At 45.8% G+C, this 139,781-nt stretch overlaps 3 protein-coding genes across 4 annotated transcripts; 1 reads left to right on the forward strand and 2 right to left on the reverse strand.

Annotated features, from left to right (window-relative positions):
• Positions 1–15,685: 15,685 nt before the first annotated feature.
• On the reverse strand, positions 15,686–32,646 carry LOC139414892 (homeobox-containing protein 1-like). 2 transcript variants are annotated; one of them, XM_071162495.1, is made up of 9 exons: positions 32,466–32,646; positions 30,558–31,181; positions 30,051–30,136; positions 25,727–25,837; positions 24,782–24,935; positions 24,406–24,488; positions 22,051–22,146; positions 20,619–20,794; positions 15,686–16,702 (listed from the first exon to the last, which is right to left on the reverse strand). In XM_071162495.1, exons 1-9 carry the CDS (start codon positions 32,504–32,506, stop codon positions 16,568–16,570), a joined length of 1,506 nt encoding a protein of 501 aa, XP_071018596.1. In that variant the 5' UTR covers positions 32,507–32,646; the 3' UTR covers positions 15,686–16,567. The 2 variants fall into 2 exon arrangements, with proteins under 2 accessions (XP_071018596.1, XP_071018595.1); XM_071162494.1 differs by having other exon boundaries at positions 20,619–20,797.
• A 1,529-nt stretch (positions 32,647–34,175) lies between these two features.
• LOC139414894 (kinesin-like protein KIF13B) lies at positions 34,176–99,470 on the reverse strand. The gene is made up of 42 exons (XM_071162496.1): positions 99,391–99,470; positions 99,136–99,233; positions 98,705–98,790; positions 98,339–98,432; positions 90,284–90,296; positions 90,114–90,174; positions 88,191–88,283; positions 87,526–87,706; positions 87,137–87,224; positions 86,340–86,474; positions 83,872–83,984; positions 83,291–83,402; positions 81,407–81,619; positions 74,168–74,278; positions 73,840–73,974; positions 73,618–73,748; positions 72,721–72,807; positions 72,397–72,584; positions 71,612–71,861; positions 71,246–71,408; positions 69,920–70,066; positions 66,952–67,101; positions 63,405–63,497; positions 61,393–61,566; positions 60,245–60,402; positions 55,219–55,351; positions 53,544–53,693; positions 52,596–52,695; positions 52,203–52,329; positions 52,063–52,118; positions 50,154–50,272; positions 49,709–49,885; positions 49,060–49,152; positions 47,710–47,868; positions 45,973–46,050; positions 43,634–43,693; positions 43,163–43,274; positions 42,815–42,948; positions 41,674–41,757; positions 41,454–41,477; positions 36,790–38,899; positions 34,176–36,241 (listed from the first exon to the last, which is right to left on the reverse strand). Exons 3-42 carry the CDS (start codon positions 98,769–98,771, stop codon positions 35,985–35,987), a joined length of 6,930 nt encoding a protein of 2,309 aa, XP_071018597.1. The 5' UTR covers positions 98,772–98,790; positions 99,136–99,233; positions 99,391–99,470; the 3' UTR covers positions 34,176–35,984.
• A 19,915-nt stretch (positions 99,471–119,385) lies between these two features.
• LOC139415685 (platelet glycoprotein Ib alpha chain-like) lies at positions 119,386–121,249 on the forward strand. Its single transcript, XM_071163803.1, has 2 exons — positions 119,386–119,445; positions 120,449–121,249. Exons 1-2 carry the CDS (start codon positions 119,386–119,388, stop codon positions 121,247–121,249), a joined length of 861 nt encoding a protein of 286 aa, XP_071019904.1.
• The last annotated feature ends 18,532 nt before the right edge of the window (positions 121,250–139,781 follow it).

Below are 139,781 nucleotides of genomic sequence, written 5' to 3' on the forward strand. Positions count from 1 at the left end.
CCTATTTTGTTGCCTTACAACCTGGAATTAAAATGGATTTGGGGAGGGGGGGGGTTGTATCATTTGATTTACACAGCATGCCTACCACTTTGAAGATGCAAAATATGTTTTATTGTGAAACAAACAAGAAATAAGACAAAAAAACAGAATAGTTGCACGCTCAAGTTTTCACCCTCCCAAAGTCAGTACTTTGTAGAGCCACCTTTTGCAGCATTTACAGCTGCAAGTCTCTTGGGGTCTGTCTCTATCAGCTTGGCACATCTAGCCACTGGGATTGTTGCCCATTCTTCAAGGCAAAACTGCTCCAGCTCCTTCAAGTTGGATGGGTTCCGCTGGTGTACAGCAATCTTTAAGTCATACCACGGATTCTCAATTGGATTGAGGTCTGGGCTTTGACTAGGTCATCCCAAGACATGTAAATTCTTAAACCACTCGAGTGTTGCTTTAGCAGTATGATTAGGATCATTGCCCTGATGGAAGGTGAACCTATGTCCCATCTAGAAGAAAAATAAAAGCACACCTATTTAGGCGAGGTGCTTGCTAGCGGAGTAGAAAACTTGAAAATAAAAGAGAGCCGCACACTCTAGGAGCTCAGATGCAAAAATGTAATTACCAACGTTTCGACAGCCAAGCTGTCTTCATCAGGGTATAATCTCTGTCCCAGTCTCAAATCTCTGGAAGAAAGAATTTCCCTGTATTTAGCGCCATCCATCATTCCTTCAATTCTGCCCAGTTTCCCAGTCCCTGCCAATGAAAAACGATGGAATGGTGTTCTTGGAGTGATGGGCCAGACATAGCGTTTTCCTTGATGACCAATGACCAAAAAGCTGACCAGAGTACCTTCTTCCATATGTTTCGGGGGTCTCCCACATACCTTTTGGCGAACACCAAACATGTTTGCTTATTTTTTTCTGGCCACTCTTCCATAAAGCCCAGCTCTGTGGAGTGAACGGCTTAAAGTGGTCCTATGGACAGATACTCCACTCTCTGCTGTGGAGCTTTGCAGCTCCTTCAGGGTTGTCTTTGGTCTTTGTGTTGCCCCTCTGATTAATACCATCCTTGCCTGGTCAGTGAGTTTTGGTGGGCGGCCCTCTCTTGGCAGGTTTGTTGTGGTGCCATATTCTTTCCATTTTTTAATGTTGGTGCTCTGTGGGATGTTCAAAGTTTCTGATATTTTTTTATAACCCAACACTGATCTGTACTTCTCCACAACTTTGTCCCTGACTTGTTTGGAGAGATCCTTGGTCTTCATGGTGCTTGCTGAGTGTTGCCCCTTGCTTAGTGGTGTTGCAGACTCTGGGGCCTTTCAGAACAGGTGTGTATATATACTGAGATCATGTGACAGATCAGGTGACACATAGATTGCACACAGGTGGACTTTATTTAACTAATTATGTGACTTCTGAAGGTAATTGGTGGAACCAGATGTTATTTGGAGGCTTCATAGCAAAGGGGGTGAATACAGTTTTTCTGTTATTTTTTTCATTTCACTTCACCAATTTGTACAATTTTGTGTAAGTCTATTACATGAAATCCAAATAAAAACACAATTTAAATTACAATAAATTGTAATGCAACAAAATACATTAGCAGGGCACTGTAATCTGTCTACCCCTATCTGAAAAATATTATGATATACCTGTAGTAATATACCTTAATATACCTTACCTTATTATGATATACCTGTCGTAATATACCTTAATATACCTTACCTTATTATGATATACCTGTCGTAATATACCTTACCTTATTATGATATACCTGTCGTAATATACCTTAATATACCTTACCTTATTATGATATACCTGTCGTAATATACCTTACCTTATTATGATATACCTGTCGTAATATACCTTAATATACCTTACCTTATTATGATATACCTGTCGTAATATACCTTAATATACCTTACCTTATTATGATATACCTGTCGTAATATACCTTACCTTAATATGATATACCTGTAGTAATATACCTTAATATACCTTACCTTATTATGATATACCTGTCGTAATATACCTTAATATACCTTACCTTATTATGATATACCTGTCGTAATATACCTTAATATACCTTACCTTATTATGATATACCTGTCGTAATATACCTTACCTTATTATGATATACCTGTAGTAATATACCTTAATATACCTTACCTTATTATGATATACCTGTCGTAATATACCTTACCTTATTATGATATACCTGTCGTAATATACCTTAATATACCTTACCTTATTATGATATACCTGTCGTAATATACCTTACCTTATTATGATATACCTGTCGTAATATACCTTAATATACCTTACCTTATTATGATATACCTGTCGTAATATACCTTACCTTATTATGATATACCTGTCGTAATATACCTTAATATACCTTACCTTATTATGATATACCTGTCGTAATATACCTTAATATACCTTACCTTTTTATGATATACCTGTCGTAATATACCTTACCTTAATATGATATACCTGTAGTAATATACCTTAATATACCTTACCTTATTATGATATACCTGTCGTAATATACCTTAATATACCTTACCTTATGATATACCTGTCGTAATATACCTTACCTTATTATGATATACCTGTAGTAATATACCTTAATATACCTTACCGTATGATATACCTGTCGTAATATACCTTAATATATCTTACCTTATTATGATATACCTGTAGTAATATACCTTACCTTATTATGATATACCTGTCGTAATATACCTTACCTTATTATGATATACCTGTCGTAAAAATAGTCTGTCCTCGGTTGCAACACTCACTATCGAGTTCCAAACTGCCTCTGAAACAATGTCAGCACAATACATTTTCATCAGGAGCTTCATGAAATGGGTTTCCATGGCCGAGCAGCCGCACACAAGCCAAAGATCACCATGCGCAATGCCAAGCGTCGGCTAGAGTGGTGTAAAGCTCACCACCGTTGGACTCAGTGGAAACGCGTTCTCTGGAGTGATGAATCACGCTTCCCCATCTGGCAGTCCGACGGACGAATCTGGGTTTGGCGGATGCCAGGAGAACGCTACGTGCCCCAATGCATAGTGCCAACTGGGTTTGGTGGACAATGATCTGGGGCTGTTTTTCATGGTTCGGGCCTCTTAGTTCCAATGAAGGGAAATCTTAATGCTACAGCATACAATGTCATTCTAGACGATTCTGAGCAAGACCTGCAAGCCAGGCCTAATCGCCCAATTGCTGTTGTGGCTGAATGGAAGCAAGTTCCCACAGCAATGTTCCTAGTTCATCTAGTGGAAAGCCTTCCTAGAAGAGTTGTGGCTGTTATAGCAGCAAAAGGGGGACCAACTCCATAATAATGCCTACGATTTTAAAATGAGATGTGTCCATGTCGTGTAGAAAACCTAGTCAAAGTAGTTAGTATATACTGCCACCCAGAGGAACGAGGGGGTAATGACAATAATCAGGGCATGGACAGTAACAAGGAAAGGTTGGAGAGATTCCCTGGACTACTGTACCTTACTGATGAGGACACTGTCCCCTGGACAACTGTACCTTACTGATGAGGACACTGTCCCCTGGACAACTGTACCTTACTGATGAGGACACTGTCCCCTGGACAACTGTACCTTACTGATGAGGACACTGTCCCCTGGACTACGGTACCTTACTGATGAGGACACTGTCCCCTGGACTACGGTACCTTACTGATGAGGACACTTTCCCCTGGACTACTGTACCTTACTGATGAGAAAGTTTGGACACACCTGCTCATTCAAGGGTTTTTATTTATTTTTACAATTTTCTACATTGTAGAATAATAGTGAAGATGTCAAAACTATGAAATAACACATATGGAATCATGTAGTAACCAAAAAAGTGTTAAACAAATCAAAATATATTTTATATTTGAGATTCTTCAGTGGCCACCCTTTGCCTTGATGACAGCTTTGCACACTCTTGGCATTCTCTCAACCAGCTTCACCTGCAATGCTTTTCCAACAGTCTTGAAGGAGTTCCCACATATTCTGAGCACTTGTTGGCTGTTTTTCCTTCAATCTGCGTTCCAACTCATCCCAAACCATCTCAATTGGGTTGAGACCAGGTCATCTGATGCAGCACTCCATCACTCTCCTTGGTGAAATAGCCTGGAGGTGTGTTTTGGATCGTTGTCCTGTTGAAAAACAAATTATAGTGGACTAAGCGCAAACCAGATTGTATGGCGTATCGCTGCAGAATGCCGTGGTAGCCGTGCTGGTTAAGTGTGCCTTGAATTCTATTGCTAATTGCACTCTCCCTCAACTTGAGACATGTGTGGCATTGTGTTGTGTGACAAAACTGCTCATTTTAGAGTGGCCTTTTATTGTCCCCAGCACAAGGTGCACCTGTGTAATGATCATGCTGTTTAATCAGCTTCTTGATATGCCACACCTGCCAGGTGGATGGATTATCTTGGCAAATGAGAAATGCTCACTAACAGGGATGTAAACAAATTTGTGCACCAAATTTCAAAGAAATTAGCTTTATGTGCGTATGGAACATTTCTGGGATATTTTATTTCCGCTCACTAAACATGGGACAAACACTTAACATGTTACGTTTATATTTTTGTTTAGTTTAGTATGATATGTTACGTTTTGTATTTATTTAATATGTTACGAATTACAATACGTTTTCTATGAATTCCATCTAGCTGGCTAGGTGTTAGGTGAAGGGTTAGGGTTAAGCTTAGGAGTTAGCTTAAAGGGTTCAGGTTAGGTGACATGCTAAGGGTTAGGTAGGTATCTCCACCCACTGTAATTATCATACAGGTAACCCCCACTGATGTTCTGTTATATTGACCAGATACTGTAGCGGCCACTAACAATTTAAATACATGTCTTCAAACATGAAAGGCAGTCGGGAGGAGGCAATATCAGGTGGAACCCTTCTAGCCAATGAGAGGGCAGATACGCATGTGAACAACTGTAACAAAGTAAAAATTGTCTATATCATTAAAAAAAAATCATGATAACAAACATTTGACTTTTGGTCTTAATTTAAGGTTAGGGTTAGACATAGGATTGGCAGTGTGGTTAAGGTTAGGTTTAAAATCACATTTTAAGAGAAATTGTAGAAATAGGCGGGGTTTAGACTTTGTGGCTGTGGTAACTAGTGATGACCAGTCACAACACCGATATAAAGTGTTTATTCTCAAAATCGCCGGGATGTCACGTGTCCTACTTATATCAAGTACACTCATAACCTAATCATTATGAAACTTCTATTCGATCAAATGATCCACACTTTGCAAATAAGCCATTACATTTTTTGTTAACCAAAACATTTTCAGAAAAACGCCACCTGCTGGTAAATGCATATTTTAGGCCCAGTTATCCCTCTCGCTTCGTCTCTTCCTCCACCTTGTCTGCTAAGTTAGGTAGCCCCGCGCTCTCATTATCATATTGGCCAACAAAGCTGTAGCTGAAAACATTACTAAATCCAAAACAAATTCAAGGAAGCGTACAGTATTACATAGAGCCCTTATTGCATGGAACTTCCTTCCATCTCATATTGTTCAAATAAACAGCAAACCTGGTTTCAAAAAAACAGATATAGCAACACCTCACAGCACAACGCCTCTCCCCTATTGGACCTAGATAGTTTGTGTGTATGCATTGATATGTAGGCTGCGTGTGCCTTTTTAAAAATGTATGTAGTTCCGTCTTTGAGCTGTTCTTGTCTCTTGACAATTTACAATATATCCAATATCCAACACCTTGGAATAGAGGGGGGAGGTTAATCACAGGATCAATCTGAAGGAGTGCATAGACAAAATGGAAAAAATGAATCAACCAAAAGCAATGTCATTCTCTTGTTCAGCGACACTTGCTAGAAAACTTTAATGAGCAAGCCTTCCTTCATGAACTGGCCTCTGTAAAAATGGTATAGAATCACCTTGATCCCCTCTGTCGAAGACATTTGGACCTTCTTTGATAGTTTCCGTGGTATTGTTAACGCCCCCATAAAGAAAATGAGAATTAAAAACAGGTTCAGCTCCTGGTTCGACCGGGATCTTGCAGAGTTACTCCACCTCAAGAATTGCATTTGGCGAAAGGCTCGGCACACGCATACTCAGGCTGACTGGCTATCATTCAGGCCAATGACAAATCAGTGCACTCAGGCTATCCGGAAGGCCAAACTTAGTTACTTTAAGGAGCAGTTCTCTCTCTGTGGGTCTAATCCCAAGAAGTTCTGGAAAACAGTCCCTTAAAGTTGATGTGGTTTATACTGACAATAAGTACTTGGCTGAGCTCTTTAATTACCAGTTCACCACTGCAGCTACCATGCTGTGTCATGTGTTTCTGCCTTGCTATGTTGTGTTGTGGCCTATATTTATATTACATTTTATATCCAAGGCCCCCGTGGTCGTAGGAGGCTGTTTGCCTTTTGGTAGGCCGTCGTTGTAAATAAGAATTTGTTAACGGACTTGCCTAGTTAAATAAAAAAGTTCAATATTTTGAAAACTTCTGCATGTGAACACAATTTTATCTTAACTTTGATGGGCCGATCAGTTTAATTTAACCTGAGGTCTGGGGGAATGTCCATACATCTGGTCAATGTGGGCTGCTACAGTACATTGGATGTTATCTCTCTGAGGATTGATACTTTGCCAAAGACCAGTGGTTTTGTTTAGATAATGACATGGTCATGGTCCTTGTATGTTAGACCCACAACACACCCACAGAAGTGCTACATCACAAACTGTCTGGACACTAAAACAACTGGTTTCAGACCAACCTTCTTACATGGAATGCAATATCTACTGTAGGCTACTTGCACACGGATGACTTGTGAAAGGCTTATTTAGTTAGTAAATAATGAAGTAACTAGTAATGAAGTCTTTGCTTGTGAGCTGGAAGGTTTACACCACCTACTTACCTTGTGAACCTGACCCTCGACCAAGCCGGGCATGGACCTAGACCAGCAGCAGGAGACAGGCACCAAGGGACATAGTGATGGTGGTGGGGCTGTGCTGTCCGCTGGGAATCACGTGGAACATTGCCGTCTCCTAGCGATGGCCAACACCACCCCGGAAAAGACTTGCCCTAACCTAGGCCAAAACCACCCTGGAGAAGACTTGCCCTAAACTAGGCCTAACAATGAAATCTAGTTACCAGTTTTAGCCTAGACAGTTCAGGAGGAGGCTGCTGAGAGGATGACGGCTCACAATAACAGCCAGAAATGGAGAAACCATGTGTGTTGGATACCGTTCATTCCGTTTCCAGCCGTTCATTCCGTTTCCAGCCGTTCATTCCGTTTCCAGCCGGTCATTCCGTTTCCAGCCGTTCATTCCGTTTCCAGCCGGTCATTCCGTTTCCAGCCGGTCATTCCGTTTCCAGACGGTCATTCCGTTTCCAGCCGGTCATTCTGTTTCCAGCCGTTCATTCCGTTTCCAGCCGTTCATTCCGTTTCCAGCCGTTCATTCCGTTTCCAGCCGTCGTCTGAATTGTAAAGTGCCACTGCTGCCAGTGATACTGGAGATCAGAAGGAAATGTATTCTGGATCTGAATTATAGTTCTCAAAATGGTTTAACTCAGAGCGTAAGGACATCTGTATCTTTGACAAACATTTTAGCATAGAGCTAGTCTGCTACTGCACCTGACTCGGCAAGGAGTTTGATGGTATCATTACCTTTATCTATAGTTTTTGGGGACTTGGCATTTTAGCTTAAAAAATTAAGGCGAATAAAATCACCTAATTTTTGCTTTCTTAACCTGTAAAAAATTTAGAACCATGATTATTACAGTTGAATTTAATGTTATTTAAAGATACATTTTTTTATTTTACCTTTATTTAACTAGGCAAGTCGGTTAAGAACAAATTCTTATTTTCAATGACGGCCTAGGAACAGTGGGTTAACTGCCTTGTTCAGGGGGCAGAACGACAAATTTTTACCTTGTCAGCTCGGGGATTCGAACTTGCAACCTTCCGGTTACTAGTCCAACGCTCTAACCACCAGGCTACCCTGACACCCCTTTTTTTAATAGCTTTGGGGAAAAAAATACAATCGCAGGAGTCGCATTGATATAATTTTATTATTGTGTGTGTGTGTGTACATACAGTTGAAGTCAGTAGTTTACATACACTTAGGTTGGAGTCATTAAGACTCGTTTTTCAACCACTCCAGAAATTTCTTGTTAACAAACTATAGTTTTGGCAAGTCGGTTAGGACATCTACTTTGTGCATGACAAGTCATTTTTCCAACAATTGTTTACAGATTATTTCACTGTATCACAATTCCAGTGGGTCAGAGGTTGACGGTGCCTTTAAACAGCTTGGAATATTCCAGAAAATGTTGTGTCTTTAGAAGCTTCTGACAGCAACGATGCTTACAAACCTGACTCCGTTACACCAGCTCTGTCAGGAGGAATGAGCCAAAATTCTCCCAACTTATTGTGGGAAGCTTGTGGAAGGCTACCCAAAACATTTGACCCAAGTTAAACAACTTAAAGGCAATGCTACTAAATACTGATTGAGTGTATGTAAACTTCTGACCCACTGGGAATGTGATGAAAGAAATAAAAGCTGAAATAAATCATTCACTCTACTATTATTCTGACATTTCACATTCTTAAAATAAAGTGCTGATCCTAACTTACCTAAAACAGGGCATTTTTATTAGGATTAAATGTCAGGAATTGTGAAAAACTGAGTTTAAATGTATTTGGCTCAGGTCTATGTAAACTTCTGACTTCAACTGTGTACACACACAAATTCCAACAAAGAAAACAGTAGAAAAAAACTTAATATACTACATTTTAATTACAGAACAGTCGGTCCCCCCCAAAAAAATACAAAAACAAAAAAAGGCACAAAATTCTTTAACGGCCAATACAGTAATTCAGAAGACTATTGGAGAACGACTGATAAAACGGCATTCAGTCTTGGACTTGTCATTTCAGGGAGCTATATTAACCGTTTTAATTTAAATGTAGTTGATTATATTTACTGGGGACAGGAGACATGGCGGGAACTGTAGATATAAAAGTCTGAACCTGGACTCCGACAAACACTGGCGGACTGGGACCAGAATTCAGCCCTGGCATTTAACACACTGGCCCATTAATTCCTTCAAGCTCCCACACAGGTAAATGTTTTTGCTTTTAGCACCAATTATGATTATTCTACGATATACCCCAATTTAGCCAGGCCACCTGGGCTAAAGACGGACTAGCCCATCTGGCATTGGCCTGAATCGCTCTATTGCCAGTCCGCCTCTGACCCCCTTGCACTTGGACAAGGAGAGGATTCAGAGGTTACGTGTCTGACTTACTATTATGAGTTTGTGTGATTGGACAACCATTTTTATTCTAATTGACATTTTGTGCAGGATACCTATTTTGCCTTGACCTGAAATTGAATCCCCATTAACTTGAATGCCGGAACATTCTAGCATCCAGGACCTGTACCACAGCACCGCCTTCAGGTTGGGAGGTTCTACTACAGGAGAGTAGCCTTAATAAAAAGGCCAGTTCACCTGCAAAAGAGGACTGCTTTGCTATTACACAATACAGTATCTTGTCGTCTCCATGTGTGAGATTGGTCTTCATAAAGGGGATACACACAACAGTGGAATAAGAAAAACTATTTAAACAAAATGAAAACAAAATAATAAGCATTGATCCCCCATGCATCCCGCAAAGGCGGAGGTGTTGCTAACATTTACGATAGCAAATTTCAACTTACAAAACACCCCCAGGTGTTTTTGTCTTTTGAGCTTCTAGTCATGAAATCTATGCGGCCAACTCAATCACTTTTTATATCTACTGTTAAACAGGCCTCCTGGGCCATATACAGCATTCCTCACTGAATTCCTATCAGACCTTGTAGTCATTGGCAGATAATATTCACATTTTTGGTAACTTTAATAGTCACATGGAAAAGTTCACAGACTCACTCCAAAAGGCTTTCGGAGCCATCATCAACTCATTGGGTTTTGTCCAACATGTCTCTGGACCTACTCACTGTCACAGTCATACTCTGGACGGAGTTTTGTCCCGTGGAACAAATGTTGTGGATCTTAATGTTTTTCCTCATAATCCTGGACTAATCGGACCACCATTTTATTATGTTTGCAGACTCGGTCTCAACTTTTAAGTCTTTATTGAAGACTCATCTCTTCAGTGGGTCATATGATTGAGTGTAGTCTGGCCCAGGAGTGTGAAGGTGAACGGAAAGGCACTGGAGCAACGAACCACCCTTGCTGTCTCTGCCTGGCCAGTCCCCCTCGCTCCAATGTGATTCTCTGCCTCTAACCCTATCACAGGGGCTGAGTCACTGGCTTACTGGGGCTCTTCCATGCCGTCCCTAGGAGGGGTGCGTCACTTGAGTGGGTTGAAGTCACTGACGTGATCTACCTGTTTGGGTTTGCGCCCCTCCTCGGGTTGTGCCGTGGGTGAGATCTTCGTGGACAAACTCAGCCTTGTCTCAGGATGGTAAGTTGGTGGTTGGAGATGTGGTATGGGGGCTGTGCATTGACAAAGTGGGTAGGATTATATCCTCCTCCCGTCTCCTGACCCCTCCTGTCTCAGCCTCCAGTATTTATGCTGCAATAGTTTGTCGGGGGGCTAGGGTCAGTCTGTTATATCTGGAGTATTTCTCCTGTCTTATCCAGTGTCCTGTGTGAATTTAAGTATGCTCTTTCCAATTCTCTCTTTGAGGACCTGAGCCCTAGGACCATGCCTCAGGACTATCTGGAATGATGACTGCTTGCTGTCCCCAGTCCACCTGGCCGTGCTGCTGCTCCAGTTTCAACTGTTCTGCCTGCAGCTATGGAACCCTGACCTGTTCACCGGACGTTCTACCTGTCCCAGACCTGCTGTTTTCAACTCTCTAGAGACAGCAGGAGTGGTAGAGATACTCTTAATGATCGGCTATGAAAAGCCAACTGACATTTACTCCTGAAGTGCTGACTTGTGTCACCCTCGACAGCCACTGTGATTATTATTATTTGACCCTGCTGGTCAAATATGAACATCTTGGCCATGTTCTGTTATAATCTCCACCCGGCCCAGCCAGAAAAGCACTGGCCACCCCTCATAGCCTGGTTCCTCTCTAGGGAGGTTTTTCCTAGCTGCCGTGCTTCTACACCTGCATTGCTTGCTGTTTGGGGTTTTAGGCTGGGTTTCTGTACAGCACTTTGAGATATCAGCTGATGTAAGAAGGGCTTTATAAATACATTTGAAATTTGATTGATTTCACAATAAAAGCGTAATTTCCAAACATACAGTAATTTTACACTAAGAACATAAAAAGATAAATAATATAAATACATTTGCCTTTTTTTTCTCTCTTCTTGAACCTGTTTCTTTAGTGGAGAACAGTGAACCCAGCGCAGGGTTAGGGCAAGACGAGATCCTCTGAAGCAGCAGAATTAAATAATACCAGTCTGATAAATACACACGACACTAGATGAGATATTTCCCTTTGACATTGTCCTGTCTAGCATGGTTCCAACAAGAATGCTTAGCTCCACTCTGCTAGACTCAGAAGTGTGTGAAGGGTCAAACTGTCTTTTAAAAAGCAAATGCAGTGTTCACACCCCTTGACTTTTTTCCACATTTTTGTTGTTATAGCCTGAATTTAAAATTAAATTTGAGATTTGTCACTAGCCTACACACAATACCCCATAATGTCAAAAGTTGAATTATGTTTTTCGAAATTTGTACAAATTAATAAAAATAAAAAAAATAAATGAAAATGTAAAGTATTCAACTCCTTTGGTATGGCAAGCCTAAAGTTCAGGAGTAAAAATTTGCTTAAGTCAGATAAGCTGCATGGACTCACTCTGTAATTATGATGTTTGATAATTGAATGATGTTAACATGATTTTTTAAATGACTACCTCATCTCTGTACCCCACACATACAGATAATTGTAAGGGACCCTCAGTCGAGCAGTGAATTTCAACCACAAAGACCAGGGAGGTTTTCAAGTGACTCGCAAAGAAGGGCAACCGTTGGTAGATTGGTCAAATTAATAAAAGCAGACATTGAATATCTCTTTGAGCATGGTGAAATTATGAATTACACTTTGGATGGTGTATCAATACACCCAGTCACTACAAAGATACAGGTTTCCTTCCCAACTCAGTTGCCGGAGAGGAAGGAAACCGCTCAGTGATTTCACCATGACGCCACTGGCTACTTTAAAACTGTTAGTTGAATGGCTGTGATAGGAGGAAACTGAGGATGAATCAACAACGTAGTTACTCTAATACTAACCTAATTGAAAAGAGTGAAAAGGAGGAAGCCTGTACAGAATAACAATCTTCCTAAACATACATCCTGTTTGCAACAAGGCACTAAAGTAATACTGCAAAAATGTGGCAAAGCAAGTCACTTTTTGTCCTGAATACAAAGTGTTGGATTTGGTGCAAATCCAACACATTACCGAGTATCACTCTCCATATTTTCAAGTATAGTATTGTCTACATCATGTTATGGGTATGCTTGTAATCGTTAAACACTGGGGAGTTTTTCAGGATAAAAACAAAAAATGTCTCAGGCAAAATCCTAAAGGAAAACCTGGTTCTGTCTGCTTTCCAACAGACACTGGGAGAATAATTCACCTTTCAGCAGGACAATAACAAAACACAAGGCCAAATCTAAACTAGAGTTGCTTGTCAAGAAGAGAGCGAATGTTCCCGAGTGGCCCGAGTAACAGTTTTGACTTGAATCTGATTTGAAAATCTATGGCAAGACCTGAACATGGCTGTTTAGCACGGATCAACAACCAATTTGACAGAGCGTGAAGAATTTTGAATGTAATAATGTTGCACAATCCAGGTGTGGAAATCTCTTAGCGACTTACCCAGAAGTCACAGCTGTAATCCCCGAGCTGAGGTACAAATCTGTCGTTCCGCCCATGTTCCTAAGCCGTCATTGAAAATAAGAATTGGTTCTTAACTGACTTGCCTAGTTAAATAAAGGTAAAATAAAAAAATATACAGCTGTAATCACTTCCAAAAGGAGCTTCTACAAAGTATTGACTAAAGGGGTGTGAATACTTATGTAAATTAGATATTTCAGTATTTAAATTTTCAATCAAATGTGCAAACATTTAAAAAAAACATGTTTTCACTTTGTCATTATTGGGTAGTGTGTGTAGATGGGGAAAAAAACAAGATATTTCATACATTTTTTTGAATAAGGCTGTAACGTAACAAAATGTGGAATAAGTCAAGAGAACAGAATACTTTCTGAAGGCCCTGTACATCACAGAGTAAGTAGTATACAGAGACGTTGTGTCTACAGAGCCTTCTGAAAGTATTCAAGTATTTGTATATACAGTGTAGTTTGAAAGAGAGCAGAGTTGGGGACAATAGGAACGTGGACACTTGACTTCTAAGAGCAGGACGATTTGCGGGCAGAGTAAAATACATGTTATCAATATTTATTTCCTGTCAACGTCGGAGTCTAAACTATAGCCATACATTTTCATGGAAAGACCAACACACCGTGCTTCTCTGCCCAATAGATACTTTGCATTCAGAAAGTATTCAGACCCCTTGACTTTTCCCTCATTTTGTTACGTTACATCCTTATTCTGAAATGGATTAAATAGTTCTCTCCTCATCATTCTACACACAAAACCTCATAATGACATCACAATACCTTATAATGACATCACAATACCCCATAATGACATCACAACAGGTTTAGACATACCTTATTTACATAAGTATTCAGACCCTTTGCTATGAGACTCGAAAATTGACCTCAGGTGCATCCTGTTTCCATTGATCATCCTTGAGATGTTTCTACAACTTGATTGGAGTCCACCTGTGGTAAATTCAATTGATTGGACATGATTTGGAAAGGCACACACCTGTCTATACAAGGTCCCACAGTTGACAGTGTATGTCAGAGCAAAACCAAGCCATGAGGTTGAAGGAATTGTCCGTAGAGCTCAGAGACAGGAATGTGTCGAGGCACAGATCTGGGGAAGGTACTGAAATATTTCTGCAGCATTGAAGGTCCTCAAGAACACAGTGGCCTCCATCATTCTTTAACAGAAGAACAGTTTGGAACCACCAAGACTCTTCCTAGAGCTGGCCGCATGGCCAAACTGAGCAATCGGGGGAGAAGGGCCTTGGTCAGGGAGGTGACAAAAACCCGATGGTCAGTCTGACAGAGCTGTAGAGTTCCTCTGTGGAGATGGGAGAACCTTCCAGAAGGACAACCATCTCTGCAGCACTCCACCAAATCAGGCCTTTATGGTCGAGTGGCCAGACAGAAGCCACTCCTCAGTAAAAGGCACCTGACAGTCCAGCTGGAGTTTGCCAAAAGGAACCTAAAGACTCTCAGACCATGAGAAACAAGATTCTCTGGTCTGATGAAACCAAGATTGAAGTCTTTGGCCTGAGTGCCAAGTGTCACGTCTGGAGGAAACCTGGCACCATCCCTACGGTGAAGCATGGTGGTGGCAGCAGCAACAACCCTAAGCACACAGCCAAGACAATGCAGGAGTGGCTTCGGGACAAGTCTCTGAATGTCTTGAGAGGATCTGAGAGAAGAATGGAAGAAAGTCCCCAAATACAGGTGTGCCAAGCTTGTAGCATCATACCCAAGAAGTCTCGAGGCTGTGATCGCTCCCAAAGGTGCTTCAACAAAGTACTGAGTAAAGGGTCTGAATACTTACGTAAAATGTGAGTTTATTTGTAATACATTTGCAAAAAAAAACATTAAAATATATTTTTTGCCTTGTCATTACGGGGTATTGTGATGTCATTACGGGGTATTGTGATGTCATTATGGGGTATTGTGATGTCATTACGGGGTATTGTGATGTCATTATGGGGTATTGTGTGTAGATTGATGAGGGGAATAAAAACAATTCCATCCATTTTAGAATAAGTCTAATGTAACAAAATGTGGACAATGAATGAATGGATCTGAATGAACTGTATATACACCGTCTACCAGGGGAGTCTAATTCAGTCCACGGAGGGCCGAGTGTCGGCTGATATTCACTCCCCCCTTAAAGCAGGGCTGTCACATAGCGTTTCTAATAGACCTACATTTACACAGTTTGACTGTGTCCAGCTCACTATTAAATCACTGAAATTAAAGCTGGACAGTCAGGGAGTATTACAAATTCCAGAAACGATGGTTAGAGGACTATCTTTTTACGAATTTTGACAGCGAGGAAATCTACTTCCAGTGCGGCCCCTGGGGGGGGAAATTATTTTTTTTCCTATTTTTTCCCCCCCCAGACAGTAGTTTAGAAAGTGGTGCTCATCCATTTCATATGATATGTTACGTCCTTCGATGAGGCCGAGTTACCCAAAAGCTTTGTACCGTCTGTCGACGCCGAGATCATCATTCTCACGTTGCCGCCAAAGGACGCGATCTTAGCGCTACCAAACTTCCAGGAAACTCACCCGCCGTTAGTTAATGTACTTTTGATCAAATGTAACCCTTAAAAATGATTAGATTCACCACCTATCTATGTAACATAGCTCTCAGGTCCGTTTGAGATTATATTATGTCAAAACAATCAATGGGTGTTTATCATTATTTAAGTCAGAAAATAAAATTGACCAAATCACAGATTGTCCCTTTAATATCCACTGGCTACACGGCTAAACTGATCAGAAGTTAGCCGTGTCTCTCATTTGGCCTTGGGGAGTGTGTGTGTGTGTGTGTGTGGGGGGGGGGGGGGGTACTGCTGGCTTTCAGATCACTTTTTGACACATGCACATAACCGTCCGCTACAGAAAATGGACTTCTGTGTTTCTGGTGGCCATTCCATTTAAAAACGAACATGGGACAATTCATAATGTCAATGGTTTACCAACCAAACGTTAAGATTCCAGTAGGAAAGAAAGCTGTAAACTGCAGGATACATTGAACAGTCGGGAACAGTCTAGTCCAATCAGAACAGTCCAATCCACAGATGAGTAGTCAACTGACTGTTCTTTGGCAGGGTGATAGACTACATCCCTCCCCCTCTTCCAGCAGTGTTAGTAAGAGGCCACTGATGCACTACCAATGCATTGCACAAGGAAATGGGTTCAGGGCAGCACACGATGAGACAGTATGAGAACCATAGAAATGGTGTCACTTCTATTCTAGAACAGACTTCTATTCTATGTCTCTGATGAGAACAGATACCATATATACAGTACAGTAGGATTGAGGTATGTGGGTCTGGGCTCAGAGAGGAGGAGTGGGAAGACTGTTTGACCAGGGCCCCAGGGCCAGTGGCACCATATCGGGGTGGAGGTCCAGAGAAAAACAGCCATTTATTATCCTCCACTCAACTTTCTCACTCCGATGAGGACAAGACAGGGTACAGTTCACTGGGACCGTGGAGGAGCTGAGAACAAGGGGAAGGAGGGTACAGTTCACCGGGACCGTGGAGGGGCTGAGAACAAGGGGAAGGAGGGTGGCTGGAGTTTGATAGCTTAATTTGGTCATCTTCACATTCCTTGAACCACAAACAATCTCTCACACACACACTCTATCCTCTCTTGGCTATTACCCTTCCCTCTCCAGTCCTTCCTCCCAGTCACTGTCCAGTAGTAACCCCCTCTTCAGTCATCGTCCGGGACCTCTGTCTTGATGTTGCTGGGCACCCCTCCGGTCCGGGACAGAGCCAGGATGGTATGGTTGACTGCAGCCATCTCCACAGCCAGAGAGATGGGGTCCTGGTGGTCAGTACCATCGTCCTGGAAGAAAGGGGGGGGGGGGGGAAGAGAGAGAAACATAGAAAGTAACACGTTTATATATAATATAATTTTAGTTAGGAGGTCTGAGAGGGACTGGTTTCTTCATCCCCCCCCCCCCCCCCCCCTGCTGGTTTTCATAGCGCTCCCACTGGCTTCTTGTCTGACTCACGCAAGAACTGTGGCCCCCAAAACCCGACCGCAGGCTCACAATGTTATTTTACATGTACGTTACTCGACTCCCTTAGCAGCCCCAGTCCGAGCAATTTGGCCACCCCGAGCAAATTCAAAATGTCCAATTTTCTTTATGCCAGAGATTGACGTGGTATTAATCAACCAATACGTTATATGTTATACGCTACATGACCATTAGAAAAATCATGGGCATTAATATGGAGCTTTGCAGCTATAACAGCCTCCACTCTTCTGGGAAGGCTTTCCACTAGATGCTGGAACATTGCTGCTATAAACAGCCTCCACTCTTCTGGGAAGGCTTTCCACTAGATGATGGAACATTGCTGCTATAACAGCCTCCACTCTTCTGGGAAGGCTTTCCACTAGATGCTGGAACATTGCTGCTATAAACAGCCTCCACTCTTCTGGGAAGGCTTTCCACTAGATGCTGCTACATTGCTGCTATAAACAGCCTCCACTCTTCTGGGAAGGCTTTCCACTAGATGTTGGAACATTGCTGTGGGGACTTGCTTCCATTCAGCCACAAGAGCATTAGTGAGGTCAGGGACTGATGTTGGGCGATTAGGCCTGGCTCACAGTCGGCGTTCCAATTTATCCCAAAGATGTTAGATGGAGTTGAGGTCAAGTTCTTGCACACCATTTCTGAATGGACCTCGCTTTGTACACGGGAGCGTTGTTATACCGGAAAGGGTCAAACCCAAACTGTTGCCACAAAGTTGGAAGCTTTTCCACTGCTCCAGAGTCCAATGGTGGGGAGTTTTACGCCACGCCAGCTGACGCTATGCATCGTGGGTACTTGGCCATGGAAACCTCATTTAGCTCCCGACTACAGTTCCGCTTCCAGAAGTTTCCAGAGGTCGTTTAAAAACCAGAGGACAGACGATTTTTTACGTGATACACACTTCGCAGTCACGTTCTATGAGCTTGTGTGGCCTACCACTTCTCGGCTGAGCCGTTGTTGCTCCTAGACGTCTCCACTTCACAATAACAGCACATACAGTTTGCCGTGGAAGCTCTAGCAGGGCAGAAATTTGACGAACCGACTTGTTGGAAAGGTGGCATCCTATGACGGTGCCACGTTGAAAGCCACGGAGCTCTTCAGTAAGGTCATTCTACTGACAATGTTTGTCTACGGAGATGTCTGTGTGTGCTCGATTTTATACAGGCGTGGCTGAAATAGCCGAATCAACTCATTTGAATGTGTCCACATACTGTACTATAGACATACTTTTGTATTTACAGTGTAGTTTGTAAGAGAGCAGAGTTGAGGACAATAGGAACGTGGACATGACTTGAGCTACACTTTGAACAACTTCTAAGAGCAGGACGATTTGCGGGCAGAGTAAAATACATGTTATCAATATTTATTTCCTGTCGATGTCGGAGTCTAAACTATAGTCATACATTTTCATGGAAAGACCAACACACCGTGCTTCTCTGCCCAAAACATACCAGGAATGATTCAAACCTAGACTTGTTCCTCATTTTGTTACGTTACAGCCTTATTCTAAAATGGATGACATAGTTCTCTCCTCCTCAATCTACACACAACACCCCATATTGACGAAGCACATTTTTTTGATATATAAAACAAAGTACTGAGTAAAGGGTCTGAATACTTGTTAGTTTTACATATATATATATAAAATAACAAGTATTCAGACTTACATTTTATTTATTTTTTTACTCTTGATGAAGTACAGCGTTACCATAATGATGTCTAATCTACAGTAATGTGGATCTGACGACCGAAACGCATCAATAATAAAATATTAATCAAATAATATTACAGAATACTAACTATATTTGAGCATAAAAACTAATTTGCTTTTTTATATTGGTGTACTTTGAAAAAAAATATTAATATTAGTTTAAAACGAATTATGAACATGCCACAAGTTACAGTAATCAGAACGGATTAAAATGAACATGTACAGTGACTATACAAAACATTAGGAACACCTGCTCCACGACCGACTAACCAGGTACAACTCAATATTAGAAAAGGTGTTTTTAATGTTTGATATACTCAGTGTAATCAAAACGTTATTTTACGATGTAATAACTTGTGTATCTTACGGTGTTACAGTAAAAACTAATTTTTGGAAAATGTGCAGAAATAAATTCAAATCTGAACAGGTAAGAAAATTAAATTTAAAACAGACAATAATTAGATCTACCACAAAAAAACTTCATTTTAAAAAAATTAACCAAGAGTAATACCAAGATTGTGAGAATCACCCATTCTGGTTAATTTCCAACAGTCTGAAAAGGCTGTCCACTTTGTTCACATGTTGAAATCAAGAGGCCTACCGTATGTCTCATAATTAGTTGTCAATTCATATTATAAATTGTGTTTTATGCGTATTGCACATTTATAAAACACAAACTAGACAGCTAGTATAACAGTGTTTGGCTAGAACACTGCTAACATCGTACCATAATGCTGCAGGCAACAAACTGAGCATTCCTTTTCCACAATCAATGTTCATTGATCCTCTGGGTTTCAGTTGTGTCTGTTCTGTACGCAACTTGAGGAGTTGAGACATAAAAAAAAAAGGGTATCACAGTAAAATAACATCTCTGTCGTCTTTGTTGTTGTGAGTAGAATGTGGAGGGGCTGTGTGTGTGTGTGTGTGTATAAACCGAAAGCAAGAGGTTCCACTCTTCGCCAAAATCTGTGCGTTTCTATGACTTATTATGGACCTAAGCTTGTTCGCCTGTTTTCCCGACTTTGGGGACAACGACTCCCATTGTTTAGGGCAGAGACATGGGCATCTCGTCATTATACACAGATCTCTGGTGTGAATTGGAAGGTGTTCACAGCACAGAGGAGCAAAGAACACCAGACCAATAAGACAACATTAGAATAAGTGGACATACACCATTTTAAAAAAACAATTACAAAAAAATGTACTTGATTCTTGCGATACGATATTCCAAATCCCTGAGCAAAAATATACACTCAAATGAATCGAATTAATTTGAAAATCGCCCAGCCCTAAGAGGTAGGCTAGTGAACATGAACCAACCTGTGACTAGGACCTCCGCTTTTAATTCACTAGATGACAACTACACACACAAAAAAATTAATTTAATTTAGTTTTTAAATCAGCGAGACTAAACAAATATTTTCATCCCGAAGTTGTCTGCTCGACTGCCCACTCCCAACCGTGGCATGAAAAATGCCAACCTCGCCACAAAGATATCCGTCCAGGGCCTGTGGGTCCGCCAGACATCTCACAAGAATGCAGCCCTCTCTCTCCTCTGAATCAAATTTTTTGTCAGAAACGTACTAAATAAAATACAGTTTGATTTGGTTCGGGCTCCATACCTGTGTGGGTGAAGTGGGCTCCATACCTGTGTGGGTGAAGTGGGCTCCATACCTGTGTGGGTGAAGTGGGCTCCATACCTGTGTGGGTGAAGTGGGCTCCATACCTGTGTGGGTGAAGTGGGCTCCATACCTGTGTGGGTGAAGTGGGCTCCATACCTGTGTGGGTGAAGTGGGCTCCATACCTGTGTGGGTGAAGTGGGCTCCATACCTGTGTGGGTGAAGTGGGCTCCATACCTGTGTGGGTGAAGTGGGCTCCATACCTGTGTGGGTGAAGTGGGCTCCATACCTGTGTGGGTGAAGTGGGCTCCATACCTGTGTGGGTGAAGTGGGCTCCATACCTGTGTGGGTGAAGTGGGCTCCATACCTGTGTGGGTGAAGTGGGCTCCATACCTGTGTGGGTGAAGTGGGCTCCAGCCTGTAGAAGCCAAAGGGCCTGGCCATGGGTCTCTTGTCGAAGTAGGGCAGGTCACAGGCCTGTTCTGTGTAGTCCCCTCCATCGATGTCGTCGCTGTTGGAATGTCCTCCAGGACTCTGGACGTCTATCCAATGGCTCTCCAGGATCGTGGCTTCTTGAGAAAAAAAAAAAACAGAGGGCCGGTTATTATGACACAAAAACATTCCATCCCCTCGGATAGGTCAACGTGAGGTGAGGAGGACAAAGACAAAAGGAGCATCCTGTTTCTGCATAGGTCTCCGTTATTTAGTGACGGGGCATAGGAACAGGCTTTTACGTTCCGGCGTAAACCGCCTTCGTCAGAGCCTTATGACCTAGTCGACTCCCCACAACTTCCTAAGTGTTACTGTCTTTGACCTCCAGCCAGGTGAAAGGTCATGACACCCTGTGGATGGTTATGTCACTACATGAACATTATCATTATAGTTGGAATCTAGAATTCTCAAGGGAACGCCACAGCTGAAATACACAGGAAAAATCTGTCAATTAAACTCATTTTATAATGGCCTTTTTTTACATCAGCAGTTGACAGATACCCAACCTAAACCCCAAACAGCAAGCAATGCAGAGGCAGAAACACAGGTAGCAGGAAAAACTTCCTGGATGGAAGAAACCTAGAGAGGAACCAGGCACCAAGGGCTGGCCAGTCCTCTACTGGCTGTACAGGGTAGACCAGAGGAACCAGGCTTCATTATATAACAGACCCAGCGTCGCCCAGCCCACGTAACCAACGACGACAGAGAAACCCAGCCCACGTAACCAACGACGACAGAGAAACCCAGCCCACGTAACCAACGACGACAGAGAAACCCAGCCCACATAACCAACGACGACAGAGAAACCCAGCCCACGTAACCAACGACGACAGAGAAACCCAGCCCACGTAACCAGCGACGACAGAGAAACCCAGCCCACGCAACCAACGACGACAGAGAAACCCAGCCCACGTAACCAACGACGACAGAGAAACCCAGCCCACGTAACCAACGACGACAGAGAAAACCAGCCCACGTAACCAACGGCGACAGAGAAACCCAGCCCACGTAACCAACGGCGACAGAGAAACCCAGCCCACGTAACCAACGGCGACAGAGAAACCCAGCCCACGTAACCAACGACGACAGAGAAACCCAGCCCACGTAACCAACGACGACAGAGAAACCCAGCCCACGTAACCAACGACGACAGAGAAACCCAGCCCACGTAACCAACGACGACAGAGAAACCCAGCCCACGTAACCAACGACGACAGAGAAACCCAGCCCACGTAACCAACGGCGACAGAGAAACCCAGCCCACGTAACCAACGGCGACAGAGAAACCCAGCCCACGTAACCAACGGCGACAGAGAAACCCAGCCCACGTTACCAATATTAGCTCGTCTCTTGATCTCCTTGCGTCGGTTGGCAAACCAGTTGTAGACTTTAAGAGAGCTGACTCTCTCCAGGTCCGATAGCTTCTTCCCTGAAATAAAATAACATTCAGGAGATTAGATCATTCCAGATTATTCCAAACAGTATATTATATCCCAAAGGGCAACGTACACTGAAAAAATAAATGCAACATGTAAAGTGTCGGTCTCATGTTTCATGAGCTGAAATAAAAGATCCCAGAAATGTTCCACACGCACAAAAATCTAATTTCTCTGAAATGTGGCGCACTCATTTGTTTACATCCCTGTTAGTGAGCATTTCTCTTTTGCCAAGAAAAACCTTCCACTTGACAGGTGTGGCATATCAAGAAGCTTGTATGTCAGGTGTATGGTGTGGTGCTGTCTGATGTCAACGTTGTGCTGGAGGTGGGGTTATGGTATGGTCAGGCATAAGTTTCGGACAACGACCACAATTGCATTTCATCGATTGCAATTTGAATGCACAGAGATACCCGTGACGAGATCCTGAGGCCCATTGTCGTGCCATTCATCCACGTCATGTTTCAGCATGATAATTCACAGCCCCATGTCTCAAGGATATGTGCACAATACCTGGAAGCTGAAAATGTCCCAGTTCTTCCACTGCCTGCATACTCACCAGACATGTCACTCATTGAGCATGTTTGGGATGCTCTGGATCGACATGTACGACAGCGTGTTCCAGTTCCCACCAATATCCAGCAACTTCACACAGTCATTGAAGAAGAGGAGTGGGACAACATTCCACAGGTGACAATCAACAGCCGGACCAACTCTAAGGAGATGTGGAGCGCTGCCTGAGGCAAATGGTGGTCACACCAGATTCTGACGGGTTCTCTGATCCATAGCCCTACTTTTTATCTGAATCCGTGACCAACCGTATCCGTGACCAACCGCATCCGTGACCAACAGCATCCGTGACCAACAGCATCCGTGACCAACAGATGCATATCTGTATTCCCAGTCATGTGAAATCCATAGATTAGGGTCTAATGAATTTATTTCCATTGACTTGATTTCCACATATGAACTGTAACTTGAAATTGTAAGATGTTGCATTTATATCTTTGCTCAGTTTACATTTATTTGTACATTTAGGTATTTTACAGAATCACAACCACTACAGTCACAGGAAGCTAGGCAGGACAACCACTACACTACAGTCACAGGCAGCTGGGCAGGACAACCACCACACTACAGTCACAGGAAGCTAGGCAGGACAACCACTACACTACAGTCGCAGGCAGCTGGGCAGGACAACCACTACACTACAGTCACAGGCAACTGGGAAAGACAACCACTACAGTCACAGGAAGCTAGGCAGGACAACCACTACACTACAGTCGCAGGTAGCTGGGCAGGACAACCACTACACTACAGTCACAGGCAGCTAGGCAGGACAACCACTACACTACAGTCACAGGAAGCTAGGCAGGACAACCACTACACTACAGTCACAGGAAGCTAGGCAGGACAACCACTACACTACAGTCACAGGAAGCTAGGCAGGACAACCACTACACTACAGTCACAGGAAGCTAGGCAGGACAACCACTACACTACAGTCACAGGAAGCTAGGCAGGACAACCACTACACTACAGTCACAGGCAGCTAGGCAGGACAACCACTACACTACAGTCACAGGCAGCTAGGCAGGACAACCACTACACTACAGTCACAGGCAACTGGGAAGGACAACCACTACACTACAGTCACAGGAAGCTAGGCAGGACAACCACTACACTACAGTCACAGGTAGCTGGGCAGGACAACCACTACACTACAGTCACAGGAAGCTAGGCAGGACAACCACTACACTACAGTCACAGGTAGCTGGGCAGGACAACCACTACACTACAGTCACAGGCAGCTGGGTGGGACAACCACTACACTACAGTCACAGGTAGCTGGGCAGGACAACCACTACACTACAGTCACAGGACGCTAGGCAGGACAACCACTACACTACAGTCACAGGAAGCTAGGCAGGACAACCACTACACTACAGTCACAGGAAGCTAGGCAGGACAACCACCACACTACAGTCACAGGAAGCTAGGCAGGACAACCACTACACTACAGTCACAGGCAGCTGGGCAGGACAACCACTACACTACAGTCACAGGCAGCTGGGTGGGACAACCACTACACTACAGTCACAGGCAGCTGGGTGGGACAACCACTACACAACAGTCACAGGTAGCTGGGTGGGACAACCACTACACTACAGTCACAGGAAGTAGCTAAGCATCTATCAGCTAAATCAGGTCTAGTAACAAAGGCCAGAACAACAGTAAGGTGGACAGAATACCTGGTTTCTGGATGACAGCGTTGCAGGCGTTAGAGATCTCCTCTCTCTTAGCTTCGTCCGGGTACTGGTTGTCATTGAAGTAGCTGAGGAGAAGAGGTGGCCATCTCAAAACACAGATATAGCCAGCCGGTGTTCCCGAATATCACCCTATTCTCTACGTAGTGCACTACTTTAGAGCAGAGCCCACTCCTCCCTATCCCCTCAGTCATCTATGCACTCTCTCCCTCTCCTCATCACAGCCAGACATTATTTCCTCCGGGTAAAGATGCTCTCCTCTCACCCCCTCTGCTCGCTCCTCACCTCTTCTCATCACAGCCAGACATTATTTCCTCCGGGTAAAGATGCTCTCCTCTCACCCCCTCTGCTCGCTCCTCACCTCTCCATCACAGCCAGACATTCTTTCCTCCAGGTAAAACGACTTCCTCTGCGTAGCCGGAAGATTCCTGGGGCGGTACTTATATGGGGTGTGGTCTGTCTCCACTCCATTTCCTCCATAGCCATGGGGGCGGGGCGCATGTTTAGAGTGGCACCTGGAGGAGCCAATAGCGGGAAAGCATTAACTCACAACGCGTCTCGTTTTTCACTAGACACCAAATGAAACCAAAAGAGGTACTATCTGAACTTCCGTCCAAATAGAAACAATTGTTTTTGTCCCCAATGCAGAATGTTTTAAAACCTTTTGCTCAAATGAATAGGACCCAGCATCAGAGCGGTATTACGGAGACTGTCATTAAGTGATACCTGCAGTATTATTGATTGTGAAGGACTGTGTGGGGACTAGATTGGGTTGGGTAGAGGTGGCCAGTCTTTGATTAATAAGGTGTTGGGTAGAGGTGGCCAATCATTCCATAATAACTGTGAAGTTAATGCTGAATAATTTGGCAGAGTTCCACAGAAGAACATGATTTAGCAGAGGACAAGGATGGTACACAGAGACACAGACAGAGAGAGACAGACAGAGACAGAGAGAGACACAAAGACAGAGACACACAGAGACACACAGAGACACACACAGACAGACACAGAGACACACACAGACAGACAGAGACACACACAGACAGAGACACACAGACAGACAGAGACACACACACAGACAGAGACACACACAGACAGACAGAGACACACACAGACAGACAGAGACACACACAGACAGACAAAGACACAGAGACAGACAGAGACAGACAGAGACACAGAGACAGACAGAGACACAGAGACAGACAGAGACACAGAGACAGACAGAGACACAGAGACAGACAGAGACACAGAGACAGACACAGACAGAGAGAAAGACAGAGAGAAAGACAGAGAGACACACGGGTACCTGGGGAGGTCTTTTCTAGCTGGTACCAGTGGTAGAAAGCTCTCTTCTTCTGTTCACTGAGGTCAGAGCCGTGTTGAAGCAACCAATGAGAGATCCTGCTCTGACTGATTCCTGGAACACACACACACACACACACACACGGTTAGAGGTAGCAGTCCTACCAACCAATAATAATGTACCTGCCAGTGAGACTCTACACATAGCCAGGAGAAGTCCTAAATGAAGCTAATGTATCCCCATCACATCAGCTAATGTACCCCCATCACATCAGCTAATGTAGCCCCCATCACATCAGCTAATGTAGCCCCCATCACATCAGCTAATGTAGCCCCCATCACATCAGCTAATGTAGCCCCCATCACATCAGCTAATGTAGCCCCCATCACATCAGCTAATGTAGCCCCCATCACATCAGCTAATGTAGCCCCCATCACATCAGCTAATGTAGCCCCCATCACATCAGCTAATGTAGCCCCCATCACATCAGCTAATGTAGAAGTTAAAGCTGTGTACACTTCCAAATACTGTGCCAAATCCTATGTGAAGAATGCAACAAAGATGCAGAATCTGGCCACGTGCATACAGTTCCCTCAGCGCTCACAACAAGCAACCTCTGACAAAAGTCCCTCTACTTCCATTCGAGGTGAAAATGATGAATCAGACACCTTATCGATAGCAACAGCTCAATGGAGGAACGTAGTCAGAGAAATGCTGATGAATGTCTTGCTCGAGCTGTGTATGAAACTGGTTCACCTCTGATGCTCACAAGCAATGTGTATTGGAAGAGATTTCTGAATGTTCTTCGCCCAGCATACACCCCTCCAACCAGACATGCTTTATCTACTCATTTGCTGGATGCAACAGAGTTCAACAGAGTTCAAGTGAAGACACAGAGACAGACAGAGACAGACAGAGACACAGACAGAGAGAAAGACAGAGAGACACACGGGTACCTGGGGAGGTCTTTTCTAGACATGCTTTATCTACTCATTTGCTGGATGCAACAGAGTTCAACAGAGTTCAAGTGAAGGTCAAGCAAATCCTAGAGAAAGCAGACTGTATTGCAATCATCTCTGATGGGTGGTCGAATGTTCGTGGGCAAGAAATAATGAACTACATCATCTCCGAACCCTCAACCAGTATTCTGCAAAAGCACAGACACAAGGGACAACAGACACACCGGTCTCTACATTGCAGATGAGCTGAAGCCAGCCAATGACCTTGGACCACAGAAGGTATTTGCACTGGGTGACAGACAATGCTGTGAACATGACAGCTGATTGGTCTAAAGTGGGAGGAGTCCTACCCTCACATCACACCCATTGGCTGTGCTGCTCATATGCATTGAATCTGCTCCTCAAGGACGTCATGGCACTGAAAACAATGGATACACTCTACAAGAGAGCCAAGGAAATGGTTAGGCATGTGAAGGGTCATCAAGTTGTAGCAGTAATCTACCCCACCAAGCAAAGTGAGAAGAATAAGAGCACCACATTGAAGCTGCACAGCAACACCTGTTGGGGGGGGGGGGGGGGGGGGGGGGGGGGGTGTCATGTTTGACAGTCTCCTGGAGGGGAAGGAGTCTCTCCAAGAAATGGTCATATCACAGTCTGCCGATATGGACAGCCCCATCAAGAGGATGCTCCTGGGTGATGTATTTTGGGAGAGAGTGGTAAGCAGCCTGAAACCTATAGCAGTAGCCATTGCATGGATTGAGGGAGACAATGCCATCCTGTCTGATGTTCAGACTCTGCTTGCAGATGTAAGAGAATAAATCTGTACAGCCCTGCCCACTTCACTGTTGCTCCAAGCAGAGGAAACTGCAGTTCTGAAACACATCAAAAAGTGTGAAGACTTCTGCCTGAAGCCCATACATGCCACAGAGTACATGTTGGACCCCAAGTATGCTGGCAAGAGCATCCTGTCTGGTGCAGAGATCAACAAGGCCTATGGTGTCATCACTACTGTGTCTCGCCACCTTGGCCTGGATGAGGGCAAGGTTCTTGGCAGTCTGGCGAAGTACACTTCCAAGCAAGGTCTTTGGGATGGAGATGCAATATGGCAGTGGTGCCAACATATCTCATCAGCCACCTGGTGGAATGGACTTTGTGGATCTGAGGCTCTTTCCCCTGTTGCCTCCATCATCCTACAAATCCCACCAACATCAGCCGCCTCAGAGCGCAACTGGTCCTTGTTTGGGAACACACACACCAAAGCACGCAACCGGCTGACCAATACAAGGGTTAAAAAAAATTGGTGGCCATCCGGGCAAATTTGAGGCTTTTTGAGCCTGACAACGAGCCATCCTCAACAAGGTTGGAAAGTGACAGTGAAGACGAGGCCTCAGAGTCTGATGTTCAAGAGGTGGACATTGAGGAGGTCCAGGGAGAAGACAACCAAAGCTTTAGTTTCTAGACTATCATTTTACAGATGTATGTTCAAAACGTTTGTGGGAGATGTGATGGATCATTGGGATAATTCAATATTCCCTTTCTTTTGTTTTGCAGTGAAATCATCATGTGAAGAGTCAACTCAATTAAAGTTCAATTCGTAACTAATTAATTTATTTTTATTTTTTCTAGATTTAATCATTTGCAATTATGTCTATTTATGAGGTTTATGTTTCTGTCTCCATATGATATGCTAAATATATCCAATGCAAAAAACATCTACATTTAAATGGTATTAATTTGCATACATTTCTGTTAATTCCCACAGAACATTTCCACCTCTGAATACTCCCCAAAATGTGCAACCCTAGCCATCACTACTGTAGCCCCATCACTACTGTAGCCCCATCACTACTGTAGCCCCATCACTACTGTAGCCCCATCACTACTGTAGCCCCATCACTACTGTAGCCCCCATCACTACTGTAGCCACACCACTACTGTAGCCCCATCACTACTGTAGCCACACCACTACTGTAGCCCCATCACTACTGCGCATATATGTCTGGTTAAATTAAATATAATATAATATACACTGCTCAAAAAAGTAAAGGGAACACTAAAATAACACATCCTAGATCTGAATGAATGAAATATTCTTATTAAATACTATTTTCTTTACATAGTTGAATGTGCTGACAACAAAATCACACAAAAATGATCAATGGAAATCAAATTTATCAACCCATGGAGGTCTGGATTTGGAGTCACACTCAAAATCAAAGTGGAAAACCACACTACAGGCTGATCCAACTTTGATGTAATGTCCTTAAAACAAGTCAAAATGAGGCTCAGTAGTTTGTGTGGCCTCCACGTGCCTGTATGACCTCCCTACAACGCCTGGGCATGCTCCTGATGAGGTGGCGGATGGTCTCCTGAGGGATCTCCTCCCAGACCTGGACTAAAGCATCCGCCAACTCCTGGACAGTCTGTGGTGCAACGTGGCGTTGGTGGATGGAGCGAGACATGATGTCCCAGATGTGCTCAATTGGATTCAGGTCTGGGGATCGGGAGGCCAGTCCATAGCATCAATGCCTTCCTCTTGCAGGAACTGCTGACACACTCCAGCCACATGAGGTCTAGCATTGTCTTGCATTAGAAGGAACCCAGGGCCAACCGCACCAGCATATGGTCTCACAAGGGGTCTGAGGATCTCATCTCGGTACCTAATGGCAGTCAGGCTACCTCTGGCGAGCACATGGAGGGCTGTGCGGCCCCCCCCAAAGAAATGCCACCCCACACCATGACTGACCCACCGCCAAACCAGTCATGCTGGAGGATGTTGCAGGCAGCAGAACGTTCTCCAGCCAGGAAGCATAGGAACTGAGAAGTGGTCTGTAGTCACCACCTGCAGAACCCCTCCTTTATTGGGGGTGTCTTGCTAATTGCCTAGAATTTCCACCTGTTGTCTATTCCATTTGCACAACAGCATGTGAAATGTATTGTCAATCAGTGTTGCTTCCTAAGTGGACAGTTTGATTTCACAGAAGTGTGATTGACTTGGAGTTACATTGTGTTGTTTAAGTGTTCCCTTTATTTTTTTGAGCAGCGTATTTAATTTAATGTCTGTGTGTGACAGACTTCTGATTGCTGTGTGAGCCTTGTGGGAGGGGTTGTCAATTATAGTGGAAGCTTCAAGGTGTTACTGATCTGGGCCACCACAGCGTCTTTGTTACTGACCTGTGACACCACAGTGTCTTTGTTACTGACCTGTGACCTGGGCCACCACAGTGCCTTTGTTGCTGACCTGTGACACCACAGCGTCTTTGTTACTGACCTGGGCCATCACAGTGCCTTTGTTACTGACCTGTGACCTGGGCCACCACAGTGTCTTTGTTACTGACCTGTGACACCACAGTGCTTTTGTTACTGACCTGTGACCTGGGCCACCACAGCCTGAGAGATTCTCCTGTTCCCCAGGAACGACTTGATCTCCTCCTTCACGATGCTGCCGTCTCTCCTGTGTACACACACACACACACGACAGTGCATAAATAGGTTAACCAGTGTTATTGTTATATAGAATATATGCCATTGAAACAAAGCCTTTTAAAGTCCAAAGCGACTAAATCATGAGTATATATACATTATAAATGTGTGCATGCTTTTTTTGTTGGTGTGACTACAGTCCTGATGGTGGTAGACTGGTGAATAAAATTACATATTGAATAGGATCCATGTTAGCCTGGGTACCAGTCTGGTAATCTATCATTCCACTCCTTGTACTCCATGTCATGACAAATCCTTGCCACTCCTATGTTTGTCATGACACTGAGTATAAGGTGTGACCAAGTTACCACAAAACAGGTTCTGGATTTCAGGCTAGATCTCTGTAGGCTGGTGTGTGACGTTGACCCCACCATGACCCCATCATCACTGACCTCATGAGCTCCTCCACCTTGTCATCGATTTCCAGCTCCTCCTCAGTTGCCTCGAACCCGAACGCCCTGGCGGCCGCTGCACTGTTCACCGGGTACCGCGGCGGCGAGAGCTTCCCATTGGGCGTCGCCGCCAGGCTGTCCCGCCCACCGTTCTGCGCCATGGTGACCAGTGACACTGGGGAGTGGCGGACGGCAGAGGGCAGTGGGGAGGTGTCGTAGCTGTTGCTAGGCGACGGGGACAGCCCCCCGCGCGGTGAGAGGTACTGTGTCTGTGCGACGGTAGAGTTGGTGCAGGAAGAGGCCAGGGTGGTGTTGTTAACCTCGCTGCTCCCACTGGTGGAATTATTATTATTATTATTATCATCATCAACAGTAATACTGGACGAGGAGGTGGTGGCTGCAGTGTTGTTGGAGGTGGTGCAATTAGGGTCTGACACAGAGCTGCTTGCTCCTCCCCCGTAGGAGGTGCGATGTCCAAACTTGGCCCCGTGCTCGCGGTCCAGCCGATCTAGGGTGTCCAGGGCGTGGAGGATCTCCTGCTTGGTCATGCCCGTACGCCGCAGCCTCTGGAGCAGGTCGATCTGCTCGATGGTGAAGCGAGGCTCGTCTGTGTAGTGAGACATCCTGGAGAAGAGAGGTACACAGTGAGAGGAGAAGGGGAGAAAAGGCGTAAAGGGAAGGGACAGCAGAAACACACGGAGTCACCTTGAAAGCATTAGCTGATCCTATCTCAATAATTTCGCTGTGCTTAAGAGCAATAACAAATGAACAAATGGTTTTCCCACAGGCCAAGCATCTCTCTGTACAGTGTTCCATACACATTTCAGGGTAGAAGAGATCAATAGAGTCAACCAGGGTGCAGCACATTTTCCATCTTGTGAGGCAACATGACTAGATCTTTCTATCAGTAGACAAGTTCGAAAGATGCACGTGGCGACAGTTCTCTCTGCATGGTGTTTTGGCATACAGATGTTACGATATACTGGTATTAATGCACGGACTGGTTTGAGTTTTTAACTTTACCTTCTATAAAACGATATTTGAATGTTGAAAAGTGATAAAGCCGTGTGTAACGTCCATTTGTACCTAGCACTCAGTCACTCAAGGATACCATTGTTGTTGCTGGAGCAAGACATTTGCGTTCCGTCAATGCTGCACATGCAACAAAGACAGCGAGGCTGTTTTCACTTAGCTTAATATAAATCGACTAACGGTCTATAACGACACTATTTGTTTGTGTTTGACATCTGCAAACAGCTGGGTGCGTATACTGCATCATGGGAAATAAAAGTTCTCATTCGAATATTTATGTGGGTTTAAAGCTGCACATCTGCGGAACGCCCAGATTCAATCCCCAAACAATTAATGTCATCAACATTCGTTTAAATGACAGTTATTAGGCAATGCAATTAGTTACTTCGCTGGCAATTATGGCAAACAAAGAGAATTGGTACCAAAACTGTTACTGGAGCTAGTTAGTGAACGTCTGTTTTTACTTGGTAGTGAACGTCGTTATGCCAGTCTGATTTTACTTGGTAGGTCAGTCTATCTGAAGGACTAGTTAGCCAACTTTCGCTAGCTCTGTTTTCAGATACAGTAACCGTTTCTGTACCAACTCTAACTAGCTACCTAACTACTACTGCTTGTTTGGTTATTGGCTAACTCGCTAACAAACTCAAAATACTAAGTTAGCTGACTGACTTTTACGCATGCACTTAGCTAGCTAAAAATCGCCAAACGACAACTGTTTCAGTTACATTTAAGTGTGTTCTTAGTTATTTTCCCAGGTGGTAATGTAGCTAACTGCTAAACCACCGTTGAAAATAATTTAGCTATAGGCTAGCTAGTTTTACGTTAGCTATTTTTTTGACGGGCTAATGTTAGCTAGCTAAATATATCACATCTTACCTTGGCTCTCTATCTTGATGTGCCTCTGTACATTTGACCATTTAAAATCGCATACCACCACTGAACAGTGTGTGTGGGGAGGGGAAATGCCACTTATTAACCGTAGCAACAACACATCGACCGCCTGGTTGTAGCAGGAGTGCTAACGCTAGATTTCAATTACAAGCTTATTGTCACAGAGTTTATAAACCCACAAGGGGGGGTGACACATCGCGAGATTTCCGGGAGCGCTTCCGGGAATGTCAAACAGACGCGTCTGAGAAGCCAATAAGAAACGTGAACAATTATTCCTTAGTTGTTCATTTTCTGGAAATCAAAACAAACAAAAAAGTTACCACCTAGATTCGAGACAATGGTTGTTGTTATTCCAACCTCGTGAAATTGACACATCTTCCTCGAGAAATATTTTGCCTTTGATTGGACAGTTTGCACATGCGCAGTTCGGCGCGCGAGACCGTTTACTTTGTGAGGTTAGTTTTTATAGTTTTAACAAGTTTTGTTAACAAGGTTAAGAACCAATTGTTATTTACAAAGACGGCCTAGTCGACGGACTGCATTGTTCAGGGGTAGAACGATAGATTGTCTACCTTGTCAGCTCGGGGATTCGATCCGGCAACCGTTAGGTGACTGTCCCAATGCTCCTAACCACTAGGCTACCTGCCGCCCTTAAAAGTATGATCGGAGATTTCTATTGTAGAAGCAGTTTTAGGTTATCTTTAGAATGACTGCACTGTTTTTGGTACTGTTTTGGAGTTGCAAGCACGGGTAACTGCATTTGTGGGAGCCGGAGTGGTGCAGCGGTCTAAGGCACTGCATTTAAGACACTCCCTGGTTCGAATCCAGGCTGCATCACATCCGGCCATGATTAGGAGTCCCATAGGGCGGCGCACAAATGGCCCAACATCGTCCGGGGTAGACCGTCAATTGTAAATAAGAATATGCTCTTCACTGACTTCAGTCACTCCGTAAAAAAAACGGAGTGACTGAAAGTGGGCGTGTCAGAAGTGGGCGGATCAACTGCTTTACACCAGCGCTCTGTAATTGGTTAGCCAGCTTTGATTGAGCATGTTTCTTAATTAACGTTATTGGTCAGTTCTCTGCATGCAGATGTTGGCCGAACTGATTTTTCTTACAGTCATCTCTGCCGACCAGGACCACACACTGTAAATGTTAAAGCCCTGCAGCCACGCAAAACGGTATCGTGTCGCAACAAATATACCAAGTAAACGGATTCTCTTTCCATTATTCCGTTGATCCTCCCACTTATGTTTACGCGCAACAGGTATGCGTTTAGCAGAGAGGAAGAGGCTAAAACTCTGTCTCCTTCCAGCAGATGGCGGTTTTCCGTTGTTTGGTCAACAAGTAAAGAGTTTTTGTATGGAGAGCAATGAGTGTCGAATTTCGGAGATTTATTTGATCGAATATAAATTTCATAATGCTTAAGTTATGCGTGTACTGATATAACTAGGTCATGTGACATCCCGGCAATTTGGAGAAAAAACACTTTATATAGAAGTTGTGCAGTTACCCATAACTAACCGACAAAACAAGCCACATTGACAGAAAAACCTTGGAAAGATGGACGATAGTTACATGGGAGTAGGAGCATGCAAAGGGATTTAAGCATTGGTTCCTATTCATATAGAAGTGTAAAGTTACACAATACAAAATCCCGTTTGTCTTCAAAAAGTCAAAACAATTCTAACTTGATACAGATGAATCCACAGTGAAGTTTATTGTAAACACCATATTGATATAAAACAAAATCATGTAGATTTGTCTCTTCCTCTTATGGTATATATTTTTAATTGTCTGTCTTAAAACATTCATAGTCAGATCAGATTGAATAGCACAAGTATAAAAAACATTTTAAAACATATAAATTAAAAAACAAGCCCAGTGTCCAATGTCTAAACCATTGCCGAGCTCTTCATCCATTTACTTCATTCTGATTCTCCCAGGTCTGCATTCTTCCCCTCCCAATATTATCCCCAAATCACACTTTTACCAAACAGATACACGGAATGATAAAACCTAGCAGAGTTTCAGTAGTATTATTACAAAATGGACAGAGTGCAAACTTGTTCAGAAGTTCAAGTATACAGTATATTTCCCCTTAGAAAAAAAAACAGAAACTCAGAACAAAAAAAAGGCCCATACTGTTCCACTAACACAGTTAATAAAATAAGGCACATCATTTGTGGTAATGTCAGTACACATATTCCCCACTGGGTGGTGCACTACTTGTTAGTTAGAGCAACCCATTGGGCATCACGTATTTGGGGTTCATCCCTATACTCCAATACAATGATACCCACTAAAGCCTTGTTCACACTAGCAGTTTGAAGTGACTCAAATCCACATTTTTTTTTTTTAAAAGGCATATCCGATTTTAATCTGTTTTTTTCTTTCCTGCAGTCGGAACGCCTAAAAAGCATGGAATCAGATATTTCGAGGTGAATTGAAATCCGATACAAAATCGGATTCCTGCCAACGACTTATGTCTGAACAGTCAAATCTAATTGATTTTCCTTCAAGTGGTTTTTCAGACTTACTTGGCACATCTTGTTGCTTGCTACTCTGTTGACAGTTTCAACAAAAACTTATGGTAGCTAAGTAGCTTGTTAAATTGTTTACAAACAAATGACTGTATGTGCCAACAAACTAAACAGCTACCTAGGTTGACCGCTGTGGCCAGACAAAAAAAAATGACTAGTTTTGAAAGTTGGATCATCTTATCCTTTGAGGCTTTGTAAGTGTTCTCACGCTATGATGATTTTGAGCATGTAAAACAGCTGGGAGACTTCATTGCATTGTTGTCAGTCAACTTAGCTTGCTGCACAACAGCTTTCCGAGTGAGAGGAAACACGAGCACCACCACCAATCAGCCTACAGCAAACGCACACACGCCTGCCATTACCTTGACAACCAGAGCAGCCATGTCAGCCAATCACTACAGTCTGAAAACACACATCCGATTCGAGACATGTGTATAGCACGACGGGTGTGTGCACTGAGATCGAGGGACGAGCGTAGCAGGGACGAGATCTGACGTAACAATGCAGTCAGTATTGATTTGAGCATTAAGAGCTGCAGGGTGAACAAAGCTTCCGAAGCACATGTAATGACATTACTTAACCACATTAGTTATTTTAATGAGAACCTGAGAGACCCTATACGACTTTGTAAGGCACTCAGGACAATGTAAAAAAAAAAAAAAACATTCAGATTATATGAAATAACAGTATGTAAGCCTGGATACATGGACTTGCATATTGATGCAGCATCATAAACTGGGCCTCTCCTCTTATCTGTCCATCGATGGCTAGACTTTTAAAAATGAGCAAGATGTGCATCTCTTATCTCTTGAAATGTTGCTGTGGTTTTCAGCTGCACCTCTACCGACCAGGATTGGGATCAATTCCAGTTTAATTCCGGAATGACACCGAAATTCTAAATTGGAATTTCAGTTTTCCTGAATTTAAATGAAATTGACCCCAACCCTGCTACCCTCTCCTCTTAGCTGTTCCAGGACTTGCGGTTCTGTCCGTTGCGACTGGCCCCAGTCCCCTCTCCCTTGGCCAGGGCAGTGAGGGCAGCCAGGTTAGGGCTGGACCCTGATAGGTTAGCACTGCGACGCTTCTGCTGCTGTCGCCGCTTCTGCTTAGCACCGCCCCCGACTCCTCCACGGCTCACCCTATCAGGACGCACCAACACCCCGTAACCAGGGTTACAGTGGAAGTAGTGCTTTCCACCCACGGACCCGTCGTTTTTCCCTAGAGAGAGATTGATAGTGAGAGAGAGATTCATAGTGAGAGATTGATAGTGAGAGAGAGAGAGAGAGAGATTGATAGTGAGAGAGAGAGAGAGAGAGAGAGCGAGAGAGAGATTGATAGTGAGAGAGAGAGAGAGAGTTTGATAGTGAGAGAGAGAGAGAGAGATTGATAGTGTGAGAGAGAGAGAGAGATTGATAGTGAGAGAGAGAGAGAGAGAGAGAGAGAGATTGATAGTGAGAGAGAGAGAGATTGATAGTGAGAGAGAGAGAGAGCGAGAGAGATTGATAGTGAGAGAGAGAGAGATTGATAGTGAGAGAGAGAGAGATTGATAGTGAGAGAACTGGGGCACAGCCACCATAAAATACTGTCACACTAACATAATATAGACAATAACCTGTCATTCCAAATTAAACAGCAGAATCTTCCAAATTAGTGAGGCTATTTCTGACTTAATGTTCACCGGGGCATTTCTGAGAACTCATATCAAAACACGGAGGTAGCCGTCTAATCTAGATGAGATAATATAACATCTCTGCTATATTACCTACCTGCAGGTAAATCTAGCTCCACTCCAACCCAGGTTCCCTCTGCAAAGTCTGTAGGTCCCACGTAGCTCACCATCCCACTTTTATGACTTCCTACAGTCACAAACTCCCCCTCCTTCAGCCAGTCAGGCACGGCTGTGGTTACGTCGGTGGCTCCTTCGTCTGAGTCGGAGAGGATCTCCAGTCTCTCCAGAGGAACAGAGAGGTCAACACCCAGACTACTGGCCCCAACTCCTTCTGCCCCTGCCTGGCCTTCATCCTCATCTAGGATAGGTTGGAAGGACTTCAGGTCGGATGTCTTTACTTTCTGGATCTTGAATGCGTTGGCTGATGTGCTACTGGAAGTGGGTGTTTTGACGACTAGTGCTGGGACAGGGTTTAGGGTTAGAAGAGGGGCTTTGGCTGGGGCAGGGGTTGGTGTTGAGGTCGGAGCTGGATGGGCAGGTGTAGGGGCTGGGGCTGGGGTTGGTGTTGAGGTCGGAGCTGGATGGGCAGTGACCGGAGCTACAGATTGGGCTGGAGCTGGGATTGGGGCTGGTGCTGGGATTGGGGCTGGTGCTTTGACTTGTTGGCTAGGTGCAGGCTCATCAACTGGAGGCTCTACAGGGGTAGGTGCAGGTTCAGACTGGGCTGCCGGTGCCCGCTGGTCTAGTTCTTCTGGTAGCTCTGATGGAGACTGGTCTGGACCTGCTTCTACTGGTTGACCTGTTTGGCCTAGTACTGGTTCTGAACCAGCTGATTCACCCAGTCCTGTCTGTTCTGTGGCTGCTTGATCTGATTCTTGTGGCAGGGCTGGTGCTGGTTGAGACTGGTCCAGTGGTGGAGACTCTTTAAGACCTGGTGCCGATTCTACCGGTGGTTCTGGTCGATCAAATGCAGACAGTTCTGATTCTGGAAGATCCGTTACAGACTTGCCGACATGTTGTTCTGTCTGGCCCCTTGATGATGACAACATTACCTCCGTCTCTGGTTGTTCCTGAGGTATCTCGGACTCCATTGGTTCTTCTATGTGGACTGGTTCTTCTATGTGGACTGGTGGTTCAGGCTGATGTGACACTATAGACAGTTCATGTGTAGATTTATCTGGTGTGGACTGTGTCAGTGACTCTGACTGGACTGATTGTTCTGACACTACAGATGGTAGTAGTCTGTAGTGGACTTGTGTAGACTTGTCTGGCATGGACTGTGTCAGTGACTCTGATGGAGTCCTGTGTTCAGGTTCTCCTGAGGTGCCGTGTGGTTCTAATGGGAGATGTGATTCTGCTCTGAGTTTATCAGTCCTGCCTGCCTGGGATGTGCTAGTATCAGTCCTGTCTGTCTGGGATGTACTAGTATCAGTCCTGTCTGTCTGGGATGTACTAGTATCAGTCCTGTCTGTCTGGGATGTACTAGTATCAGTCCTGTCTACCTGAGGTGTGCTAGTATCAGTCCTGTCTGTCTGGGATGTACTAGTATCAGTCCTGTCTGTCTGGGATGTACTAGTATCAGTCCTGTCTGTCTGGGATGTACTAGTATCAGTCCTGTCTGTCTGAGATGTGCTAGTATCAGTCCTGTCTGTCTGGGATGTGCTAGTATCAGTCCTGTCTGTCTGGGATGTACTAGTATCAGTCCTGTCTACCTGAGGTGTGCTAGTATCAGTCCTGTCTGTCTGGGATGTACTAGTATCAGTCCTGTCTGTCTGGGATGTACTAGTATCAGTCCTGTCTGTCTGGGATGTGCTAGTGTCAGTCCTGTCTGTCTGGAGTGTACTAGTATCAGTCCTCTCGGTCTCCGAAGCCTCCAGGTCAGTAGCAGTGGCCTGGGGTATCTGAGGAGTCTCCTCCTCTTCCTCCTGGTCGGCCATGTTACAGTCATGATGAAGGTATCGACCGATGTCTGCCTCGAATGACCTGTGCATCGCCTCAAAGCCATCTGGCCTGAGATTGGCTGACGGAGTGACGTCCCCACCAATCAGGTAGGGCTCTGACAGGGTTGCCGTGGAGACGCTGGTAGATGCCTCGCTGACCGGGCTGGGGGCGGGCTCTTCCATCTCAGGGATGATGGGTGGTGGGAGGGGCATGGTTTTGGGGGCCTCCGATTGGCTCTCTGGGGGGATGATTTCCCCAATGGGAACCTGTGGAATGAACAGGTGTAGGACCAATGTAATTGATTTGTTATTAAAACCACATTTATCTATTATGAATATTGCTTTGTGTGTCCTAACAACTCGTTACATTGTCAGTGTGGCTGGATGGGCCAGTCTTTGACCTGGCTGTCAGTGTGGCTGGATGGGCCAGTCTTTGACCTGGCTGCCAGGTCGCTGGCTGGATGGGCCAGTCTTTGACCTGGCTGCCAGGTCGCTGGCTGGATGGGCCAGTCTTTGACCTGGCTGCCAGGTCGCTGGCTGGATGGGCCAGTCTTTGACCTGGCTGTCAGTGTGGCTGGATGGGCCAGTCTTTGACCTGGCTGTCAGTGTGGCTGGATGGGCCAGTCTTTGACCAGGCTGTCAGTGTGGCTGGATGGGCCAGTCTTTGACCTGGCTGCCAGTGTGGCTGGATGGGCCAGTCTTTGACCTGGCTGCCAGTGTGGCTGGATGGGCCCGTCTTTGACCTGGCTGCCAGGTCGTTGGCTGGATGGGCCAGTCTTTGACCAGGCTGCCAGGTCGCTGGCTGGATGGGCCAGTCTTTGACCAGGCTGCCAGGTCGCTGGCTGGATGGGCCAGTCTTTGACCAGGCTGCCAGGTCGCTGGCTGGATGGGCCAGTCTTTGACCAGGCTGCCAGGTCGCTGGCTGGATGGGCCAGTCTTTGACCAGGCTGCCAGGTCGCTGGCTGGATGGGCCAGTCTTTGACCTGGCTGCCAGGTCGCTGGCTGGATGGGCCAGTCTTTGACAAGGCTGCCAGGTCGCTGGCTGGATGGGCCAGTCTTTGACCAGGCTGCCAGGTCGCTGGCTGGATGGGCCAGTCTTTGACCAGGCTGCCAGGTCGCTGGATGGGCCAGTCTTTGACCAGGCTGCCAGGTCGCTGGCTGGATGGGCCAGTCTTTGACCAGGCTGCCAGGTCGCTGGCTGGATGGGCCAGTCTTTGACCTGGCTGCCTGGTCACTGGCTGGATGGGCCAGTCTTTGACAAGGCTGCCAGGTCGCTGGCTGGATGGGCCAGTCTTTGACCAGGCTGCCAGGTCGCTGGCTGGATGGGCCAGTCTTTGACCAGGCTGTCAGTGTGGCTGGATGGGCCAGTCTTTGACCAGGCTGCCAGGTCACTGGCTGGATGGGCCAGTCTTTTACCAGGCTGTCAGTGTGGCTGGATGGGCCAGTCTTTGACAAGGCTGCCAGGTCGATGGCTGGATGGGCCAGTCTTTGACCAGGCTGCCAGGTCGCTGGCTGGATGGGCCAGTCTTTGACCTGGCTGTCAGTGTGGCTGGATGGGCCAGTCTTTGACCAGGCTGCCAGGTCGCTGGCTGGATGGGCCAGTCTTTGACCAGGCTGCCAGGTCGCTGGCTGGATGGGCCAGTCTTTGACCTGGCTGCCAGGTCGCTGGCTGGATGGGCCAGTCTTTGACCTGGCTGCCAGGTCGCTGGCTGGATGGGCCAGTCTTTGACCTGGCTGCCAGGTCGCTGGCTGGATGGGCCAGTCTTTGACCTGGCTGCCAGGTCGCTGGCTGGATGGGCCAGTCTTTGACCAGGCTGCCAGGTCGCTGGCTGGATGGGCCAGTCTTTGACCAGGCTGCCAGGTCGCTGGCTGGATGGGCCAGTCTTTGACCAGGCTGCCAGGTCGCTGGCTGGATGGGCCAGTCTTTGACAAGGCTGCCAGGTCGCTGGCTGGATGGGCCAGTCTTTGACCAGGCTGCCAGGTCGCTGGCTGGATGGGCCAGTCTTTGACCAGGCTGCCAGGTCGCTGGCTGGATGGGCCAGTCTTTGACCAGGCTGCCAGGTCGCTGGCTGGATGGGCCAGTCTTTGACCAGGCTGCCAGGTCGCTGGCTGGATGGGCCAGTCTTTGACCAGGCTGCCAGGTCGCTGGCTGGATGGGCCAGTCTTTGACCTGGCTGCCTGGTCACTGGCTGGATGGGCCAGTCTTTGACAAGGCTGCCAGGTCGCTGGCTGGATGGGCCAGTCTTTGACCAGGCTGTCAGTGTGGCTGGATGGGCCAGTCTTTGACCAGGCTGCCAGGTCACTGGCTGGATGGGCCAGTCTTTTACCAGGCTGTCAGTGTGGCTGGATGGGCCAGTCTTTGACAAGGCTGCCAGGTCGCTGGCTGGATGGGCCAGTCTTTGACCAGGCTGCCAGGTCGCTGGCTGGATGGGCCAGTCTTTGACCTGGCTGTCAGTGTGGCTGGATGGGCCAGTCTTTGACCAGGCTGCCAGGTCGCTGGCTGGATGGGCCAGTCTTTGACCTGGCTGCCAGGTCGCTGGCTGGATGGGCCAGTCTTTGACCTGGCTGCCAGGTCGCTGGCTGGATGGGCCAGTCTTTGACCTGGCTGCCAGGTCGCTGGCTGGATGGGCCAGTCTTTGACCAGGCTGCCAGGTCGCTGGCTGGATGGGCCAGTCTTTGACCTGGCTGCCAGGTCGCTGGCTGGATGGGCCAGTCTTTGACCTGGCTGCCAGGTCGCTGGCTGGAACGCATTGTCCCTTGTTTAAAAACAAAAAAATCCTAACTTGTTTTTGCTGTGAAATAAATCAAGTTTATTTTTTACCTGCATTATTGTCTTCATATTTTTCTGTAACGAAACCCAACAACAAAATGTAAAAAATATGATTGTCAACAACTCTGTTCGGGACGTTTCTTTCTTGGATCATTGGACAAGTGTTGGGCAAGACATAAAAATCCCTCAAATCGGAGTGCCTAAGGAAATTTGGGCTAAACATTTAAGAAATAGTCAATGAACTAGGGACATAAGATCAAGTGACTTTTACCAAGTGACGACCAAGTGTGGTATCCAAGTCCTCTTCAACACTTGGTGACTGCACTCTGATGAAAGGCAGGCTCCGAGGAACAGGCTAAAAATGAGAGTTTCGTGTTAAAATTTGATCTGAGATGTTTCGCAGAGTATATTGACAGTTAAATTAATCATTGATGTCATTCCAGCCTCTGATCTAAGGACAGTTAACCGATTCGAGCCTCTGATCTAGAGACAGTATACCGATTCCAGCCTCTGATCTAGGGACAGGTTACCGATTCTAGCCTCTGATCTAGGGACAGTATAGCGATTCTAGCCTCTGATCTAGGGACAGTATAGCGATTCTAGCCTCTGATCTAGGGACAGTATACCGATTCCAGCCTCTGATCTAGGGACAGTATAGCGATTCTAGCCTCTGATCTAGGGACAGTATAGCGATTCTAGCCTCTGATCTAGGGACAGTATACCGATTCCAGCCTCTGATCTAGGGACAGTATACCGATTCCAGCCTCTGATCTAGGGACAGCACACAAATTCCTGTCCCTTTTCTATTAAATCATCATCCATTCTAAATGTCCTTTCTGACCTGCTCAAGACCCTGGGAATTAAAATAAGGCATTATTTAAAAAAATACATTTATAGCTAAACATTCCAAACCTCTCTCTTCTCAGAGAAGGGGTAAGGGGTAAGGGGCACTAGAGACATTGGTGGCAGATCAGCAGACTCCGAGTTCTAGATGATTGGAAGATGCTAGAAGGAGAAGGAGTCGCCACGGAAACCATTGTCAGCAGGTCCAAACAGAACTGAACCGGTCGTCCTCTGGCTCAGCCCATAACACCTGGGACTCAACCACTGTCCCCTCTACCACATCTTCACACTGCTGGACAATACTCCCATACAAAAAGGCCCTTGGACAGATACTGTCTCTAAAAACAGACTATGGCTGCTTCTACATGCGGTGAGCTAAATGTGTGAGATAATGTGAATGTCTAAGAACTGACCAGAAAGCAGTTGTTACTGTTAAAAAGGTTCAACAAAATTTCAACTAACTATTCACTAGACCCTTAACCTCTATTCTAACCCTAACCTTAGTTCCCTATTGAGGATCTACAGATGGTCAAACTATCCAAATAAATTACAGCCTTAGTTTAGTTTACCTGCTGGGGGACAGGAGTCAGGTCTCTCTTCTCCTCCCTGGCGGAGAACAGGGACTTGAGCAGTTTGGGGACAGGAGGGACCAGAGCCTTGACTGGGGAGAAATAATAGGTAGCACGAGCGCGCAGTGAGAGGTCTTGAGGTCGTACAGGGAGGAAGAGGAAACATGAGGAAGAGGAAGAAGAGAGGAAGCTATAAACTGGAGAGGAGAAACCCAACAGAAGAAACCAGAGAGGACAGGCAGAACAGGTAATATAATAGCAGCACCAGAGCAGTGAAGGCTCAACAGTGAGGAAAAGGATAGCGACCATTAGCCCCGAGGTTATATCAGAGGACTGTGTTGTTCTCACCAGTGTCAGGGAGGATGTTCTGGGCCAGAGGTAGAGTGGATCCAGGGAGGGTACGTCTGGAGTGGGACGGGGGAGGAACAACTGACAGGTCCTGGTGACTCTCGGACCAGCCCTGAGGATACCAGGGATGGAACAGTAGAACCATTTTTGTGATATATAGCTGAAAGCAGGATTGGGGTCAATTCCATTTCAATTCAGAAAGCAAATTTAAAATCTTTGAAGACAATTGGAATTTGATTGTACTTCCTGACTGGTATTGAAATTAAATTGACCCCAACCCTGGTTGGTAGAGATATGGTTACTGTTTTGTTGTTCGTTGAGGTGTTGTTAGAGTATGTTGCCATAGTGTTTGATAGTTAAGGTGTTGTTGGATATAGTTTGGGTGTCAAACACCATGGCAACATAGAAGTTGCTGTACACATGGGGCGGGGGTCTGTTTTTCTAGATTAATCTAGTTTAGGGATGTCTCACCTTGTTGCCATGTAGCCTGTGGTTGGTGGACAGGTCCTGTCTGCTCCAGGATCCTGACAGCTAGAAGAGGGAAGAGACCAGGATGGTTAGCAGGACAGTGCAGGGTTCAAACAAGACTGCGTTAGCCTGCTGAGCTAAATCCTTAGTTTAGAGAGCTAGCGCAAGTCTTAGGTTAGTTACACTGTCGTCTTTACAGGTTAACTAGCAGTTACTAAGTAGTACGTTATTACGTTACTGAGATGATGGGAATAGCTGGCTGATGGTAGAGGCGTCCTCATGCTTTCCAGATGAAACAGTTTGGTAGAGTTGGTGCATATAGCATGACAACATTTTGGGACGTTTCTATTAGTTTAGGATTTTGTGAGGTTTTTTTTCGGAGCCGAAGTCTAAGCCCCATCGTCGGTGATTGGTCAACAGTAGGGATTCTTCAAAAAAAACAACGTATTTGTCGTCATCCAATGAGAGACGACTCGTTTTCAATGAAAAAAAAATCATTTGAAAAATACTGCACCAAACATTTAAGTTAGATGTGAAATTGCACGACTATGGTCTCGTCGGCAAAAAACGGAAAAATGATTTTGTCAAAAATATTAAAAGGTTACAGTTCATATGAGGAAATCAGTCAATTGAATTTACATAAATTCATCAGGCCGTGATCTATGTATTTCACATGACTGGGAATACAGATATGCATCTGTTGGTCAGATACTTTTAAAACATAAAATAAATGGGCCTCAGGATCTCATCACAGTATCTGCACATCTATCACTCCAGTGTTTATTTGCTAAATTGCAATAATTTCGCCACCATGGCCTTTTTTTGCCTTTACCTCCCTTATCTCACCTCATTTGCTCACATCGTATATATAGACTTGTTTCTACTGTATTATTGACTGTATGTTTGTTTTACTCCATGTGTAACTCTGTGTTGTTGTGTGTGTCGAACTGCTTTGCTTTATCTTGGCCAGGTCGCAATTGTAAATGAGAACTTGTTCTCAACTAGCCTACCTGGTTAAATAAAGGTGTTCTCAACTAGCCTACCTGGTTAAATAAAGGTGTTCTCAACTAGCCTACCTGGTTAAATAAAGGTGTTCTCAACTAGCCTACCTGGTTAAATAAAGGTGTTCTCAACTAGCCTACTTGGTTAAATAAAGGTGAAATAAAAAATAAAAATAATAAAATCTCTGTGCATTCAAATTGCCATCGATAAAATGCCATTGTTGTTCATTGTCCGTAGCTTATGCCTGCCCATACCATAACCCCACCTTCACCATGGGGCACTCTGCTCACATGGTTGACATCGTCAAACCGCTCGCCCACACAACGCCCTTCACGTGGTCTGTGGTTGAGGCCGGTTGGATGTACAGCAAATTCTCTCAACCGACGTCGGAGGCGGCTTATGGTAGAGAAATTAACATTCAATGCTCTGGTGGACATTCCTGCAGTCAGCATGCCAACTGCACCCTCATCTGTGGCATTGTGTTGTGTGACAAAACTGTACTTCTATTGTCCCCCAGCACAAGGTGCACCTGTGTAATGATCATGCTGTTTAATCAGCTTCTTGATATGCCAAACCTGCCAGGTGGATGGATTATCTTGGCAAAGGAGAAATGCTCACTAACAAGGATGTAAACTAAATTTGTGCAGAGAAGAGAAATAAGCTTTTTGTGCGAAACATTTCTCGGCTCTTATTTCAGTTCATGAAATCAAATCAAATGTTAGTCACATGAGCCGAATACAACGGGTATATAGACCTTACAGTGAAATGCTTACTGATGAGCCCCTAACCAACAATGCAGTTTAAAAAATATGTAATTAAAGAGCAGCAGTGAAATAACAGTAGCGAGACGATATACAGAGGGTACCGGTACAGAGTCAATGTGGAGGCTATATACAGGGGGTACCGGTACAGAGTCAATGTGGAGGCTATATACAGGAGGTACCGGTTATTTGAGATCATTGAGGTAATTATGTAGATGTAGGTAGAGTTATTAAAGTGACTATGCATAGATAATAACAGAGAGTAGCAGCAGTGTAGAAGAGGGGGGTGCGGCACTGCAAATAGTCTGGGTAGCCATTTGACTAGATGTCCAGGAGTCTTTACAAAACTTTACATGTTGCGTTCATATTTTTGTTCAGTGTAAATTCACTCTGACTATTTTGGAGGAAGTGTATACTGGCTACGGCGTCTCAAGACGGACAAACAGTCCTATTGTCGTTATTTTCTCCTTTTACAAAACGGCGAGTTGGACTAACCGAGTTGGGCGAGGCGCCAGCCGAACTGAAGCATGCTAAAACCTTAAGGTACAGGTAGATAGACCGTGTGAGCTCATTTCTTACCCGGTTCACATTAGGAGAGCTGAGAGCACGTCTGGGAGACTTGGTCTTGACAGACAGCCGCTCCTTCACTGCAACTTCCTGCACACACGCAGACACACAGGGTTTATGTTATGTAAGAGGTGAGTGTAAAGTCGTGGCCTAAAGTTTTGAGAATGACACAAATATTAATTTTCACAAAGTTTGTTGCCTCAGTTTGTATGATGGCAATTTGCACTCCAGAATGTTATGAAGAGTGATCAGATGAATTGCAATTAATTGCAAAGTCCCTATTTGCGATGCAAATGAACTGAATCCCCCAAAAAACATTTCCACTGCATTTCAGCTCTGCCACAAAAGGACCAGCTGACATCATGTCAGTGATTCTCTCGTAAACACAGGTGTGAGTGTTGACAAGGACAAGGCTGGAGATCACTCTGTCATGCTGATTGAGTTTGAAAAACAGACTGGAAGCTTCAAAAGGAGGGTGGGGCTTCTGAATAATTCCTCTTCCTCTGTCAACCATGGTTACCTGCAAGGAAACACGTTCCATCATCATTGCTTTGCACAAAAATGGCTTCACAGGCAAGGATATTGCTGCCAGTAAGATTGCACCTAAATCAACCATTTATCGGATCATCAAGAACTTCAAGGAGAGAGGTTAAATTGTTGGGAAGAAGGCTTCAGGGCGCCCAAGAAAGTCCAGCAAGCGCCAGGACCGTCTCCTAAAGTTGATTCAGCAGCGGGTTCGGGGCACCACCAGTACAGAGCTTGCTCAGGAATGGCAGCAGGCAGGTGTGAGTGCATCTGCACGCACACTGAGGCGAAGACTTTTGGAGGATGGCCTGGTGTCAAGAAGGGCAGCAAAGAAGCCACTTCTCTCCAGGAAAAACATCAGGGACAGACTGATATTCTGCAAAAGGTACAGGGATTGGACTGCTGAGGACTGGGGTAAAGACATTTTCTCTGATGAATCCCCTTTCCGACTGTTTGAGGCATCGGGAAAAAAGCTTGTTTGGAGAAGACAAGGTGAGTGCTACCATCAGTCCTGTGTCATGCCAACAGTAAAGCATCCTGAGACCATTCATGTGTGGGGTTGCTTCTCAGCCAAGGGAGTGGGCTCACTCACAATTTTGCCTAAGAACACAGCCATGAATAAAGAATGGTACCAACGCATCCTCCGAGAGCAACTTCTCCCAACCATCCAGGAACAGTTTGGTGACGAACAATGCCTTTTCCAGCATGATGGAGCACCTTGCCATAAGGCAAACGTGATAACTAAGTGGCTCAGGGAACAAAACATCGATATTTTGGCCAGGAAACATGGCCAGGAAACACCCCAGACCTTAATCCCATTGAGAACTTGTGGTCAATCCTCAAGAGACGGGTGGACAAACAAAAACCAACAAATTCTGACAAACTCCAAGCATTGATTATGCAAGAATGGGCTGCCATCAGTCCATTCTTGGACCCAGAAGTTAATTGACAGCATGCCAGGGCGGATTGCAGAGGTCTTGAAAAAGAAGGGTCAACACTGCAAATATTGACTCTTTGCATCAACTTCATGTAATTGTCAATAAAAGCCTTTGACACTTATGAAATGCTTGTAATTATACTTCAGTATTCCATAGTAACATCTGACAAAAATATCTAAAGACACTGAAGCAGCAAACTTTGTGGAAATTAATATTTGTGTCATTCTCAAAACTTTTGGCCACGACTGTATGTAATTATTGTGGAGAGGTCTGTCTGTCCGTCTACCTGTCGTAGTCGGTCCAGGGTGAGTATATTCTCCACAGCCAGGACACTGCGGAGGTACTTCTCTATGGCAGCCTCACTGTCCCCTGACTGGACATCCTGAACATCAACACTGGCTGCTAGTCTGGCCAGCATGTCTCTGTCCTCTGGACCCTGGACATCCTGGATGGGGGGAGAAGCATCGATAATATACAGGTAACTGCCAAAATAATGCAGACACCTGAGAAAATGAGGGATACAAAAGTACGGTATATTGAAAGCATGTGCTTCCACAAAAAAAAAAGGTGTGGTTCCTGAGTTAATTAAGCAATTAACATCCCATCATGCTTAGGGTCATGTATATACCTGGCAGGCCATTATTTTAGATATCATGACTATGCCCCAATGCCCCCATTCACAGGGCAGGAGAGGTCACTGAATGCTCATTAGAGCATGAAAACGATGTAACCCATAACCCATGGCTGTCTCAGTCACCAGATCTTATGGGAGATTTTGAAGAGGCGCCCGAGACAGAGTTTTCCACCACCATCAACAGAACCCCAAAGGATGAAAGAATGGTGTTTCTTCCATCCAATAGACTTCCAGACACTTGTAGAATCTACGCCAAGGTGTAATGAAGCTGTTCTGGTTCTTGGTGGACCAACGCCCTTTAAAGACACTTTATGTTGGTGTTTCCTTTATTTTGACAGTTACCTGTATAAGATAATGTATCATAAATAAATGTTTAATAGATAATGCACCGTTAGATAATGCATTGTCAATAATGTGTCATCGATAATGTGTATAGCGCCAAAGATTATATGACAACTGTTAGTTCTGGACACCCATCTAAAGTGACAATTTCACAGTGACCTCATCAACATGTGCCATAAATCATGAAAACAGACCTCGGCTAACTGGGTTTGGGCACCATTGAGATTGAAAAGTTTCTGGGTGCCATGTTGGCACTAAAACATGATGTACTTTTTCCTGTATTCTCCAGTTCTTTTTACTGTATTCTCCAGTTCTTTTTACTGTATTCTCCAGTTCTTTTTACTGTATTCACCAGTTCTTTTTACTGTATTCTCCAGTTCTTTTTACTGTATTCTCCAGTTCTTTTTACTGTATTCTCCAGTTCTTTTTACTGTATTCTCCAGTTCTTTTTACTGTGTTCTTTTTACTGTATTCTCCAGTACTTTTTACTGTATTCTCCAGTTCTTTTTACTGTATTCTCCAGGTCTTTTTACTCCTGCTTAATTTGACCAGTTCTCCCTCCAAAAACAGGTATTAACCTCAAGGGAATTTATATACCAAGGTAACTGAAATTAAATGACTTCACGGGTGTTGGCACCAAAACACCCGCGTTTCTCTCACCCCAGGTATGTTGGAGACGATCTCCAAGGTGACTCCACAGCCAGGAATGGTGCTGCGATGAGACATCTTCTTCATCAGACTCTGACCCCAACCCTGGTACATAACCACGATATCAGCATCAACTATACCCATGATATCAGCATCAACTATACCCATGATATCAGCATCCACTACACCCACGATATCAACATCAACTATACCCACGATATAAAACACCCACCTATACCCACGATATCAACACATCAACTATACCCACGATATCAACATCCACTATACCCACGATATCAACATCCACTATACCCACGATATCAACATCAACTATACCCACGATATAAAACTATACCAAATTAAGTTACATCATACAAATCAGCATTGGTATAGACTGGATACTAATTATTCATTAATTATTATGCCCAGAAATGAAGGAACATTGAACAGCTGCTGCTTAAATACATGTACAACTTCATTATACAGGAGCAAGTTACTGAGCATATATCCGACCTGTTGTCCAGTGTGTGTGTGTGTGTGTGTGACTCCTACCTGTTGTCCGGTGTGTGTGTGTGTGTGTGTGTGTGTGTGTGACTCCTACCTGTCGTCCGGTGTGTGTGTGTGACTCCTACCTGTCGTCCAGTGTGTGTGTGACTCCTACCTGTCTTCCGGCTAGGTTGACACAGATGCGTTTTCTGAGAACCAGCTGCATGTTAGCAGGGTGTGAGAGCTGAACTACGACCCTGACTGTCAGGTACACTCGGAGGTCAGCCGACATGCCGCGACTCAACTGGGGACAGTCATGTACCGTAGAGTCCCACGCCGCCTCCGCACCAACCTGGGGAGGGGGATGATATATGCCTGGTTCAACATCTAGTCCCCTCGTTATTTCTGATAGACCTTAAAAGGGGTCTGATAGGGGTAAGCAGCTCGGCAGAGATTCCACCGGGCCGGTAGCACCGGTTCCTACACATCGGATCCTTTCAGATCTATGACAAGTGTCTGAAGAAAAGACCAGGTGTTGATTTGGAGCAGGAGATCACTACTGGGGTTAGAGCCTCAGTCGGTTTCAGCTCCAGTTTGTGTCTTTAAGACCGTTAGCTCACCTCTCCATCGGAATGTTTGACGATGTGCAGGTCGAAGAACTCATCCTCATCCTCATGGTTCAGCATGGCGTCCAGACCTCCAGCCAGCGGAGCAGACAGGTTGTCCTGGAAATCATCAGCTAGAGAGAGACAGAGAGAAAGAGAGAGAGACAGAGACACAGAGAGAGAGAGACACAGAGAGAGAGAGACACAGAGAGAGAGAGACACAGAGAGAGAGAGACACAGAGAGAGAGAGACACAGAGAGAGAGACACAGAGAGAGAGAGACACAGAGAGAGAGAGACACAGAGAGAGAGAGACACAGAGAGAGAGAGACACAGAGAGAGAGAGACACAGAGAGAGAGAGACACAGAGAGAGAGAGAGACACAGAGAGAGAGAGGAGGGTTCAGAGTCAACGCCAAAATACATCTGATTTAACCTTTATTTAGTCAATGCTGATACCAAGGTGTCTTTACTTAGACAGGGAGTCAATGCTGAGACCAAGGTGTCTTTACTTAGACAGGGAGTCAATGCTGAGACCAAGGTGTCTTTATTTAGACAGGGAGTCAATGCTGAGACCAAGGTGTCTTTATTTAGACAGGGAGTCAATGCTGAGACCAAGGTGTCTTCATTAAGATCTAAGCTAACAGTTGATTAAATTATTTGAACATGTTTTTCTAGGCAAGACAATTTCAAGATGGACCTAAATAATAAAAATAAAAAATAAAAATCGGCATGAGGGGGGGGGTCACCACCTTTGTGGAGTGGGAGCACACGGGCCGCCTTCCAAACTCTGGCATCTAAAAATGTGTGTCAATGACTCTGCAATCAAGGGGAACAGGAAGCTGCAGCATGAAAAGATCGAGCAAATCAGCCCCAGGATATATTTTTTTTAAGCAAGGCATCTAGCACATCACTAGTAGAACGTTGTTGAAGTTAAAATAAACATTCAGTAGAAGTTGACTGATCTTCCAATGAGCCAACTGGAGTCTGAGTGAGGGGCAGGCAGTTGACTGATCTTCCAATGAGCCAACTGGAGTCTCAGGGAGGGGCAGGCAGTTGACTGATCTTCCAATGAGCCAACTGGAGTCTGAATGAGGGGCAGGAAGTTGACTGATCTTCCAATGAGCCAACTGGAGTCTCAGGGAGGGGCAGGCAGTTGACTGGCTGGCTGACCAGGGTCAATTAAACCAGTTTCTTTCAAATAAAAAGCCTGTCAAAATAAATTGCTTTTTAAAAGCATCACTTCTCATTTCTTTCAGGATTGATGCCAGAGTCTGACAACTTTCTTAGGCAGGGAAGGAGAAGAATTTCCATGCTTCAGTTCATTAAACAGTTTAGAAAATGTAGATGAACCTGCAGCAGTCAGATAGAAATTAGAGAGTAGTAGCTTGATTTAGCTTTCTTAATTGAGGAGGCATACCTATTTCTTAATTGAGGAGGCACACCTATTTCTTAATTGAGGAGGCACACTTATTTCTTAATTGAGGAGGCACACCTTTTTCTTAATTGAGGAGGCACACCTTTTTCTTAATTGAGGAGGCACACCTTTTTCTTAATTGAGGAGGCACACCTTTTTCTTAATTGAGGAGGCACACCTTTTTCTTAATTGAGGAGGCACACCTATTTCTTAATTGAGGAGGCACACCTATTTCTTAATTGAGGAGGCACACCTATTTCTTAATTGAGGAGGCACACCTATTTCTTAATTGAGGAGGCACACCTATTTCTTAACTGCCTGAAATGCTGCCAATTAGTTTTTCTAACACGAAGAAGGGAGAGTGAAGAAGGGAAAGAGTGTAGGAGAGAGGAAAAGAGAGAATGAGAGAGGAAAAGAGAGAATGAGAGAGGAAAAGAGAGAAGGAGAGAGGAAAATAGAGAAGTAGAGAGGAAAAGAGAGAAGGGAAGAGGAGAAAAGAGCAGAACGTACCACTAAGGTCCAGGAAGAGGACAGGAATGTGAGTCTCCATCCCAGGAACAGGAACTCTGGAACAGGGGGAAATTAACCAATCAGAACACTGGGAGCTCACAGCTCCCCCCCCCCCCCCCCCCAACACACACACCCTCTACCTCTCTGCGGGGGCTCCAGGGATCCCGCTACCAGCCGAAGGTAACAGGACGGCGTTACGTTCCTCTGTCAGGGTCAGACGACATTCTAACAGCTGAGCCTCCCTCTCCACGTCATCCTCTGACTTATCTACACACACACAACACCATATTCACTGATTATAGTCTTGTCAAACTGCTCAACAGAAAGCTCCAGACAGAGCAATCAGACAGAGGCTTTGAATCTGACTGGACTTGAGACAGCAGTCAGGAGTACAGGTCATCAATACGCTCTGTGTGTAATGTAGTGTGTGTCGTGAGGAGGTCATCAATACGCTCTGTGTGTAATGTAGTGTGTGTCGTGAGGAGGTCATCAATACGCTCTGTGTGTAATGTAGGGTGTTAGTCAGGGCTGACCGGGCTTTTGGACCATCTTCTGCAGGTGCTGGTCCAGGTACTCTTGTCTCGTAGTGAGGGTGGTCAGCCACTGGTCCCTCAACCTCTCCAGATCAACTTCCTGCAGACACACACACACACACACACCTCAGCTCTATCCCTCCTATATAGATTGTCCTCTCCTACACAGACTCACACCTCAGCCCTGGTACTATCTGAACTTGTCCAATAAAAACAACATTTCTGTTTCGGTACGGTGTGCCCAACTGAAAAAAAAACGTGACTACTTTCCTCAACTCAACTCACAGGGAGAATCTCCTCCGTCCTTCACTCAACTCATGGGGAGAATCTCCTCCATCCTCCACTCCACTCACGGGGAGAATCTCCTATCTCCTCAACTCAACTCACGGGGAGAATCTCCTCCGTCCTCCACTCAACTCACGGGGAGAATCTCCTCCATCCTCCACTCAACTCACGGGGAGAATCTCCTCCGTCCTCCACTCAACTCAACTCACGGGGAGAATCTCCTCCTTCCTCCACTCAACTCACGGGGAGAATCTCCTCCGTCCTCCACTCCACTCACGGGGAGAATCTCCTCCGTCCTCCACTCCACTCACGGGGAGAATCTCCTCCGTCCTCCACTCCACTCACGGGGAGAATCTCCTCCGTCCTCCACTCCACTCCACTCACGGGGAGAATCTCCTCCTTCACTCAACTCACGGGGAGAATCTCCTCCTTCACTCAACTCACGGGGAGAATCTCAACTGCATTGCCTTTATTCCTTTCTCTCTCCTCTCCTTCCTATCAAAGCCCATTGGATGAGAAGATGAGAGGGGAGGAACCTCTGACATTTCAATCCAATGGGCTTTGAGAAGGAGGAGAGGAGTGAGGACACGAGGAGTTAAGGAAATACAATTGAGGTTCTCGCAATGTCTCAGACTACCATAAACTGATTCCAATCAGTGTCACCTGATAGCTGTCCATGTCCTCATCCGAAGGGCGGGCCTGCCGAACCTCCACGTTGCCGATGGAAACAGAGAGGATTTTTGTGGCAATGAGAGGCATGGTGCCCGAGTCCTGTACGGACCGGACCTCCACCTGAACACGATGAGACTGGCCCTGGGGAGGGGGAGACAGGGTTCAGGTTAGAGATTGGCCCCGGGGAGGGGGAGACAGGGTTCAGGTTAGAGACTGGCCCCGGGGAGGGGGAGACAGGGTTCAGGTTACAGACTGGCCCTGGGGAGGGGGAGACAGGGTTCAGGTTAGAGACTGGCCCTGGGGAGGGGGAGACAGGGATCAGGTTACAGACTGGCCCTGGGGAGGAGGAGACAGGGTTCAGGTTACAGACTGACCCTGGGGAGGAGGAGTCAGGGTTCAGGTTAGAGACTGGCCCCGGGGAGGGGGAGACAGGGTTCAGGTTAGAGACTGGCCCTAGGAAGGGGGAGACAGGGTTCAGGTTAGAGACTGGCCCCGGGGAGGGGGAGACAGGGTTCAGGTTAGAGACTGGCCCTAGGGAGGGGGAGACAGGGTTCAGGTTAGAGACTGGCCCTAGAGAGGGGGAGACAGGGTTCAGGTTAGAGACTGGCCCTAGAGAGGGGGAGACAGGGTTCAGGTTAGAGACTGGCCCTAGGGAGGGGGAGACAGGGTTCAGGTTAGAGACTGGCCCTAGAGAGGGGGAGACAGGGTTCAGGTTAGAGACTGGCCCTAGGGAGGGGGAGACAGGGTTCAGGTTAGAGACTGGCCCTGGGGAGGGGGAGACAGGGTTCAGGTTAGAGACTGGCCCTGGGGAGGGGGAGACAGGGTTCAGGTTAGAGACTGGCCCTAGGGAGGGGGAGACAGGGTTCAGGTTAGAGACTGGCCCTAGAGAGGGGGAGACAGGGTTCAGGTTAGAGACTGGCCCTGGGGAGGAGGAGACAAGGTTCAGGTTACAGACTGGCCCTGGGGAGGGGGAGACAGGGTTCAGGTTACAGACTGGCCCTAGAGAGGGGGAGACAGGGTTCAGGTTAGAGACTGGCCCTAGAGAGGGGGAGACAGGGTTCAGGTTAGAGACTGGCCCTAGAGAGGGGGAGACAGGGTTCAGGTTAGAGACTGGCCCTAGGGAGGGGGAGAGAGGGTTCAGGTTAGAGACTGGCCCTGGGGACAGGGTTCAGGTTAGAGACTGGCCATGGGGACAGGGTTCAGGTTAGAGACTGGCCCTAGGGAGGGGGAGACAGGGTTCAGGTTAGAGACTGGCCCTGGGGACAGGGTTCAGGTTAGAGACTGGCCCTAGGGAGGGGGAGAGAGGGTTCAGGTTAGAGACTGGCCCTGGGGACAGGGTTCAGGTTAGAGACTGGCCCTGGGGACAGGGTTCAGGTTAGAGACTGGCCCTAGGGAGGGGGAGACAGGGTTCAGGTTAGAGACTGGCCCTGGGGACAGGGTTCAGGTTAGAGACTGGCCCTGGGGAGGAGGAGACAGGGTTCAGGTTAGAGACTGGCCCTAGAGGGGGAGACAGGGTTCAGGTTAGAGACTGGACCTGCAGGGATCACAGACTTTTCCTACTAAACATCTAGTATACATCAAATAAAACGACTCTTTTAGACACTCCCAAGAGGTAGCGCCAAAACACACTGCGTCCCGTACTGCACACAGAAAACAAGCTACCGACCTGTCTGAGCTGGAAGATGCCCCCAGTGCCCACGTCCTTGGGTGGTAGGACCTCTACAGGGGTGAACTCTCCTGCTTCGTTCAGCTCCAACACCTGAACCCACAGCTCTAATCTACGAGTCACCTCACTCCACCTGGTCTCACACACACACACACACACACACACACACACACACACACACACACACACACACTATCACGACAGTAATCAAATCAAGCTTTATTTATACAGAACATTTCAGACATGGAAAACAACACAATGTGCTTCACAGGAAAAAACTAAAACATTTACTACAGAACAAGTATAAGAGGATAAGAAACAACTAAAGAATAACAAAACTGCACAACAAAAAAAATGTCATTCCACTGAAATGTGTCGTCCGCATTTAACCCAACCCTTCTGAATCAGAGAGGTGTGGGGGGACTCTAAAATAAAGTTAAAAAATAAAAATATACCAACCCACAGCTCCAGTCACCTGGTTATATATCAACCCACAGCTCCAGTCACATGGTTATATACCAACCCACAGCTCCACCTGGTTATATACCAACCCACAGCTCTAGTCACCTGGTTATATACCAACCCACAGCTCTAGTCACCTGGTTATATACCAACCCACAGCTCCAGTCACCTGGTTATATACCAACCCACAGCTCTAGTCAACTGACCACATGGTTATATATCAACCCACAGCTCCAGTCACCTGGTTATATACCAACCCACAGCTCTAGTCACATGGTTATATACCAACCCACAGCTCTAGTCACCTGGTTATATACCAACCCACAGCTCTAGTCACCTGGTTATATACCAACCCACAGCTCCAGTCACCTGGTTATATACCAACCCACAGCTCTAGTCACATGGTTATATACCAACCCACAGCTCTAGTCACCTGGTTATATACCAACCCACAGCTCTAGTCACCTGGTTATATACCAACCCACAGCTCTAGTCACCTGGTTATATACCAACCCACAGCTCTAGTCACCTGGTTATATACCAACCCACAGCTCTAGTCACCTGGTTATATACCAACCCACAGCTCTAGTCACCTGGTTATATACCAACCCACAGCTCTAGTCACCTGGTTATATACCAACCCACAGCTCTAGTCACCTGGTTATATACCAACCCACAGCTCTAGTCACCTGGTTATATACCAACCCACAGCTCTAGTCAACTGACCACCTGGTTATATATCAACCCACAGCTCTAGTCAACTGGTTATATACCAACCCACAGCTCTAGTCACCTGGTTATATACCAACCCGCAGCTCTAGTCAACTGACCACCTGGTTATATATCAACCCACAGCTCTAGTCAACTGGTTATATACCAACCCACAGCTCTAGTCACCTGGTTATATACCAACCCACAGCTCCAGTCACCTGGTTATATACCAACCCACAGCTCCAGTCACCTGGTTATATACCAACCCACAGCTCCACCTGGTTATATACCAACCCACAGCTCCACCTGGTTATATACCAACCCACAGCTCCAGTCACCTGGTTATATACCAACCCACAGCTCCAGTCACCTGGTTATATACCAACCCACAGCTCTAGTCACCTGGTTATATACCAACCCACAGCTCTAGTCACCTGGTTATATACCAACCCACAGCTCTAGTCACCTGGTTATATACCAACCCACAGCTCTAGTCAACTGACCACCTGGTTATATACCAAACCACAGCTCTAGTCACCTGGTTATATATCAACCCACAGCTCTAGTCACCTGGTTATATACCAACCCACAGCTCTAGTCACCTGGTTATATACCAACCCACAGCTCTAGTCAACTGACCACCTGGTTATATATCAACCCACAGCTCTAGTCAACTGGTTATATACCAACCAACAGCTCTAGTCACCTGGTTATATACCAACCCACAGCTCTAGTCAACTGACCACCTGGTTATGTATCAACCCACAGCTCTAGTCACCTGGTTATATATCAACCCACAGCTCTAGTCAACTGGTTATATACCAACCCACAGCTCTAGTCACCTGGTTATATACCAACCCACAGCTCAAGTCAACTGACCACATGGTTATATATCAACCCACAGCTCTAGTCAACTGGTTATATACCAACCCACAGCTCTAGTCACCTGGTTATATACCAACCCACAGCTCTAGTCACCTGGTTATATACCAACCCACAGCTCTAGTCACCTGGTTATATACCAACCCACAGCTCTAGTCACCTGGTTATATACCAACCCACAGCTCTAGTCAACTGACCACCTGGTTATATATCAACCCACAGCTCTAGTCAACTGGTTATATACCAACCCACAGCTCTAGTCACCTGGTTATATACCAACCCACAGCTCCACCTGGTTATATACCAACCCACAGCTCCAGTCACCTGGTTATATACCAACCCACAGCTCCAGTCACCTGGTTATATACCAACCCACAGCTCCACCTGGTTATATACCAACCCACAGCTCCACCTGGTTATATACCAACCCACAGCTCCAGTCACCTGGTTATACACCAACCCACAGCTCCAGTCACCTGGTTATATACCAACCCACAGCTCCAGTCACCTGGTTATATACCAACCCACAGCTCTAGTCACCTGGTTATATACCAACCCACAGCTCTAGTCACCTGGTTATATACCAACCCACAGCTCTAGTCACCTGGTTATATACCAACCCACAGCTCCACCTGGTTATATACCAACCCACAGCTCCAGTCACCTGGTTATATACCAACCCACAGCTCCAGTCACCTGGTTATATACCAACCCACAGCTCCAGTCACCTGGTTATATACCAACCCACAGCTCCAGTCACCTGGTTATACACCAACCCACAGCTCCAGTCACCTGGTTATATACCAACCCACAGCTCCACCTGGTTATATACCAACCCACAGCTCCACCTGGTTATATACCAACCAACAGCTCCACCTGGTTATATACCAACCCACAGCTCCACCTGGTTATATACCAACCCACAGCTCCACCTGGTTATACACCAACCCACAGCTCCAGTCACCTGGTTATATACCAACCCACAGCTCTAGTCACCTGGTTATATACCAACCCACAGCTCCACCTGGTTATATACCAACCCACAGCTCTAGTCACCTGGTTATATACCAACCCACAGCTCCACCTGGGTATATACCAACCCACAGCTCCACCTGGTTATATACCAACCCACAGCTCCACCTGGTTATATACCAACCCACAGCTCCAGCCACCTGGTTATATACCAACCCACAGCTCCACCTGGTTATATACCAACCCACAGCTCCGCCTGGTTATATACCAACCCACAGCTCCACCTGGTTATATACCAACCCACAGCTCCACCTGGTTATATACCAACCCACAGCTCCAGCCACCTGGTTATATACCAACCCACAGCTCCACCTGGTTATATACCAACCCACAGCTCCACCTGGTTATATACCAACCCACAGCTCCACCTGGTTATATACCAACCCACAGCTCCACCTGGTTATATACCAACCCACAGCTCCACCTGGTTATAAACCAACCCACAGATCCAGCTACCTGGTTATATACCAACCCACAGCTCCAGCCACCTGGTTATATACCAACCCACAGCTCCACCTGGTTATATACCAACCCACAGCTCCGCCTGGTTATATACCAACCCACAGCTCCACCTGGTTATATACCAACCCACAGCTCCACCTGGTTATATACCAACCCACAGCTCCACCTGGTTATATACCAACCCACAGCTCCACCTGGTTATATACCAACCCACACCTCCACCTGGTTATACACCAACCCACAGCTCCACCTGGTTATATACCAAACCACACCTCCACCTGGTTATACACCAACCCACAGCTCCAGTCCTTGCCCCACCCCTCTACCCTCCTAGCCCCACCCCTCCACCCTCCTAGACCCACCCCTCCACCCTCCAAGCCCCACCCCTCCACCCTTCTAGCCCCACCCCTCTACCCTTCTAGCCCCACCCCTCTACCAGCCAACCCCTCTATCCCTACCAGCCTACCCTGCCACCCCTACCAGTTTACCCCAACCAGCATACCCCTCTACCTAAACCCTCCAAGCCTACCAGCCGACCCCTCTACGAGCCGACCCCTCTATCCCCAACAGGCGACCCCGCTACTCCTACCAGTTTGCCCCTATCAGCATACCCCTCTACCTAAACCCTCCACCCCAACCCCCCCAACTCCTCTACCAGCCGAACGCTCTATCCCCAACAGCCGACCCCGCTACCCCCTACCAGTTTACCCCTATCGGCATACCCCTCTTCCCCCAGCCAGCCAGCCAGCCTACCCCTCTTCCCCCAGCCAGCCAGCCAGCCAGCCTACCCCTCTTCCCTCAGCCAGCCAGCCAGCCAGCCAGCCTTACCCCTCTTCCCCCAGCCAGCCAGCCAGCCTTACCCCTCTTCCCCCAGCCAGCCAGCCTTACCCCTCTTCCCCCAGCCAGCCAGCCAGCCTTACCCCTCTTCCCCCAGCCAGCCAGCCAGCCTTACCCCTCTTCCCCCAGCCAGCCAGCCAGCCAGCCAGCCTAACCCCTCTTCCCCCAGCCAGCCAGCCAGCCAGCCAGCCTACCCCTCTTCCCCCAGCCAGCCAGCCAGCCAGCCTACCCCTCTTCCCCCAGCCAGCCAGCCAGCCAGCCTACCCCTCTTCCCCCAGCCAGCCAGCCAGCCAGCCTACCCCTCTTCCCCCAGCCAGCCAGCCAGCCAGCCTACCCCTCTTCCCCCAGCCAGCCAGCCAGCCTACCCCTCTTCCCCCAGCCAGCCAGCCAGCCAGCCAGCCTTACCCCTCTTCCCCCAGCCAGCCAGCCAGCCAGCCAGCCTTACCCCTCTTCCCCCAGCCAGCCAGCCAGCCTTACCCCTCTTCCCCCAGCCAGCCAGCCAGCCAGCCAGCCTTACCCATCTTCCCCCAGCCAGTCAGCCAGCCAGCCTTACCCCTCTTCCCCCAGCCAGCCAGCCAGCCAGCCAGCCAGCCAGCCTTACCCCTCTTCCCCCAGCCAGCCAGCCAGCCAGCCAACCTACCTCTCTCTGAGGGTTCGTGTCTTGGCCTGAATGACTCCCAGATCCCAGAGAGCCAGGTTTCTGCGGTGGTTGACCTGCTTATGTCCGAATACCTCGATGGCCACTGCCCCCTCCGCCACAAACTCCACAAACTCCTCGGACACACACACCTCCATCTCCTGGGAAGAAACAAACACAGAGCACACAAAAAGGCACATGAGACAAACACTGGACACACAATCATTCAAATTCTGTCAGATTATGAGATCCACCACAGCTCCTGATCCACATATGCCGCTTTGCTCTGGAAACGCTCCCAAAATGTTTTGGCTTTTCCAAAAAAATCATGGTTGAAGAATTCCCAGAATCAGGGAGAATACAGAACAAGCAGCAAGTTTCCTGGTTTTGAGTTGGTGTGTCTGTCCTCGCAAGTCTGGTTGTACACAGAACAAGAGCCATACAAAATGTCTGGAGGGATTAGTATCTGTATGTGGATAGACTTCTCCTCTGTCCTACCTGACTTCATTATTACTAATTCTGTTCCCCAGGAGACGGCCTCCGTGTTCCCCAGGAGACGGCCTCCGTGTTCCCCAGGAGACGGCCTCCGTGTTCCCCAGGAGACGGCCTCCGTGTTCCCCAGGAGACGGCCTCCGTGGTGACAGGCCGCGGCCTGTCACCACGGAGGCCGCGGCCTGTCACCACGGAGGCCGCGGCCTGTCACCACGGAGGCCGCGGCCTGTCACCACGGAACATGGCCTGTCACCACGGAACACGGCCTGTCACCACGGAACACGGAGGCCGTGGCCTGTCACCACGGAACACGGAGGCCGCGGCCTGTCACCACGGAACACGGAGGCCGCGGCCTGTCACCACGGAACACGGAGGCCGCGGCCTGTCACCACGGAGGTGTTCCGTGGTGACAGGCCACGGCCTCCGTGTTCCGTGGTGACAGGCCATTGTCCCACGTTGCTCCTCTCAGCTGTATACCCAGCTTTCAGTTAGAAAACGTCTGTTTAATCAAATCTAATACGACCAACACATTATAGCACAGGACACATGCAGAAGTTTAGGCTTTTCTATACAATATGTAGAGAGAGACTCCTCTGCTGTCCTCTACGGCTATTCAAGGTTTCTATGCCTGTCTCTATGTGACCGAGCCACAGTCCCACCTTGCTACTGTCAAACAGCACGGTGCAGAGGGGCTCTTTGCTGATGGCTGATGGAGGTGAGGGCTCCATCTCCGGGGCGATGAACACAGGCTCGTCCTGCCCCCAGAAGTGGTACTGGCAGAACACAAAGTTACCCAGGTGACGGGGAAGACCTGTAGCCTGCAGGATCCTCACCTGGACAGAGAGGAGAGGAGGAGACACTCAGCGACTACATGGACACATTTCATAACACAGTGAAGTGGCTATAGATTGTGAATGATCAATTCAACAAACAACGCTTAAAAAGGACAAGACAAACATTAGAAAACACTAACATATTACTGTCTATTTTAAATCGAACCATTAGCATCCAACGATTCATTGGGTGTAAAAATTTGGTTAGGTATTGATTTTGGACTGTTTGCAGAGGACAGAGCAGCGATGCCTAAATGGAAGTCAAACAGTAGCCAGTCCAGTCATATAGACTGTTCTCTCTGCTATCGCACGGCAAGCGGTACCGGAGCGCCAAGTCTAGGACAAAAAGGCTTCAACAGTTTTTACCCCCCAAGCCATAAGACTCCTGATCATCTAATCAAATGGCCACCCGGACTATTTGCATTGCCCCCCCCACCCCCCCTTTTACACTGCTGCTACTCTCTGTTATTATCAATGCATAGTCACTTGAATAACTCTACCTACATGTACATATTACCTCAATGACCTCGACTAACCAGTGCCCCCGCACATTGACTCTGTACCGGTACCCCCTGTATATAGCCTCCACATTGACTCTGTACCAGTACCCCCTGTATATAGCCTCCACATTGACTCTGTACCGGTACCCCCTGTATATAGTCTCCACATTGACTCTGTACCGGTACCCCCTGTATATAGCCTCCATATTGACTCTGTACCAGTACCCCCTGTATATAGCCTCCACATTGACTCTGTACCGGTACCCCCTGTATATAGTCTCCACATTGACTCTGTACCGTAACACCCTGTATATAGCCTCCACATTGACTGTGTACCGTAACACCCTGTATATAGCCTCCACATTGACTCTGTACCGGTACCCCCTGTATATAGCCTCCACATTGACTCTGTACCGGTACACCCTGTATATAGCCTCCACATTGACTCTGTACCGTAACACCCTGTATATAGCCTCCACATTGACTCTGTACCGGTACCCCCTGTATATAGCCTCCACATTGACTCTGTACCGTAATACTCTGTATATAGCCTCCACATTGACTCTGTACCGTAACACCCTGTATATAGCCTCCACATTGACTCTGTACCGGTGCCCCCTGTATATAGCCTCCACATTGACTCTGTACCGGTACCCCTGTATATAGCCTCCACATTGACTCTGTACCGGTACCCCCTATATATAGCCAAGATATTGTTATTTACTGCTACTCTTTAATTATTTGTTATTCTTACCTCTTACATTTTACATTTATTTTGTAATGTTTTTTCTAAAAACTGCATCGTTGGTTAAGGGCTTGTAAGTAAAACATTTCACTGTAAGGTCTACTACACCTGTTGTATTCAGCATTTCACTGTAAGGTCTACTACACCTGTTGTATTCAGCATTTCACTGTGAGGTCTACTACACCTGTTGTATTCAGCATTTCACTGTAAGGTCTACTACACCTGTTGTATTCAGCATTTCACTGTGAGGTCTACTACACCTGTTGTATTCAGCATTTCACTGTAAGGTCTACTACACCTGTTGTATTCAGCATTTCACTGTGAGGTCTACTACACCTGTTGTATTCAGCATTTCACTGTAAGGTCTACTACACCTGTTGTACTCAGCATTTCACTGTAAGGTCTACTACACCTGTTGAATTCAGCATTTCACTGTGAGGTCTACTACACCTGTTGAATTCAGCATTTCACTGTGAGGTCTACCTACACCTGTTGTATTCGGCCGCATGTGACAAATTGAATTTGATTCATTTTTTTTCTCAGAACGTGCTCCAGGACCGGAGGTTTCAGTGTCTCTGTTGAAAATCTCTTACCACACACTCCATTTTGTGAGTCTCTCCATCTGCAGTGGTCTCCTCTAGCCCCTCGCTTCCCCGCCACACCTCTACATGGAGACGCCCTGCCACCTAACAGAGAGAAAGACACACTCTCTCATTAACCCTTTACACTGCTGGGATATTGGCCTATATATTGAAAAAGTTGCTTAAAATAAAAAAAATCTGAAAATACATAAACCATGGTAGCAATTGAAAAGGGAAACATTTTGGAGATCACGGGGAAATTATTAGACTAAAAAAGGCGAGGACACAATAGTTCACCTGACAAGACTGAATCCAAACTTTTTACACTGTTGATTTTACGTGCATTTTTACTGTACGTTTCCCCACAGTTGTTTCACCACAGTGAAAACACTCTGGATACATTCAGAAACATGACGAGAATATTCCTGGGATAATGTGGAGTAGGTGCAACGTAAGACAGTGAGACAGTTTCAGTGAGAGGACTAACTGGTTGCCCCACAGGGTTTCAGTGAGAGGACTAACTGGTTGCCCCACAGGGTTTCAGTGAGAGGACGAACTGGTTGCCCCACAGGGTTTCAGTGAGAGGACTAACTGGTGGCCCCACAGGGTTTCAGTGAGAGGACTAACTGGTTGCCTCACAGGGTTTCAGTGAGAGGACTAACTGGTTGCCCCACACGGTTTCAGTGAGAGGACTACCTGGTTGCCCCACAGGGTTTCAGTGAGAGGACTAACTGGTGGCCCCACAGGGTTTCAGTGAGAGGACTAACTGGTGGCCCCACAGGGTTTCAGTGAGAGGACTAACTGGTTGCCCCACAGGGTTTCAGTGAGAGGACTAACTGGTTGCCCCACAGGGTTTCAGTGAGAGGACTAACTGGTTGCCCCACAGGGTTTCAGTGAGAGGACTAACTGGTTGCCCCACAGGGTTTCAGTGAGAGGACTAACTGGTTGCCCCACAGGGTTTCAGTGAGAGGACTAACTGGTTGCCCCACAGGGTTTCAGTGAGGGGACTAACTGGTTGCCCCACAGGGTTTCAGTGAGAGGACTAACTGGTGGCCCCACAGGGTTTCAGTGAGAGGACTAACTGGTTGCCTCACAGGGTTTCAGTGAGAGGACTAACTGGTTGCCCCACACGGTTTCAGTGAGAGGACTACCTGGTTGCCCCACAGGGTTTCAGTGAGAGGACTAACTGGTTGCCCCACAGGGTTTCAGTGAGAGGACTAACTGGTGGCCCCACAGGGTTTCAGTGAGAGGACTAACTGGTTGCCCCACAGGGTTTCAGTGAGAGGACTAACTGGTTGCCCCACAGGGTTTCAGTGAGAGGACTAACTGGTTGCCCCACACGGTTTCAGTGAGAGGACTACCTGGTTGCCCCACAGGGTTTCAGTGAGAGGACTAACTGGTTGCCCCACAGGGTTTCAGTGAGAGGACTAACTGGTGGCCCCACAGGGTTTCAGTGAGAGGACTAACTGGTTGCCCCACAGGGTTTCAGTGAGAGGACTAACTGGTTGCCCCACAGGGTTTCAGTGAGAGGACTAACTGGTTGCCCCACAGGGTTTCAGTGAGAGGACTAACTGGTTGCCTCACAGGGTTTCAGTGAGAAGACTAACTGGTTGCCCCACAGGGTTTCAGTGAGAGGACTAACTGGTGGCCCCACAGGGTTTCAGTGAGAGGACTAACTGGTTGCCCCACAGGGTTTCAGTGAGAGGACTAACTGGTTGCCTCACAGGGTTTCAGTGAGAAGACTAACTGGTTGCCCCACAGGGTTTCAGTGAGAGGACTAACTGGTGGCCCCACAGGGTTTCAGTGAGAGGACGAACTGGTGTCTCCAAGTGGCCCCACACATCTCTCCAGTGTACACAGTTCCTAAGTCATTTCAATGCACTTTTATGACTCAAAGAAGAGTCTTCATCCATAAGTTGCTTTTTTTTGAGCTCTCCTCGCTGAGTCGTCGAGGAACTAGAGAAAGGACACTTGTAGTTGTTTTATTTGAGCCTCTCCTCGCTGAGTCGTCGAGGAACTAGAGAAAGGACACTTGTAGTTGTTTTATTTGAGCTCTCCTCGCTGAGTCGTCGAGGAACTAGAGAAAGGACACTTGTAGTTGTTTTATTTGAGCTCTCCTCGCTGAGTCGTCGAGGAACTAGAGAAAGGTCACTTGTAGTTGTTTTATTTGAGCCTCTCCTCGCTGAGTCGTCGAGGAACTAGAGAAAGGTCACTTGTAGTTGTTTTATTTGAGCCTCTCCTCGCTGAGTCGTCGAGGAACTAGAGAAAGGACACTTGTAGTTGTTTTTTTTAGCCTCTCCTCGCTGAGTCGTCGAGGAACTAGAGAAAGGACACTTGTAGTTGTTTTTTTTTAGCCTCTCCTCGCTGAGTCGTCGAGGAACTAGAGAAAGGACACTTGTAGTTGTTTTATTTGAGCCTCTCCCCGCTGAGTCGTCGAGGAACTAGAGAAAGGACACTTGTAGTTGTTTTGTTTGGGACACAACCCAGCCTCCCCACAACTGTCGTTTAGGCAACCCTAAAACAGACCATTTATAAATCACCAATCAGGGTCAGGTGGGCATCATTTGAAAGCTTATTCTATGGCCAACATGACTAGCTAAGTTATATAAAACATATTACAGCGTTAGGCTTTCATGTGTAATTCAGGGAAACAGATCATCCCATTGGTGCCCTTAGAAAGGAGTCCTGAGAGGATTCAGGTGTGTGTGACACGACAAAACAGGCTCATTGTGTTCAGAACAACCCAGAGTATGACGCCGTGTCACCATGCACAGCGAACATAGTGATTTATAAACGTTGACACTGTATATGACATGAGATTTATTATTTGGAAATGTAAAATGCACATTTGGACTCACAGGTGTTTGGTTTGTATGACATCAGAGCTGTATTTATAATAATCCTCAACAGGATTATATATATTTTTTAAATAGACTCCCCTTAAATTTACAACATTTTCCCTCAATCACACAACAAAACATTTTCCCTCACTCACACAACAAAACATTTTCCCTCACTCACACAACAAAACATTTCCCTCACTCAGACAACATTTCTAAAGTTGGCCAATCAGTGGGAGGGATCGGGGCAACTTTATGTCGAGCGAGGTGCAGAAGATCAGAATGACTGTCAATCAAAACCCAGACAGAAGAGCAGAGGCGGAGCTCTGACGTCACCTATAGCATGTTACTGTACAGACACTGAGCTCTGACCTCATCTATAGCATGTTACTGTACAGACACTGAGCTCTGACCTCATCTATAGCATGTTACTGTACAGACACTGAGCTCTGACCTCATCTATAGCATGTTACTGTACAGCCACTGAGCTCTGACCTCATCTATAGCATGTTACTGTACAGCCACTGAGCTCTGACCTCATCTATAGCATGTTACTGTACAGCCACTGAGCTCTGACTTCATCTATAGCATGTTACTGTACAGCCACTGAGCTCTGAATGAACACACACACACATGAACACACACACACACGCCTCTCCCTTCTGGTTGATGATAGGTACAGCATACTGCAGCTTAATGAGATGAACACACACACACACCTCTCCCTTCTGGTTGATGATGGGTACAGCGTACTGCAGCTTGACGTCGTAGAAGAGACAGGCCAGAAACACGTTGGCCACTCCTATCAGACTGTGGTTCTCCTGCTCGTCGAAGAACGGGTCGGCACGCTTGAAGTAAGAACGCATCACCTAGACAGGGGGAGAGAGGAGGAGAGAGAGACAGGGTGGGAGAGAGAGACAGGGTGGGAGAGACAGGGTGAGAGGGAGACCGGAAGGGAGAGACAGGGGGAGAGGGAGACCGGAAGGGAGAGACAGGGGGAGAGGGAGACCGGAAGGGAGAGACAGGGGGAGAGACAGGGGGAGAGGGAGACCGGAAGGGAGAGACAGGGGGAGAGGGAGACCGGAAGGGAGAGACAGGGGGAGAGGGAGACCGGAAGGGAGAGACAGGGGGAGAGGGAGACCGGAAGGGAGAGACAGGGGAAGAGGGAGACAGGGTGAGGCAGTAGACTAGGGCACTATCCACTTTTATTTTTTATTTTTTTTAAACGCTCTCCTTCATCTGAAATGATTGGAAAAGACTTGACCAGTGAAAACAATATGGTGAAAGTTGGTCATTACGTTGGCCTTACACCTGAGCTGTGTTCGAATACTCACACGAACCGTACTATTTGTGATGTGAATTGAGTATATAGTATGCTTAATGGTCATAGTTAGTATGCCAAAATGTTCCCAGATGTCATTCTAAATTCGCCAAAGTAGAAACTTAGAGAACACTATATCCGTACTTTGGGGCCCATAATGCAATTCTTCAGGAAATGGGCATGGCTTCACATTTTCAGATGTGAAGAAAATGGCAGAAAAAAAGCATAATTAAATAGTTGCCAGCAGCACAGGTACAGTCACCAACGCTCTAGATAACATGAAAACAGCCTAACCAGCTCTGCTACGGAGAGTAAAATGGGCAGAGTCGTCTCATTGGTGTCTGGAAGTAGCTAGCAAGCCAGCCAGCGTTAGCCTAGGTGCTTGACTGCCGTTGTAAGGTCAGAACCAAAATCAACCCTACTCCTCGGCCCGAGCATCCAGTGTGAGCTCAGAGAGCACTCTGGCACTCCAGAATTTAAGAACACACCCGAAGAAGTCTTAAATGGTCTAACTTGTAAATTGTTATGCTAACTAGCTAGCAAGAGGTTGCATAGCAACGGCGTCAACTTCTGGTAGGCAAAGAGCTAGTAAACTTAACTGAAAGGATAAAAGTTTACAGTAAACTAAAATGAACTAATAGTACACACAGTCGTGGCCAAATGTTTTGAGAATGACACAAATATTAATTTTCAAAGTCTGCTGCCTCAGTTTGTATGATGGCAATTTGCATATACTCCAGAATGTTATGAAGAGTGATCAGATGAATTGCAATTAATTGCAAAGTCCCTCTTTGCCATGCGAATGAACTGAATCCCCCAAAAACATTTCCACTGCATTTCAGCCCTGCCACAAAAAGACCAGCTGACATGTCAGTGATTCTCTCGTTAACACAGGTGTGAGTTGACAAGGACAAGGCTGGAGATCACTCTGTCATGCTGATTGAGTTCGAATAACAGACTGGAAGCTTCAAAAGGAGGGTGGCGCTTCTGAATCATTGTTCTTCCTCTATCAACCATGGTTACCTGCAAGGAAACACGTGCCGTCATCATTGCTTTGCACAAAAAGGGCTTCACAGGCAAGGATATTGCTGCCAGTAAGATTGCACCTAAATCAACCATTTATCAGATCATCAAGAACTTCAAGGAGAGCAGTTCAATTGTTGTGAAGAAGGCTTCAGGGCAGCTAAGAATGTCCAGCAAGTGCCAGGACCGTCACCTAAATTTGATTCAGCTGCGGCATCGGGGCACCACCAGTACAGAGCTTGCTCAGGAATGGTAGCAGGCAGGTGTGAGTGCATCTGCATGCACACTGAGGCGAAGACTTTTCGAGGATGGCTTGGTGTCAAGAAGGGCAGCAAAGAAGCCACTTCTCTCCAGGAAAAAAATCACGGACAGACTGATATTCTGCAAAAGGTACATGGATTGGACTGCTGAGGACTGGGGTAAAGTCATTTTCTCTGATGAATCCCCTTTCCGATTGTTTGGGGCATCCAGAAAAAAGCTTGTCCGGAGAAGACAAGGTGAGTGCTACCATCAGTCCTGTGTCATGCCAACAGTAAAGCATCCAGAGACCATTCATGTGTGGGGTTGCTTCTCAGCCAAGGGAGTGGGCTCACTCACAATTTTGCCTAAGAACATAGCCATCAATAATGAATGGTACCAACACATCCTCTGAGACCAACTTCTCCCAACCATCCAGGAACAGTTTGGTGACGAACAATGCCTTTTCCAGCATGATGGAGCACCTTGCCATAAGGCAAAAGTGATAACTAAGTGGCTCAGGGATCAAAACATCGATAATTTGGGTCTGTGGCCAGGAAACTCCCCAGACCTTAATCCCATTGAGAACTTGTGGTCAATCCTCAAGAGGCGGGTGGACAAACAAAAACCCACAAATTCTGACAAACTCAAAGCATTTATTATGCAAGAATGAGCTGCCATCAGTCAGGATGTGGCCCAGAAGTTAAATGACAGCATGCCAGGGCAGATTGCAGAGGTCTTGAAAAAGAAGGGTCAACACTGCAAATATTGACTCTTTGCATCAACCCCATGTTATTGTCAATAAAAGCCTTTGACACTTATGAAATGCTTGTAATTATACTTCAGTATTCCATAGTAACATCTGACAAAAATATCTACAGACACTGAAGCAGCAAACTTGTGGAAATTAATATTTGTGTCATTCTTTTGGCCACTCATTATGTATGTAGTATACAGTATGTTAACTTTGGTTAGTTATTTTAGATCAGAACAATGAAGAACAGGAGGGAAGGGGCAAACTTTGAGACAATCTACAGTCTCGTGTCTTAGAAGTAGTTAACCACATCACTCAGCTTCAACTTCACACACACGGGTTGTAAACTCACAGGGTTGTCTTCGTCATAGTCCTTCCACTCCTGGTACAGTTCTCTCATGTCCACCAGTCTGTTCTCCATCTTCTCCAGAGCCCAGATCTGTTTCCCTTTCCCCTTACGCCTCACCTGCACCGCAGGCTCACTCAGCACAGCATCACGCTGGAGAGAGATTTTATTAGGATCTCTTTTTAGTCCTCATTTCAACTAATCTTCCAAGAGTCCTTAAACATTAAAATACAAATTTATAATAGGATCACATTTTCACATATAACACACTGTTACAGACATAATACACTAACATAGCGACCAGATAAATACCCTAACAGTCTATAAATACAGATTGATTCCTTCATCTACCATAGTCCAGCACAACGGTCCTATGTATTATACTAAAATGGTTTTAAAAGTATTAATTGAATTTATATAATTGAAAGGTGTCTGGTTTGCTCAGATATATTATTACATTTCTTTACTGCTCTAAAATTGACATGTTATTTTGCCTATTTCTCTTTTCTGTCTTTATAACACATAGATGGGGGACAATCTGTTCCTTCTTTACTGAACGTCTGTCTCTTACCAACTGAATACTGCTGTGAATACAGTTTGGCCATTTTCAAAATGTTTTTTTTTTTTTTCAATGATCTTGTTGATTGATGACCAACCAAGAGCAGACTACAACAGAAGAACCATATCTCCACCTTAAAAACAATCCTAGGTGCTTTGTTCTTTTTTTAAAATAGGATTTTTACTATTTCCCAGTTCTACTTGTAGAGCTTACTGTACCTGTTGAACCGATTGTCTTGATGCATAAATTGTAATATCTGCAAATATAGTAGTTTGAGTTTCAGATAAGGCATAAGGAAGGTCGTTGAGATATATATATATATATATATATTGGTTATTGGATCAGCAGGTCATCACTGCCTCTCTACACCATGCAGAGATTTGAACCAACCTGTCAGTTACTATGTGATGATCGAGATGCTTCCTGCTGATTCAGTATGTATGAGGAGTTGTATCAAAGTAACTTGTCCATAAATAGTTATTAAGTAAAAAAGTGGCCCAAGGCAGCTGCCCTGTGGTATTCCACAGTTTAAAAGCATGAGGTGAAGAAAATGAACCATTGATATAGGTGGACTGAGAGGGAGGGAGGCAGAGAGAGAGAAAGATTGAGAGACACACAACCCACTGCAACACCAGCAATGAAGAGACACACAGCAATTTTGTCAGTACTTGCCTGACTGTGTACTGTAAAGCTGATAGTGTTATCATGGTAGTTACTGCGCAGTCAGTCAAACACACAACTTTCCCCCCTCTTACACACACACAACACCCAACCTTTCTGTTGGCATTGAGGTTAGCAGCAGGTATTTGCAGTGTGACCAGGTACTCCGTCCTCTTGTTGAGTTCCTCAGCTATGAAGCCAGCCTCCTGCACCAGCAGGTTAGCTCTGACGATCTGTTGTCTCAGCCTTCGCAGGCTACGCGTCATCATGGCCTCTCTACAGCACGGAGAGCGAGACAGAGGGTTAGGGACGGTTATTGGACCAGCGGGTCATCACTGCCTCTCTACACCACGCAGAGATTTTGAACCAGCCTTGTCAGTTACTATGTGATGATCTAGACGCTTCCTGCTGATTCAGTATGTACGAGGAGTTGTGTCAAAGTAACTTGTTTCGTGGCCGTTTAACCCTTGACCCCTCACCTGTCCTCGCTCCAGCGGCGCATGCGTGTCTGGGCGCAGGGTGATGATGCGAGCGATGCTGCTGAGGGACAGGCTGGCTCCAGGTCTGCAGGCCCAGGGCTCTGCAGCAGGGCGTGTTTCTCTGCAGGAGGGAGCCGCTTCCTGAGCTGCTGCAGCTTCTGCTCGTACATCTGTCTCTGTCGCTCCAGAGCCGTCTTCTTCTCCTCCTCGTGCTGTCGCTCCAACGTCTGGAGGACAGACTGCATGGGGTCTGGGAGGGGGGGGAGCGGGAGGGGAGGAGCGGGGGGAGAGCGGGAGGGGAGGAGCGGGAGGGGGGAGAGGAGCGGGGGGAGAGGAGGGAGGGGGCGGGAGGGGAGGAGCGGGAGGGGAGGAGCGGGGGGAGAGCAGGGAGGGGGGGAGCGGAGGAGCGGGAGGGGAGGCCCGGGGGGAGAGCGGGGGGAGGGAGGGGAGGAGCGGGGGGAGAGCAGGGAGGGGGGAGAGCGGGAGGGGAGGAGCGGGGGGAGAGCAGGGAGGGGGCGGGAGGGGAGGAGCGGGAGGGGAGGAGCGGGGGGAGAGCAGGGAGAGGGGGAGCGGGAGGGGAGGCCCGGGGGGAGAGCGGGGGGAGGGAGCGGGGGGGGAGGGGTTAGTGATGAAACATAGGAATGGATCTGAGATCAGACTGCCGAGCTGAATATAATCTTGTCATTCTGAACATGTCTGTATCTACCTTAGATGAATGCAATGTAAGTATCTCTGGATAAGAGTGTCTGCCAAATGACTACAATGTAAAAATGTAAAATTGTCACCGTTGTTGCCCATGCCTTTCATCATGACCTCTGTCTGGGCGAAATCGTATCCGAAGCTGACCTCGCTGGAGACGTCACTGGCCGTATCAAAGTCCACCTCCAGCTGGTCAGTACTGAGGAAACTCTTCATCACACCACCCTCCTCATCCTCAACCCCCGCATGGGCCAGGTGTCTGGGCAGGTTGATCCTGAGAGCAAGCGAGCGAGAGAGAGTAAGAGTGGCTTTAACCAAAACAACAGTGTTTGTGAATGAATGGCTTCAATACAACATAACAGCTGCCACTCAAGTAGAGGGAGAGACGGCTGTTCTGTAAACTCATCGACCTGAAGAAGTGGTTGTTTCCCCACAGGATGCGGTCTCCATGGTGAAGCTGGACTGGGTTGGTGACTGAAGAGCCATTCACACACGTACTGGAGACACAGACAGTCATGACTATTTACAGTAGAGATAACAGAAATTAACTATAGCAGTTCGGTGTAGTTCTAGCGGTTTTGTACCGTGCATTGTGGTGTGTGTGTGTGTGTGTAGCCCTACCGTGCATTGTGGTGTGTGTGTGTGTGTGTAGCCCTACCGTGAATTACAGTGTGTGTGTGTGTGTGTGTGTACCCCTACCGTGAGTTACAGTGTGTGTAGCCTACCGTGCGTTAGTGTGTGTGTGTGTGGTGTGTGTGTGTGTGTGTGTGGTGTGTGTATGTGTGTGTGTAGCCCTACCGTGCGTTACAGTGTGTGTGTGTGTGTGGTGTGTGTGTTTGTGTGTGGTGTGTGTGTGTAGCCCTACCGTGTGTTACAGTGTGTGTGTTTGTGTGTGTGTTTGTGTATCCCTACCGTGCGTTACAGTGCGTGTGGTGTGTTTGTGTGGTGTGTGTGTGGTGTGTGTGTAGCCCTACCGTGCGTTACAGTGTGTGTGTGTGTGTGTGTGTGTGTGTAGCCCTACCGTGCGTTACAGTGTGTGTGTGTGTGTGGTGTGTGTGTTTGTGTGTGGTGTGTGTGTGTAGCCCTACCGTGTGTTACAGTGTGTGTGTTTGTGTGTGTATGTGTGTTTGTGTATCCCTACCGTGCGTTACAGTGTGTGTGTGTGTTTGTGTGTGTACCCCTACCGTGAGTTACAGTGTGTGTAGCCTACCGTGCGTTAGTGTGTGTGTGTGTGGTATGTGTGTGTGTATGTGTGTGTGTAGCCCTACCGTGCGTTACAGTGCGTGCGTGTGTGTGTGTAGCCCTACCGTGCGGTGCGGTGTGGTGTGAGCATCACTCCAGTCTCAGCGGTGATGTTGATGACACAATGTTCAGGGTGGATGGCCATACCACACAGCTGGATATCCTGAGAATCAGCAGAGCCAACACGCGTGTGCTCCTACACACGGGACTCAATCACTACCATGAAAAATAATAAATCCCAGATTGTAGCTTTAAGATCTGTGAATAGGATAAGTTGCTGACTGTACCTTTAGGTAGTAGACCAGCAGTTCGTTGAGGGCGGGGTCAGCGTTGAGGTTGACAAGGAAACACTTGTCATCTACCACTCTGATACCAGACGACTGGAGAGAGATGCCTAGAGACTCCAACTGTTTCTGGCGCTCCTACAGCACAACATAGAAGATAGATGACTGGAGAGAGATACCTAGAGACTACAACTGTTTCTGGCGCTCCTACAGCACAACATAGAAGATAGATGACTGGAGAGAGATACCTAGAGATTCTAGCTGTGTGTGAGGAAAGAAACATAATAAAACAGAAAACTAATCAGTACAGCAGGACTGTACGTGTAGCAACCTGAGCGACTGCCTCAGTCTTGCGTAGTTTCTGCTCCCAGGTAACAGTCATCTCCTGGATCAGCTTCTCCGATTCCTCCAGCCTGTCCTTCAGATCTGGAGCCTTCATGGACTGACAGGGAGAAGAGATAATAAAATACACAATGACTAATGATAACTTGTCTATATACACAGAGTACCAGTACTGAGTCCCTGTCCAGGGGTACGAGGTAATAACTTGTCTATATACACACACACAGAGTACCAGTACTGAGTCCCTGTCCAGAGGTACGAGGTAATAACTTGTCTATATACACACACAGAGTACCAGTACTGAGTCCCAGTCCAGAGGTACGAGGTAATAACTTGTCTATATACACAGAGTACCAGTACTGAGTCCCTGTCCAGAGGTACGAGGTAATAACTTGTCTATATACACAGAGTACCAGTACTGAGTCCCTGTCCAGGGGTATGAGGTAATAACTTGTCTATATACACAGAGTACCAGTACTGAGTCCCTGTCCAGAGGTATGAGGTAATAACTTGTCTATATACACAGAGTACCAGTACTGAGTCCCTGTCCAGGGGTACGAGGTAATAACTTGTCTATATATACACAGAGTACCAGTACTGAGTCCCTGTCCAGAGGTACGAGGTAATAACTTGTCTATATACACAGAGTACCAGTACTGAGTCCCTGTCCAGAGGTATGAGGTAATAACTTGTCTATATACACAGAGTACCAGTACTGAATCCCTGTCCAGAGGTACGAGGTAATAACTTGTCTATATACACAGAGTACCAGTACTGAGTCCCTGTCCAGAGGTACGAGGTAATAACTTGTCTATATACACACACAGAGTACCAGTACTGAGTCCCTGTCCAGAGGTACGAGGTAATAACTTGTCTATATACACAGAGTACCAGTACTGAGTCCCTGTCCAGAGGTACGAGGTAATAACTTGTCTATATACACAGAGTACCAGTACTGAGTCCCTGTCCAGAGGTACGAGGTAATAACTTGTCTATATACACAGAGTACCAGTACTGAGTCCCTGTCCAGAGGTACGAGGTAATAACTTGTCTATATACACAGAGTACCAGTACTGAGTCCCTGTCCAGAGGTACGAGGTAATAACTTGTCTATATACACAGAGTACCAGTACTGAGTCCCTGTCCAGAGGTATGAGGTAATAACTTGTCTATATACACAGAGTACCAGTACTGAGTCCCTGTCCAGAGGTACGAGGTAATAACTTGTCTATATACACAGAGTACCAGTACTGAATCCCTGTCCAGAGGTATGAGGTAATAACTTGTCTATATACACACAGAGTACCAGTACTGAGTCCCTGTCCAGAGGTACAAGGTAATAACTTGTCTATATACACACAGAGTACCAGTACTGATTCCCTGTCCAGAGGTATGAGGTAATAACTTGTCTATATACACAGAGTACCAGTACTGAGTCCCTGTCCAGAGGTACGAGGTAATAACTTGTCTATATATACACAGAGTACCAGTACTGAGTCCCTGTCCAGAGGTACGAGGTAATAACTTGTCTATATACACACAGAGTACCAGTACTGATTCCCTGTCCAGAGGTATGAGGTAATAACTTGTCTATATACACAGAGTACCAGTACTGAGTCCCTGTCCAGAGGTACGAGGTAATAACTTGTCTATATATACACAGAGTACCAGTACTGAGTCCCTGTCCAGAGGTACGAGGTAATAACTTGTCTATATACACAGAGTACCAGTACTGAGTCCCTGTCCAGAGGTATGAGGTAATAACTTGTCTATATACACAGAGTACCAGTACTGAGTCCCTGTCCAGGGGTACGAGGTAATAACTTGTCTATATATACACAGAGTACCAGTACTGAGTCCCTGTCCAGAGGTACGAGGTAATAACTTGTCTATATACACAGAGTACCAGTACTGAGTCCCTGTCCAGAGGTATGAGGTAATAACTTGTCTATATACACAGAGTACCAGTACTGAATCCCTGTCCAGAGGTATGAGGTAATAACTTGTCTATATACACAGAGTACCAGTACTGAATCCCTGTCCAGAGGTACGAGGTAATAACTTGTCTATATACACAGAGTACCAGTACTGAGTCCCTGTCCAGAGGTACGAGGTAATAACTTGTCTATATACACACACAGAGTACCAGTACTGAGTCCCTGTCCAGAGGTACGAGGTAATAACTTGTCTATATACACAGAGTACCAGTACTGAGTCCCTGTCCAGAGGTACGAGGTAATAACTTGTCTATATACACAGAGTACCAGTACTGAGTCCCTGTCCAGAGGTACGAGGTAATAACTTGTCTATATACACAGAGTACCAGTACTGAGTCCCTGTCCAGAGGTACGAGGTAATAACTTGTCTATATACACAGAGTACCAGTACTGAGTCCCTGTCCAGAGGTACGAGGTAATAACTTGTCTATATACACAGAGTACCAGTACTGAGTCCCTGTCCAGAGGTATGAGGTAATAACTTGTCTATATACACAGAGTACCAGTACTGAGTCCCTGTCCAGAGGTACGAGGTAATAACTTGTCTATATACACAGAGTACCAGTACTGAATCCCTGTCCAGAGGTATGAGGTAATAACTTGTCTATATACACACAGAGTACCAGTACTGAGTCCCTGTCCAGAGGTACAAGGTAATAACTTGTCTATATACACACAGAGTACCAGTACTGATTCCCTGTCCAGAGGTATGAGGTAATAACTTGTCTATATACACAGAGTACCAGTACTGAGTCCCTGTCCAGAGGTACGAGGTAATAACTTGTCTATATATACACAGAGTACCAGTACTGAGTCCCTGTCCAGAGGTACGAGGTAATAACTTGTCTATATACACAGAGTACCAGTACTGAGTCCCTGTCCAGAGGTATGAGGTAATAACTTGTCTATATACACAGAGTACCAGTACTGAGTCCCTGTCCAGGGGTACGAGGTAATAACTTGTCTATATATACACAGAGTACCAGTACTGAGTCCCTGTCCAGAGGTACGAGGTAATAACTTGTCTATATACACAGAGTACCAGTACTGAGTCCCTGTCCAGAGGTATGAGGTAATAACTTGTCTATATACACACACAGAGTACCAGTACTGAGTCCCTGTCCAGAGGTACGAGGTAATAACTTGTCTATATACACACACAGAGTACCAGTACTGAGTCCCTGTCCAGAGGTACGAGGTAATAACTTGTCTATATACACAGAGTACCAGTACTGAGTCCCTGTCCAGAGGTACGAGGTAATAACTTGTCTATATACACAGAGTACCAGTACTGAGTCCCTGTCCAGAGGTATGAGGTAATGGAGGTGGATACGTACATATAGTTCTTCGTATCCTTGACTTTTTCTACATCTTGTTACGTTACAGACGTATTCTAGAATTCATGACTTAACAGCCGGTAATAAATAGTTTGCCGGAACTCTTTCTTGCCCTACCGTGCGTTGCAGACTGTGTGTGTGTGTGTGTGTGTAACTCTACCATGCGTTACAGTGTGTGTGTGTGTGTGTGTGTGTAGCCCTACCATGCGTTACAATGTGTGTGTGTGTGTGTAGCCCTACCATGCGTTACAATGTGTGTGTGTGTGTGTGTAGCCCTACCATGCGTTACAATGTGTGTGTGTGTGTGTGTAGCCCTACCATGCGTTACAGTGTGTGTGTGTGTGTGTGTAGCCCTACCATGCGTTACAGTGTGTGTGTGTGTGTGTGTGTGTGTGTGTGTGTAGCCCTTACAGGCCCCTATTGGGAAACAAATCCCTTTGTCTACAGAAGACCTTTGGAACAATACTCATGACACAGGAATGTTGTTATTAATGTTCCACTGGGGATCTAAAGAATTATCCTGTCATGTGGTTTATTATTTTGTGATGTCATTAAGGATGGTATGACAAAGTAACTGTGAAAGTGTACGTGTCCTATGTATCAAGTTTACATCTAAATGTGGTAGAAAATATATTATTAAACATATAGTTTTGTGAAGATAAAAATGTGATTTTTGTCTTCTAGCCACGCCCAAGTGAGCGCAGAGTTAGCATGACAGAACACCCCTTTGGCCAGAGTGCTTAAAATGACTCCCTAAAGTATTCAACTCTACAGCGTGAGCTGGACGTTATAAATGGTTAAAACTACAAGACCAGACAGCGTGGAGCGGTGGCTACACGGCTGAAAATGGTGAGAACCGTACATTGCCGGGTTACTACTGGCGTGTAGTCAGGAGCTGAACCCTGAACAATCAATCAACCATCAATACCAAAAGACGTTAGTTTACACGTTGAAATGGTGATAAACTCAGAAGCTCCTAACCTCATCTAGGAGACCAGAAACATTCAAAGTCTGCATGTCAAAGAGGACCTAGAACTTTGTCTAAAGACACAAGGTGGGAAGGAGAATCCCCACGGACCACCGTTGGTACATCTGAAGTATCTGTTCTAACAAACACTCCACGACCAGAGAAGCGCTACAAAGGGACATTGTGACTTCCGGTGGACAAACCAGAGCCTTACATACATCGACAACTTCACCATAGGAGTCATCGAGTTCAACAGAGATGGAACGACGATCAAGGACAGCTACGCATAAATACATATATATGTTACATTTCTAATCCAAATAAGCAGTGGTTAGGGTGCTAAGTATAAATATTTACCTGAGAGTAGCTTCCAAATGTATCGAAGTGTTGTCTTACTTTGTCACTCTCTCTCTTTACCTACCCCTCCATCTCCATGTGTAACAAGCCGTCATATCGTCAGTCCACTAGTGACTTTTACCTCTTGTAAATGTGTACAGTCGTGGCCAAAGGTTTTGAGAATGACACAAATATAAATTTTCACAAAGTTTGCTGCTTCAGTGTCTGTAGATATTTTTGTCAGATGTTACTATGGAATACTGAGGTATAATTACAAGCATTTCTTAAGTGTCAAAGGCTTTTATTGACAATTACATGAAGTTGATGCAAAGAGTCAATATTCCGCCCTGGCATGCTGTCAATTCACTTCTGGGCCACATCCTGACTGATGGCAGCCCTTTCTTGCATAGTCAATGCTTGGAGTTTGTCGGAATTTGTGGGTTTTTGTTTGTCCACCCACCTCTTGAGGATTGACCAAGTTCTCAATGGGATTCAGGTCTGGGGAGTTTCCTGGACATGGACCCAAAATATCAATATTTGTTCCCCGAGCCACTTAGTTATCACAATGTCAGCTGGTCCTTTTGTGGCAGGGCTGAAATGCAGTGGAAATGTTTTTGGGGGATTCAGTTAATTTGCATGGCAAAGAGGGACTTTGCAATTAATTGCAATTCATCTGATCACTCTTCATAACATTCTGGAGTATATGAAAATTGCCATCATACAAACTGAGGCAGCACACTTTGAAAATTAATATTTGTGTCATTCTCAAAACTTTTGGCCACGACTGTTCACTCACCTCTTAAAACTAGTTTTTCAACAACTCCTCAAATTTCTTGTTAACACACTATAGTTTTGGCAAGTCGGTTAGGACATCTACTTTGTGCATGACAAGTAGTTTTTTCCTACAATTGTTAACAGACAGATTATTTCACTGTATCACAATTCCAGTGGGTCAGAAGTTCACACACAGTCAACTTAGTGTATCTTTAAACAGCTTGGAAAATTCCAGAAAATGATTTAGAAGCTTCTGATAGGCTAATTGACATCATTTGAGTCAATTGGAGGTGTGCCTGTGGATTTATTTCAAGGCCTACCTTCAAACTCAGTGCCTCTTTGCTTGACATCATGGGAAAATCAAAAGAAATCAGCCAAGACCACAGAAAATAAATTGTAGACCTCCACAAGTCTGGTTCATCCTTATAGTACGCAAGTATAAACACCATGGGACCACGCAGTCGTCATACCGCTCAGGAAGGAGACCCGTTCTGTCTCCTAGAGATGAACGTACTTTGGTGCAAAAAGTGCTAATCAATCCCAGAACAACAGCGAAGGACCTTGTGAAGATGCTGGAGGAGACAGGTACAAAAGTATCTATATCCACAGTAAAACAAGACGTATATCGACATAACCTGACGGGCCGCTCAGCAAGGAAGAAGGCACTGCTCCAAAACCACCATAAAAAAGAGCCAGACTACGGTTTGCAACTGCACATGGGGACAAAGATCGTACTTTTTGGAGAAATGTCCTCTGGTCTGATGAAACAAAAATAGAACTGTTTGGCCACAATGACCATTGTTAAATTTGGAGGAAAAAGTGGGAGGCTTGCAAGCCAAAGAACACCATCCCAACCGTGAAGCTCGGGGGTGGCAGCATCATGTTGTGGGGGTGCTTTGCTGCAGGAGGGACTGGTGCACTGATGTTGTAAAACATCTCAAGGATGATCAATGGAAACAGGAAGCACCTGATCTCAATTTCGAGTCTCATAGCACAGTGCATTTTCTTGTTTGCTCGTAGGGTGCGGTCTTAGCGCCGGCATACGTTTGTCGTGGTAAATAGACAGCTATGAAAAACATAGATGAACACTCTTGGTAAATATTATGGTCTACAGCTTATCATGAGGTATTCTACCTCAGGCGAGTAGAACCTCGAGACTTCCTTAACATTAGAGATCACACACAACCATTATAAACACACACATTCAGATCTGGGTCTTTCATAGACTGACAGAGAGAAGACACACAACCCTGCAGCAGTCACTTAAGCTGAGGGATGGGGCTGTAAAAACAGGGCTCCCCCACAAGCCACTCCCCCACAAGCCACTCCCCCACAAGCCATTCAACCTGTGTTCTAAGTCTAGCCGTTAGCTACTAATCACTAGTCTGAACGGTTTTCATTGATCATTAACCCATGTTAGTCTCATCGAGATAAGAGCTGTTCAAGATGGCAGCATTGTACAAAGTTACGAAAGTTTCACAGTCGATGTGTACCTCCGCCTCAGTGAGCTGGTGTTGCTCGTTATATATTTATTAACCATTCAGTACCTCCGCCTCAGTGAGCTGGTGTTGCTCGTTATATATTTATTAACCATTCAGTACCTCCGCCTCAGTGAGCTGGTGATGCTCGTTATATATTTATTAACCATTCAGTACCTCCGCCTCAGTGAGCTGGTGATGCTCGTTATATATTTATTAACCATTCAGTACCTCCGCCTCAGTGAGCTGGTGATGCTCGTTATATATTTATTAACCATTCAGTACCTCCGCCTCAGTGAGCTGGTGATGCCCGTTATATAATTATTAACCATTCAGTACCTCCGCCTCAGTGAGCTGGTCTCGTAGTTTCTCCACCTCCTCCCGTAGCTCTCTGATGATGCGTGCGTTGGGGTCTTCGTTGACGACGGCGTGGTTGACGATGCTCTTAGCCCGGTCAGCGTAGCGCAGCGTGGACAACGTCTCGTCGTAGTTATCACCTGCTGGACTCACCGTGGCCACCATGGCTGTCCTACTGTTACCACCCAGACTGTCCTGTAGAGAGGAGAGAGGAGAGACAGACTGTTTACTACCAGACTGTCCTGGAGAGGGAGGAAAAAGTCAGAAGAAATGTGAAATCTGAAGATGAGGTTACTCCATTTAAAAATTAAAACAGACCATTTTTCCACATACAGTATCAGTCAAAAGTCTAGACACACCTACTCATTAAATAACTTTTATGTTCTACATTGTAGAATAATAGTGAAGACATCAAAACTATCAAATAACACAATATGGAATCATGTAGTAAACAAAAAAAAAAAAGTGTTGGAACAGTTTAAAATATATTTTAGATTCTTCAAAGTAGCCACCCTTTGTCTTGATGACAGTTTTGCGCACTCTTGGCATTCTCTCAACAAGCGTCACCTGGAATGCTTTTCCAACAGTCTTAAAGGAGTTCCCACATATGCTGAGCACTTGTTGACTGCTTTTCCTTCACTCTGCGGTCCAACTCATCTCAATTGGGTTGATGTTGGATGATTGTGGAGGCCAGGTCATCTGATGCAACACTCCATCACTCTCCTTCTTGGTCAAATAGTCCTTACACAGCCTGGTGGTGTGTTGGTACATTGTCCTGTTGAAAAACAAACGATTGTCCCACTAAGCACAAACCAGATGGGACGGCGTATCACTGCAGAATGCTGGTTAAGTGTGCCTTGAATTCCAACCACACATGCAGAGATCATCCGTTCACCTACTTTGCGTCTCACAAAGAGACGGCGGTTGGAAACAAATATATCAAATTTGGACTCATCAATCCAAAGGACAGATTTCCACCGGTCTGATGTCCATTGCTCGTGTTTCTTGGCCCAAGTAAGTCTCTTCTTATTATTAGTGTCCTTTAGTAGTGGTTTCTTTGCAGCAATTCAACCATGAAGGCCTGATTCACACAGTCCCCTCTGAACAGTTGATGTTGAGATGTGTCTGTTACTTGAACTCTGAATCATTTATTTGGGCTGCAATTTCTGAGGCTGGTAACTCTAATGAACTTATCCTCTGCTGCAGAGGTAACTCTGGGTCTTCCTTTCCTGTGGCGGTCCTCATGAGAGCCAATTTCATCATAGCGCTTCATGGTTTTTGATACTGTTGTTTCTCTTCGCTTATTTGAGCTGTTCTTGCCATAATATGGACTTGGTCTTTTACCAAACGTCCCCCCCTACCGATTGGCTTAAACGCATTAGGACGGAAAGAAATGCCACAAATTAACTTTCAACAAGGCATACCTGTTAATTGAAATGCATTCCAGGTGACTACCTCATGAAGCTGGTTGAGAGAATGTCAAGAGTGTGCAAAGCTGTCAACAAATCCAAATATATCTTTACTTTTTTTGGTTTCTACATTATTCCACAGTGTTGATGTTTTCTATTAAGTGTCCAAACTGTTGACTGGTACTGTATGTAGTTTATTTATTTATTTAACTAGGCAAGTCAGTTAAGAACAAATTCTTATTTTCAATGACGGCTTAGGAACAAAGCCGCCTGTTCAGGGGCAGAACTGAACAGTCAGCTCGGGGGTTTGAACTTGCAACCTTCCGGTTACTAGTCCAACACTCTAACCACTAGGCTACCCTGCCGCCCCATAGTGTGGAAGGAGATACCAGGTCAATACTGTTACAGTTGGAGAATGTGAAATGGTAATAACCCATATAATGGAATTATAACCTACCTTCAGTAGCCAGGTCAGAACTGAGTCTCTGTAGGGAACAAACTTGGTCTTGTTCTTCCCTGCTCCTTGGTCTGCCAGCGCTGAGATCACCAAGCCCAGTGTGCTCAGAGACCTGGCCACACCCACACAGTAATGAATGGTAAGAAAAACATGAAGACATCAAAGTGTGTTACATTTTGAGACAGAGAAAGGTGAGAGAGGGTGAGAGACGTGTGAGAGAGAGAGGTGAGAGAGGGTGAGAGAGGTGTGAGAGAGAGGTGAGAGAGGGTGAGAGAGAGCTGAGAGACGTGTGAAAGAGAGGTGAGAGAGGGTGAGAGACGTGTGAGAGAGAGAGGTGAGAGAGGGTGAGAGACGTGTGAAAGAGAGGTGAGAGAGGGTGAGAGAGAGAGGTGAGAGAGGGTGAGAGAGAGAGGTGAGAGAGGGTGAGAGAGAGAGGTGAGAGAGGGTGAGAGAGAGAGGTGAGAGAGGGTGAGAGAGAGAGGTGAGAGAGGGTGAGAGAGAGAGGTGAGAGACGTGTGAGAGAGCGAGAGCGAGAGAGCGAGAGAGCAAGAGAGCGAGAGAGAAAGATCTAGAGAACCTACTTGTTGATGTTGCTCCCCTCCTTCATTCGCTCTCCAGTAGCTCCAGTCTTAGCCGCTCTCTCACTGCCGGCCAGATCCACCAGACTCAGCTTACTGACCTTCTCACCACTCGTCTACGAAACACCACATGGCTCTAAACAGAGCTCTACGAAACACCACATGGCTCTAAACAGAGCTCTACGAAACACCACATGGCCCTAAACAGAGCTCTACGAAACACCACATGGCTCTAAACAGAGCTCTACGAAACACCACATGGCTCCAAACAGAGCTCTACGAAACACCACATGGCTCTAAACAGAGCTCTACGAAACACCACATGGCTCCAAACAGAGCTCTACGAAACACCACATGGCTCTAAACAGAGCTCTACGAAACACCACATGGCTCTAAACAGAGCTCTACGAAACACCACATGGCTCTACGAAACACCACATGGCTCTAAACAGAGCTCTACGAAACACCACATGGCTCTAAACAGAGCTCTACGAAACACCACATGGCTCTAAACAGAGCTCTACGAAACACCACATGGCTCTACGAAACAGGGCTCTAAACAGAGTGCTATGAAAAATGTTATGTGTTGGCAACACAACGTTAGCAACAAAGCCAGCTGGAGAAAATAAAGTCAGTGGAGCATAAAATTATTTTAGATGAAACTACAGTGATTTGGTGATGTATTCACGTACAAGTATCAAAACAATCATTTGCAAGATGTTGGTTTTGAATGTGAACAAACGTGTTCTACCCCAGAACCCAGGTCCGTGACTGTGTGTTGATCCTACCCCAGAACCCAGGTCTGTGACTGTGTGTGTTGGACCTACCCCAGAACCCAGGTCTGTGACTGTGTGTGTTGGACCTACCCCAGAACCCAGGTCTGTGACTGTGTGTGTTGGACCTACCCCAGAACCCAGGTCTGTGACTGTGTGTGTTGGACCTACCCCAGAACCCAGGTCTGTGACTGTGTGTGTTGAACCTACCCCAGAACCCAGGTCTGTGACTGTGTGTGTTGATCCTACCCCAGAACCCAGGTCTGTGACTGTGTGTGTTGATCCTACCCCAGAACCCAGGTCTGTGACTGTGTGTTGATCCTACCCCAGAACCCAGGTCTGTGACTGTGTGTTGATCCTACCCCAGAACCCAGGTCTGTGACTGTGTGTTGATCCTACCCCAGAACCCAGGTCCGTGACTGTGTGTTGATCCTACCCCAGAACCCAGGTCCGTGACTGTGTGTGTTGGACCTACCCCAGAACCCAGGTCCGTGACTGTGTGTTGATCCTACCCCAGAACCCAGGTCTGTGACTGTGTGTTGATCCTACCCCAGAATCCAGGTCCGTGACTGTGTGTTGATCCTACCCCAGAACCCAGGTCCGTGACTGTGTGTGTTGATCCTACCCCAGAACCCAGGTCTGTGACTGTGTGTGTTGATCCTACCCCAGGTCTGTGACTGTGTGTTGATCCTACCCCAGAACCCAGGTCCGTGACTGTGTGTTGATCCTACCCCAGAACCCAGGTCCGTGACTGTGTGTGTTGGACCTACCCCAGAACCCAGGTCCGTGACTGTGTGTTGATCCTACCCCAGAACCCAGGTCTGTGACTGTGTGTGTTGGACCTACCCCAGAACCCAGGTCTGTGACTGTGTGTGTTGGACCTACCCCAGAACCCAGGTCCGTGACTGTGTGTGTTGGACCTACCCCAGAACCCAGATCCGTGACTGTGTGTGTTGGACCTACCCCAGAACCCAGGTCTGTGACTGTGTGTGTTGGACCTACCCCAGAACCCAGGTCCGTGACTGTGTGTGTTGGACCTACCCCAGAACCCAGGTCCGTGACTGTGTGTGTTGGACCTACCCCAGAACCCAGGTCTGTGACTGTGTGTGTTGATCCTACCCCAGAACCCAGGTATGTGACTGTGTGTGTTGGACCTTCCCCAGAACCCAGGTCCGTGACTGTGTGTGTTGATCCTACCCCAGAACCCAGGTCTGTGACTGTGTGTGTTGGACCTACCCCAGAACCCAGGTCTGTGACTGTGTGTGTTGGACCTACCCCAGAACCCAGGTCCATGACTGTGTGTGTTGGACCTACCCCAGAACCCAGGTCTGTGACTGTGTGTGTTGGACCTACCCCAGAACCCAGGTCTGTGAGTGTTGGACCTACCCCAGAACCCAGGTCCGTGACTGTGTGTGTTGGACCTACCCCAAAACCCAGGTCCATGAGTGTGTGTGTTGGACCTACCCCAAAACCCAGGTCCATGAGTGTGTGTGTTGGACCTACCCCAGAACCCAGGTCCGTGACTGTGTGTGTTGGACCTACCCCAAAACCCAGGTCCATGACTGTGTGTGTTGGACCTACCCCAGAACCCAGGTCCATGACTGTGTGTGTTGGACCTACCCCAGAACCCAGGTCCGTGACTGTGTGTGTTGGACCTACCCCAGAACCCAGGTCCATGACTGTGTGTGTTGGACCTACCCCAGAACCCAGGTCCATTAGAGTGTGTGTGAGGATGATGTTGAAGACAGCGTGGGACCTGCTGCTCTCCTCGTTCATATTCGTGGCTGCTACTGTACGAGACTTGTTACCCTCTGACATCAGACACTCTATGTCCTGTAGAGCGAGAGGGGGAAGGAGAGAGGGAAGGAGAGAAAGAGAGAGAAAGAGCGAAAGCGAGAGAGAGAGAGAAAGAGTTGTATTGGCTGGTCTCTCTAATGTAAGCACTTAGATATAGTAGAAACACCAGTCCTCTCTACCAGTCCTAAAATCTATTCCAATGAGACCAAGCTGGGCCAATAGAAGTAAAGAACATGTATTCCAATGAGACCATGCTGGGCCAATAGAAGTAAAGACAATGTATTCCAATGAGACCATGCTGGGCCAATAGAAGTAAAGAACATGTATTCCAATGAGACCAAGCTGGGCCAATAGAAGTAAAGAAAATGTATTCCAATGAGACCAAGCTGGGCCAATAGAAGTAAAGAACATGTATTCCAATGAGACCAAGCTGGGCCAATAGAAGTAAAGACAATGTATTCCAATGAGACCAAGCTGGGCCAATAGAAGTAAAGACAATGTATTCCAATGAGACCAAGCTGGGCCAATAGAAGTAAAGAACATGTATTCCAATGAGACCAAGCTGGGCCAATAGAAGTAAAGAACATGTATTCCAATGAGACCAAGCTGGGCCAATAGAAGTAAAGACAATGTATTCCAATGAGACCATGCTGGGCCAATAGAAGTAAATGAAATGATATAAAACTGTATGAAAGCACCTTATAGCAGGCTACAGCCAGACGGGACAGACCATCAACGTACGGCCCGAACACCTTGTGCTCTCTCACTCGCAGGGCCTGACGACTTCTGAGAACAGACAGGTTGTTATCATTAAAGACCATCCTTTTGGCTGGGGGGGGGCAACAAACAAAAAACACCTTTTCTACCCTTGATCACTTGGAATAAATGTTTTCATGATGTGTGAGAGACCATCTCTAAGCAGCGATATGGATGTTAGTGTTCAGTGTGTTAACCCTGGATGTATCAAAGGGACGGCTCTCTTTTACTCACGTTTATCTGTCTTTTACTGTTGATTAAAAAAAAAGTTTGAAAAAACTTGATCACCAAAAAAACCACACAAAAAAAACAGAGTTCCTGTTCTCCTCACCCTTTGGGATCCAGTAGATCCCGAACCTTCTCGTTGTAGATCTCCATAAAGGAGACCTCTACAGTGAAGCTCTCTCCCTCCCTCTGTTCCTGTAGGATCCGGTCAAACAGAGAGCTGCACAGCCGCGGGATCAGACCTGGCTGCTCTGACGAACCCATCATGGTGTACGACTTCCCTGAGCCTGGTGGGGGCACACAGCCAATCAAATCAGAGGATCAGTGAAGTTTAGCCAATGAAAAAAAAATTTACTGGATCAGGAGGGCTCAGCCAATCAAAGCTAGAGAGGTGCCAATTAAATCACAGGCCAAAACTGTTTGTTTGCGAAAATGCAAAATAATAAATTGGACTAAAAGTGTTTGAACTGAGTTTGAAGTGTGTGTCACATGGTGTGTGTTATTGAATGTCTGTGTAACTACTCTAATATGGTAATTCCTGCCTTTGAGGCTCCCGCCTTTCGAGGTTCCCGCCTTTCGAGGTTCCTGCCTTTTCGAGGTTCCCGCCTTTGAGGTTCCCGCCTTTTTGAGGGAGTTTTTTCTAGCCACTATGTTTCTGCATCGCTTGTTCTTTGTGGTTTTAGACTGGCTAATTGTATATAACTTTGTGACAACTGCAGATGTAAAAAGGGCTTTATAAAAATACATTTTGATTAATTGACTGGTACCAACCTGTCTGTCCATAAGCGAAGATACAGGCGTTATAGCCCAAGAAGGCATTGTTCAGAAGACTTTCTCCAAGGCACTGGAACACGACCTCTTGACCTGAGAGACACACATTTCATTCCAATTGAGTTTCACAAGAATATGTGGCTATTTCTCCAAGGCAGAGATTTCTCTTCCCTGAAGACAAGAGTCCAGGTCTGTTCCTTTCTACAGGTGTACTAGTTCAGTTAAAGCTGGGGCCTGTTTTTCCCTACATGCAGCGCTCTGGGACCAGGAAACACAGTGATTCCCTCCACGCAGCGCTCTGGGACCAGGAAACACAGTGATTCCCTCCACGCAGCGCTCTGGGACCAGGAAACACAGTGCTTCCAGCCCCTCCACGCAGCGCTCTGCGACCAGGAAACACAGTGCTTCCAGCCACTCCACGCAGCGCTCTGGGACCAGGAAACCAGGTGCTTCCCTCCACGCAGCGCTCTGGGACCAGGAAACACGGTGCTTCCCTCCACGCAGCGCTCTGGGACCAGGAAACACGGTGCTTCCCTCCACGCAGCGCTCTGGGACCAGGAAACACGGTGCTTCCCTCCACGCAGCGCTCTGGGACCAGGAAACACGGTGCTTCCCTCCACGCAGCGCTCTGGGACCAGGAAACACGGTGCTTCCCTCCACGCAGCGCTCTGGGACCAGGAAACACGGTGCTTCCCTCCACGCAGCGCTCTGGGACCAGGAAACACGGTGCTTCCCTCCACGCAGCGCTCTGGGACCAGGAAACACGGTGCTTCCCTCCACGCAGCGCTCTGGGACCAGGAAACACAGTGCTTCCCTCCACGCAGCGCTCTGGGACCAGGAAACACGGTGCTTCCCTCCACGCAGCGCTCTGGGACCAGGAAACACGGTGCTTCCCTCCACGCAGCGCTCTGGGACCAGGAAACACGGTGCTTCCCTCCACGCAGCGCTCTGGGACCAGGAAACACGGTGCTTCCCTCCACGCAGCGCTCTGGGACCAGGAAACACGGTGCTTCCCTCCACGCAGCGCTCTGGGACCAGGAAACATGGTGCTTCCCTCCACGCAGCGCTCTGGGACCAGGAAACGTTTGCTTTTGGTACAAAACCTGTTCTAAGGCTGGGGTTACACAAAGCAACTTGCACGCAATTTTAGTTGCTTGCAGCAGAGTTACTTGATTGCTTCCCCCCCCCCCCCCCCCCCCCCCGCAACTAATAAACAACTCACCTGATACCTGGTTAAATGCAATTTAAACTTTTCAATTTTGTGCAACTAGTTGCAAGCAGCAGCCAATCAAAACGAATGCGTTTATCACGTGATCGATTCTAAGGTTCGGAACGCTGACCCAGTTGTCATGTCAACGGGAGATGTATAAACAAATAGCGCCATTAGGGCTAGTAAAGGCTTATGTACATGGTTTGGAAGTCAATAAAATGTCATTGTGAACTCAGACCTCTCTCTAACCAGTTTCAACTGGAATTGTTCAACGTAAGCTGCGCTAGCTAGTGAGTTTGTTGTTAGCTTGGTTAGCTCGATGCTAACAGTTCTGGCGATTTAATTTTGGTATTCTAAACTCACTCCATGTCATCTGCTGCATTAGGCCTCATTACGGGATTTCACCAATTATTTGTTTATATAACCATTTCGTTATTGTATAAGGATCGATTTAGACAAATGTAGCTACATTTCTTAAAGACATCGACTGGGTATTGTGGATATTGTAGCTATGTCCTTTTGTCCTGTTATCCTGGGCGTAGCGTGAAATTGCACCTAGATGCAGTTCCTGGGTCCATTTAGCAATAGTTAAGGTATAGGACTGGGCAAAGGAAATCTGATCCTAGGTCTGTACCTAGGGGAAACTTCCCCCCAGAGCATTATTTTGTTATTGAAAAAAATATATGTATTCAAAATTTTGATATGTAACTAACCTGCAAACTTGTCCTTGTCGGCCTCATCCATGGACCAGAAACAGTAGTCATAAGCAAAGACCTGAGGGGGGAAAAAATGACAGCCAGTTGAGGAACACACACAGAAAACCTTCGTAGTGATTCAATAGTGATTTTGTAACCTCACAATACTGTCCTGGTTAAGGGCTCACCTTAGGCTGATTCCTGGATAGGACAACAGAGGAGAAATGGAAAGCCACAGTTAACAACAGCTTACCTCAAGACAAAGTGGGCACTTTTAACTAATAACACCAGTGTTGAGTAGCATTCAGGTACAGGGTAAAACATTTAACCTATTAAAAAAACGTATTTACTAACAAAGTCCAAAAGGTGACAAAAAAAAATAGTGTTTTTAATCATCATAGGCTAGGCCGTGTGCCCTTCAAACCCAGACGGACATTCCTCCTCTCCTATATCAAAACATCAACTTCAATACGGTTCAATAAATTTTAGGTAATTACACCTTATCCATCTGTACATACACTACCATTCCAAAGTTTGGGGTCACTTAGAAATGTCCTTGTTTTTGAAAGAAAAGCACACTTTTTATCCATTAATATAACATCAAATTGATCAGAAATACAGTATAGACATTGCTAATGTTGTAAATTACTATTGTAGCTGACAACTGTTGTTCTGATTAAAGAAGCAAAAAAAAACTGGCCCTCTTTAGGCTAGTTGAATATCTGGAGCATCAGCATTTGTGGCTTCGATTACAGGCTCAAAATGCCTAGAAACAAAAGTTTCTTCTGAAACTCGTCAGTCTATTCTTGTTCTGAGAAATGAAGGCGAGAAATTGCTAAGAAGAAACTGAAGATCTCGTACAATGCTGTGTACTACTCCCTTCACAGAACAGCGCAAACTGGCTCAAAACCAGAATAGAAAGAGTGGGAGGTCCCTGGCTGTGCCATTCAAGGATATTCAGAGACTTGTCCCAAAGCCATTCCTGCGTTGTCTTGGCTGTGTGCTTAGGGTCATTGTCCTGTTGGAAGGTGAACCTTCGCCCCAGTCTGAGGTCCTGAGCGCTCTGGAGAAGGTTTTCATCAAGGATCTCTGTACTTTGCTCCATCCATCTTTCCCCTCTATCCTGACTATTGTCCCATTCCCTGCCATGATTAACATCCTCACAGCATGATGCTGCCACCACCACCATTCTTCCCCATAGTTATGGTGCCACGTTTCCTCCAGACGTGTCGCTTGGCATTCAGGCCAAACAGTTCAATCTTGGTTTCATCAGACCAGAGAATCTTGTTTCTCAAGGTCTGAGAGTCCTTTAGGTGCCTTTTGGCAAACTCCAAGCTGGCTGTCATGTGCATTTCACTGAGGAGTGGCTTCCGTCTGGCCACTCTACCATAAATGCCTGATTGGTGGAGTGCTGCAGAGATGGTTGTCCTTCTGGAAGGTTCTCCTATCTCCACAGAGGAACTCTCGAGCTCTGTCAGGGTGACCATCGGGTTCTTGGTCACCTCTCTGACCAAGGCATTTCTCCCCCGATTGCTCAGTTTGGCCGGGCAGCCAGCTCTAGGAAGAGTCTTGGTGGTTCCAAACTTCCATTTAAGAATGATGGAGGCCACTGTGTTCTTGGGGACCTTCAATGCTGCAGAAATGTTTTGGTACTCCAGATCTGTGCCTCGACACAATCCTGTCTCAGAGCTCTATGTACAACTTCGACCTCAAGTTCATCGGTTGGTTTTTGCTCTGACATGCACTGTCAACTGTGGAACATTACATAGACAGGTGTGTGCCTTTCCAAATCATGTCCAATCAATTGCATTTACCACAGGTGGACTCCAATCAAGTTGCAGAATCATCAAGGATGATCAATGGAAACAGGATGCACCTGAGCTCAATTACAAGTATCATAGCAAAGAGTCTGAATACTTATGTAAATAAGGTATTTGTTTTTTTAAATATTTAATACATTTGCTAAAATGTCTAAAAACCTGTTCTCTTTGTCATTATGGGGTATTGCGATGTCGTTATGGGGTATTGCGATGTCGTTATGGGGTATTGCGATGTCGTTATGGGGTATTGCGATGTCGTTATGGGGTATTGCGATGTCGTTATGGGGTATTGCGATGTCGTTATGGGGTATTGCGATGTCGTTATGGGGTATTGCGTGTAGAATGATGAGGAATTGATTTTATTGAATCCATTTTAGAATAAGGCTGTAACGTAACAAAATGTGGAAAAAGGCAAGTGGTCTGAATACTTTGTGAAGGAAGTGTATAGGTGGTGGTAACTAGGCAACAGGATAGATAATAAAACAGTAACAGCGTATGTGAGTTAGTGCATTTGCTTGTTTGACACAGAATCAAGGGGTCTGAACTGTAAATTAAAGTAATCTGTGAGTTTATACAATACAGGTAACTGCCAGAATAAAGGAAACACTTGAGTCAATGAGGGATACAGAGTATTTTGAAATCAGGTGCTTCCACACAGGTGTGGTTCCTGAGTTAATTAAGCAATTAACATCCCATCATGCATAGAAATGCCAAGTTGCCCATTATTTTGGTTACCATGGTTAATAGAGATCTTAGTGATTTAAAAAGAGGGATCTCAAGGGAGCACAGGGGTTTTAAAATGTTTTTTTAATTAAAATTGGTATTTAATTTTTTTATTTAATGAGGCAAGTCAGTTAAGAACAAATTACGACCTATCAGGGAACAGTGGGTTAACTGTCTTGTTCAGGGGCAGAACGACAGATTTTTACCTCGTCAGCTCGTGATTCGATCCAGCAACCTTTCGGTTACTGGACCAACTGTCTTACCACTAGGCTACCTGCCATTTAAAGAGTGTGTGTGTGTGTGTGTGTCAGTCGAACACATATGAGAGGTTCTGGAGTGGCACCTGAGAGCATTTTCCACCATGATCAACAAAACACCAAATTATGAAATTTTGTGTGGAAGAATGGTGTCGCATCAAGTGCCAGACACTTGTAGAATCTACGCCAAGGTGTAATGAAGCTGTTCTGGTTCGTGGTGGACCAACGCCCTTTAAAGACGCTTTATGTTGGTGTTTCCTTTATTTTGACAGTTACCTGGACCTACCAACTATGCTTAGAAAGTGGGTGATTTTATCATTTCTGTATATTTATGCCTAGTTGCAACTAAACCACAGGGTAGCTTGGCTGACTTTAAACAAGACCCTCCTGTGTAGAAGTAGTGTGTGTTACAGGCCCTTTATGAAAGAGCAACATTAAGCCTGTTGGAGCATTCCTCAACTATGATAGCTGGCACATCTTCACAGCCAGCAAGAGTTTTTTTTTTTGTTGTTCTCTCTCTCTCTCTCTCTCTCTCTCGCTCTCTCGCTCTCTCGCTCTCTCAACAATACATTTTAAAAGCAACCCCGGTGAGAATACCCCACAATAAAATGACTGATTTAGTTTGTCAGTACATAAACATTCCATCCCTGATAAGGACCGTAAAGACAGCAGGTTTATTATAGCCCAAGGCCTCCGCTGGCTGAGATCCTCCACTAGCTGTTTACTAACCTTGTGATCTCCTGAAACCAATAGAAAAACTAATCTTATTATAAGAGACACATATTGAATAGTTCCAATGACATTTATTCATAAAACAAAAAGGCCCAGACCTCCCTGCAGCAGCCTGATGCTCTGGTAAGATCATCCCTTAATGACCCAAATGGAATCTGGGAAGAGATTCATTCTGAAGCCGGCAGAAGCCTGCAAAACATGTTCATATTGAGCCCAGGGGATAGACAGCACAGACAGACAGCACTTGCAGCGTGTCAGGGCAGAAATCACAATCAAAAATGTCCCCACTGCTGATTGTAGACTATAGAAAGGGGCCCCGTAGGCTAACAAACCACTAAACTCACCAGGACCCGTAGGCTAACAAACCACTAAACTCACCAGGACCCGTAGGCTAACAAACCACTAAACTCACCAGGACCCGTAGGCTAACAAACCACTAAACTCACCAGGACCCGTAGTCTAACAAACCCCCAAACCAGCCAGGACCCATAGGCTAACAAACCCCCAAAACTAACCAGGACCCATAGGCTAACAAACCCCCAAAACTAACCAGGACCCATAGGCTAACAAACCCCCAAAACTAACCAGGACCCATAGGCTAACAAACCCCCAAAACTAACCAGGACCCATAGGCTAACAAACCCCCAAAACTAACCAGGACCCATAGGCTAACAAACCCCCAAAACTAACCAGGGCCCATAGGCTAACAAACCCCCAAAACTAACCAGGGCCCATAGGCTAACAAACCCCCAAAACTAACCAGGACCCATAGGCTAACAAACCCCCAAAACTAACCAGGGCCCATAGGCTAACAAACCCCCAAAACTAACCAGGACCCATAGGCTAACAAACCCCCAAAACTAACCAGGGCCCATAGGCTAACAAACCCCCAAAACTAACCAGGGCCCATAGGCTAACAAACCCCCAAAACTAACCAGGACCCATAGGCTAACAAACCCCCAAAACTAACCAGGACCCATAGGCTAACAAACCCCCAAACCAACCAGGACAGGTATTTATTCTGCTGAAACAGGTCACCACCTCACCAGGACAGGTACACATTCCCTCCTGTGAGCATCCGTCACATCTGCACACTCACTCACTCGCTGACTACAGAACAGACACACCCTTTGTAAAGAAAGGCACAGGCCAGGCCAGAGCAAAGGGGAGGGTAGAGGAGTGGAAAGGAGGGTTAGAGCCAAGTTACCAGACAGAGTTGACTCTTTCTGTGACTGAGTGCACATACAGAACACGGCATACCAGGCAGCTGTAGCTCTTTAATGGAGCTGATGACACAGAAGGTATATACTGTAGGTAGTTTAGGCTGATGGGACTAGAGAGGAGACAATGGTCAACAGGGAAGTATGAGGTCGTTTTCCTTCTCTACACTGAAGTCTATACCATGTCCTTTGAGCATTGAACTGTTAAGGTCTATGTACATTGTAGACTAGCCTACCAGTACTGTATCTGCGTTAACTGCAATTTATTGTCAAACTCAGTCTTGTAGATTATTTGAACATGATGAACAACAAAATGTTAAAAAAAAGGTCCCGAAACAATCATTCTGATTCCCATGTGAGAGTGACTAAAATATCACCCAGAATATTTAAGGGGGATTGTTCCATGCTTGATAAAAGACCCAGCTAACACCAGACACAGATGAAGACCTAGCTAACCTGTAACTAGCTAACACCAGACACAGATGAAGACCTAGCTAACCTGTAACTAGCTAACACCAGACACAGATGAAGACCTAGCTAACCTGTAACTAGCTAACACCAGACACAGATGAAGACCTAGCTAACCTGTAACTAGCTAACACCAGACACAGATGAAGACCTAGCTAACTTGTAACTAGCTAACACCAGACACAGATGAAAGGGGAAACAGAAGTATATTTGCCAACTTTAATTATATTTTCTGACACCCTAAAGTCAAATGTTGGCAGCAGTAGCGTAGCTATCTAGCTATACAAACCAACCCCCTCCGCAAACACGCCTTCTCCGATGTTGGTTACAAGGCAGTACTTATTTGAAATTAGATAAGATAATATAATGTTAGCATGGGTGTATTAAAATGAGTTAAGGTGATATCACCCTGTCCCCTTAGTCATCCCGTCTCCTGAATCCAGGGGGAAGGGACCAGTAACAAACTTGATCAATGTAGAAGTAACATTAAATTGTTCATACTTTGGTGATCACACTTTAATCTGCTTTTATCCAAATATCGTCCAATTTCATGAAAAACCATGATTTTGGACTGTTCATGACCTTTAAAATAAAATAAAATCAGTCTCAAGACTTCAATGGGATTGGTGCCACAAATGCTAAAACCTTAGCATGTGGAAACAGTGGTAGACAACGAAACCAAGGCTTTGCTGTCATACCATGTCCATAAACTGCTAACAGGTTCAGGAAATCAACAGGCCATTTTGTAATTTGGGCAAACTAACCATTTATGTAAAAACCTTTTGTGTTTATTACATCCTAACACACGCGCTTCTACACCTGCATTGCTTGCTGTTTGGGGGTTTTAGGTTGGGTTTCTGTACAGCACTTTGAGATATCAGCTGATGTACGAAGGGCTTTATAAATACATTTGATTTGATTTTTTTTTTATCTGCAACAAATCAGTTTGGTGGAAACACACCATTGGTGGAAAATGTTAAAAAAAAAAAAAATTATACAGATTTTTAGAATATTCACATGAAAATGTGTCACCAACTGGATGGAAACTGAGCTAACGACTCCAAAATAAACACAAAAAAAAGTTATTTTTTCCCTAACAAACTTCCTGCAATTGAAGAACCTTCTGGGGGGGAAAAAAATAAGCATTTTGTTACTTTTCAACAAGCTAGTAATCTATGATAAAGGGTTGACCTCGAGAGGAGACATGACCAGTCCAGTGGCCTAGAAACCCAACGCAGAGCATGCCATCTCAAGCCTCTGTTCCAATATACACTAAACCACACCTCTTACAATGAAGCCTTGTACAGTGGATGTCGATTATAGCAGCCAACCACACTTCTCCGATTCAGAGGGGTAGGGGTAAAATGACGAAGACACATTTCAGTTGAAGGCATTCAATTGTACAACTGACTAGGTATTCCCCTTTCCCTTCCAGTTGTACAACTGACTAGGTATTCCCCTTTCCCTTCCCAGGGCCTTGAAAAACTATTTGCCCTCTTTCTGATTTTCTCTATTTTTGATCCTGCTATCAGAACTTCAACCAAAACCACATTTTTTATACTTATTTTCTTATTTGTTCACTCAGGTTCCCTTAATCAATCTAATATTAATTAGATAAAGGGAACCTGAAGGAACAAATAATAAGCATTAAAAAAAATTATGTTAACAAAGTTATGAAACATCCCAATTCCCCTTAGTACCACCCTTGAGCTGCAATGACTGCAACCAAATGCTTGCTGAAGTTGTTGATCAGTCTCTCACGTCGCTGACATGGGTACCATAATGTCTGGCGAAAACCAAAACACTGTATTCCACAGTAAGAACCTCACACCAACGGTCAAGCCGCGGTGGTGGTAGTGTGATGGTTTGGCGTCAGCATGGTGGTGGTAGTGTGATGGTTTGGGGTCCAGCGTGGTGGTGGTAGTGTGATGGTTTGGGGTTCAGCATGGTGGTGGTAGTGTGATGGTTTGGGGTCCAGCATGGTGGTGGTAGTGTGATGGTTTGTGGTCCAGCGTGGTGGTGGTAGTGTGATGGTTTGTGGTACAGCGTGGTGGTGGTAGTGTGATGGTTTGGGGTCAGCATGGTGGTGGTAGTGTGATGGTTTGGGGTCCAGCATGGTGGTGGTAGTGTGATGGTTTGGGGTCCAGCATGGTGGTGGTAGTGTGGTGGTTTGGGGTCAGCATGGTGGTGGTAGTGTGGTGGTTTGGGGTCAGCATGGTGGTGGTAGTGTGATGGTTTGGGGTCAGCAGGTGGTGGTAGTGTGATGGTTTGGGGTCCAGCATGGTGGTGGTAGTGTGATGGTTTGGGGTCCAGCATGGTGGTGGTAGTGTGATGGTTTGGGGTCCAGCATGGTGGTGGTAGTGTGATGGTTTGGGGTCCAGCATGGTGGTGGTAGTGTGATGGTTTGGGGTCCAGCATGGTGGTGGTAGTGTGATGGTTTGGGGATGCTTTTGATGTTGTGGCAGGACTTGAAAAGAGCAGTTCATGTTTGAAAACACACAAATGTCTCTGAGTTAAAGCAGTTCTGCATGGAAGAATGTGCCAGAATTCCTCCACAGTGATGTGAGAGACTGATCAACAACTACAGGAAGTGTTTGGTTGGAGTTATAGCAGCTAAAGGTGGTACAACCAGTTAGAGTGTAACGGGCCAATTACTTTTTCACACAGGGGAATTAGGTGTTGCACAACTTTGTTTATGAAATAAGTATGTCATTGTTGTGTTATTTGTTCACTCAGGTTCCTCTTTATCTAATATTAGGTTTTGTTTGAAAATGTGAAAACATTCAGGATCAACAATATGCAAAAGTAGAGAAAAGGGGGCGAATACTTATTCACTGCACTGTATCTGGCATGTATTCTAAGTCGTAAGCTAGTGTAGGCAAGATATTAGAACGTAACCCTAGTGATATCTAATAGCTGCCAAAAAATGAGCCGTTGCTTGTCGCTGTCCTCATACCTTGAGCTGACCGCAGCATTCCTAGAGCTCCCGCTGAAAAGGTTTGTGTGTGTGTGTGTGTTTCTACCTGGGGTCTCCCTTGCTCAGGTTCTGACTAGCTGGATTCAACACTGTCTGGTTCCCGTTCATCTCCACCACACATTTAGTCTTCAGATCCTTTTCTGGCGGGGAACACACAGGACCACAACAGTAAACAAGAACAGTTGTGATGGGTCCAGGAATAGCTGATGATTCAAGGCTGCTAAAAATAAAAAATAAATGTAAAAAAAAAAAAATCACACAGCTAGTGCATCAACATAGCCACACCAACATGTCCTAATGTTTACATAATGAATAGAGGAGGAGTTTTGTTTTATTTTAATAGTGTAGCACCATGCTATTTCAGTCCATGTCAAGCAAGCACTGGTCACAAGGTTTGTGTTTTGAACTTCACCTCTTCTGTTCATTGGTCGGAGGCGAACAGCGACCTTTACATTGGAGTTACTCAAGTTGTCGTCCATGGCAGTAGGTTTTCTGTTGCTGGAATGAATCAGATTCATTAATAATGCATACCATTACTGTACTCGTATGAACCGTGCCACATCCCTCTTGGTATACATTCTAGTATCTACCTACTGGTTTCATCTTGACAAATTGTACAAAACGTAGAATGGTTGATCTCTAAAAATCACAGGGTATTTAATCATACGAAGATATAGAAAGTCAACAATAACTACACCTACAGACAAACACACTACTTACTGTAGGTTTTGTATTCAATCCAGTGCGTCCCAAGAAGGAATGACGGCTGTCCGAAAAGCCAACTCTCGCAACAACAACAAAAACTAAAAAGAGTTTAGCGGACAGAGAAAGCTGTCAACTCACCGTGAGAATAATTATTATTTCTCCCTTCCTCGAACTTCCCAAATGCAGGCAGAGTTGTCTTCCAGAAGTGCACCTTCCTCGGCTAGTTTGTGTGTTAGCTGGGTAAAAACAAACATGCATATGGTGACAGTGGCGGACTATTTGTTTTGCCAGCAACAAATATAAACAGTTTAGATAGCAAGTTGTCTTGAGTTATTGCTATTATAAAAACATTCTCAATAAACACAAATTACACTCTGGGTGTTGCAAACTCACCGGGAACGACGACAGCGCATTGAATAGTTTTTCACCTGTTGCATTTCCTGATATCACCCATAGAGATCACTGAAGTCATCCTAAACAGTCCTGAAACCTTAACCGGGTTTAGTGGGGATACAAATTGCCCCACTCTTGTAGATCTGCACAAAGGTCTGATCGTCAAGAATAAACTGTTCGAGAGTTCCCTGATTTATTGTAGATCATTTTTTATCTTAAAGTTGTTTCGGAAAATATACTGTTTATTTATAGTAAAAGTTGGTAGAAAAGATTAGAATTATTGATGTCGGAAGCATTTTTCAAAAGCTCCTTTCATTAGAAACAGCGTCCAACGTTTTACATTATTTTGTTACGGACAGGGAATTTATGGGAATAAAACAAATAAGCGCTGTGATGTTATTTTACGACAGTTTCCAGCAGCGGACGGCATGACTCGTGCAAGTGTGATTGAGTGTTGTTTACAAAATTGACAGTTCTCTCATCTTCTCTAAGTTATTGTAGGCTTTATAACGCGTTTCATATTGTGAATTTAGAGTATTAACGTAACAGAAGATATGGGGGAAGCCAATGAAAAAGAGTGCGCGTGTGGAACTATCCTCTACATTTCAGAAATGCTTCTCTCTGCTTGGGTTTTCTAAATTACCATGCTGCTAACTTACAATTCAGCTAACTAGCAAGGGAAGAACTGCATATCTATGTAATCAACCAACCCTGTCTCCGTTTTTGTAGACTAATAAAAAGTGAGAATGCTAGGTATGGGTTGACTATCTAAAAGAGCTAGTTATTTATCTATCTTGTTGCTATGTGTCGGTAGCTAGCTAATGCCAGCTGATCTGAGCCGAGCTGGTGATGATGATGATGAGCATTGCTGATGTCATCAATCAGCTGGTCGAAGCGCATGAAGAAGGAAATGACGTCAACCTCAACAAGTAAGAACCCCAACCTAACCAAACGTTAACTACCTAACCTTAATCAACAGCTTTCCGTCAACTGCTTTTTGGTAATTGGTTACTATTCTTATCGACACTATATTCACAAAAGTATATGGACACACCTTCAAATGAGTCGATTTGTTGCTGACAAGGTGTATAAAATCGAGGCATGCAATCTCCATAGACAAACATTGGCAGTAGAATGGCCTTACTGAAGAGCTCAGTGACTTTCAACGTGGCATAGGATGCCACCTTTCCAATAAGTCAGTTCTTCAAATTTCTGCCCTGGTCAGCTGTATGTGCTGTTATTGTGAAGTGGAAACGTGTAGGAGCAACAACGGCTCAGCCGCGAAGCGGTAGGCCATACTAGCTCACAGGAGTGCTGAAGCGCGTAGTGCATAAAAATCATATGTCTTTTGTTGCAACACTGATTACTGTGTTCCAAACTGCCCCTGGAAGCAACTTCAGCATAATAACTGTTTGTTGGGATCTTCATGAAATGGGTTTCCATGGCCGAGCAGCCGAAACACAAGCCTAAGATCACCATGCGCAAAGCCAAGCGTTGGCTAGAGTGGTGTAAAGCTTGTTGCCATTGGACTCTGAAGCAGTGGAAACACGTTCTCTGGAGAGAGGAATCACACTTCACCATCTGGCAGTCCAACGGATTAATCTGGGTTTGGCGGATGCCAGGAAAACGTTACCTGCCCCAATGCATAGTGGTAACTGTAAAGTTTGGTGGAGAAGTAAGAATGGTCTGGGGCTGTTTTCCATGGTTCGGGCCCCTTAATTCCAGTGGAGGTGAAATCTTAACGCTACAGCATACAATGACATTCTAGACAATTCTGTGCTTCCAACTTTGTGGCAACAGTTTGGAGAAGGCGCTTTCCTGTTTCAGCATGACAATGCCCCCATGCACAGAAATGATTTGTTGAAAAATCGGTGTGGAAGAACTTGACTGGTCTGCACAGATCCCTGACCTCAACCACAAAGAACACCTTTGCTCTTGTGGCTGAATGGAGCAAATCCCTGCACCAATGTTCCAACATCTAGTGTGGAAGCTGTTATAGCAGCAAAGGGGGGGGACCAACTCCATATTGATGTCCATGATTTTGGAATGAGATGTTGGACGAGCAGGTGTCCACATACTTCTGGTCATGTAGTGTATCTAAAAGCTCCCAGTCCACCACCTCGCCAAAGCCCTTGGGGAGGTGTCTTGTGACCCACCAAGTAAACAAAACCTTATGTCATGCCAGAAACCTGTCTTAAGCTCAAACGTGTGTGTGTGTGTGTGTGTGTGTGTGTGTGTGTGTGTGTGTGTGTACTTAAAATAGACAAGCATTTAACAATTGAAATGAATTTGAAGGAACGTGTGTACTTGTATCTCTTTGTCCAGATCGCTGTAGTGGCTGTGACGTGAAAACCCCATCGTTGTCCTCACATCAGTTTCAGAGGAAACATCTGTGTGTGAGTACATTCATGATGTAGCTTCAGTGAGACCAGAAGGACTCTGGCCACAGTGTCCTATTGATTTATGCTAAATAATAATTCATTTTAAACAAATAAAAATAACTAAAATAACTACTCCACACAGTCTTGCACAGGCTATGAGGTAAACCATTAAAAACTCTTCCCCCGAACCCTGTCAGGACACACCTCTAACTACGTAGCTGAGGCCGTCAGGTAATGTTACTACCCCCCAACCCTGTCAGGACACACCTCTAACTACGTAGCTGAGGCCGTCAGGTAATGTTACTACCCCCCAACCCTGTCAGGACACACCTCTAACTACGTAGCTGAGGCCGTCAGGTAATGTTACTACCCCCCCCCCCCCCCCAACCCTGTCAGGACACACCTCTAACTACGTAGCTGAGGCCGTCAGGTAATGTTACTACCCCCCCCCCCCCCCAACCCTGTCAGGACACACCTCTAACTACGTAGCTGAGGCCGTCAGGTAATGTTACTACCCCCCCCCCCAACCCTGTCAGGACACACCTCTAACTACGTAGCTGAGGCCGTCAGGTAATGTTACTACCCCCCAACCCTGTCAGGACACACCTCTAACTACGTAGCTGAGGCCGTCAGGTAATGTTACTACCCCCCCCCCAACCCTGTCAGGACACACCTCTAACTACGTAGCTGAGGCCGTCAGGTAATGTTACTACCCCCCCCCCAACCCTGTCAGGACACACCTCTAACTACGTAGCTGAGGCCGTCAGGTAATGTTACTACCCCCCACCAACCCTGTCAGGACACACCTCTAACTACGTAGCTGAGGCCGTCAGGTAATATTACTACCCCCCCCCCCCCAACCCTGTCAGGACACACCTCTAACTACGTAGCTGAGGCCGTCAGGTAATGTTACTACCCCCCCCTCCAACCCTGTCAGGACACACCTCTAACTACGTAGCTGAGGCCGTCAGGTAATGTTACTACCCCCCCCCCCAACCCTGTCAGGACACACCTCTAACTACGTAGCTGAGGCCGTCAGGTAATACTGCTACCCCCCCCCTCACAGAGGCCGTCAGGTAATACTGCTACCCCCTCCCTCACAGAGGCTGTTAGGTAACACTGCTACCCCCTCCCTCACAGAGGCTGTCAGGTAATTCTGCTACCCCCTCCCTCACAGAGGCTGTTAGGTAATACTGCTACCCCCCCCTCACAGAGGCTGTTAGGTAACACTGCTACCCCCCCCCCCTCACAGAGGCTGTTAGGTAACACTGCTACCCCCCCCTCACAGAGGCTGTTAGGTAACACTGCTACCCCCCCCCCCCCCTCACAGAGGCTGTTAGGTAATAGTGCTACCCCCTCCCTCACAGAGGCTGTTAGGTAACACTGCTACCCCCTCCCTCACAGAGGCTGTCAGGTAATTCTGCTACCCCCTCCCTCACAGAGGCTGTTAGGTAATACTGCTACCCCCCCCTCACAGAGGCTGTTAGGTAACACTGCTACCCCCTCCCTCACAGAGGCTGTTAGGTAACACTGCTACCCCCTCCCTCACAGAGGCTGTCAGGTAATACTGCTACCCCCCCCCCCTCACAGAGGCTGTTAGGTAACACTGCTACCCCCTCCCTCACAGAGGCTGTTAGGTAATACTGCTACCCCCTCCCTCACAGAGGCTGTCAGGTAATACTGCTACCCCCCCCCCCCCCCCCCCCCCTCACAGAGGCTGTTAGGTAACACTGCTACCCCCTCCCTCACAGAGGCTGTCAGGTAATACTGCTACCCCCCCCCCCCTCACAGAGGCTGTTAGGTAACACTGCTACCCCCTCCCTCACAGAGGCTGTTAGGTAACACTGCTACCCCCTCCCTCACAGAGGCTGTTAGGTACTGCTAAAGTAGACCCTAAGATGTATATTATTTGGAGGACTCTGGTCTCTGAAATTGTTACGGTCTGGAGTGTAATGGTTAGTTGGTTCCACTAGATGGTGCTAGATCTCTAGTTTGAAATGGAGCTCATGCTGTGCACCCCCTGCTCACCGCAATGTCTATTTCTATTGGCACAAGCACTGTTCATGACTAACTGTTCACACCCCTCTTGTTGGTGGAAAGAATTTTGCAAGTTTTAAAGCTTTTTTTCCTGCAGTTCTACACATTTTGTCATGAGGTGCAAAGAATATGTTGCAGTTTTAAAGCTAATTTTCTTGCAATTCTACACATTTTGCTATGTCTAGTGTGTCTGATATGAATGACTAAACAAATTACATTAATATCTATGGGTTTGAAAACCTAAATATTTTTTTTTTTAAATGTTAGCTGACATGGGCTAATTGATCTGGACATTTCTAGCGAGTTATAATTAGCTCTGTAATGACTGACAAGAGGAACTGATGACCCAATTTAGAAATTGTAACTTGTGCATTCTACTATTACAACTTTCAAGAGTAAATTTAAAGCCGGAATCAGTTCCTTTACAATTAAAAAAATAATAATAATAATTAAATTGTCTCTGTATTTTTGCTGACCCCTCACTCCCCACCTAAGGGGTGCGCCCCATAGTTTGGGAACCACTGTTGTAGAACATATTTTTTTAATCTATTTCTCAAGCTAAAATACTTATACCTTATTAACCTATCAGACAAATTAAGAACTGTACATTTTGATCTGATATTTGTTTAGTTATAAAGAGTGAATTATAAAGTTCACCTTCGTGTCCCCTGTGGCTTGGTGTGTCTTTTGGGAGTTACAACAGGACTCTATGCTTTGGCCCTTCACTGCAGTAGGAGGGAGAAGTTTTGTGTGACTTCTGGGAGATCAATAGAAGATTGAGAGATGTGATAGAGGAGTTGGGGAATGGAGGTCTGGACCCTGAGGGCTTGTTTGTTAGTCTGTATTTATTCCTTAGTAGCTGATAAGGTGTGTGTGTGTGCGCCCGCCCTCCTGTATTGCTCATCCAGCAGTGTTATCAGCACGTTCGTTAAGACGGATTACTCTAATTGTTGCGGCTGCTTATCAGGCTGAGACGTGGGAGGCTCTTCTCTGCTGTCTGTCCCTGCCTGTGTCTGTCTGCCTGTGTCTGTCTGTCTGCCTGTGTCTGTGTCTCCCCCTGCCTGCCTGTGTCTCCCCCTGCCTGCCTGTGTCTCCCCCTGCCTGCCTGTGTCTCCCCCTGCCTGCCTGTGTCTCCCCCTGCCTGCCTGTCCCTGCCTGCCTGTGTCTCCCCCTGCCTGCCTGTGTCTCCCCCTGCCTGCCTGTGTCTCCCCCTGCCTGCCTGTGTCTCCCCCTGCCTGCCTGTGTCTGTCCCTGCCTGCCTGTGTCTGTCCCTGCCTGCCTGTGTCTGTCCCTGCCTGGCTGTGTCTGTCCCTGCCTGCCTGTGTCTGTCCCTGCCTGCCTGTGTCTGTCCCTGCCTGCCTGTGTCTGTCCCTGCCTGCCTGTGTCTGTCCCTGCCTGCCTGTGTCTGTCCCTGCCTGCCTGTGTCTGTCCCTGCCTGCCTGTGTCTGTCCCTGCCTGCCTGTGTCTGTCCCTGCCTGCCTGTGTCTGTCCCTGCCTGCCTGTGTCTGTCCCTGCCTGCCTGTGTCTCCCCCTGCCTGCCTGTGTCTCCCCCTGCCTGCCTGTGTCTCCCCCTGCCTGCCTGTGTCTGTCTGCCTGTGTCTGTCCCTGCCTGCCTGTGTCTCCCCCTGCCTGCCTGTGTCTCCCCCTGCCTGCCTGTCCCTGCCTGCCTGTGTCTGTCCCTGCCTGCCTGTGTCTCCCCCTGCCTGCCTGTGTCTGTCCCTGCCTGCCTGTGTCTCCCCCTGCCTGCCTGTGTAAGCAGGTGTGCTGACTTGCTTGTGTCCGTAATAAAACAGTCATGTTTCTCAGAGTCCCGCTACTTGTTCATTTGATGAGAAAAGCTTCAGTATTTAACCTGCAAATAGCCATTCAGATGATATCATTTTTTAATTGACTGCTATCAGCCAATCGGATGTGTTGTCTGGAGCAATAAATCCTGTAATTGTCTTAAGTCAGTCATCAGATTGTTAGAATGGACATTATGTTGCCAGTAATAGGTTGGATGAATATGAGCTGAGATGACTGGTCTAGATGATGACTGTGGTCATCAAACCTGATGACGGCTCTAGATTGTTTTATCGTTGTCAAACCTGTCCAAGTGGAGAAAATGACAGCCAGACTGAAGAGGCAGATGTCTAATCTCAATTTAATCTGAATCTGCTCTCCTTGGTCCTACAGTTTCAATACGTCCTAAATCTGCTCTCCTTGGTCCTACAGTCTCAATACGTCCTGAATCTACAGTCTCAATACGTCCTGAATCTACAGTCTCAATACATCCTGAATCTACAGTCTCAATACATCCTGAATCTACAGTCTCAATACGTCCTGAATCTGCTCTCCTTGGTCCTACAGTCTCAATACATCCTGAATCTACAGTCTCAATACGTCCTGAATCTGCTCTCCTTGGTCCTACAGTCTCAATACGTCCTGAATCTGCTCTCCTTGGTCCTACAGTCTCAATACGTCCTGAATCTGCTCTCCTTGGTCCTACAGTCTCAATACATCCTGAATCTGCTCTCCTTGGTCCTACAGTCTCAATACATCCTGAATCTGCTCTCCTTGGTCCTACAGTCTCAATACGTCCTGAATCTGCTCTCCTTGGTCCTACAGTCTCAATACGTCCTGAATCTGCTCTCCTTGGTCCTACAGTCTCAATACGTCCTGAATCTGCTCTCCTTGGTCCTACAGTCTCAATACATCCTGAATCTACAGTCTCAATACGTCCTGAATCTGCTCTCCTTGGTCCTACAGTCTCAATACGTCCTGAATCTACAGTCTCAATACGTCCTGAATCTGCTCTCCTTGGTCCTACAGTCTCAATACGTCCTGAATCTGTTCTCCTTGGTCCTACAGTCTCAATACATCCTGAATCTACAGTCTCAATACATCCTGAATCTACAGTCTCAATACGTCCTGAATCTACAGTCTCAATACATCCTGAATCTACAGTCTCAATACATCCTGAATCTACAGTCTCAATACGTCCTGAATCTGCTCTCCTTGGTCCTACAGTCTCAATACATCCTGAATCTGCTCTCCTTGGTCCTACAGTCTCAATACGTCCTGAATCTACAGTCTCAATACGTCCTGAATCTACAGTCTCAATACGTCCTGAATCTACAGTTTCAATACGTCCTGAATCTACAGTCTCAATACATCCTGAATCTACAGTCTCAATACGTCCTGAATCTGCTCTCCTTGGTCCTACAGTCTCAATACATCCTAAATCTGCTCTCCTTGGTCCTACAGTCTCAATACGTCCTGAATCTGCTCTCCTTGGTCCTACAGTCTCAATACGTCCTGAATCTGCTCTCCTTGGTCCTACAGTCTCAATACGTCCTGAATCTGCTCTCCTTGGTCCTACAGTCTCAATACATCCTGAATCTACAGTCTCAATACGTCCTGAATCTGCTCTCCTTGGTCCTACAGTCTCAATACATCCTGAATCTACAGTCTCAATACGTCCTGAATCTGCTCTCCTTGGTCCTACAGTCTCAATACATCCTGAATCTACAGTCTCAATACGTCCTGAATCTGCTCTCCTTGGTCCTACAGTCTCAATACATCCTAAATCTGCTCTCCTTGGTCCTACAGTCTCAATACGTCCTGAATCTGCTCTCCTTGGTCCTACAGTCTCAATACGTCCTGAATCTGCTCTCCTTGGTCCTACAGTCTCAATACATCCTGAATCTGCTCTCCTTGGTCCTACAGTCTCAATACGTCCTGAATCTGCTCTCCTTGGTCCTACAGTCTCAATACATCCTGAATCTACAGTCTCAATACGTCCTGAATCTGCTCTCCTTGGTCCTACAGTCTCAATACATCCTGAATCTACAGTCTCAATACGTCCTGAATCTGCTCTCCTTGGTCCTACAGTCTCAATACATCCTGAATCTACAGTCTCAATACGTCCTGAATCTGCTCTCCTTGGTCCTACAGTCTCAATACATCCTGAATCTACAGTCTCAATACATCCTGAATCTGCTCTCCTTGGTCCTACAGTCTCAATACATCCTGAATCTACAGTCTCAATACGTCCTGAATCTACAGTCTCAATACGTCCTGAATCTACAGTCTCAATACATCCTGAATCTACAGTCTCAATACGTCCTGAATCTACAGTCTCAATACGTCCTGAATCTGCTCTCCTTGGTCCTACAGTCTCAATACATCCTGAATCTGCTCTCCTTGGTCCTACAGTCTCAATACATCCTGAATCTGCTCTCCTTGGTCCTACAGTCTCAATACATCCTGAATCTACAGTCTCAATACATCCTGAATCTACAGTCTCAATACGTCCTGAATCTGCTCTCCTTGGTCCTACAGTCTCAATACATCCTGAATCTGCTCTCCTTGGTCCTACAGTCTCAATACATCCTGAATCTACAGTCTCAATACGTCCTGAATCTGCTCTCCTTGGTCCTACAGTCTCAATACATCCTGAATCTACAGTCTCAATACGTCCTGAATCTGCTCTCCTTGGTCCTACAGTCTCAATACGTCCTGAATCTGCTCTCCTTGGTCCTACAGTCTCAATACGTCCTGAATCTGCTCTCCTTGGTCCTACAGTCTCAATACATCCTGAATCTGCTCTCCTTGGTCCTACAGTCTCAATACATCCTGAATCTACAGTCTCAATACGTCCTGAATCTGCTCTCCTTGGTCCTACAGTCTCAATACGTCCTGAATCTGCTCTCCTTGGTCCTACAGTCTCAATACGTCCTGAATCTGCTCTCCTTGGTCCTACAGTCTCAATACATCCTGAATCTGCTCTCCTTGGTCCTACAGTCTCAATACGTCCTGAATCTGCTCTCCTTGGTCCTACAGTCTCAATACGTCCTGAATCTGCTCTCCTTGGTCCTACAGTCTCAATACATCCTGAATCTGCTCTCCTTGGTCCTACAGTCTCAATACATCCTGAATCTGCTCTCCTTGGTCCTACAGTCTCAATACGTCCTGAATCTGCTCTCCTTGGTCCTACAGTCTCAATACATCCTGAATCTGTCTCAATACGTCCTGAATCTGCTCTCCTTGTCCTACAGTCTCAATACATCCTGAATCTACAGTCTCAATACATCCTGAATCTACAGTCTCAATACGTCCTGAATCTACAGTCTCAATACGTCCTGAATCTGCTCTCCTTGGTCCTACAGTCTCAATACATCCTGAATCTACAGTCTCAATACGTCCTGAATCTGCTCTCCTTGGTCCTACAGTCTCAATACGTCCTGAATCTGCTCTCCTTGGTCCTACAGTCTCAATACATCCTGAATCTGCTCTCCTTGGTCCTACAGTCTCAATACATCCTGAATCTGCTCTCCTTGGTCCTACAGTCTCAATACATCCTGAATCTACAGTCTCAATACGTCCTGAATCTGCTCTCCTTGGTCCTACAGTCTCAATACGTCCTGAATCTGCTCTCCTTGGTCCTACAGTCTCAATACGTCCTGAATCTGCTCTCCTTGGTCCTACAGTCTCAATACATCCTGAATCTGCTCTCCTTGGTCCTACAGTCTCAATACGTCCTGAATCTGCTCTCCTTGGTCCTACAGTCTCAATACATCCTGAATCTGCTCTCCTTGGTCCTACAGTCTCAATACATCCTGAATCTACAGTCTCAATACGTCCTGAATCTACAGTCTCAATACGTCCTGAATCTACAGTCTCAATACATCCTGAATCTACAGTCTCAATACGTCCTGAATCTACAGTCTCAATACGTCCTGAATCTGCTCTCCTTGGTCCTACAGTCTCAATACATCCTGTCCTGAATCTGCTCTCCTTGGTCCTACAGTCTCAATACATCCTGAATCTGCTCTCCTTGGTCCTACAGTCTCAATACATCCTGAATCTGCTCTCCTTGGTCCTACAGTCTCAATACATCCTGAATCTACAGTCTCAATACGTCCTGAATCTGCTCTCCTTGGTCCTACAGTCTCAATACGTCCTGAATCTGCTCTCCTTGGTCCTACAGTCTCAATACGTCCTGAATCTGCTCTCCTTGGTCCTACAGTCTCAATACGTCCTGAATCTGCTCTCCTTGGTCCTACAGTCTCAATACATCCTGAATCTACAGTCTCAATACGTCCTGAATCTGCTCTCCTTGGTCCTACAGTCTCAATACGTCCTGAATCTGCTCTCCTTGGTCCTACAGTCTCAATACATCCTGAATCTGCTCTCCTTGGTCCTACAGTCTCAATACATCCTGAATCTGCTCTCCTTGGTCCTACAGTCTCAATACGTCCTGAATCTGCTCTCCTTGGTCCTACAGTCTCAATACATCCTGAATCTACAGTCTCAATACGTCCTGAATCTGCTCTCCTTGGTCCTACAGTCTCAATACATCCTGAATCTACAGTCTCAATACATCCTGAATCTACAGTCTCAATACGTCCTGAATCTACAGTCTCAATACGTCCTGAATCTGCTCTCCTTGGTCCTACAGTCTCAATACATCCTGAATCTACAGTCTCAATACGTCCTGAATCTGCTCTCCTTGGTCCTACAGTCTCAATACGTCCTGAATCTGCTCTCCTTGGTCCTACAGTCTCAATACATCCTGAATCTGCTCTCCTTGGTCCTACAGTCTCAATACATCCTGAATCTGCTCTCCTTGGTCCTACAGTCTCAATACATCCTGAATCTACAGTCTCAATACGTCCTGAATCTGCTCTCCTTGGTCCTACAGTCTCAATACGTCCTGAATCTGCTCTCCTTGGTCCTACAGTCTCAATACGTCCTGAATCTGCTCTCCTTGGTCCTACAGTCTCAATACATCCTGAATCTGCTCTCCTTGGTCCTACAGTCTCAATACGTCCTGAATCTGCTCTCCTTGGTCCTACAGTCTCAATACATCCTGAATCTGCTCTCCTTGGTCCTACAGTCTCAATACATCCTGAATCTACAGTCTCAATACGTCCTGAATCTACAGTCTCAATACGTCCTGAATCTACAGTCTCAATACATCCTGAATCTACAGTCTCAATACGTCCTGAATCTACAGTCTCAATACGTCCTGAATCTGCTCTCCTTGGTCCTACAGTCTCAATACGTCCTGAATCTGCTCTCCTTGGTCCTACAGTCTCAATACATCCTGAATCTGCTCTCCTTGGTCCTACAGTCTCAATACGTCCTGAATCTGCTCTCCTTGGTCCTACAGTCTCAATACATCCTGAATCTGCTCTCCTTGGTCCTACAGTCTCAATACATCCTGAATCTGCTCTCCTTGGTCCTACAGTCTCAATACGTCCTGAATCTACAGTCTCAATACATCCTGAATCTACAGTCTCAATACGTCCTGAATCTGCTCTCCTTGGTCCTACAGTCTCAATACATCCTGAATCTACAGTCTCAATACATCCTGAATCTACAGTCTCAATACGTCCTGAATCTGCTCTCCTTGGTCCTACAGTCTCAATACATCCTGAATCTACAGTCTCAATACGTCCTGAATCTGCTCTCCTTGGTCCTACAGTCTCAATACATCCTGAATCTGCTCTCCTTGGTCCTACAGTCTCAATACATCCTGAATCTGCTCTCCTTGGTCCTACAGTCTCAATACATCCTGAATCTGCTCTCCTTGGTCCTACAGTCTCAATACGTCCTGAATCTGCTCTCCTTGGTCCTACAGTCTCAATACATCCTGAATCTACAGTCTCAATACGTCCTGAATCTGCTCTCCTTGGTCCTACAGTCTCAATACATCCTGAATCTACAGTCTCAATACGTCCTGAATCTGCTCTCCTTGGTCCTACAGTCTCAATACGTCCTGAATCTACAGTCTCAATACGTCCTGAATCTGCTCTCCTTGGTCCTACAGTCTCAATACGTCCTGAATCTGCTCTCCTTGGTCCTACAGTCTCAATACGTCCTGAATCTACAGTCTCAATACGTCCTGAATCTACAGTCTCAATACGTCCTGAATCTACAGTCTCAATACATCCTGAATCTACAGTCTCAATACATCCTGAATCTACAGTCTCAATACGTCCTGAATCTGCTCTCCTTGGTCCTGCATTTTCAAGGGGGCTGAAGTTACACACAGAAAATGTAACTTTGTTGTGCCATTTTATGACGTGATTTTATAATGTCCCACATTTTCCTGCCAGTGACTTGATGGAGTGGGGTTGTCCAGGTACTTGCTCTTGAGATCGAAGTTGCCCCGAATGTAATCGCAGATCTACAGTTAAAGTCGGAAGTTTACATACATTTTAGCCAAATACATTTAAACTCAGATTTTTACAATTCCTGACATTTAATCCTAATAAAAATTCCCTGTCTTAGGGCAGTTAGGATCACCACTTTATATTAAGAATGTGAAATGTCAGAATAATAGTAGAGAGAATGATTTGTTTCAGCTTTTATTTCTTTCATCACATTCCCAATGGGTCAGAAGTTTACATACGCTCAATTAGTATTGGGTAGCATTACCTTTAAATTGTTTAACTTGGGTCAAACGTTTCGGCTAGCCTTCCACAAGCTTCCCACAATAAGTTGGGTGAATTTTGGCCCATTCCTCCTGACAGAGCTGGTGTAACTGAGTCAGGTTTGTAGGCCTCCTTGCTCGCACACGCTTTTTCAGTTCTGCCCACACATGTTTTTTATAGGTTTGAGGTCAGGGCTTTGTGATGGCCACTCCAATACCTTGACTTTGTTGTCCTTAAGCCATTTTGCCACAACTTTGGAAGTGTGCTTGGGGTCATTGTCCATTTGGAAGACCCATTTGCGACCAAGCAAGACTGATGTCTTGATGTTGCTTCAATATATCCACATAATTATCCTCCCTCATAATGCCATCTATTTTGTGAAGTGCACCAGTCCCTCCTGCAGCAAAGCACCCCCACAACATGATGCTGCCACCCCCGTGCTTCACGGTTGGGATGGTGTTCTTTGGCTTGCAAGCCTCCCCCTTTTATCTCCAAACATAACGATCGTCAATATGGCCAAACAGTTCTATTTTTGTTTCATCAGACCAGAGGACATTTCTCCAAAAAGTATGATATTTGTCCCCATGTGCAGTTGCAATCTGTGATCTGGCTTTTTTTTATGGCGGTTTTGGAACAGTGGCTTCTTCCTTGCTGAGCGGCCTTTCAGGTTATGTCGATATAGATACTTTTGTACCTGTTTCCTCCAGCATCTTCACAAGGTCCTTTGCTGTTGTTCTGGGATTCATTTGCATTTTTCGCACCAAAGTACGTTCATCTCTAGGAGGCAGAACGCGTCTCCTTCCTGAGCGGTATGACGTCTGCGTGGTCCCATGGTGTTTATACTTGCGTACTATTGTTTGTACAGATGAACGTGGTACCTTTAGGCGTTTGGAAATTGCTCCCAAGGATGAACCAGACTTGTGGAGGTCTTCAATTTATTTTCCGAGGTCTTGGTTGATTTCTTTTGATTTTCCCATGATGTCAAGCAAAGAGGCACTGAGTTTGAAGGTAGGCCTTGAAATACATCCACAGGTACACCTCCAATTAACTCAAATGATGTCAATTAGCCTATCAGAAGCTTCTAAAGCCATGATATCATTTTCTGTAATTTTCCAAGCTGTTTAAAGGCACAGTCAACTTAGTGTATGTAAACTTCTGACCTACTGGAATTGTGATACAGTGAATAATCTGTCTGTAAACAGTTGTTGGAAAAATTACTTGTCATGCACAAAGTAGATGTCCTAACCGACTTGCCAAAGCTATAGTTTGTTAACAAGACATTTGTGGAGTGGTTGAAAAACGAGTCTTAATGACTCCAACCTAAGTGTATGTAAACTTCCGACTTCAACTGTAAAAATCCCATTTTTAAGATTCCTTTATTGTACACAGGGTCAAACAGGAAGTTAGGTTCTGATTTATCCCAACCCCTCTGAAATGCATGTGTATATATTTAAACCTTTTATTTAACTAGGCAAGTCAGTTAAAGAACCTTTTTACATACAATGACGGCCTAGGAACAGTCAGTTAACTGCCTTGTTCAGGGGGCAGAACGATAGATTTTTACCTTGTCAGCTCGGAGATTCCATCAAGCAAATATTTTGGTTACTAGTCCAACGCTCTAGCCGCTCTAGCCACTAGGCTACCCTGCCGTCCCACACATACACAGAGGTTGGTCTAGGAGGCTAGACGCGTTACCCATATCCCTCAATCTGAACCCGTTCAGTCGTACTATAGAACTAGGTTCTATTTGTATCAGCAAGACTGACCTCTTCTCCTTCTTCTTAAACACCTCCCTCTGCAACTGGATCCTGGACTTCTTGACGGGACGCCCCCAGGTGGTGAGGGTAGGTAACAACACATCTGCCACGCCCTCAACATAGCTTTAAGCACCAGATGTCAGAGCAGCTCACAGATCACTGCACCTGTACATAGCCCACCTGTACATAGCCCACCTGTAAATAGCCCACCTGTAAATAGCCCATCTGTAAACAGCCCATCCAACAACCGGTCCGGCCTGTTGTCCGGACCTCTGGCAGTCTCTATGGGGGTACCACAGGGTTCAATTCTCGGGCCGACTCTCTTCTCTGTATACATCAATGATGTCGCTCTTGCTGCTGGTGATTCTCTGATCCACCTCTATGCAGACGACACCATTCTGTATACTTCTGGCCCTTTGGACACTGTTTTAACTAACCTCCAAACGAGCTTCAATGCCATACAACTCTTCTTCCGTGGCCTCCAACTGCTCTTAAACGCAAATAAAACTAAATGCATGCTCTTCAACCGATCATTGCCCGCACCTGCCTGCCCGCCCAGCATCACTACTCTGGACGGCTCTGACTTAGAATACGTGGCTAACTACTAATATCTAGGTGTCTGGCTAGACTGTAAACTCCTTCCAGACTCACATTAAGCATCTCCAATCAAAATAATTATCTAGAATTGGCTTCCTATTTCGCAACAAAGCTTCCTTCACTCATGCTTCCAAACATACCCTTGTAAAACTGACTATCCTAATGATCCTTGACTTCGGTGATGTCATCTATAAAATAGCCTCCACCAACACTCTACTCAGCAAATTGGATGCAGTCTATCACAGCGCCATCCGTTTTGCCACCAAAGCCCCATATACTACCCACCACTGCGACCTGTACGCTCTCGTTGGTTGGCCCTCGCTTCATACTCGTCGCCAAACCCACTGGCTCCAGGTCATCTACAAGTCTCTGCTAGGTAAAGGCCCGTCCGATCTCAGCTCGCTGGTCACCATAGAATCTCCCACCTGTAGCACACACTACAGCAGGTATATCTCTCTGGTCACCCCCAAAGCCAATTCCTCCTTTGGTCGCCTTTCCTTCCAGTTCTCTGCTGCCCATGACTGGAACGAACTGCAAAAATCACTGAAGCTGGAGACTCATATCTCCCTCACTAACTTTAAGCACCAGCTGTGAGAGCAGCTCACAGATCACTGTACCTGTTCATAGCCCATCTGTATACAGCCCATCTATCTAGCTCATCCCCTTACTGTATTTTTTTATTTATCTTTCTCCTTTTGCACCACAGTATCTCTACTTGCACATCCATCTTTTGAACATCTACCATTCCAGTGTTTAATTGCTATATTGTAATTACTTCGCCACCATGACCTATTTATTGCCTTAACTCCCTTATTTGACCTAATTTAAACTCACTGTATATAGACTTTGTTTTCTTTTTTTCTACTGTATTATTGACTGTATGTTTTTGTTTACTCCATGTGTTGTTGTTTGTGCCGAACTGCTATGCTTTATCTTGGCCAGGTCGCAGTTGTAAATGAGAACTTGTTCTCAACTAGCCTACCTGGTTAATTAAAGGTGAAATAAAAAAATAAACTACCTCATCCCCATACTTTATTTATTTATTTATTTATTTATCTTTCTCCTTTTGCACCACAGTATCTCTACTTGCACATTCATCTTCTGCACATCTACCATTCCAGTGTTTAATTGCCATATTGTAATTACTTCACCACCATGGCCTATTTATTGCCTTTATCTTACCTCATTTGCACACACTGTATACAGACTTTTTATATTGTATTATTGACTGTATGTTTGTTTTATTCCATGTGTAACTCTGTGTCGTTGTATGTGTCGAATTGCTTTGCTTTATCTTGACCAGGTCGCAGTTGCAAATGAGAACTTGTTCTCAACTAGTCTACCTGGTTACATAAAAAGTACCCCTGGACAGGGACTCAGTACTGGTACTCTGTGTATATAGACAAGTTATTACCTCGTACCTCTGGACAGGAACTCAGTACTGGTACTCTGTGTATATAGACAAGTTATTACCTCATACCTCTGGACAGGGACTCAGTACTGGTACTCTGTGTATATTGACAAGTTATTACCTCGTACCTCTGGACAGGGACTCAGTACTGGTACTCTGTGTGTATATAGACAAGTTATTACCTCATACCTCTGGACAGGGACTCAGTACTGGTACTCTGTGTGTATATAGACAAGTTATTACCTCGTATCTCTGGACAGGGACTCAGTACTGGTACTCTGTGTGTATATAGACAAGTTATTACCTCATACCTCTGGACAGGGACTCAGTACTGGTACTCTGTGTGTATATAGACAAGTTATTACCTCGTATCTCTGGACAGGGACTCAGTACTGGTACTCTGTGTGTATATAGACAAGTTATTACCTCATACCTCTGGACAGGGACTCAGTACTGGTACTCTGTGTATATAGACAAGTTATTACCTCATACCTCTGGACAGGGACTCAGTACTGATACTCTGTGTGTATATAGACAAGTTATTACCTCGTACCCCTGGACAGGGACTCAGTACTGGTACTCTGTGTGTATATAGACAAGTTATTACCTCGTACCCCTGGACAGGGACTCAGTACTGGTACTCTGTGTATATAGACAAGTTATTACCTCGTACCCCTGGACAGGGACTCAGTACTGGTACTCTGTGTGTATATAGACAAGTTATTACCTCGTACCTCTGGACAGGGACTCAGTACTAGTATCCCATCTGTATAGACAAGTTATTACCTCGTATCTCTGGACAGGGACTCAGTACTGGTATCCCATCTGTATAGACAAGTTATTACCTCATACCTCTGGACAGGGACTCAGTACTGATACTCTGTGTGTATATAGACAAGTTATTACCTCATACCTCTGGACAGGGACTCAGTACTGATACTCTGTGTGTATATAGACAAGTTATTACCTCGTACCTCTGGACAGGGACTCAGTACTAGTATCCCATCTGTATAGACAAGTTATTACCTCGTACCCCTGGACAGGGACTCAGTACTGGTACTCTGTGTATAAAGACAAGTTATTACCTCGTACCCCTGGACAGGGACTCAGTACTGGTACTCTGTGTATGAAGGGGCCTGTAAGTAAGCATTTCACTGTTAGTCCTGTTGTTTGACCAAGCATGTGATGAATAAAATGTGTATTTAATCTAAGGGGCAGAGATCCAAGAGTTGGAATGGAGTCATAGCACCTAATCATATGTTGTTTAGTCATGACTCGTATGTCACTAGTCATGTCAGTCGTCATAGCTACTGGTCCCGTGTGACTCAGTTGATAAAGCATGGCGCTTTCAAACGCAAGGGTTGCGGGTTCGATTCCCGCGGGGGAGGAAAAAGTAGGAAAATGTCACTACTGTAACTCACACTGGATGAGAGCATCTCCTTAGTGACTAAAATGGATCATGTAAATGTTAGCCTTATAGTTATACAGAGCATTCGGAAAGTTAATGTTAGTTAAAGTCAACTCACTGTTAGGAAGGTGTTCCTAATGTTTGGTTTACTCAGTGTATTTTGCCAAGAGTTTTACAAGAGAGGATGATGTAGTTTGTCAGCATTTGTAAAAAATGATCTAAACATATTTGCACATGGATACTGTACTTTTGATATTTGAGCAGAACTGCCAGTGGTCTGTCCCTGATTTTTTTGAAAGAGCTCCATTAAAAAACAACAGTTCTCCATCTCAGTTTGCGTCCCAAATGGTTCCCTATTTAGTGCACTACTTTAACCAGAGCTCTATGGGCCCTACATAGGAGATAAAGGGTCCCACTTGGGACACTCGGTCTGTCTCCCGTTCTTACGAACCAGGTGGGGGGCTGCCAGCCAGTCAGCCTGTGGTGACTCATAGCTTCACTTTAAAAGAAAAGAGTCATTTTACAGGGTTTTTAATGGGGTAGATCGTTACCGGTTGGCGTGAAACCGTAGCAGGCCAGACAATCTGCTGAGGCTTCACGACTACGCCCTCCTCTCCTCTGCTCTGTTCAGTCTGTGGTTGTGTGCTCTGTTCAGTGTGTGAACATCGTTTTCACACTGCTGAGATGTAGCCTGGTTACTCATCCACTATAGTTGCTATGGTAGTGAACCATGTGTATAGTTGCTATGGTTGTGAACATTTTTATCTGTGCAAGCCAGCACAGGATGGTTTGGCACAACAATGGTGTGTATGAGAAAAGGTTTAGGAGTCCATTCAGAGCCAGCTAGTGTAAAATGACCTCTCTTCTACAGCCTCTGTTATACGTCTGCCTCCTTCTGTTCATTTCCAAAGAGCTACCAAAACGTTTTTCAGTGTTGCTGCCTGGTACAGATGTAAGAGCATACCCACACTACGGTCGTGGCCAAAAGTTTTGAGAATGACACAAATATTAATTTTCACAAAGTCTGCTGCCTCAGTTTGTATGATGGCAATTTGCATATACTCCAGAATGTTATGAAGAGTAATCAGATGAATTGCAATTAATTGCAAAGTCCCTCTTTGCCATGCAAATGAACTGAATCCCCCCCAAAAACATTTCCACTGCATTTCAGCCCTGCCACAAAAGGACCAGCTGACATCATGTCAGTGATTCTCTCGTAAACACAGGTGTGAGTGTTGACGAGGACAAGGCTGGAGATCACTCTGTCATGCTGATTGAGTTCGAATAACAGACTGGAAGCTTCAAAAGGAGGGTGGTGCTTGGAATCATTGTTCTTCCTCTGTCAACCATGACTACCTGCAAGGAAACATGTGCCGTCATCATTGCTTTGCACAAAAATGGCTTCACAGGCAAGGATATTGCTGCCAGTAAGATTGCACCTAAATCAACCATTTATCGGATCATCAAGAACTTCAAGGAGAGCAGTTCAATTGTTGTGAAGAAGGCTTCAGGGCGCCCAAGAAAGTCCAGCAAGCGCCAGGACCGTCTCCTAAAGTTAATTCAGCTGCGGGATCGCGGCACCACCAGTACAGCGCTTGCTCAGGACTGGCAGCAGGCAGGTGTGAGTGCATCTGCACGCACAGTGAGGCAAAGACTTTTGGAGGATGCCTGGTGTCAAGAAGGGCAGCAAAGAAGCCACTTCTCCACAGTAAAAACATCAGGGACAGACTGATATTCTGCAAAAGGTACAGGGATTGGACTGCTGAGGACTGGGGTAAAGTCATTTTCTCTGATGAATCCCATTTCCGATTGTTTGGGGCATCCAGAAAAAAGCTTGTCCGGAGAAGACAAGGTGAGCGCTACCATCAGTCCTGTGTCATGCCAACAGTAAAGCACCCTGAGACCATTCATGTGTGGGGTTGCTTCTCAGCCAAGGGAGTGGGCTCACTCACAATTTTGCCTAAGAACATAGCCATCAATAATGAATGGTACCAACACATCCTCTGAGAGCAACTTCTCCCAACCATCCAGGAACAGTTTGGTGACGAACAATGCCTTTTCCAGCATGATGGAGCACCTTGCCATAAGGCAAACGTGATAACTAAGTGGCTCGGGGAACAAAACATCGATATTTTGGGTCCATGGCCAGGAAACTCCCCAGACCTTAATCCCATTGAGAACTTGTGGTCAATCCTCAAGAGGTGGGTGGACAAACAAAACCCCACAAATTCTAACAAACTCCAAGCATTGATTATTTAAGAATGGGCTGCAATCAGTCAGGATGTGGCCCAGAGGTGAATTGACAGCATGCCAGGGCGGATTGCAGAGGTCTTGAAAAAGAAGGGTCAACACTGCAATTATTGACTCTTTGCATCAACTTCATGTTATTGTCAACAAAAGCCTTTGACACTTATGAAATGCTTGTAATTATACTTCAGTATCCATAGTAACATCTGACTAAAATATCTAAAGACACTGAAGCAGAAAACTTTGTGAAAATTAATATTTTTGTCATTCTCAAAACTTGTGGCCACAACTTGACAGCATGGGTTTATCAAGTCTACCTGTACTAGACAATCACTCACTCATTCTAACCTTTTACAATGTCAAGGATCCACAGTCTTCAATAATTAGATGGTATAGATGGTAATAATTAGACAGTATAGATGGTATTAGATGGTAATAATGACAGTATAAAATTAAATAATTCACATACTGAGCTAAATTGTATGCTCAAGAAATTTGGGAAATGATTTTCTACTAAAACAATTCCTCAGCACAAGATTGTGTTTAAGTTATTTCTTTCCCTCAAAGGTCAAAATGATTGATTGAAATGAATGTTAAGTGATGTATTTTTAAACACCTCACCATTCCAACAAAGAAAAGTTGCTTTTTTAACAGTTCATTTTCCTTCCCAATGTTTTTTTAATTATATTAGAGATATTGTAATTAATTATAGGTTATAAGTTCAAAGAAATCTTGAAACAGTGAAGTTAGTCTACTATCATAATAAGATCCCATGAACAGAGACCATCCTTTACCAGACCTCCTACCAGACCTCCTACCAGACCTCCTACCAGACTTTACCAGACCTCCTACCAGACCTCCTACCAGACTTTACCAGACCTCCTACCAGACCTCCTACCAGACTTTACCAGACCTCCTACCAGACCTCCTACCAGACCTCCTACCAGACTTTACCAGACCTCCTACCAGACTTTACCAGACCTCCTACCAGACTTTACCAGACCTCCTACCAGACCTCCTACCAGACTTTACCAGACCTCCTACCAGACCTCCTACCAGACTTTACCAGACCTCCTACCAGACTTTACCAGACCTCCTACCAGACCTCCTACCAGACTTTACCAGACCTCCTACCGACCTCCTACCAGACTTTACCAGACCTCCTACCAGACCTCCTACCAGACTTTACCAGACCTCCTACCAGACCTCCTACCAGACTTTACCAGACCTCCTACCAGACCTCCTACCAGACTTTACCAGACCTCCTACCAGACCTCCTACCAGACTTTACCAGACCTCCTACCAGACCTCCTACCAGACCCTGCCAGACCTCCTACCAGACCCTACCAGACCTCCTACCAGACCTTACCAGACCTCCTACCAGACTTTACCAGACCTCCTACCAGACCTCCTACCAGACCTCCCACCAGACTTTACCAGACCTCCTACCAGACCTCCTACCAGACCTTACCAGACCTCCTACCAGACTTTACCAGACCTCCTACCAGACCTCCTACCAGACCCTACCAGAGCTCATACCAGACCTTACCAGACCTATCAGGCATCAGGTACTCTGTATCCCAGTAAAGAGGCCTTAAGGATTGCATTCACACTGTGTGCATTTGCGTGCGTGTTGGTATGATAGTAATCGGAGTGTGTGAGAGCAGGATATTTAATGGGATATTTGGCCAAATGTCTCCTTCGAGTCACTGCCCTGCTTTCCTATCGTACTGACACACACACACACACACACACACACACACACACACACACACACACAGACACACACACACACACAGACACACACACACACACACACACACACACACCCTCACACACACACACACACACCCTCACACACACACACACACACACACACACCTGCGTCACTGGACGCTCCTGTTCTTTATCAGCTTCCCCCCTCCTCCCCTTGGAGATCACTCTGTGTTCTGCTGTGCTGCTATCACAGGACCCAGCTGGGAGGCCGTCGCTTGGGGCGATAATGGAATCTCATTACAGTATGTCTGTCGGACGTATCAGTTCCCAAGCTTGCTCTCTCTCTCTCTCTCTCGCTCTCTGTTATCTACCACTGTGCACCTGGTTTCTCCGAGCACCAAAAAGGACAGGATTGTAAAATCACAAAATTCCCCGGTTTTCCAGAAATCCTAGTTAGAAGATTCCTGGAATAAGCAGGATATCCAACTGGGATTTCCGGAAAACCAGGGAATTTTGCAACCCGAGATGAATCTACCACTAGGCTGTCTCCTCCAGTCCCCTTATCCAGACAGGAAGGTGATAGGTGGTGATATATATGAATCGGTCTGTCACAGACTGACCAAATAGTCCCTCGTCACTCAGTCCACTAAGTGAGAAGTTGTTAGTTGTTTTTTAAAATTTAATTTAACCTTTTATTTAACTAGGCAAGTCAGTTAAGAACAAATTCTTATTTACAACTGCCTTGTTCAGGGGCAGAACGACAGATTTTCACCTTGTCAGCTCGGGGGATTCGATCTCGCAACTTTTCGGTTACTAGCCCAACGCTCTAACAACCACTAGGCTACCTGCTCTAACCACTAGGCTACCTGCTCTAACCACTATACTACCTGCCTCTAACCACTAGGCTACCTGCCACCTCTACACTCTAATCACTAGGCTACCTGCTCTAACCACTAGGCTACCTGCTCTAACCACTAGGCTATCGGCTCTAACCACTAGGCTATCGGCTCTAACCACTAGGCTACCGGCTCTAACCACTAGGCTGCCTGCTCTAACCGCTAGGCTACCTGCCTCTAACCGCTAGGCTACCTGCCACCTCCACACTCTAACCACTAGGCTAACTGCCTCTAACCACTAGGCTACCTGCCACCTCTACCTACTTAGGCTACCTGCCAGACTCTCACTTTAATCACTAGGCTACCTGCTCTAACCACTAGGCTACCTGCTCTAACCACTATACTACCTGCCTCTAACCACTAGGCTACCTGCCACCTCTACACTCTAATCACTAGGCTGCCTGCTCTAACCGCTAGGCTACCTGCCTCTAACCGCTAGGCTACCTGCCACCTCTACACTCTAACCACTAGGCTAACTGCCTCTAACCACTAGCCTACCTGCCACCTCTACCTACCTAGGCTACCTGCCAGACTCTCACTCTAATCACTAGGCTACCTGCTCTAACCACTAGGCTACCTGCTCTAACCACTATACTACCTGCCTCTAACCACTAGGCTACCTGCCACCTCTACACTCTAACCTCTAGGCTACCTGCTCTAACCACTATACTACCTGCTCTAACCACTAGGCTACCTGCTCTAACCACTAGGCTACCTGCTCTAACCACTAGGCTACCTGCTCTAACCACTAGGCTACCTGCTCTAACCACTAGGCTACCTGCTCTAACCACTAGGCTACCTGCTCTAACCACTAGCCTACCTGCTCTAACCACTAGGCTACCTGCCTCTAACCACTATGCTACCTGCTTCCTCTACACTCTAACCACTAGGCTAACTGCCACCTCTACACACTAACCACTAGGCTACCTGCCGCCCCAGGTCAGGATAGTTGTTTTGTGTGCTTTACTCCTCTCTACAGACCATATCAACCTCTCGGGAAATATGAGGCTCAAGATGATTGGCCGGTTGGTTCAGACTGATTCATAACTCCCCTTATTGTTTGTTTGTCAAGCTCCAAACTCACAACATCCTATTTCAACGTAGAGTTGTTCCTGTTGTGCCAGAGAGAGGCTCTTTTTAAACCTCCTCCTTTAACACTTACTGTAACCTCTCTGCCCTCAGGAAGTTCTTTGAGAACCCGGCGTTCAGGCCAGATGGGGGGAAGCTGTACACCACCCTGGTTATCAAGGGGTACAGGTCTGTATGAGCTGTGGAAGACCGGTCGCTATAAGAGCTACTCCCCTTTCTGCCCTGGTAGATCTGGTGGTACGCATTCTGGCACTGGTGCCACCCTGGACAAGAGTCTACCGCGTTCAGAGGTATGTGTGGGTGTTATCGCGAGAGGTAGAGGATCTGCAAGACCTAAATCACTTTGTAAAGTATGTACATTATAGTACATTGTAGGCATTTAACAGACTCTCTTATTAAATTAAGTACAGTGACTTTGGAAAGTATTAAGGCCTCTTGACTTTTTCCACGTTTTTGTTACATTACAGCCTTATTAAACACATTTAAAAACATAAAATAAATAAAAGTGATCAATCTACTGCCACAACCCCATAATGACAAAGCCAAAACAGGATTTAAATGTATAAAAATATCACATTTACATAAGTATTCAGACCCTTTACTCAGTACTTTGTTGAAGCACCTTTGGTAGTGATCACAGCCTCGATTCTTCCTGGGTATGACACAAGCTTGTCACACCTGTATTTGGGGAGTTTCTCCCATTCTTCTCTGCAGATCCTCTCAAGCTCTGTCAGTTTGGATGGGGAGCGTCGTTGTACAGCTATTTTCAGGTCTCTGCAGAGATGTTCGATCGATCGGGTTCAAGTCCAGGCTCTGGCTGGGCCACTCAAGGATATTCAGAGACTTGTCCCGAAGCCACTCCTGCATTGTCTAGACTGTGGGCTTAGGGTTGTTGTCCTGTTGGAAGGTGAACCTTCCGTACTTTGCTCCATTCATCTTTGCCTCAATCCTGACTAGTCTCCCAGTCCCTGCTGCTGAAAAACATCCAAACAGCATGATGCTTCCACCACCATGCTTCACCGTAGGGATGGTGCCAGGTTTCCTCCAGAAGGGACGCTTGGCAGTCAGGCCAAAGAGTTCAATCTTGGTTTCATCAGACCACAGAATCTTGTTTCTCATGGTCTGAGAGTCTTTAGGTGCCTTTTGACAAACTCCAAATGGACTGTCATGTGCCTTTTACTGAGGAGTGGCTTCCGTCTGGCCACTCTACCATAAAGGCATGATTGGTGGAGTGCTAGAGAGATGGTTGTCCTTCTGGAAGGTTCTCCAATCTCCACGGAGGAGCTCTGTCAGAATGACCATCGGGTTCTTTGTCACCTCCCTGACCAAGGCCCGTCTCCCCCAATTGCTCAGTTTGGCCGGGCAGCCAGCTCTAGGAAGAGTCTGGTGGTTCCAAACTTCTTCCATTTAAGAATGATGGAGGCCACTGTGTTCTTGGGGACCTTCAATGCTGCAGAAATGTTTTGGTACTCCAGATCTGTGCCTCGACACAATCCTGTCTCAGAGCTCTACGGACAGTTCCTTCCACCTCATGACAGGTTGACTATGCCTTTTCAAATCATGTCCAATCAATTGAATTTACCACAGGTGGACTTTAATGAAGTTGTAGAAACATCTCAAGGATGATGAATGGAAACAGGATGCACCTGAGCTCAATTTAGAGTCTCATAGCGAAGGGTCCTGAATATTTCAAAAATATATATTTTTTTATACACTTGCAAAAAAATTCTAAAAACCTTTTTTTCCTTTGTCATTATGGGATATTGTGTAGATTGTTGATTTTTTTCATTTTATTTAATCCATTTTAGAATTCGGCTGTAACATAACGTGGAAAAAGAGAAGGGTTCTGAATACTTTCCTAAGATACTGTATTCTTATGTAATGCTGATTTACTCCGTATGTAGTCAACATTTCAACTTGAAAACTAGCCAATGAACTATTTTGAAGAAGTATGGCTCAGATCCAAAATCCACACTGATCATCCCACTTAGTATGAAGTAATGTCCTGCGTTAGACCTAGTGGTATGTTGGCATGGACATTTTAAAACACAGCTACCAATGCATGTTGTATGATGTGTAGTATTGCTATTTTGGAGTATTGGAACACGCCATAAGCACACTCCTGTGTCTGTCTGTTTCTCAGGGACATCCCCATGCCTCTGGTGAGCTCTGGAGTGGAGCGTGGTAACCTCCGAGAGCTGGCTCTGGCCAGGACGAACGACATGGGGACAGAGGTAAGACTTAAACCACATGGAAATGCATTGTGTTATTAAGCAATAAAGCCAGAGGTCGTGTGGTATATGGCCAATATACCGCGGTCGCTCTCGTAATAACACTTCAAATAGGTATATATATATATCATTATTTATGTATTTATTTAATTTTTACTTGTATGTCGTCTCATTCACACATTTTTCAGCCAATCAGCATCCAGGACCCAAACTACACGATTTATAAAAATATATATATATTTGTTATATTCTCCATTTATAAACTGGGTCGTTCGAGCCCTAAATCCTGATTGGCTGACAGCCATTATCGATCAGGTATGTCAGACCGTATGACAAAACATGTATTTTTACTGCTCTACTTACGTTGGTTTCATAATAGCAGGAAGGCTCCTCGGGAGGTTGTGATATATGGCCAATATACCACGGCTAAGGACTGTTCTTAGGAACGATGCGAAGCAGAGGATACAGCCATTCGAAGTGGTATTTTGGCCATGTACCTCAAACCCCCAACGTGCTTTATTGCTGTTTTATAAACTGGTTACCAATGTAATTAGAACAGTAAACAAATAGTTTGTGTCATACCTGTGGTATACGATCTGATATACACACGGCTGGAATGCTGTTTCAGCCAATCAGCATCCGCGATTTAAACTACCAGCTTCATAATAATGTATATTTACGATACAATGCTAGGCCGTACTACGGTTGGTCATCCGTAGCGGTAGTTGGCTAGTTTAGGATTCATGATCATAATGTCTTTCTCTCATCCACTGGTGTCGAGATGTGAGAACAAGAGAAGTGGGAATCCATCACAAAGTGTGCGTCCCTACCAGGTGGAGCTGATTTGTAGAGACTACGTGGCCAACGGTGTCTGGGAGACCTTCCTGTCCTACGAGGACCCAGAACAAGACATTCTGATTGGTCTACTGCATCTACGGTGTTGTTCCGCTCAATCAGTTCGCCCCAAGCTCAAAGGGGGTGTGTCCATTGTGCGTGAGCTGCACGTCTTCCGGCAGCGTGGTTCCTGTCAGTAGCAGAGACCCCAGCAAGTTCCAACACACACACACACACACATACACACACACACACAAACACACACACACACACACACACTAACCCTGATCCTGGACTAATGTAGAACTACAGCCCAAGCTCTTGTTCCAACACCCTTTAAAAAAAATAAAAATTTGAATCAGCTGTTTTAACATAAGACAGTGATTTTAAGGTTATGGTAAGTATTTTTTTTATGAGTTTCTGTTCAGCTCCGTGGTTGGCTTACCTTTAATTTGTTCCCCCTGTATGCTTTGGGATGATGCTGATGGAGGAAGCAGAGAATGACAATATTTTCGTGGTATCAGAGGGCAGAGTGAATTGGTCAGCTGATTCTAGAGCACTTCTACCCAGAGTGAGTACAGCATACCAGTCTTAAAGAGCTCATTGCCAAAGTATCCCTTTATCTACTGACCCAGAGTCAGATGAGGCCCTTTATCTACTGACCCAGAGTCAGATGAGGCTCTTTATCTACTGACCCAGAGTCAGATGGTCTCCTTTATCTACTGACCCAGAGTCAGATGGTCTCCTTTATCTACTGACCCAGAGTCAGATGAGGCTCTTTATCTACTGACCCAGAGTCAGATGGTCTCCTTTATCTACTGACCCAGAGTCAGGTGGTCTCCTTTATCTACTGACCCAGAGTCAGATGAGGCCCTTTATCTAAATCAAATCAAATCAAATTTTATTTGTCACATACACATGGTTAGCAGATGTTAATGCGAGTGTAGCGAAATGCTTGTGCTTCTAGTTCCGACAATGCAGTAATAACAAGTAATCTAACTAACAATTCCAAAACTACTGTCTTGTACACAGTGTAAGGGGATAAAGAATATGTACATAAGGATATATGAATGAGTGATGGTACAGAGCAGCATAGGCAAGATACAGTAGATGGTATCGAGTACAGTATGTACAAATGAGATGAGTATGTAAACAAAGTGGCATAGTTTAAAGTGGCTAGTGATACATGTATTACATAAGGATACAGTCGATGATATAGAGTACAGTATATACGTATGCATATGAGATGAACAATGTAGGGTAAGTAACATTATATAAGGTAGCATTGTTTAAAGTGGCTAGTGATATATTTACATCATTTCCCATCAATTCCCATTATTAAAGTGGCTGGAGTTGAGTCAGTGTCAGTGTGTTGGCAGCAGCCACTCAGTGTTAGTGGTGGCTGTTTAACAGTCTGATGGCCTTGAGATAGAATCTGTATTTCAGTCTCTCAGTCCCAGCTTTGATGCACCTGTACTGACCTCGCCTTCTGGATGATAGCGGGGTGAACAGGCAGTGGCTCGGGTGGTTGATGTCCTTGATGATCTTTATGGCCTTCCTGTGACATCGGGTGGTGTAGGTGTCCTGGAGGGCAGGTAGTTTGCCCCCGGTGATGCGTTGTGCAGACATCACTACCCTCTGGAGAGCCTTACGGTTGAGGGCGGTGCAGTTGCCATACCAGGCGGTGATACAGCCCGCCAGGATGCTCTCGATTGTGCATCTGTAGAAGTTTGTGAGTGCTTTTGGTGACAAGCCGAATTTCTTCAGCCTCCTGAGGTTGAAGAGGCGCTGCTGCGCCTTCTTCACGATGCTGTCTGTGTGAGTGGACCAATTCAGTTTGTCTGTGATGTGTATGCCGAGGAACTTAAAACTTGCTACCCTCTCCACTACTGTTCCATCGATGTGGATAGGGGGGTGTTCCCTCTGCTGTTTCCTGAAGTCCACAATCATCTCCTTAGTTTTGTTGACGTTGAGTGTGAGGTTATTTTCCTGACACCACACTCCGAGGGCCCTCACCTCCTCCCTGTAGGCCGTCTCGTCGTTGTTGGTAATCAAGCCTACCACTGTTGTGTCGTCCGCAAACTTGATGATTGAGTTGGAGGCGTGCGTGGCCACGCAGTCGTGGGTGAACAGGGAGTACAGGAGAGGGCTCAGAACGCACCCTTGTGGGGCCCCAGTGTTGAGGATCAGCGGGGAGGAGATGTTGTTGCCTACCCTCACCACCTGGGGGCGGCCCGTCAGGAAGTCCAGTACCCAGTTGCACAGGGCGGGGTCGAGACCCAGGGTCTCGAGCTTGATGACGAGCTTGGAGGGTACTATGGTGTTGAATGCCGAGCTGTAGTCGATGAACAGCATTCTCACATAGGTATTCCTCTTGTCCAGATGGGTTAGGGCAGTGTGCAGTGTGGTTGAGATTGCATCGTCTGTGGACCTATTTAGGCGGTAAGCAAATTGGAGTGGGTCTAGGGTGTCAGGTAGGGTGGAGGTGATATGGTCCTTGACTAGTCTCTCAAAGCACTTCATGATGACGGATGTGAGTGCTACGGGGCGGTAGTCGTTTAGCTCAGTTACCTTAGCTTTCTTGGGAACAGGAACAATGGTGGCCCTCTTGAAGCATGTGGGAACAGCAGACTGGTATAGGGATTGATTGAATATGTCCGTAAACACACCGGCCAGCTGGTCTGCGCCTGCTCTGAGGGCGCGGCTGGGGATGCCGTCTGGGCCTGCAGCCTTGCGAGGGTTAACACGTTTAAATGTCTTACTCACCTCGGCTGCAGTGAAGGAGAGACTGCATGTTTTCGTTGCAGGCCGTGTCAGTGGCACTTTATCTACTGACCCAGAGTTAGATGAGGTCCTTTATCTACTGACCCAGAGTCAGATGAGGTCCTTTATCTACTGACCCAGAGTCAGATGTTCTCCTTTATCTGCTGACCCAGAGTCAGATGAGGCCCTTTATCTACTGACCCAGAGTCAGATGGTCTCCTTTATCTACTGACCCAGACTCAGATGAGGCCCTTTATCTACTGAACCAGAGTCAGATTAACTCATGGATACCATTTTTATGTCTAGATATGAAAGAAGTTTGAGGTAATTTCGCAAGTTAATGCTAACTAGCATATAGCAGATAACCATAGACTTCCAATCATTGCGCTAATGCTAGTTAGCATCGGCTCACAAAACCAACTTTCACTTGCTTCGTATTGGACACAGAGGCATATAAATGGTGTCTGCTTTAGTTCATCTGACTCTGGGGAAGTAGAAAAAGGCATCGTTGCCAAAATCCCTAAATATCCCTTTAAGCTTACATTGAGGAACCAGTGGTGTGTGCTTCCTCGGTCGTACAGCCGTAATTCACAAATAATTTTGTGAGTCTCTCTCTCTCGTCCAGCTTTATGAGATAACTCTAGGAGGCTGTTTAGCTTCATGGGTTTTAATTAATCATGTTACTAGTGAGATGAGGGAGACAGCCAACCAGCATGAATCACCCTTCATTGGGGCGGCAGGTAGCCTAATGGTTAGAGGCAGGTAGCCTAGTGGTTAGAGGCAGGTAGCCTAGTGGTTAGAGGCAGGTAGCCTAGTGGTTAGAGGCAGGTAGCCTAGTGGTTAGAGGCAGGTAGCCTAGTGGTTAGAGGCAGGTAGCCTAGTGGTTAGAGGCAGGTAGCCTAGTGGTTAGAGGCAGGTAGCCTAGTGGTTAGAGGCAGGTAGCCTAGTGGTTAGAGGCAGGTAGCCTAGTGGTTAGAGGCAGGCAGCCTAGTGGTTAGAGGCAGCTAAGCCTAGTGGTTAGAGCGTTGGACAAGTAACCGAAAGATAGCTTGATCGAATCCCCGAGCTGACAAGGTAAAAATCTGTCGTTCTGCCCTGAACAAGGCAGTTAAACCCACTGTTCCTAGGCCGTCGTTGAAAATGAGAATTATAAAACATACATTCAGAGAGAGGACTTTCCCCACTGACTGTCCATTTATACATTTCCAAGTCTGTTCTTTATTTAACACTATGGGGTGGCAGGGTAGCCTAGTGGTTAGAGTGTTGGACTAGTAACCGAAAGGTTGCAAGTTCAAATCCCTGAGCTGACAAGGTACAAATCTGTCGTTCTGCCCCTGAACAGGCAGTTAACCCACTGTTCCTTGAAAATAAGAATTTGTTCTTAACTGACTTGCCTATTTAAAAAAAAAAAAAAATGTACCTTTTATTTAACTAGGCAAGTTTGCTGCCAAATGATTGGTTTCACGTCTCCAGCGATTTATAAGGTCAGATAGATCTAAAATAAGTGTCATTTGTTTTATTTATTTATTTATTTCAGATCTAAAATAATGGTTATTTATTTTATTTATTTCAGATCTAAAATAAATAAAGGTAATTTCTTTTATTTATTTATTTATTTCAGATCTAGAATAAAGGTAATTTATTTTTTACATTCCCCATATTCAAATGGATGACTCATTTACCTAGCGCTTATCAATATCTGTTATCATGTTGTAAATGACAGAAATAACACCATTCTGCATGCACTATCAGAAAACAATTAAGTAGATGCTTTTTCCGCTTGGAACCGGTAGGTTTGCTAGACCTTATTCATGGTTTCCTCACTAGTTAAAGGTGGTGAAATGATTAGGGAATTAAGTAAATTGCTTCATTAATATGGTGTATCTGTAGACACGCCTCCAACACACCTTCATTAATATGGTGTATCTGTAGACACGCCTCTGACACACCTTCATTAATATGGTGTATCTGTAGACACGCCTCCCAACACACCTTCATTAATATGGTGTATCTGTAGACACGCCTCCAACACACCTTCATTAATATGGTGTATCTGTAGACACGCCTCCAACACACCTTCATTAATATGGTGTATGTGTAGTCACGCCTCCAACACACCTTCATTAATATGGTGTATCTGTAGACACGCCTCTGACACACCTTCATTAATATGCTGTATCTGTAGACACGCCTCCGACACACCTTCATTAATATGGTGTATCTGTAGACACACCTTCAACTGGCGAGTGTAGAGAGTATAGGGATATTGTTATCCAGGTCGGCACCAGCGATGTTAGAATGAAACAGAGGTCACCAAGTGCAACATGGTTTCAGCGTGTAAATCAGCTAAAAAGATGTCTCGGCGTCGAGTAATTGTCTCTGGCCCCCTCCCAGTTAGGGGGAGTGATGAACTCTATAGCGGTGTCTCACAACTTAATCGTTGGTTGAAAATTCCCCTCCCAAAAGATAGAATTTGTAGATAATTGGCCCTCTTACTGGCACTCACCCACAAACAGGACCAAGCCTGGCCTGCTGAGGAGTGACGGACTCCATCCTAGCTGGAGGGATGCTCTCATCTTATCTATGAACATAGAGAGAGAGGGCTCTAACTCCCCTAGCTCCACAATGAGATAGGGTGCAGGCCAGGCAGCAGGCTGTTAGCCACCCTGCTAGCTTATTGGAGTCTGCCACTAGCACAGTCAGTGTAGTCAGCTCAGCTATCCCCATTGGGACCGTGTCTGTGCCTTGATCTAGGTTGGGCAAAACTAAACATGGCGGTGTTCGCCTTAGCAATCTCACTAGGATAAAGACCTCCTCCATTCCTGTCATTATTGAAAGAGATTGTGATATCTCACATCTCAAAATAGGGCTACTTAATGTTAGATCCCTCACTTCCAAGGCAGTTATAGTCAATGAACTAATCACTGATCATAATCTTGATGTGATTGGCCTGACTGAAACATGGCTTAAGCCTAATGAATTTACTGTGTAAAGGAGGCCTCTCCTCCTGGTTATACTAGTGACCATATCCCCTGCACATCCCGCAAAGGCGGGGGTGTTGCTAACATTTACGATAGCAAATTTCAATTTACAAAAATAATGACTGCGTTTTCGTCTTTTGAGCTTCTAGTCATGAAATCTATGCAGCCTACTCAATCACTTTTTATAGCTACTGTTTACAGGCCTCCTGGGCCATGTACAGCGTTGCTCACTGAGTTCCCTGAATTCCTATCCGAACCTTGTAGTCATGGCAGATAATATTCTGTTTTCTGGTGACTTTAATATTCACATGGAAAAGTCCACAGACCCACTTCAAAAGGCTTTCGGAGCCATCATCGACTTCAAGCTGCATACTGGACCCTATTCCAACTAAACTACTGAAAGAGCTGCTTCCTGTGCTTGGCCCTCCTATTTTGAACATAAAACTATCGGCCTATATCGATTCCTCTCTAAGTTTTTTGAAAATGCTGTTGCGCAGCAACTCACTGCCTTCCTGAAGACAAACAATGCATATGAAACACTTCAGTCTAGTTGTAGACCCCATCGTAGCACTGAGACTGCACTAGTGAAGGTGGTAAATTACCTTTTAATGGCATCAGACCGAGGCTCTGCATCTGTCCTCGTGCTCCTAGACCTTAGTGCTGCTTTTGATACCATCGATCACCACATTCTTTTGGAGAGATTGGAAACCCAAATTGGTCTACACGGACAACTTCTGGCCTGGTTTAGATCTTATCTGTCGGAAAGATATCAGTTTGTCTCTGTGGATGGTTTGTCTTCTGACAAATCAACTGTAAATTTCGGTGTTCCTCAAGGTTCCATTTTAGGACCTATATATTTTATTTCTTGGTGATGTCATATGGAAAAATGTTAACTTTCACTGCCATGCCGACGATACACAGCTGTACATTTCGATGAAACATGGTGAAGCCCCAAAATTGCAATCACTGGAAGCCTGTGTTGTGTTCCAGACATAAGGAAGTGGATGGCAGCAAATGTTTTACTTTTAAACTCGGACAAAACAGAGATACTAGTTCTAGGTCCCAAGAAACAAAGAGATCTTCTGTTGAATCTGACAATTAATCTTAATGGTTGTACAGTCGTCTCAAATAAAACTGTGAAGGACCTCGGCGTTACTCTGGACCCTGATCTCTCTTTTGACGAACATATCAAGACTGTTTCAAGGACAGCTTTCCGTCTTCAAAACATCGCAAAAATCAGAAACTTTCTGTCCAAAAATGATGCAGAAAAAGTAATCCATGCTTCTTGTCACTTCTAGATTAGACTACTGCAATGCTCTACTTTCCGGCTACCCAAATAAAGCACTAAATACACTTCAGTTAGTGCTAAACACGGCTGCTAGAATCTTGACTAGAACCAAAACATTTGATCATATTACTCCAGTGCCTCCCTACACTGGCTTCCTGTTAAGGCAAGAGCTGATTTCAATGTTTCACTGCTAACCTACAAAGCATTACATGGGTTTGCTCCTACCTATCTTTCCGATTGGGTCCTGCCGTACATACCTACATGTACACTACGGTCACAAGACGCAGGTCTCATTACTGTCCCTAGAATTTCTAAGCAAACAGCTGAATGCAGGGCTTTCTTCTATAGAGCTCCATTTTTATGGAATGGTCTGCCTATCCATGTGAGAGACGCAGACTCGATCTCAACCTTTAAGTCTTTATTGAAGACTCATCTCTTCAGTAGGTCCTATGATTGAGTGTAGTCTGGCCCAGGAGTGTGAAGTTGAACGGAAAGGCACTGGAGCGACGAACCTCCCTTGCTGTCTCTGCTGTCTCTGCCTGGCCGGTTCCCCTCTTTCCACTGGGATTCTCTGCCTCTAACCCTATTACGGGGGCTGAGTCACTGGCTTACTGGTGCTCTTCCATGCCGTCCCTAGGAGGGGTGTGTCACTTGACTGGGTTGAGTCACTGATGTGGTCTTCCTGTCTGGGTTGGCGCCCCCCTCGGGTTTGTGCCGTGGGGGAGATCTTCGTGGGCTATACTCAGCCTTGTCCCAGGGTAGTAGGTTGGTGGTTGAATAGATCTCTCTAGTGGTGTGGGGGATGTGTTTTGGCAAAGTGGGTGGGGTTATATCCTTCCTCTTTGGCCCTGTCCGTGGGTATCATCAGACAGGGCCACAGTGTCTCCCGGCCCCTCCTGTCTCAGCCTCCAGTATTTATGCTGCAGTAGTTTTAGTCGGGGGGCTAGAGTCAGTCTGTTTTATCTGGAGTATTTATCCTGTCTTATCTGGTGTCCTGTGTGAATTTAAGTATGCTCCATCTAATTCTCTCTCTCCCTTTATCTCTCTCTCTCGCTCTCTTCTCTCGGAGGACCTGAGCCCTAGGACCATGCCTCAGGTCTACCTGGCCTGATGACTCCTTGCTGTCCCCAGTCCACCTGGCCGTGCTGCTGCTCCAGTTTCAACTGTTCTGCCTGCAGCTATGGAACCCTGACCTGTTCACCGGACGTGCTACCTGTACCAGACCTGCTGTTTTGTACTCTCTCTCTACCACACCTGCTGTCTAATTCTAAATGATCGGCTATGAAAGGACAACTGACATTTACTTCTGAGGTGCTGACTTGTTGCACCCTCGACAACTACTGTGATTATTATTATTTGACCATGCTGGTCATTTATGAACATTTGAACATCTTGGCCATGTTCTGTTATAATCTCCACCCGGCACAGCCAGAAGAGGACTGGCCACCCCACATAGCCTGGTTCCTCTCTAGGTTTCTTCCTAGGTTTTGGCCTTTCTAGGAAGGTTTTCTTAGCCACCGTGCTTCTATACCTGCATTGCTTGCTGTTTGGGGTTTTAGGTTGGGTTTCTGTACAGCACTTTGAGATATCAGCTGATGTAAGAAGGGCTTTATAAATACATTTAATTTGATAACATATTGTTTTTCCATCAGCAGACTGTTATTGATAATGTCAAAAGCCGCACTGAAGTCTAACAAAACCTCTCCCGCAATCTTTTTTATCATCAATTTCTCTCAGCCAATCATCAGTCATTTGTGTAAGTGCTGTGCTTGTTGAATGTCCTTCCCTTTAAGCGTGCTGAAAGGTTGTTGTCAGTTTGTTTACAGTAAAAAAGCATTGTATCTGGTCGAACACAATATTTTCCAAAAGTTTACCAAAGGTTGGTAACAGGCTGATTGGTCGGCTATTTGAGCCAGTATAAGGAGCTTTACTATTCTTGGATAGCGCAATTACTTTTGCTTCCCTCCAGGCCTGAAGGCACACACAGTAGGCTTAGATTGAAGATATGGCATATAAGAGGGGCAATATCGTCTGCTATTATCCTCAGTAATTTTCCATCCAAGTTGTCAGACCCCCCTTGTGTCAAGTTGTCAGACCCCTTATGCGCTCTCTCTCTCTCTCTCTCCCTCTCTCTCTCTCTCTCTCTCTCTAGCCTATTGTCACTTTGAAGTCAACCCGGGTTTGGGTTTCCCCCTATCCAGATTGAATTTGAAAATTCCATTAGAGCCAGCTCGAATTTGTCCCTGACTTAAAGTGCCAATGGAAACGGGGCTTCTGTCTGCTACCAGCTGTACAATCTAAAAAGACTTTCCCCTCAGAATCCTTAACTGCTGTCTCACCTACAGTCCCCTCATGTCAAGACTCAGAGTTTTCTTGTAATAAGACGTGAATAATTTGGTGGCTCCATCAACTCTTCATCTGTCCACCTCAGCTCCATCAACTCTCCATCTGTCCTCCTCAACTCCACCAACTCTCCATCTGTCCTCCTCAACTCCACCAACTCTCCATCTGTCCCCTTCAGCTCCATCACCTCAGCCTCCCTGTTTGCCAGCCTGGCATACCAACTGATTTTTTTGTACATTTCACAAAGGTCTCATCTGTCTCAATTCTAATTTAATTGTGTCATCGGACTAAGAGGTTACTGAGGACTGGAGCAAGCAGACTGGTATCCAATTCATATTAATATAATTTTTTATCTGAAACAAAAATCTTTCCAAAAAAATCTAACAAAATAAATAAAATTAAATAAACATGTACAAAGAAAAAATGAACACTAGCACTGACTTGATGCAGTTAGCTATTTTATTGAAGAACATTTTACTTGCTGTGACTGTGGTATGTGGTTGTCCTACCTATCTATCTTAAGATTGAGGCACTAACTGCACGTTGCTCTGGCTAAGAGCGTCTGCTAAATGAATCTCTAAAATGTCCTGTAAAAATTCACCACAGAGTTGTAGAGCAAGCAGACTGGAAGCCTGCGGTCCAAACTGATTTCACATAACATTTCTAATAAAATCTTATTCATCAGGTTTAAAAGGTGCAGCGAAATGCTTTTATTCAATGCTTGAAATGCACTGTTATGAAACGTAGCGAAATCAAGTGAAACGTACAGTAGCAAAATACATCTCTGTGGCCTTCCCTGTGGCCTTCTCTGTGGCCTTCTCTGTGGCCTTCTCTGTGGCTTTCTCTGTGGCCTTCTCTGTGGCCTTCTCTGTGGCTTTCTCTGTGGCCTTCTCTGTGGCTTTCCCTGTGGCCTTCCCTGCCCGATGAAGATGACCTAAAGATGAGGCCGAGGCACCTGAGCTATCCTCACTTCGCCAAGGTCAGACGGTGTCTAAATCCCGGAGCCAAGGTCAGACGGTGTCTAAATCCCGGCGCCAAGGTCAGACGGTGTCTAAATCCCGGAGCCAAGGACAAACTGTGTCTAAATCACTGAGCCAAGGTCAGACTGTGTCTAAATCCCTGAGCCAAGGTCAGACGGTGTCTAAATCCCTGAGCCAAGGTCAGACGGTGTCTAAATCCCGGAGCCAAGGTCAGACGGTGTCTAAATCCCGGAGCCAAGGTCAGACGGTGTCTAAATCCCGGAGCCAAGGTCAGACGGTGTCTAAATCCCGGAGCCAAGGTCAAACTGTCTAAATCCCTGAGCCAAGGTCAGACGGTGTCTAAATCCCTGAGCCAAGGTCACATGGTGTCTAAATCCCTGAGCCAAGGTCAGACGGTGTCTAAATCACTGAGCCAAGCTCAGACGGTGTCTAAATGGCAAAATTAACAACATTAATTTAGAATCAACCCTACAAATAGCAGTGTTGGGAGATTTGGGAGAAACGTGGAGGACAGAGGAGCCTCTTAAAGAAGAAGTTACAGGTCTGTGAGAGCCAGAAATCTTGCTTGTTTGTAGGTGACCAAATACTTATTTTCCACCATAATTTGCAAATAAATTTATTAAAAATCCTACAATGTGATTTTCTGGATTTTGTTTTTCTCATTTTGTCTGTCATAGTTGAAGTGTACCTATGATGAATTGAATTATGATGAATTACAGGCCTCTCTCATCTTTTTAAGTGGGAGAACTTGCACAATTGGTGGCTGACTAAATGCTTTTTTGCCCCACCGTAAATACATCATGTATGTAAAAAAAATGGGTGGCCGTTAGCCCAAAGGCCTGATTGGTGGAGTGCTGCAGAGATGGTTTTCCTTCTGGAAGGTTCTCCCATCTTCACAGAGGAACTCTAGAGTTCTCTGAGTGACCATCGGGTTCATTGTCACCTCTCTGACCAAGACCCATCTCCCCTGATTGCTCAGTTTGGCCGTGTGGCCAGCTCTAGGAAGAGTCTTGGTGGTTCCTAACCTCTTCCATTGGGGTATTGTGTGTGGATTGCAGAGGATTTTTTTTTACATTTATTGAATCCATTTTTAGAATAAGGCTGTAACGTAACACAATGGGTAAAAAGGCAAGCGGTCTGAATACTTCCCGAAGACAATGTGTAGCGTATGTTTTTTTAACACCTTGATGGGTTAATTTAAATCCTGATCTTTATTCTGTAATGATATCTACTGTCTTTCACTTTGTTTTTCCATTCCACACGACCTCCCTCTAGGTGGCTGACGTTGGCCTGAGTAAGATGAGTGTTGAGGGGGACCAGGGGATGGAAGGGAGACACCAGGCTGACCAGACAGCACTTCTCCTCTACGTGTGACCCTGACTTCTACATGGCTCCAGAGGTCTGGGGCGGCCTCACCTACACGGCCCAGGCAGACATCTTCTCCCTGGGGGTGATGTTCTGGGCCATCCTGGAGAGACACCTTCCTGGAGGAGGGCTCCACACAGGAACAACTGGGTGAGTTGGAGGGAGGGAGGGCTCCACACAGGAACAACTGGGTGAGTTAGGGAGGGAGGGATGTAGGGCTGGGAAGTGCCAGGGAAGATATCACGTTACTTATGTGCCGATACGATATGTATTGCGATTCAATACTACTCCTTTCTAATATTGAGTTAAACCACCCCCTTTTGTCCTCAGAAACGCCTCAAATTCTTTGGGGCATGGACTTTACAAGGTGTCGAAAGCGTTCCACAGGAATGCCGGCCCATGTTGACTCCAACGCTTCCCAGTTGTGTCAAGTTGGCTGGATGTCCTTTGGCTGGTGGAACATTCTTGATACACCCGGGAAACTGTTGAGCGTGACATTTTTGCTTTTTTAGAGTCTGTGGATGATGAAGCTGTTTAATACAGACTGCTTTAATTCAGAGTAGCTCTGTTGGACGGAAACACTCTGCTACATAAAATACCTTCCTTCCCCAACCTCGTTTGAAGTGTTTGTTTCTTTCTTTTCATTTTTATTAACCTGAATTGAAACGGCTCTGATACCGGAAGGGAATACTGGATTTTAACACAAGATGTGGGCTCCATTATGTTATTCCATGGTCTGGTAGGTGACTTACGGAAGGAGGGAGGGACACTTCCCAGGCTGTTGAAGTAGTGGCTCATTACTCCCCTGCTTCCTGTCGTTTTGTCTTCCCAGAGCCCATGGATGGATGGACGATAGTTCTACTACAGTAATTAATACAGTCGATCATGTTCTCCTGGTTGAAGGATCAACGTGTCGGCTGATTGTTGGTCTACATACAAAGACTGTCGTCTCACAGACAGTAATACTGATATCTGTGCCTGTCTCCCTACAGACTGTCATCTCACAGACAGTAATACTGATATCTGTGCCTGTGCCTGTCTCCCTACAGATTGTCGTCTCAGACAGTAATACTGATATCTGTGCCTGTGCCTGTCTCCCTACAGATTGTCGTCTCACAGACAGTAATACTGATATCTGTGCCTGTCTCCCTACAGATTGTCGTCTCACAGACCGTAATACTGATATCTGTGCCTGTCTCCCTACAGATTGTCGTCTCAGACAGTAATACTGATATCTGTGCCTGTGCCTGTCTCCCTACAGATTGTCGTCTCACAGACAGTAATACTGATATCTGTGCCTGTCTCCCTACAGATTGTCGTCTCACAGACAGTAATACTGATATCTGTGCCTGTGCCTGTCTCCCTACAGACTGTCGTCTCACAGACAGTAATACTGATATCTGTGCCTGTCTCCCTACAGATTGTCGTCTCACAGACAGTAATACTGATATCTGTGCCTGTCTCCCTACAGGTGCGTATGTGTGATACCCCTGGGCGAGGCGTTGTGTGAGAGCCCAGACCTCTAGGTGTGTATCCCCATGAAGTCCCACCGCCCCCCCTCTCTACCGCTCCCTCTTGGCCAGGCTGTCTGTACCCTGCTACTGGACATGCTGGTCTCAGACCCTGACGCCCGGCCCACCTCTC

Source organism: Oncorhynchus clarkii, chromosome 8 (assembly GCF_045791955.1).
Source record: "Oncorhynchus clarkii lewisi isolate Uvic-CL-2024 chromosome 8, UVic_Ocla_1.0, whole genome shotgun sequence".
In the NCBI taxonomy this organism is placed as follows: Eukaryota; Metazoa; Chordata; class Actinopteri; order Salmoniformes; family Salmonidae; genus Oncorhynchus; species Oncorhynchus clarkii.

Excerpts from the sequence above, each read along its gene's own strand:
- LOC139414892 (XM_071162494.1), bottom strand. The coding sequence starts at position 32,506 with ATGGTCAAATGTACAGAGGCACATCAAGATAGAGAGCCAAG. Across the intron at positions 24,936-25,726 it reads GCTAGAAAAGACCTCCCCAG|GTGCCACTCTAAACATGCGC; the intron begins GTACCCGTGTGT and ends TGGCTCCTCCAG. Across the intron at positions 20,798-22,050 it reads CAAGAGACGAGCTAATATTG|AAGCCACGATCCTGGAGAGC; the intron begins GTAACGTGGGCT and ends TTTTTTCTCAAG.
- LOC139414894 (XM_071162496.1), bottom strand. The coding sequence starts at position 98,771 with ATGGACGACAACTTGAGTAACTCCAATGTAAAGGTCGCTGTTCGCCTC. Across the intron at positions 63,498-66,951 it reads TCATCAACCAGAAGGGAGAG|GTGGCAGGGCGTCTCCATGT; the intron begins GTGTGTGTGTGT and ends TCTCTCTGTTAG. Across the intron at positions 41,758-42,814 it reads TGACTCCTGTCCCCCAGCAG|CCTGTTCCTCGGAGCCTGCC; the intron begins GTAAACTAAACT and ends TCTCATTTTTAG.
- LOC139415685 (XM_071163803.1), top strand. The coding sequence starts at position 119,386 with ATGAATGGTACCAACACATCCTCTGAGAGCAACTTCTCCCAACCATCC. Across the intron at positions 119,446-120,448 it reads AACCATCCAGGAACAGTTTG|ACCTCCTACCAGACCTCCTA; the intron begins GTGACGAACAAT and ends ATCCTTTACCAG.